A 139,488-nucleotide genomic window follows, 5' to 3' on the forward strand; every position below is an offset into this window, starting at 1 on the left:
TTTTGTAGACATTGATTGGGCTTAGAGAGTGCTTGCTCCAACCAGATCTCTGTATTATGCGATTTCGGAGTGAAATGTACAATCTTGTATCTATTGGAAAATATCTAAATTAATCTACAAAATAAACACCTAAATCTCACCCTTTTGAAGTTCTGTTAACACAACACTCGACAATTCAATCTTTTGAAAATGTTCAAGCTCCAGCTTAATATGCTGTGCTTTGTCACCCATATTCAAACTCTCAAAATATTTACTCAATTGGAAGGATAATCTTATGAATTGAACCTTTACATTTTCGATATCTCTAATATTCAAACATTGTCCTTGTAATACCTTCCACGAATTCAATAAAACTTTACATTGATCGGAAGAAATTTTCTTCGTTTCTAATTCAGTTAAGATCTTCTTATATACTTCCGTTGCTTGTAATTTTGATCTCCAAGTATTCTCAATCAAACTAGAATTGAAAACAGCATTCAATTGTTCAAAAATGAAATTAAACAATTCCGGATTAAATTCCGGATCAGTATAGAATACATCAACAAAGTTTTGAATATAAACTAATCTCTTTTCTTCCAACTCGATGTTTTCCTTTGTATTTATGACTCGGTCTCCATCTTCCATTTCCTCATCACTATCATCATCATCATTATAATCCGACCGCCAATACTTATCACTCAACACTTTAGTCATGATTTCAATATAGACTTCCACAATCTCTTCATTCTCATGGAATTCATGGATATATTTACCCAAAGTAAGAATGGCATGTTTTTGATATTCCTTGTTTCTTCTTTTTGCTTCAACCACGACTGTTTTGTTAATCGCTTGGAGGATATCTTCATGTTTGGAAATATATGATTTGGACATAATTGCGAATGAAACCAATGATTCAAATACCAACTCTTTTCCATCCCATGATTTTCCCTTGTTTGATTCTAAAAGTAGTTCTAAGATCTCATTGATTACTTTATCCGAAAATTGATTCAAATTATCAATCACGGTACATAAATCAGATAATGCCTTAGCTAATGTTTTACGCACAGCAAATTCATTCGATTTTAAATATCGTTGAATAAAATCAAGAATTTCAATAAGATATAACTTAACAGTAGATTTACTACCACTTGTATGTTCGATCCATTCCTTATCGAAATTATTCACCACTTGTTTATTAGAATCAAATTTCCCAATATAAGCTAAAGGTAAAAATGCCGAAGCAACAATATCAAACCGATCACCAGCATATCGTGAAACAGATTCACTTGCAATTGATGCCAAAATTCTCAGTCTATCATCTCCAACTTCGGCAGATTCAAAGTACATCTTGGTGATTTTTTCAGAATATTTAACAATAGTGTCAACTTTAGCAATCCGACATAAATATCCCAGAGCAGCTGCATAACTCAGTGCAACAGTATCATTACGATCTTTCATCTGCGACAGGGAAACTTGAAGTAATTTATCTCCATATGGTTTAATTAACTCATATTGATTTGTGATTAATGAAACAAGCACTCTTGACCCACTGACTTTAGTTGGTAATCCAACACCTTTCTTTATACATGTTTCCAAACGTCTAACTAAATCTGGCAATGTTTCTTCATCCAATTGTCCTAATAAACTCTCAATTGCTTCCATTAATGGTGAATTCCCAACATTTTTCAATCTGGTTGCATCAATAACATTGCTTTCAATATTGTATTTAGATGCATTCAAAACTAAATAATTGACAAATTGCGGTTCTAAACTGGAGAAAAGATTAATGAAGTTTTCAATAAGTTCAGGGACATATACTTTAATTGCCTTATTTCCCGATTTACACAATTTTAAAAGGGTAGCTAATGCAAAGTCTCTGACTTCCTGTGAATCTGATAATAACCCTTTATTACCCAAGAAAAATGGAATCAAAAATTGTAAAATCGAAGAAATCTTTTCTGTTTTATTGGAATAACGATTGGATTCAAACATGGTGGTTAAATTAGTAGCTAAAGATTTAGTTAACTTAATACCTTCTTTACGAACACTCTCTTTAATATCATCCATAGCTCTGAAACTCATAGTCCAAATATCGTCTAATTTAGATTCATATTGATCTAATTCAACCATTTGTAATAAATCGTTCAATGCAGCAGTACTGGCTTGTCTAGTTCTCCACTCTTTCTTACCCATACTACTCAATAATTCTGAAAGTATTGTATTAAAATTGGCGACCACTGCTTTGGAAGTATCCTTCACAAGAGCATTCCAAATATCGTTCATCGATTTGGAAACACCAATATTAGGATCATATCTATATCTAAACAATTTCGGGATTAACCTATCTGCTAAATTCTGGTTATTCGCTAATAATTTATCCAAAGAAGTCTGTGACAAAATTGATTCCAACCCAAAGGCAATTCCTTTTCTCGATGACCACAAAGTAGATGACTTTGCAAGCGACATAAATTTATATACCAAACTTGGATCACCAACATCCTGGGCCAAATTTAAAACATCTTTATACGTCGATACAGATCCCTCATTAGTTCTCAACAAGTCCGGTTCAAATAATTCAGTGTCTTCTTCAACTGTACCAGCTGTGAATTTCGCAGTTGTGCTAGATTGAGTAAATGATTTTAATAACGATTTAACCAAAGTATCTTTCAATTCTACATCTCCCATTTCATAGACTAAACCTAACCCTCTTGATGCCGATTCTTGAATAAGTTCGTCTTTATCAGCCAAAAATCTCATAAATGAAACATGCAACTCCGGTGCCCTAGATCTGACTACCTCAAGGTGTCCACAATATTGAACTAACGATAATAGCCAAATACAACCAGCTTTCCTTAAGGACGGCTTTGTATTTGAACATGCCTTTAAAACGGTCTTCAAAATGATTTCGACACGAGAAGTATCACGACTAATGTACTTGACCGATTCGCCTTGAATATCCAATTGCTTGTCCAATAGTTTTGAATCCCAACCTGCTGATGCCAATAGGAGAGCTTCACTAGAGGTGAAGATATATTCAATTTGTTTGGAAATATGTGTGTCATATATTATTTGTTCGTCTTCTGTCATTTCCTCGGTGATTTGTCTTTCACTCGTCAATGTCAAATAACCAAGTGCTAGGACAGACCTTTCGTCGATTTTCTTGACTTTTGCTCGGATTATCTCTCTAAATTTTTCGATGTAGTTAATTAGATCTTGATTGATAATTGGGCCTAAAGTTCCAAACATACATAATTGCGAAATAGAATCTAATGCAATATAATAAAGACCTGATTCCTTTAACATTTTTTCAAGACACTCCAAAAGTGATTGAAGTATAGAACTAGAAACAACCCCTATTCTATCTCTCAAAATTAATCTGGAAATCAAATAAGATGAACACAATACTCTTCCTTTAATCTTATGAGGAACCATATCTTCGAATGAAATTCTCTTGAAGATACTCTCAATACTTGCATCATCATTTTCAGGATGACTTGCAATTATACCAATTGCCTTACATATTTGTTCAACGGCCAAATCATTGAAAACTTTGGAATCCAACAATTCAAAAAGATCAGGAATTCTCGGGATCATCATTGCAATAGCAGGGGAAGATGCAAACGAAAGTAACCTTGCCAATATAGTTCCATAAGATGTATGACTTACAATTGAAGTTGAATTAATAAATTGTCCAGTGAGGGCATCAATACAAATCGACATTAATTTACAAACTGGAGTTTGAATATCCTCTGCTTTCATTCTTTCCGCTATCAATTTTCTAACCTTTTCATTCATTTCAACCGCTTTCTCTACTCTTATAGCCCAATCCTGATCTGCAATTACAACAGTATCGTTGTCCTTAATAGATCCCATAACCAATATTTGTTCTGAAAATTCAATGGCTTTAGGAAGGGCTTGAAAGATGATACCTTCCCCAGTGCGTTTAGACAGTTCTATTTCATCCACAAGGGTGTTTATAAATGATTCAAACGATGGGAAAGTTACAGTGGTTTCTTGACCTAGTAAATAAGATGTTGATCTAAATTCAAGGGAGTTATTAGCTTGACGAAGGTTAAACCAATGTGGATGCAAACCATTCTGAGATTCTTCAATTGTATCTGGCGAATTCTCTTTTGCAGTTCCAAGAACACAGAAGAATCTAGCAAGAGGGTCTTCGAACGGGAATGCTGCATTAATGTACTTTATTGCCATATAGCGACATGCACTAGTATTCACACTGCTTGATCTAGAGAACGCCAAATATCTTCTTGATAATTCCTTTAAAGATGATTTCTGGCTTTCTGACAAATTAGACAAATGAACACTCAAACCAGACAATGCATCTTGGATTGCGATTCTGAAATCTGCAGAATCTCCTTCAAGAGATTCAAATAAAAATTCAACATATGACCAATCTTCGTAGAATAAATCCGGGCTAGATTTCAATATGTTCCCCAATGCCTCATACTTCGATTGTCTATCTTTGAATCTAATCAGATAATTCACCAGTCCTTGAGTTTCCATACTTGGCCAGCCCTCTGCTAATATACCATCTCTCAACTTGGTTGCAATTTCTTGATTATACTTTTCGATTCCGCTAATCATAGTTTCTGATTTTCCGAGCCACAGAATAAGTTCAATTGCCAATTGTCTGACTCTGGAATTATCCGAATTCAATGCTAAGGTGGTTATTTTTGATATTTGGGAGTGGCAACGCACTTGGTTACTCTTGACCAACACTTGAAGAATCCTATATTGTAAGCTTGAATCTACTGGAGGTGCACTTTCACCCAAATATAACCCCACAATGTGGTCAATAAATGAAATTCCACCAAATACCGAAATGCTATCAAAATCAACATTCAACTTTTTAAAAAGCACTTCTGCTGACTCACCAATGGTCGATAACGGATCTGCTGAAGCTATAAGCAATGGCAATGCCAATTGTTCATTTGAAAAACCAGCTTTCAAAAACTCGAGTATGGAACGTTTTGTCACAACAACTTCTTCTTTCGTCTTATAAGTTACACCAGCCTCAGTAGTAAAAAATGCATTGTCTTCAATACTCAATCCAGGGGTAGCTTTAGATGCAGAATCAGGTAAAAGTAACAAAAATTTACTCATAATAAAAGCCAAGAATCTTTCATCCTCAAGATTTTCATCAAATTGGAGAACTTTTCTCATATTGTCATACTCTTGTGTTCCCTTAAATGGAGTTTTCCAGGACTGTAATAATTTACAGAGAATACTGAACATTCTTGCTCTAATGCCATTAGGGTACAAGTGAATGCCTTGCACCACCTCCGGAACCAATAACGATTTCTCCTCATCAGTTAACCTATCAATTCCACGAATAATAAACAATGTTGAATACAACCGTACAGACGATGTGTCAACACCTTCTTTAACACTAGGAACTTTCACTTGCTTTATGAGTGCATTGACTGGAAGTTTGATATTTCTAGATGCCGTAATTCTTGGGATCAAATGCTGAACAATCTTAAGTACTGTCTTTCTAACTTCGGCATGTGGACTTGCCAATTTAAGTAAAACTGGGGCAAGATATAAACTCAAAGCATGTTCAAACTGTGTATCATCTGATGCTAATGCTATACGCAATTCAACCTTATTGATCAATGACAATTCACTCTCTGCCATTGTAATATTCTTGTGTCTAGTATCTGTGTCTCTATGTCTCTATGAAGAAAGTGGAAAATTTGGTTGTAAAAAAAGCGAGAGAATAAATTGGTGGCAAAAAAAAGAGGGACTTTTTAAAAAAGGTAATAACGGAAGACGGAAGGTTTGTATTAATTAACTTTCTATTTATAGATATTTATATAAAACAAATATTATGTGTTCTTATATTCTCGTAAGATAACTGGAACGGAAGATGGAGGTAATGATCCTAATTCTGTTATAACTTTGTCTATATACTCTGGTGGAGTCAAATCATACATAATATTCAATATATTCAATGCTGGTAAATCCTTCCAATTCTTTAATGGATCCGAATCTTCATCTTCTTGTATCTCTTCATTTGGTTGGTTACCACCTTTTCCTTTTGGTTGCTGCTTTGATTTGTTCTTATCTGCTTCTGCTTCTGCTTGTTTTATAAATTGTTCTAACGCAAATGATTTCTTTTGAGGTGGCTTATTAGAAGCTATATCATTAACCAAATCGTCAGAATCGGCCAACTCATTGGTTGTTACTGAATCTAATTGAACTTTATCCGAGAACTTAATAGATTCACAACAAGTCAAGACAGGTATATTTCTAGTATGAGCCATCATGGCAATTAAAGCTGTACCAACTCTAGAATAAAGACGACCATTAGATAACATCGCATGTGCTCCTAAAAAGACATAATCAACATCATCCAAAAGGGAGGAAGCTAGGGAGTTTAATAAAACATATTGAATGCTTACATGAGTCTTTGTTATTGGAACACGAACTGGGGCTACATTTTTGCTATTCATTGATTCCAAATCATTAATCTCCACATCTTCGTCGAAATAAGTATTGGCTAAATTCTTCACTAATTTCTTACCTTCAAATAATGGTCTTGAATCAACTACAATCAACTTAAATTTTTTACCTTGTTCAGTTACACAATATTGGAATAACTCTTCCAAGACTTGTGAATGTCCATAAGTCAAGACAGTAGATCCATCAGCAATATGCTTCGAGGCGATATCAACAATCAATCGGTCAGAAAATTCAATCTTCTCTTTAATAAAATCATCAATTTTTCCGCATAGTATTTCCTTAGCTTGTTCTTCGGTAGTATCAATTGAAATATGGGAAATCTCTTGCTTCAACCATCTGATGGCATTACCCATGGAAACTGACAATGGACGTCCAGATTTCAAATACTCAATCTGGTGGGATAAGTGTCCAGTTAAGTGTCTGGTTAAAGTAGTATTTTCTGGAGTGACATAATCTTCAATGATCCTCTTAAACACCAACAACATATGTCTTAATCTTGAATTAGAACCCACAATTTTATAATTTGAATATTTTAAAGTCAATGAAAGAATGGCTGGATGAACGATATGACTAATTGTTGGAGATGATGCGTTTCTTTGTTCACGAGTTTCCAAATGTCCAAATAAATGTGGAACCTTTCTTCTTTCAGGCTTGATCAATGTCTGATCCATTTGCTTCTTCAACTTAGTAACAGTGGCAGTTTGCTGTTTCTTCTTTTCAATCTTCTGTTCGGCAATCTTCTTTTGGTCTTCAGGACTGATACCAATTGCCGTCTTTTGGGCTGCTCGTTTGGCAGCCTTTTCTTTCTTCTTCAACTCTTTCAATTCTTTATTGGAAAGCTTCTTTTCATCCACATCAGCCGCAGAAGCAGCAGCTGGAGCAGCAGCTGGAGCAGCACTAGCTGACTCTGCAGCTTTTGCAGCCACGGGCTTTTTATCATTCACTTGTTCTGACATGATTACGGCGATGATGTTAGTCGATGGGATCTACGTACGCCTTCCCATCTCTACTACTTTTCCCAGAAAATTTTTAATAACATCAAAATACGAGTCGTGTGTAGATCAAAAAAGGCACAGCTATTTACATGTACAAATAAATTAAATATTAATCTTTACTATCTATACAAGAATACAGTCTATGTCTTAATTAAAAGCTTCGGAAACTACGTACTTTCCGTCAATTCACCAAAGATACCTCTCTTCTTAGTAGTATCATACAATCTAACAATCTTTTCTTGGTCTTGGCCATCAACTTGAGAAAAGGCAAACCCTCTTTGTTTCTTAATTCTTTGCACTTGTCTAACTTTCCTAATTGCCTTCTGAAACTCTTCCATTCTAGGTCTATAATCTTGAATATTATACTTTTGGATTTCTTGAACATAATGATAACTTTCGGGACTATATGCTCTCTTCAAGAATTTCCATGCAAAATCACGAAGTAAACATAATACTGCTACTCCAAACACCATAGCCCAAAATACAATCGAAGGATATGTAGCTCTAAGTACCCCACGGAATTCCATGGAGACACCAGTCATAGGAGCGATATAAGCATATAATGGGTACCAAGCTAACCAGAAAAGGAATGAACCAGGGATTGCGATTAAAGTAAATTTAGTCCATAAGGTCACGATCAAGGCAGCTTTACCCAATGCCACTAATGTACAGGTAGTATACACCGTAGTACCCCAAGACCAATTATCAGTCAATAATCCACTTGACAAGGTATTTCCGTATCTAAAAATGAAAAACGAGCACAAGAAAACCACAGCTGAATGATAGAAACCATTAGCAATCCATCCCCAGAAGACAGGCACATTGAAAAATTTCCTTTGTTGACCTAATTGATACAATTGAGGATAACGATCTAATAATCTCGCACTGACAAATTGATCAAAAACACCTAAAACAAATGGAGGCAAAGCGGTAAAGAAAACATTATAGAAAGTTAATGTCCATGATTCCATAATGGATTGACCGGAAAATCCATTAGCAAAAACAAACCAAAACTGGGTCATGTATAATGCCATGTTTTTATAAAATGAATAAAGAATAGCATTTGAAATACGTTGATATGACCAAGAACCATGAACCAATAACAATTTCTTTAAATACTTAAATTGACCAATGGATATATCTGCACTTCGTGCTGCTTGCATCCCTTCCATACCACTGATACCGACTCCAACATGGGCAGCCTGAATCATCGAAACGTCATTGGCACCATCACCAATAGCTAAAAGCAATGAATTCTTCTTCTTTCTCTTGACCATTTTGACGACAAGTGCTTTTTGTAATGGAGAAACACGACAACAAATCACTGCTTTACATCGAGACCCTAACTCGATAAATAAATCTTCTAAGTCGGGTTCTAATGCATACGCTAGGGAGTGTCCATCAATAATCAATGCCAATGATGATTCTAATGATCCGTCTTCAATATCGAATTGATGTTCTTGAATTGCAGTTAATTTTTCCATTAAATTCAATCTGGTATTTTGTTTAGTTTCCTCATTAATGATTAATAAATTCATATCTTCACTTAACAATTTACAGGACATACCAATATTAATTGCGGTTTCTTGTCTATCACCAGTCAAAACCCAAATTTTTATACCGGCATTTTGTAAAGTATGAATAGTTTCTGGAACACCATCTTGTAATTTATCTTCAATAGCAGTTGCTCCAAGCAAAAACAAATCAGTTTCAATTAATTCAGCGGCAGCATCTAATTTTTCAGTACGTTCATCCAACGAAGTTGAAGCTTCATAGTAAGTTCCTGACCAAGCTTTGTATTCTTCTTCAGAAACAATACGTGAGGCAATACATAAAGTACGCAACCCTTCAGCAGCAAAATCTTCCAAATGTCTCAATGTGGCATCTACAAATGGTTGGTCTTCAGTTTGAGAAAGTCTTTCCAAAATCACAGTATCAGCACCTTTACAAAACAAACGAATAATTCCATCTGGGCATCTAAAAATGGCAGACATTCTCTTTCTTGTAGAATTAAATTCGCAAATATTCAATAATTCATATTCTGATTCAGTTTGGGTTAAAGTATTGGAAATCGTAACCCCTTTAGGTCTACGGATGGTAAATTTGTAGCCTAACATAGCTGCACCGTCAACAAGGGCCCCTTCATCAGGAGAAGCTGCTTGATATTTGATAGCACCAGTTGTTTCGTTAACTTCTGGAATAACCGTATGACAAGTACTCAAAAGAGTTAAAAATTCATTTATGATTGCTGATTGCTGAGAGCTGGTATTTGCTAAATCACTTCTTAATTCCTCGAAAGTATGGAACCCGATTTCAATTCCATCGATGATTTGTGCTTGACCATCTTCGGGAATTTCTTCAATATAACATCTACCACCAATTGTACAAGATTTGAATTCCATTACATTTCTGGTTAAGGTTCCTGTTTTATCACTGAAAATATAATTAATTTGACCTAATTCTTCCACAAGCGAAGAAGTTCTAACCCCCGTTGGAGTGTCCGATTCTTCATAATACATATCTAAATCACTACCAATCATAAATGCTTGATAATATTTAATTAATTCAACAGTAACGAACAAGGAGATAGGAACTAAATTCGAATACAAGATCCAAAAGGTTAATAAATCCTGGAAGAATAACCTCACCATTGAAGTACCTTGTAAATGTAAATAACTCAAATCATCACGATCGGCAGTAGATTTAATAACATTTCCAATTGAAGAAATCAATGCTAATGTAATTAAGACACAGAAAAGGGCGATAATCTGCAAGTTAATAATTCTTTCCACATCAGTACGCTTAATTGGCGTTGCTGTAGCATTACGCATTAATTTAGTTTCATGACCAGTAAATATAACAACCCCATGAATCCATTGAGTATTTCTTAAGGTGGCTCCTCTTAACAATAATTGATCCGGGTTTAAAGGAATATCACCACCTGATCTAAAATTATGTAAATTTCCTTCATATGTATATAATGAAGAATTCGGTTGTTCAGACATAATTTCAGTTTGCGCCAAATCATGAACCAAATCTCTTGGATTGACTAAATATGCTGTTTCTGTTTTAGCTTGTTTGATTTTTAAATTTGTTTCTCCATCCAAGTTTGCAGTTTCGATATAACATAACCCTTCAGGTTCAGAAGAACTTAACAATACTAAATCTGCTGGGAATGGTTCTTCATTATTGACTCTCACAACATCACCTACTTGTACTTTAATCCATCTTTTCAGTATAAACTCTCCACTCGCTGGGTCTAACACAAGAACTTTGGTATTATTTAATTCTTTATCTGCATTAGATCTTTTAATATCTTCAGTTATTTCTTTGATAGCCGAGACTAACAACACGATTGTTAATGTACCAATCGTAGTAAATCTATTAGTTGGGGACACATGCGGTACTTGTTGAATAATTGAAGTGAATAAAAAGAACAAGTTAGCATATTTACTAAATTGTTCAAATAAGAATTTAGGTATAAAAGTGGCAAAATTATATTTTGTAGTTGAAATGTGATTTCCATAATAACCTTTACCTGAATTATTAACATGATCCATTACATATATTTGCCTTGGTGTGGTAGCAGTTTTTGAATCAATATTTATTGGTTTCCCACTTATTTTTCCTTTTATTTTCTGATATATATGTCTAATATCAAAGTCTCTAGGTTGTTCACGATCAACATTCAATTCATTCATATCAATATAATCTCTATTTCTTTTGAAATAAGCATTCTTAGATGGTTGTGGAGTATTGGACGTATTTAGTAATGGCACTTGTCTATGACCAGAAGAAGTAGATGTGTACGTTGTATCATTGCGGTGATATTGGTTGCCATCATATTGGTCATGTTCATCATTGTCTTCATCATCTGAAATAATGAATTGATCCGCGAATGGGTCATTATTTCGAGAATAATAGTTTGAATGTGGTTGATAGTGACCCAGTGGTTGAGCTTGTGGATATACCTGATTAGGATTAAATTGTCCGTATGGATTGACTCTATCAAAATCCATGTCTATCAAATCATTGTCATTACTGCTGGTATTATTAGCATTATCTGAGAATGGATTCTCATTTGAAGATTGTTTAGTCATGCTATTTGACGGCAGTAGTTCTTATCAACTATGGTTGAGTCCGTTTGTCAGGAAATAAAATATGTACTATGCAGCTACTCTAAGACACTGTATATAAGGGATGACTAAAGCAATGGGATGTATGTGGGGGGTGTTATAATGTATGGGTGTGCTGTACTTAAGTGGATTGTTTCTTGTGTGTTGTTATATTTAGCACTGCCCTTTCCAATTTGGTTGTAAAAAAAAAATTGTGTGGTAAAAATAACGAAACGAACGAGAAATTGGAATGTCGCAAATATTAATTATATGTCGCATAAATTGATGATTGTCGCATTCCTTCTTGATAGCTAAAAAAAAGTGAGTCAATCTAATCATTTTACTCTGCCCAGCGCTCTTTAATATCGACTGAAAAAAAAAAAAGAAATCATTGGTTTACTAATCAGAGTCAAAGTTCCATAAATCCCATTCCATTTAGGTATAAGAAATATCAAAGGATCAAGCTATGTCATCTGAATCCATTGCCAAGGCAGCAAACAGTGCCTTCTCAACATTAAAGACCCTTTCAAATACTCAAAGATCACAAGCATTACAAGCTATTCATGATGGACTTCAAGCTCGTAAAGCAGAAATCCTTAGTGCCAATAAAATAGATATGGAAAATGCAGTTAGACATAATTTGTCTTCTTCACTTATCAAACGTCTTGATCTTTCCAATTCAGGAAAATTTGATGCTATGTTACAAGGTATTCTAGATGTTGCTAATTTAGCTGATCCAATGGGGAAAATTACTTTAGCTAGAAAATTAGATGATGGTTTAAATTTATATAGAGTCACTGCTCCAATTGGTGTTTTATTAATTATTTTTGAATCTCGTCCAGAAGTGATTGCTAATATTACCGCTTTAGCTATTAAATCGGGTAATTCTGCTATTTTGAAAGGTGGTAAAGAGTCTTATTCAACTTTTAAGATTATGAGTGATATTGTTAATGATACTTTACAAAAAGAAACAGATGTTCCAAAAGATGCAATTCAATTAATTCAAAGTAGAGAAGATGTAGCAGATTTATTAAATCAAGATAAATATATTGACTTGGTTATTCCAAGAGGATCCAATGAATTAGTTAGATCCATTAAATCAAATACAAAAATTCCAGTATTGGGCCATGCTGATGGGATTTGTTCAATCTACGTTGATTCCAAATTTGATTTAGAAAAAGCTAAAAAGATTGTAATTGATTCAAAAACAAATTATCCTGCTGGATGTAATGCTGTTGAACAATTGTTACTTAATGCATCAATCCCACATCAACAAATCAATGAACTTTTACAAAGTTTGATTGATGCTAAAGTCACGATTCATGTCACTCCAGAAGTTAAAGCTATCTTATCTACAAGCAATACCGATTTCGTAAAGGACACCGTTGAAGATTCCTTTGATAAAGAATATCTTTCCTTCGATATCTCCGTTAAATTAGTTTCAGATGTCAATGAAGCAATCAAACATATTAATGAACATTCATCCAAACACACTGATTGTATCATTACTGAAGATAAAGCAACAGCTGAAAAATTCTTACAAAGTATTGATTCTTCAGGTATTTATTGGAATGCAAGTACAAGATTTGCAGATGGGTTCAGATATGGGTTTGGAACCGAAGTTGGTATCAGTACAAACAAAATCCACGCCAGAGGTCCTGTTGGATTAGAAGGATTGATGAGTTATCAATATCAATTGAAAGGGGACGGACATGTGGTTGGAGAATACGTTGGTGGTGGAGGTAACAAAATGTTTGTTCATGAAGATATTCTTTAAATCGATTAGTTTGTATATACATAAATGTAATAATAAGGAGATATTCATTAGATACTATATCATAAATGGTTTGTTAAATTCTATATAAGCCGTCATTCTATCTCAAAACCTCTTGCTTGAATTCTTCATAATCTTGAGGTGGATAATCAGGAAAGTACCTTATTATGTTATCAACATATTGAAATCGATTATCATGGGGAGGAGGCGAGGGCGGAGGAATCAAATTCAACTCGCTCCATTCTTTAAGGGTGAAGAAATCGGTCAAAGTCTTGATCCAAGTCATTCTAGTTTCAATACTAATTAAATCTTCACCATCCATAACCAATTCACGTAATCTACTTCTAATCATACCTAAATTCTCAACTGCTCGATTCATATCCACATCTTCGAATTCTTTACTAATATTATCTTTAACTAATCGTGATAATCGAGGAGATTTCCCATTTGTACTAACCATAATTTGTAAATTATCATAATTTAACATTGATCCAAAATAAAAATCACATAGATGTGGCTTATCAGCAATATTAACCGGTAATCTAAGATACTTACATTGATAATAGATCTTGGTGCTCAATTCATAATCATCAATACAACAACATATAATAGCAAATATTTCATTCATAACTTGATCTTGAATAATTCCATATTTTTCAAATGTAATTTCATCAAGATCTCGAATATTAGAATGAATATTTTCATAAGTTGTCAAGTCATTCGATTCATAATCTCTTTTAATCAATTTAAATATTTTGCCTTGTTCATTTAATTCAATAATATCAGGATGGATCTTGGAATCTCCACTAACAACGGTGATCTTAGCCTCAGCATTAAGTAAATGATGGATTCTCGATAAGGCAACATCTCCTCCTCCGATAACCAAACAATGCTTGTTTTTGACTTGCCATGCAAGTAGCAAGGAAGCTTTCTTCTCTGACATCTGTTTCTATATACAGCTGACAATATTGATCAATATAATGAAAGTTGACGACTGTCAAAAGTCAAAATGGTAGTGTGTAGGTTCCAAGAAATTTTATAATAATAGTCATCATTTAGATGGTGCTACCAAACGTACAAGAATTCAATTCTTTGAACTGATATATCGGTGCTACAAGACATCTATTCAGAATGCAAGTTACAGAGTCACACGAATTCTAATCACATACAATATATTATTTTTGTAAATTCTATTTAATTCTAAGGAAACGAACCTCGTTCTACATTGCCTTTGAAGCATTACCACCAAAAGACTCCCCGTAAATATACAGCACACTACCGAACTCCAACCTCTCCAACCCAAAACCATGAACGAAACATAAACTGCAAGAAAGCGAAAGTATCAATCCAGAAACTCGTACTCAGAGTCAGTTTCCATCTCCCACAATGCAGTATTATTTAAGCGAATAAGCAAAGGACAATCTTCTTGCAACTCGGTTAGAATTGTTTCAGGGTCACATCTTGGATTCTTATCCAAAGCTATAAACCTTAACCTTTTGCAGTTGGACAACTTTAAATATCTAAATGAGCCATTGGTAAGATTATTTCCTCGAAGATCCATTTCTACCAAAGAATCTGGAAATTGGATATTGGCCAATTTCGAAAGGTATTTATCGAGTCCCACATAAGCAATGCCTAGTTTCTCTAACTTCTTGAAGCTCTTAAAGAATATCAGATTGGGAATAGTTATCTCATTATTACTTAAATCAAGAATCCTTAACGTGGTTGGAAAAAGGGATTCTAATCTCGTGAGCTTCTGGTCAGATAAAAGCACACTTGTCAAGTATTTGGACCTTTGTAAATTCCAGCTAAGAACTTCTTTCGATGTAAGATAACCAAATCTTCCAGCTAATCTCTTGATGGACCTGGGAAGTCTCAAATTAAGACGGTTATTGTTCACAAGGAAGGGGAAATCACGGGGCTTTGGGTCGGGCTCCGGATAAAACTGGCGGAGAATCTCACCACCGATTTCTAAGCAGATGACCGAATCGGGTATTTCGAAGCTTGTGTGATCAAGACTTTCTATTTTGCATCCTGTCAAGTCAAGCATTTTCAAATTTGGAGCAACAATGCGGAACTTCAAGAGCCCTGAATCTTTCAAGTTTAACAGCTTTAACAGCGCAGTGAATCTCGAATGAAACTCTCCAATATCTGAGCCGGTTATACTTAGACTGACCAAATTAGTCATGCTTGTAAATTTCAGCAATGTCACAGAATCCAACTCACATGCTTCCAAATTTAACGAAGTCAAAGACTGAGGAAATTCTAATCCTATTAGATTCTGTCGCGCAATAGTTAATTCCGTGGTATGAGCAGGCATTTCTAACCGTGACCGATGAGACAATGAATATGGAGATCCCTTTAAGTTCAAAGTATGTAATGAAGGGGGGAATTCGAATTCTGCAAGTTTGAAATCCACGTTCCCATCAATCACTAGATACGTAAGATTGGGTGGAATAAGAAATTCTCTTCCAACTTTAATTGGATTTATAAACTCAAAAAATTTCATAACAATCATATCAATAGATAAAACTTGTAGACTCTGAGGAAACGGGATCCCATTGAATATAGTCCCATCCCTATTTTTAATAAATAATGATTTGAGATTACGATATTTGCTGAAAGTATCCAACGCTGGAAGTTGAGTATATATACTCAAATCGGCAATCAGTTTAGGTATATTGATTATTCCTACAGGGACTTCGTTCATGCACCGTAAAGATTGTAGATTCGTTAAATGGGATAAGTCACATCTTCCCAATGGCAGTTGAAAAATCAATCCTAGCTCCAAAAATTGCAAAGATATAGGCAAATTAAGGATTTCACAACCCTCGGTTTCCAAGACCATAACTATGTGCAATTTTTGTAAATTCGATGGGATGTAAGCTAATTCTGATACTTGCACGTACTCATGTATTGTCAAACTACGAAGATTTGAATAATGCTCAGGTGGTACAACCAGGATTAGATCCATTACTTCTACCTCGGTAACGTTGTACGGAACTTCATAACCACAATCTCCTGCGTACCGTAACTTTTGAAACTTGAAAGGTAAACATAAGATCTCTTCTTCTAACATGGAGCTCGTCAAATTTAAAACCTGAATATCTGCTCCTTTTAATATGTATGGATATGTTTTGAAAGTAGCGTACACATCATTTAGATTGTAAAAACTTATAATCTTTGGGTTTGCACTAGGATACATCTCAATGAAATGGAGGAATTGGTAGATTGATGCAAATTGAAACTCATGTGACACGTAGAGAACTGGTACAAAATGTCTCTTCGGGTAAACTGATTCATTTAATTCAAGCCGTTCCTTCAGTATGACTGAATCATTTCTAACTGGGATATGCATTGTTGATCTGCAAACATTTGTTGTGCCGCTTTCTGGAGAATCAATTGTAACCTTGGCAAATAGTGTATCAAGTGCATAAGTACCAATTAGTGGATTATCAATGTATGTATGAAGATATTCATCGGGGATTTTGGCGAATATCAATTCGATTATATCTTCAGGGAGATCTAAGAGGTTGTCAATGAATGGTTTCTTCATTGCTTCTTTGTTTCAATTGATGGGATTGATAAAATAGATAAGATATTTTATTTGTTTATTTTCTGTAATTAATAGGAGATTGGAAATATTTTTTGTACTGTAAATTGCAAAAAATCATAATTACACAAACCTACATTAGTCTTCCATTATTACTATTAAAAATCATCTTAAAAAATGTAATGCTAGATCTGAAAGAGTTCTCAGAGTTATCTCTGAGGACCATGTAATCCCGGTGGATTTGGCTAGTTCCAGGGCTAGAAAATGACATACTAGATTTATAATACCATTACACCACTTAAAACTAAGATTAAAGTGAATCTCGGCTCTAAGTTAGTCCACATCAAACTTTGCCAGTTTTTCATTAGTAAAGAGCTGGCTCTAGTTGATATTTTTTAGCATTATTTATTTAGTAATCATTTATGTAAGAGTTCTTTTTTTTTTGATAGAACCTTGATGATGTTAACTCCTGTACTTACAATAAGAGAAGTACATCCTCGTCTATGTGCCAGAATAACTCGACTTATTTGTCTCACTATGTAGACAAAGTCTGGTCTGGCCATATACTATACACATGGTGTATAGACTAAAGCGAACATACAAATGAAGTCACGGACTCACCGTGCTACCAAATCTAAAGACCGGAACCAGGCATACAGCGAATGTCATTGTGTTCTATGTGGTGCTATTTAGACGTGAAAGCAAGGGACAATTTTCTTGCAACTCACGAATGATCATTGCAGTGTTGCAACGTGGATTCTGAAACAAGGCGATAAACCTTAAGCGTCTACAGTTGGATAACTTTACATATTTAAACGATTCATTGTCAAGATTATTTCCGCGTAGATCCAACTCAACCATGGAATCAGGGAACTCGAGTTTCTTTCTTTGAGAAAGGTATTTATCGAGACCAACACAAGCAAGACCTAGTTTCTCTAAATTTGAAAAGCACTTAAAAAATGCCAGGTTAGAAATAATTATGGGATTACCACTTAAATCAAGAGTCTTCAATGTATAAGGCAAATGCGATTCTATTTTAGTTAACTTATTCCTGCTCAATGTCATATTTGTTAAAGCTGTGTAGCCACTTTGAAGATTCCAAGTTCGAAGAATTTCGGATGTAACAAAGCCATAGTCTCCATTGAAACTCTTCACAGATTTTGGTAGAGTCATATTCTTTGCATTCATACATGGAAAGTCTCGATCAGAGCAAAACATTGAATCATCCTCTCCAAGCAACAGCGTAAAACTGTTACCGCGCATCTCCAATTGTGTGATGGAATTAGGTACTATGAAGCTTGAGCCATAGTTATCTATCGTACACCTAGATAGAACGAGTATTTTTAATCTCGGAGCAACAATCCTGATTTTCAGAAAATAAGAACCTTCCAAGCTTATATGTCTCAAATGGTCACCAAACAGATGGTCAAGATCTCCAAAAATTGCATGATATATGCTAAAACTCACTAAATTACTCAAATTTTTGAAATCAAACTTTTCTAAATAATTCAAATGACCTCCTTTCAATGTTAAAGTGGTCAAAGACTCTGGAAGGACAGCTCCATGTATGAGGCTCTGCGAGATAGTAAATTTCAAAACATTAGTAGGCAAATTCGATCTTGACCAGATACCCCAAGAATTACTAGATCCCACAAGGTCCACAAAATATAATGAAGGGGGAAATCTAATCTCGTCATGCTCAAATCTCACATATTGGCCATCGATCTTAAGGTAAATGAGACGTGGGGGAACTTTAAAGTTCTTTCCAAGGCTAACTTCTTCTGGGAACATTCGTAGTGCAGATGTCATTATATCAATATGTAATAATCTTAGGCTATTAGGAAATGGAATTCCTTTAAGAATATCTTCATAAAATGTACAAACATATAACGATTTGAGGTTGAAAAATTGACTGAAAGTGTCATTCCGTGAATCATCTGTGCTAATACACAAGTTTATAATCAGCTTAGGCAAATGGAGTTTTGATAAAGGTATTGTCTTTCTCAAAGACGTGAAAGACTTAAGGTTTGTTAAGTACGACAAGTCCCATTCAGTGAAACGGCCCAGAAATTCTAACTCTAACTCCAAAGATTGCAAGGATGTAGGAAACTTATTCTTGCATGGCCCACCAGTCCACACCAAATCCATACTCAAAGATTGCAACTTGGGTGGGATGTAAAGCAACTCTTCTAATTTCAAGGGCTTGCGAATCGTCAAAGTTTGAAGGTCTTCATAATAACCAGGATGTTCAAGTAGCTCCGTGCGAAGTATCTCTATATCTCTAAGAGTGCTCGGAAGTGTATAATCAATTTTTCCCACGTATCCCAATTTGGTGAACTTGTAAGGTAGGTTCAAGATCGCTTTCTCTGCATGACTACCCTTCACATCATCAACATGTATCTCTGCAGATTTCAATATTTCTGGATATGCCACATGAACAGCTAGAACGTCGTTTAAATTGTGAAAGTCTATAATCTTTGGTTTCAGATTCGGATGGTTATCAATAAAACTTAGAAACTGGTAGACGTTTTGAAACTTAATCTCGTGGGGGGCGATGAAAACAGCTTCCGAAAATTCAGTCATCAAAAGTGATTCGTTACCAACTGGGAAATGCATAGCTAGGTCGTTAATATCCAAAGAATCACTAGTACCAATTGTGACCTTGTTAAATAGCATGTCAATGGCATAACTTCCAATCAATGGATTATCAATGTATGTGTGCAAGAATACATCAGGAATGTTTCCGAATATCAATTTGATGATCGACGGATGTAGATCGACTAGATGATCAACGAATGGTTTCTGCATGATGTCTGGGATCATTTGTTGGATTCATACAGCAAGAGGGAAGTCACAGAATAATTTGGGAATTTAAATTCTATAAGGGATGCGATGGAATCGATTCTTGACGTTTATCGTTTCAGAAAGTTTAAGGAGTAAAAGTTTCAAAAAAGGGGGTGGGGGAGGAGCAGTTTAAGCTGAAATTTTTTCTCTTGCAGTCGCAAATTAAATAGTAATTAATTAATAGAATTTACATTCTTGCTACTCTCTGCGACTGAAACAAAAAACTCCAAACTAACTCAGATTGTGAGTTACTCTACTGAGATACAAGTTTATTATATTGGTACAAAGAGCTGGAGTCTTGGTGCTTCTGGCCCAACCCGTTCTTCTGTTAATCTCTAAACTAGTTGGAGAAAAGAGGAATTCTGGAGCCTCGCATAAAATTACAGATCCTTAATTTTGGACTGAATCTGGCAGGAATGAGTCGAAGGGTTTTTCTTCAGAGTCTATCTTTACCATTCACCTATACATGACAACGTCCGCGTATTAGAATATAACTTTGGAAATTGACTTCACCGTACGATTGAACTGTATGGAAGTTATTCTAAAGTCCCAGTCCCCAGTTCGATTCAACTACTTCAGTAGAATCTGTAGTTGTGAGTAAGAGACTTTGTCTGAACTACTATGTGTTTCAAGATTCAATTGATCGCAAGGCGCTGCTGTTTAATTTAAAAAATAGAACAGGTTCCCCCTTTATAAAGTGACGAGAGCTATTCAACAATTTTTTCTAGAACATCTAACAATGAGAATGGTTTTCTTAATGTCCAAGCAAATGTAAAGTCCAATGAAAAGAAAGCATGTTCGCTGTACCATCATTTAATTATGTAAAAAAAAACTGGCAAAATAAGCCTCTTTTTTGTGGCAAGTAATGGATTATTTTTTAGTGATTATTTTTCTGATCGTGCATAAGCGAGAAAATATTTTTTAGAGGGATTGACCCGGGTGGGATTAGGAGAGAATGTCGCTCGGATTCCATTGTCAACTATATATCAAATTACGCACACTATTCAGGGTTTAAATCTACACTACGAATGTCTTCCTCATTCTTCCGGCGTTTGGAAACCAACGTTAGTGGGATGTGCCTGATGCTGATAGATCTCTAATACAACCACTTGTCTCCAACAACAAAACTTGAATCAATGCATCGATATGTCCGTCTATTTCGCATTCTATTCTCTGTAGCTTAAGCGGGAGAGCAAAGGACAAGTTTCTTGTAAGCCAGTAATAATTGTAACAATGTCACAGTTTGGATTCCGGGTTAAATTAATAAACCTTAATCCTTTGCAGTTCGACAACTTCATGTGCTTAAATGACTTATTATCTAGACCATTTCCACGAAGGTCCAACTCAACCAATGAATCGGGAAATTCTAAGCAATATCGTCCAGTAAGGTAATTGTCGAGAGCGACATCCCCAATTCGAAGTACTTCTAATTGTTTGAAGCCTTTAAAGAATCTCAGATTAGGAATAATTATCTTATTAGAACTTAAATCAAGGATCCTAAGACTGGGAGGGAAATGAGAATCTATTTTCGTTATGAGATTCCGACCTAAATTCACAATCTCCAAGTGCTTGCAACGGCTTCGTAAATTCCACTTTTTTAACGTTTCTGACGTAAGATTGGCAGCTTCTGCAGTTAAATTCCTAAGGGACTTGCTAAGAACCATATTACTTCCCTCCACAGTTTGCCTTGGGTCAAACGGTGAACCGCCTTTCATATAGCCATTCATTCTAAAGTAGATGACAGAATCGGGCATCTTGAAGGGATAAGCACTGTCTATGTTATGACAAGACAAATCGAGTATTTTCAAATTTGGAGCCACGATCAGAATTCTCAGAATGTAAGAACCAGCAAAGCTCAAATAATTTAGACTGGGACCAAAACGACAATCAATATATCCAATACGAGTATCTCTTATGCTCACCTTGACTAAGCTAATCAATTTTTCAAAATTAAAATAGTCTAAGGAGTACAAGGTGCATGCAGTTAATTTCAACGTGGTCACCGTTCGAGGAAGATTTAACGACTCTATATCTTGCTGTGAGATACTGACTTTCAGAATATGACTAGGTAGCTTTAAGAACGGCCAATCAAGTTGCTCCCCATATCCTCGAAGTTTCAAATACTCTAGGGAAGGAGGGAGTTCCATATCTTCGGGTGCGAACACAAACTGATCGCCATCAACCTTTAGGAATTTGAGATTGGGTGGAGGAAGGAAGTCTTTTCCAACTTCCACGTCTTGTGGGAGTCGATATTCCAAATACGCCCCCTCGATAAATAACAATAACAAACCTTCGGGAAATGGTATCCCATAAACCATCTCACCATAAACAGTATGAATTTTTAATCTCCTGAGATTAGAAAACTGAGTGAACGTATCAGGTTGTATATCATCAGTATAAATACTCAAGCTGGTAATCAGTTTTGGTAATGAAACCGAACTTAAAGAGATTGAGTTTTGTAAAGAAGTGAATGATTTAAGATTCACCAAATAGGACAAATCAAACGGAAAGAATCGGACATCAATAATAAACTCTAGTTCTAATGATCTTAACGAGATGGGTAATTTAACTTCTCGGGGACTATCTTCCAAAATTAACGTCATGCTTAAAGATTGTAACTTTGGAGGGATGTAGCGCAACTCCTCTGCTTTCAATCCATAGTGTGGTATGCGTAACATTTGAAGATCATCATAGTAACCAGGAAATATAAGAAGTGTTGTATGCAGTAATTCTACATCCCTGACAGTGGTTGGAAATCCGTAATCACGATGTTCTGTGTATCCCAACTTAAGAAACTTATAGGGTAAATTTAATATTCCTTCTTCCGATCGATCACTATACAAATTCCGAACTTGTATATCGGCAACTTTTAATTTGTTTGGATGTGCTTTGTGAGCAGCTAAGACCTCGTTTAGATCGTTGAAGCTTATAATCTTTGGATTTGAATTCGGATACTTGTCAAGAAAATCGAGAAAATGGTAGACGTGTTCAAATCTAATTTCGTGGACCTCTGGCAAACCAGGTGCAAAATAAGCATTCAGTATATCCAATTCATCTCCTATTGGAATATGAATATCTGGGGGACCCCAGTAATGGTCAGTATCGTTAGACTCGATTGTAACTTTTGAAAATAGCGTATCAAGTGCATAAGTTCCAATCAATGGATTATCGATGTATGTATGAAGATACCGATCGGGAATGTTTGAGAATATCGAATGAATAATCTCCAATGGGAGTTCTACTAATTGATCAATAAATGATTTGCTCATTGTTCCTTGTTTCAATTGACGAGTTGATCAAAGCATGGTTCATGATTTTTGTTTTTTCTGTTAAGAAGTTATGATTGGTTGCAAATTTCAAATGATATTTTTTGCAGAAAGTAGTGAAATGCAATAAGCCATATGGTTATGGACACCAGCGGGGAGATATCACCATCTTCTACAGTAAGTGACATTATTCTCAAAGATATAGCTCCAGTTAAACATTTGTGGGGAGGTTAAGCATTGAAGTCATTCAAAAAATGTTTAGCAACAGGGAACAAAGCTTATGATTTGTTACATAACGCGTCTTGGCTATATCCGGTGTTTACCGGCGGGGAGCTAACGGATCACATCTATAACCAAGGAGCTCCTTATGGAGTCCTAAGACTTGATGATCGTTCCTTCTGGCGGGTTTACCTGCAAAATGTGTATCTGTGAAAACAGTAATTATTCCGGTATTCCAATACTCATTTTTCCTCACGCTTTCTAATCTATAACTAGCTTGGCTGTTTGCTCTAATCTAGTTAGACACTGATGTTACTGGAGAGATAAGGTGTTAGTATTTTCTAACTTTGAGACGTGGGGATGTTTACGCATGACAACATATTGTAATCACGTCAAATGGAGTTCGTATATAAGGTGGATCGTTTTATAGTTTGATTTAGATTACAAAGCTATTAGAGTTAGTCTAATCTATATGCGAAATACCATTCAGCTAATTGTTAATGTATACGCCAACCATTCGGTACAACCCCATAGGTTTCCGTGGAAAATAAAGAAGAAAATATAATCGTGTCCCAACCAAATTGCGGAGGGAAAATTTTTTTAATCTAAAGCAACAGTTGGAACCGAAATCTACACGACCCCCCAAAAAAGATTTGCATCCGTTAGTTCCATATTTCACCAACTAGATTCTTATGCTGCGTTTGTTGTTGGAATGTGATTTAGGAAACGTCTAATTAACTAAAAGGACCTCTCTAGTAGTAGTGCTTATCAAAATTGATAGATAGGGCGATATTAGATTAATTTTACATTGTTGTTGTATTTTGTACTGCTGTTGAGGGGTGGCACTAAATCAATTAATTTATCATGTGCCTATGTATGCGCGTTTTTTATTCAAGATTAGTGTGGTGGTGGTTATAATTAATAATAAAATCTAATCTATTCCCCCACCAAGGTTTAATTAGTTTCTGCAACCTTACACAAAAGCTTTGAAAAAGAAGGAAAAATTGGAGAAATTGAAGAAGAATTTTTAAAACTGTGTCACCAATAAAGATCACTAAAACCACGCGGTTAAGAAAAAAACAAAGAGTTGTCTCTCTCTCTCTCGTGGTGTGCTTGTGTCTGTCCGGCTTTCCTGATTGACTGACTCCAGTTTTTCTTAGTCTAGGAAATAATTTAATAGGCCTCTTGTTCCGAGAATTATGTTGCAGAGGTAGTGGTGGTATGACTGGAATTACCAGTAGAACTATTTGCTATCAAAATATTATTTTTATTAATTGCCGTTCTCTCACCGTTGTACACTTTTTTGTCTAAAAAATTTTTTTGTGGGTGTTTAAAAATTAAATCCAATTTTTTTTTTTAATTAAATTTTTGTTCAATAATTTTTAAAATTAACAAGCTAAAGTCAACACACTTCTTCTTCATCTATTACTATAAATTACTGTTATATTCCCGCGCTCCTCCCCTTTACTATTTATCAAAAATTGCTTTCCTTTTCCACATTGACATTCTTTTTATTTCTGTCCATTAAAGAGATTTACTGGTTAAATTTTTCAATATGAGTTATATAAGACAACAGCAAGAAAGACGTAAATCAATGGCAGAAAGAAGACCATCCACAAACTATTCACCTTCTCATATTCCACACTTAGTTGGGTTGGAAACTCCTCAAGAACAACATTCATTGAGTATTAAGGAATGTGATGTTCTTATATTAGGTACTGGTTTGTCTGAAAGTATTTTATCAGCAGCATTATCTTGGCAAGGTACTCAAGTTTTACATATTGATAATAAGAATTATTATGGAGATTCAACATCTACATTAACTATTGATCAATTGAAGAAGTGGTGCATTGATGTTAATCATAATAAGATTCCTCATTTCAAAGATGCTCAAATTTATATTCCTCCTGGTAGATTTAATTCTAAAGATTATGGGATTGATTTAACTCCAAGAATAATGTTTTGTAAACTGGATTTATTATCATTACTTGTTAAATCTCGAGTTTATAGATATTTGGAATTCCAGAGTTTATCTAATTTCCATGTTTTTGAAAATGATGATTTTCAACAAAAAATTACCAATACCACTACTAAAGAAGATATCTTTATGGATAAATCTTTATCATTAATTACAAAACGTAATTTAATGAAATTCTTGAAATTTGTATTATTAGATGAAAATAAAGCTTTAATTAAACAATATGCAACAACTCCAATTGAAACTTTCCTTGCCACAGAGTTTAAATTAGAAGAACCTCAAATGAATGAATTGGTTTATTCAATTGGATTATGCGTTAAAGAAAACACGTCTACAAAAGAAGCTATCATTCGTATTAAACGATTCCTTGGATCATTTGATGTATATGGAAAATTCCCAGTTATGGTTTCAAAATATGGAGGTCCAGGTGAACTTTCTCAAGGTTTCTGTAGAAGTGCTGCAGTGGCAGGTACAACTTATAAATTAAACACAAATCTTACTGATTATGATCCAACTTTAAAAATTGCCCATTTTGATGATGGATCCAAAGTTAAAATTAATGAAAAATTAATCATTTCTCCCACGCAATTATCAAAATTCTTAACTGCTTCATATTCAAAAGTTGTTGAAAACCTTGAAACATATAATATCACCCGATTAATTACAGTTGTGAAAAGAGATTGCAAAGAATGGATGTCTCAACATGAATCTTCAGCTATTGTTGTGTTTCCTCCCCATTCTCTCCCCACCGATAACGACTATGCCGTTCAAGTCATAATTCAAAACGGTGATACCGGAGTCTGTCCACCTGGCCATTCAATTTGGTATACTCATTCAGTTGAACCGGATCTCGCTAGAGCTAAACGTGATTTGGAAACCGCTTATGAAAAGATGGAAAGTGCATTATTAAGAGAGAGTAATCAACATGAAGAAGAAATGATGTTAATGACTGGCGGTAGTACCGGTATAAATTCAACCGCAAGTTCATTCAAATTAGGTACTTCATTAACTAATAATTTCATCCCTCGTGAAAAAGTGGAAATCGTTTGTAAAATGGGTTTTGTTCAACAATCATATATAAGACCAGATTTATCTAATGTATTTAAACCTACTGAAGAAAATAATATTGTTTTGAAACAACTGACTGAATGTGAAGACATTATATTCACTAATATGCCAAGTGGAGAAATTAGTTATGATGGTATTATAACTGATGTCAAGTCCATCTATTCTAGAATTGTGGGAACTGATGAAGATTTCTTTGATGTAGATTTTGAAGATGAAGAAGAAGAGCAAGAATCTTCTGCAGCTTCATCTTCTCAAAGAACAAATGTTTCCGCAGGTGGAGTCCATGGAGGAATTGTTGGAGGTGGCAATGTACGTAATTATGAAGAAGTGATTGAAAGTGATGATGAAGATGATCATGTTGATTCCGATGACCACAAACCATTCGCCGCAGACGAAATGGAATTGTGATTTTTTGCATATGTGTTAATGTTTTTTATCCAAATTATAATCTAATTCTTGTATTTTTTGTATCTGCTTTGGTTTGACTTTTGTTAATGTTGTTGCATATTGTTTTATTATTATCGTCCTTGATTGTTTTTCATTTGTTTTTAGTTCTGTTTGTCTTTTAGGCATTTGATATTTCCCATCTTCCGTTATGCTTTGTTCAAATTGCTGTTCTATTTATCTTGTAACTTTTTAATTTAATATAATTCTTCATATCCATCTTGTATATTGTGTAGTCATGTATTTATTAATATCATAACTCAATATTGCGGTTTCCCTATAACTGCTGGAGAAATGGTTGCAAATAAAAGAGGTCTTGATTTTTCACCTGTTTTCTGGAAGTCTTCAACGCCAGGCTTCCTTAATAAAATATTGTATCGATACTAAACCGTAGCCACCTTATCATTCTCAACCTCTTTTCCAACAAAGAACTCAAACTTGGACCCCAAACTGATAGTCGATTCTAGGGGTAGCTGGCTACCAAAAGTGATTGCGAAAGTTTACAATTTTGTTTTTCTGACAACAATGATCTACACTATTAATGAGATACACTAAAAGTTAATACATAAAAACTTACTTCCCTCATCACACTAGAACATAAAAACAAAATTGTTTAAAACAGAATAGTTTAATAATTTTAGTGTATTGAGTTATAATTCTCTCTTAACTTATGTATAATTTTTTTAGTATATCTTGTTAGTTGTATGGTAAATAGTTTGTACATTATGGTTGCAAAAAAAAAAGATACAAATTGACCGACTGATTTCACATTTTTTGCTTGTGGAGGAAATATTCATACTCTCGGTCATCGTAGCCATTATTCAACCAATGATAACACTTGCCCTTTCTGTGCTAAAGATATTCAATCTATTCGAACATCCAATAGGTGTTAAATTGTGAGATTTATCAGAGTTTGTTAACTGCGTCATTGAACAAAGAGACTTAGAAAGTGATATGCATATGGTCAGTGAAATAAAAGAGCAACTATATCCGAATGGGTCACGTGGCTAGGGCTTCTGCCCTACCACAATATTTTTTTTTCCACTCATCTGAATTTTTTTTTTTTTTGCTCAGCTTCGAGGTCTCTGGTTTCGCACAGACTGAAAAATCAAACTACCCTTATTCATTTTCTATATCATTCTTTTAAAAGAAACCACTGAGCAGTAATCATATTTACCTGTCGAAGAAGTCTACAAATTCAAAAAAATGTCTGACGTTGAACAAGAACAAATTGTCGAAGAAGTTGCCGTTGAACAAGAATCCGGTTCCATCTCTATTGAAGACTGTCTTAAGGTTGTCTTAAGAACCTCTTTAGTCCACGATGGTTTAGCTAGAGGTTTAAGAGAAGCTTCTAAGGCTTTATCCAAGAGAGAAGCTCAATTATGTGTCCTCTGTGACTCTGTTACTGAAGAATCTATCGTTAAGTTGGTTGAAGCTTTATGTAACGAACCAGAAGAAAAGATTCCATTAATCAAGGTCTCCGATGCTAAATTATTAGGTGAATGGGCTGGTTTATGTCAATTAGACAGAGAAGGTAACGCCAGAAAGGTCGTTGGTGCTTCTTGTGTTGTTGTCAAGAACTGGGGTGCTGATTCCGATGAAAGAAACATCTTATTGGAACACTTCTCCCAACAATAAATTATGTAACAAGTTTCCTTTACTTTAACATGATTTATTACTAGTGAATGAATTTGTATTTGTATATTAAGTTTTAATTTATAATATATAAAGTGGTTTACTATTGAAATTATTATGATTGAGCTACCAGTTGTAGAATCTTCATCTCTCTCCTCTCTATTTTATACTGTCTAGGATGTTTAGTATAATAACCTACCTAATGTCCTCTAGCAAGTAACGATTCAGGATACAAGCCGTATTATATTGTTACACGTTTATATTGGCATTTGATAGCTGCTAAGCTAACTCTGCACGTATGTGGGTCTGTAAATACAATGGAAATCTTAAAAACGCGTATTAATTTGAATTGTTAATATTTTTTTTTGGTGAGGCTGGGATTATCAAAACAGAACATTCACATTTCTCTTTCTTGATTTACATCAGACACATATAGATAGACTCAATCATGGCCACTCATGATGATAGAGTGATACGTATGGCCACTCGGATGCGTGGATCAGGGTATGTAATTATTAATAATTTCAAATCTCAACACAGTTCATACATACTAACAACAACAAAATATAGTGCACGGAATCTACGAGCAGCTGAATTAAACTTATCAAGTCCCCGAGGAGTATTACAAATGAAAAAATGGCAGATAAGATTACTTAAAGAAGATCCCTCCGACAAAAATGGAAAGTCCCTGTTAGGATTTGAAATCCAAGTACGAAAAGATGATATATCACTGACTTCTGATGATGACTTTGAATTTGAAAATGATGGAAATGATACCCGAGGATTCAACACTTCAAGAATAAGACAAGTGAAAGTGTCAGATATTCTGATTGATACAGTTACCGAAGCTGAAACTGATATTAATTCCGATTTCCCTGATTTTGAAAAAGCTGACCAATCTAGTAGTCTACAAGTAAGTTCCTCACGAACTCCAGGAATACTTACTGGCAACGATTCGATTATGGGACCACCCAGCAGACCAGCTAGGATACAAATGCTGGACGTCAATTATACGGAGGCGGATCAAGGTTCCAGGACTGGAGATCTGGATTATCATGATTTCCGAGGTGACGAAACATCAGATAATTATTTTACTGAAGTTGATGAGACATATAAAATACGAAGATCTGGTGAAGTTGGGGAGACATATAAATTACAAAGGTCTGCATTAGGAATAATACTGGAAGATGATTCGACTATTCAGTCTGCTGCATGGAGGTATGGTTCTGAATCAGAGAGTATTCCTAGGCTAGCGGATCAGAACAATGACTATCGTGACCTTATGGGAGATGAGACTTCAGATAATTATTTTACTCAAGCTGATGACGAATATAGAAAGCGTGTGGGTAGAAGGAAGGATACTTCTGAAGATGATACATTATTACCACTACGACAGGCAATAAGGGCCGATTATCAAGAGGAGCCCAAACGAGATTTTATTCTTCAGCCGGAGCTAATAAAGGATGCACAAATCTTTGACGAAGCTCCAGAGCAGGATTTTGCCTATAGTGAAGATGAACAGGAAATAAGCGATAAGGAAAACCGAGAGCCGATAGAGGTAGGGGTTGGTCAGAAACGAGGCCTAGATACAATCCTAGAAGATGAACCATTAGCTAAACAGCCACGCATAGAGGAAGCGGAAGAGGCACAGCCTCAACCAATACCATTAAATGAAACTACTATTACTGGACGGTTTCAACCTATGGTGGTTGAATTGGATAGATTAGTGGACCAAGAAAATCCCGACGAAACACCAACTGTGAATTTGTTAGATATTTTAATTCATTTTATCAAATTATATGAACCGACAGAATTCCCCAACACTATTGTGAATCAAGAAGCATTACATGCTCAATTTAAAAAACATGCCTTATTTTTCATTGATAAATTACTTGATTTGCATGCATGCATTAATGATATGTCCCAAGATATTCTCTACATTGAAAGGACCAAACAAAAGTATAGAAATCTAATTTTAAAAATACGGAAAGATCAAGCTAATGTTGATAATCAATTAAACAAACTACGTGCAAATATTCGTGCAAAGAATCAAGAACGAGAAGATATTTGTCTTGTTAAAGATAAACTAGAATTTTTGAAACTTTCGATTCAGAATAGAGACTTGGGTCAAGGTGAAGGAAAAGATGCTTCAGTTAAGTTGCTATTGAATAATATATCAAAGATGGCTAGTCCTCAAGTGGGGTTATTGCCGAAATTGAAGAATATCAATGCAAAATTGGAACGGTTGGAACGGCAAGTATAGAAATACAGTGTGTATATTAAATTAAACTCTGGTATGTAACAATTACAAACTCATAAAAATAAAGATACCTAACGACATAATGGTTGACCACAACTATTTCGAAAAAGCCAACTGGGTTTCTCTCATTTCGAAACAAATGGTTCCTCTTCTATGTCATTCTCTCTCCTGGTGCCTTCTGGTTCTTCTTCTTTCTCTTGATATATCCCCTAACTGTCGTCATTGACAAGAGCCATGATCATTCTGTACAAGTAGAAGAAGAACATCAACAAGTGGAATCCCAATTTCAAGAAAGATTCCTTCTTATGTTTAGATAAAGTTCTAAAGATTTCGGTAGCATCCAATAAATGATTCTTGTTGATGAACTTGTTGATATTATAAGCAAACAATGGTAAGTTCAATAAGAATGGGAACCAATATCCATTGATTAAAAATAAGATAGTAAGGAATGCATGTAAACCAGCTTCTGGAAGGAACCATGGATTTAACTTATTACATAATTCAATTGGATTGATGTAATCACATTCCAAATCGGAATACATGATAGTGAAGAACACTTGTGAGAATAAGTTAACTGCGTTAACGACAACTGCAAGAATGAATATCCTAAATATGATTAATCGTTAGTATTTATTAACAATTGCTATCTGGAGATAACCCGATTTCTCCCTCGCGTGATGATTTGAAAAAAACCAGGCAAGTACCGTTCAGTATAAAAATCATCAACTGAGTCTATCCGTTACCATATGGGGGTGTATACATACCAGCTTTCTCCTGTCATTGTTGCTTTGTATAATTATATATCTATCTATATGATAAGAATAAACTCCTTCTGAGAAATTCTAGAAGGCTTTTCCGTTGAACGATTTTTTTTTTCGTTTGCTTTTGAAATTTTCGTCGACGAATTTTCAATCTCGTCTCAGAAGTAATTACTTGAGAAGGCTAGGGATGGTTTAGTTATGCATGGATTAGTTTGCTGTGATTTCTCATATGGACTGTGTCGGGTTTGATAGAGTAAAGAAGAAGTTGAAATACGAATCATCATGCTATTCTCAGCTTCTGCAGTAGTAAGCATCATCTAATATATCACCAACTCAATCCACTTTAAAAATTGGTTGCAAAAATTGGTTTTTCTATTGTTGCTCAAAATCGCCGACAGTGAACAAAACCTTCGATTACAAGTCTATTTATAACATTCACAAGATACAAAATACAATATACAATAAATAAATAACTACATATTGGTTTCAGCCGAAGATCTCCTTTGTTTGGCAAGCTCCCTTAAATAGGCTCTCTTTTCTTGAGTTATTTCATTCCCATCTAATTTAACCAATCTATAAAAACACAATATCAAGCTCTGTTCATATAACTCTCTTCTTCCAAGTGTATATCCAGAACAAAATTTACGATCTCTTTCATTCCAATCTCCCAGCTTTTTCAATGAATGATAATGGATTGAAAAATTCTCAATATCATCAACTGTTTCCAAATTGATCCCATTAACTTCATCAGGACTGAACATATATGGATAAAATTCCGTATTCATTGTATTCAATCTCACATCTAATGATATAAGTGATCTTCTTGAGGGATAAAGCGAGTCAGTTATATGTTGGAGCCTTTCAATATTATTGGAAACTAAACAGCATTTACGTAATCGTAAGTTTGCTAATCCGGAAATATCATGTAATTTATTAAAATTCAAATTCAAATCTTGAACATTGGGGAATACATGATGGAATTCTTGAGGAATTGATGTTAAATTGATAGCAGAAAGGGTTAATTTAGATACATATCGGAATTTTATTGTGGGTAATGCCTGTGATAATTGGATATTTCCTGATAAATCCAATACCTTGACATCTGGGACTGCTGAAAACAATGAATCAAGAATTTGTGGTGCCATTGCTTTACATGAAACTTCTTCAATTTTCTTTAATTCATTTATCCAATTAAGATTATGAAGATTTCTATTACCATCAATTCTTAAATATCTCAAACAAGGAAAACTTTCCAAATCCAACAGTTGTAAGTTATTAAACTTGACTGATAATTTCTTTAAATTCTTATGATAACCACTAGTTAATTCCGTCAAATTATTTTCTTCAAGATATAACACTCTTAATTCTGGTAAATTTTCAAGCCCACTAACAACTTCTAGTTTATTTTCATCCAAATATAGAGTAGCTAACTTAGGTAAATCAAACATTTGAAAATTCAAATGACCTGATAATCGATTCCCTGAAAGATCCAAATCAATTAAATGGACTAATCCGCCAATCCCATCAAGATTATTAATATTGTTCTGGGAAAGATTCAACGTGGTTAAATGCATACATTCTCTTAAATTACTCACTTGAGTAAACGCATTCCCACTAAGATTCAATCCTTGTAAATCAAATAATCTCCCAAATGAAGTCATATCATCTATTTCATTCTCCAGTAAATCCAATGCGAAGATTCCTGGTGGTATACCTGTCAAATATCTAATTTCATTCCTTGATAAATCAAGTGAACGTAAATTAGGTAATAATTGATCTAAATCTTTAACGTTATTCAAATTACATTGTGCAAGTGATATTTCATTCACATGTTCCCAGGAAATACCACTAGCGTTTGCAGATTCGAATATTTCATTAATGATTGAAATTAATTTCAGATTTGATTGAGAAAATGTGAAATCGGCATCTAATTGAGACATTCTAGTCACATCAATACCAACAGGACTGGTTTTTTCTTCTGATTCTGACGGTAAATGGAATGAAACTTCTAATTTATTATTACTATTTCTTCTTTTCGATGTCCAGGAAGGTCCCTTTTTCAAAATACTTTGATCTGGATGGCCACCATTTGGAGACGCATCATCATCGGTATTTCTGATAAATTTCGAATTTGTTGTTAAATCTTCTATTGATTCAAGAGTATTGAGGGATTTATTTTCATTGTTAGTGATGTTTGATTTAAGTTTCCATTTATGTTCCTTATCATCAAGTATCATATTCCCATATTCTGTAGGTAAATTTTCATCAGGCATGAGTCTTCCTTTAATCACATTCGATTTTTGATTCGGTTGTGAGTTCGATTGGGCCAAACGCAATTGAGAAGCATTTTTCCATCTAATGATTTCTTCATATGTAGCATCTTTATCTTGTAAATCAAAAGCAGTGGAATTCTGTTCCGCCATAGGACTCAAAATATCAGCACGAAGAACCTTGTTCTCTTCCTGAGCATGGGTATTGAAGATACGTACTTTCTCTTGGACTTTGCTATCTATAGGTTTATGTGGACTTTTCAATCTACTCTTTGTGTATCTATAAAAATCTAGCTTGGCACCATTGTGTTCTTTAGCATTTACCAGTTGTTCGTTCTTCTCCAAGCTGTTCTCCTCGTTATTGTCATCTTCTCCGTCAAAAGTATATTCTGAACCACTATGTGAAGATTGATATGGTGATTCCGTGTGATCGATGCTTTCTTTAGTATATGATGTATAATTCTTACTCATATTATCACTATCGTCAATCTTTTTAATATCACCATCATCATTCCCAAGCGATTCAAATCCACTAGTATAAGAAGCATATTCATTTTCACTTCCAACCTCATCCTCAATATGAGAGATTAACTTATTCGTTTTTGGTGTTGAAGTTGCAGTAGTTTGAGATCCTAATTTTGATTCATTGAAATTTGTACTATTTGACAATGTAAACCCTCTTCGTTTTATATTTTTGAATACATTGTCTGCATTCTTTTTATAGAAATCTTCATTATATGCTCCTGATTTTACAAAATTCTTAATACCTAAAGGATGATTCTCTTCATTTTTATTAGTGGATGATGGCCTACTAGGATTATTCTTGACTTCATTGATAGGAGTATTCATGTTTGATTTACCTTGTAGTTGTTCAAGTACTCCATTCAATCTTTCTTTAGTGTAGGTATCATATTGGGCATGATATAATTTCAATGGAGATTCTGGATTATTCAGTCTTGCTGGAGTCCTGCTCTTATCTTGTTCGAGAATATTTTCCAATTGTGTTGAATTCTCTTGGCTCAATTCTTTAGGAATACTCATTTGTTTAGTTATCATTGGTGTGGATATGTTTGTGGTGGTTGAGAGGGACTTGTTATTATGATTGTTATTACTCTCATCGTGAGAATCCATGGTATGAAATATATTTTGCATATTGTTAACGGGTTTACTATTCTGATTGTATTCATTGTTTACTCGTTTCCATGCGGGTGTTTCAGCCGATTGTAATTGTGAATGATGAATGATTGTATTGATACTACCAAGCTCTTTGTCAAAGTTAAATGAACTGAATTGAGGTTGGCTTGATCGTTTTGTTATTCTTACGGAAGAATTAAACTCCGATTCTCCTATTGGTTTTGGAGGACCATCTACGGAATACTTAAACTCGTCAGTATTTTGAGTGGGCCATTTGTCGTGTAATCCGTCAGGCATCCATGGAGGAGTGGCGCCCAGATTTGGTTTTTGTATAGTACTTGTCTTGAATGGTGGAGTATTTTCATTCTCTTCTTGTTGTGAGTTTTGACGTTGTAGCTGTTGTTGTAGAAGCTGGTTCTGTTGCTGTTGGTATTGGGATTGCGAATGCTCGCTTGTTGTCTCATCATCACTGACCATTGCAATTAATGAATTCTTGGTTTTAGCATTTGGATGAGATTTGTATTGGAAAGTATTTGGAACTGAAGGACCAGGTGAATCAAAAGTACGTTCTACAAACATTGAGCTTCTATTTCCAGAAAAATCGTGATTAGGAATATATTTCAAATGGTTTTGATAACCTCCATTGGATGGTTTGATATGTTCTGGTGATGATTGATCCAATATGGAAAGATTTGTTGGTTCTGAATTATTGGTTGGATATTCTGGAATCACTTGAAGTAAATGACCGTTATTGGAAGGGTGTGTGAATTCATTCTGTTTCTCCATAGTTTCAACCCTATCAGTGGCTGATGTAGGTGTATTTTCATCGGTGATATGGTTGACGCTGTGATCACTTTTGTTTGTTTGAGGATAACTGGCTACATCACTAAGTTTAGTTTCTTGAATAAAGGTGTTGATATCCATTCCTCCCATACTAACAACAGATGATGGAGCTTCCAGTACAACTCTAGTTGTCATTTGTAAAGCTTTCTTCTTTCTCTATACGGCCTTTTAAAAGTTCAAAGGTTACTGTTAAGAAAGGGTGTTGTAAAAAAAGGATCTATTGTTTACATTTTTCTGTTTTTGTTTTGTTTGTGGTTTTGAAAAAAACAAACGACATTTTCGGATCAGAGACATTTTTCAACAACGAAAAAGGAGACATTCTTGATCTGGAATAAACTGTCACAAAACCTGGCAGCTAATAACTCCGTGGTGGTCTGTTATGGAAGCTTTCAAGATCAATATCAAGACTTTAAGAAATGGTATTAATCAAGGGAGATATCCAAATGGGAGTGTGTGTAAATGTAAGCTATAAAAGAACTCCAGGTTTATGATACAGCTTACATTGATTGTAATCTCAATTTGACCAACGGAATTCTCGATTTCTCTCCGCCTGTCACAGGTTTGACTACATTCGCGCTATAGTTGTGACACCGCCCACCAATCAAAAAGAACGGTTTTTTGTGTAATGAAAAATATCTTCTACATTCACTAAACTTCACTTGAGTTAGGATAAGTATATATTGTAAGTATCATGAAAGTAAGGTATTTTCTAAAACCATATGGGAATGATCATTTATATAAAAAAAGGTCAAAAAGCCCCGTTAAAACACATAGTTACCCAGTAAAAGCGTTTATTCACGGTTCGTCGTTTTGTTTTGTGTAATATCCATGGTAAAAAAATATTATTTTTTATTTAAAATCCCATTGTTCTTCATGCAAGTTTATGCACAAATCTTTTGTTTTGCGTGTACTGTTCAAATTTTTATTTTTTTTGTGGGTATTTACAGATCGTCGACAAAAAAAGATTTGTTTTGATTTATTCACCACTTTTCTTTCTTCCTTTTCTTAACAAATACCACTTATTTAGAGTCAATTAACATCAATCCATCAAATAATGACATTAATCAATCACTGGGAAGAACGCAGGATGTCTATATGCACTTTTTTTGGTGCAACAGATACGTTTTTCAAAAATTGGAATAGTTAAGTGTATTTTGATAGTTTTTTGATAATTTAGGAGAGATAACTTCACAGAAACTTCCATCTTCCAGAGAACTACATACTACCAGCCCTGTTTAACACTTAATATTGCCGTAACTACTTCTTTAACAAGTTGTTCTTCTAGTTTTAGTTTTAATGGAGCCTTCATCGTCGATTTTTCTATATTTATAGGCTGTTTTCTCTCCATTTATTGAAAATCCCCAATCTCTCATGACAGATTGAAGTAGAAATGACATTTTGTTGTCCAATGAGATGGAAATGCGATTACTGGGACGTATGTTAGCATGTTGTATGTGTATGCTCGCATGTTTGTATGTCTTTGCATGTTTTCTAGCACATTTAAGTATGTTCCGGATGTTTCAGGATGTTTCCTGGCACATTGAGGTATGTTTCCGTATGCTTTGGATGTTTCTACGTATGTTTAGTATGTTTAAAATGGATGTTTCTATATGCTTTTGATTTAACTTCATCACTTTACAGTGTTTGTCTTAGTATTTTACAGATTTTTTTCACACTTAACACTTTTTCTACTAACACTGAACGAGAAGATTATTTTTTGAGCTTTACTATTGCTCGTTGTTCTTTTTCTAAAAAATAATTTTATTTTTTATGCTTTTGTGTAACAAAAATGCGACGAACGGTGAATAAAACATTTTGGGGCATAGTTACCGTATATTGACTGTTATCTATTAAAACGTTAAATAGTGAAAGATTGGATCTTCTTTTTTTCGCAACCACACGACAATTTCGATGCAACGCATTATCAGAGAATACTTATGAAAACACAGCTCAATAAGAGAATTGGTTGGAGGAAAGTATTCATTTCTATTGGATAGTTGTCTTATGATATTTTTAATTTACCATTTGAATAAAATATAAACTTGTAATTGCAATTAATTTGTATGGCTGAGAATTTATTTATTTATTTCTCTGATCATCTTCTTTTTCTTCTTCCCCCATATTTCATTTTATTTAAAACAATCCCCCTTTTAAAAAAAATATTAAGCAGAGAAGAATTCCATCAAGTTAAAAAATTAAAACACAAAAAAAAAAAAAGAGAAAAACCTCAAAATTCTCTTTAATTTAATCATTTTCATTTTCAATCATTTCATTCAACTTCCTTTTGATTATTAATATTTTTCAATTGATTTAGAAATTATCAATTTGGTGATTTTTTGTGTTTTTTAGTTGAAATTAGTTGACTTGATTGGTACAACTATATTTAAAGTCATTTGTTTTAACCCAACCCATATTTTTGGCAGTGCTGCTTTTTTTTTTATTGTGTTTTTGGTTACTTAAACTGATTTTTCATTTTTAATTTTATATTTTAATTTATTTGTATTTCAAGTTAAAGTTGAATTGATTTTATTGATGTGTTTTTAAAAAGGATTGAATTTGAAAGTTTTGTTAACCCTCATTTATTTTAAATATACAATCCCCCCCATATTATTAGTATATTACTGCATTTAAGTATATCCCCTAAAGGCCATTGATAACAGATACATTTCATTTGACAAGGCAGAATGTCATATATATCCAATCAAGATGATTATCATACATCATCAAGTTCAAATACAGCCCAGTCCTTAGCATCAAACTATCAAGGTTCTACTACAACTAGTACAGAACAACCACCACAACTGCTGCCACAACTGCTGCCACAGCAGCAACAACAAGTACAATCTCAATCTCCTATGGTTAATCCTGGATCTGCTCCTAATACCCCTACAAGAACTACTACAGTCCCTAAAGCTACAATTAACCCCAGTGCTACCACATCAAATACTGCAAGTCATCAACATCAACAGGAACAAGAATTATTATCTGGTTATACAGTGCCTAACCCTCCTGTATCAACTCAACAATCAAGTGTTATAGCTGCCGCAGCTGCTGCTGCATCCACATCTGAATTAGATCAATCTCCTACTGGTCCTAACGCTGGTGAAATTGAAAAACCAAGGACGTTATGGATGGGAGATTTAGATCCTTGGTTAGATGAACAAGGAATTGTTGATCTTTGGTGGAATATACTACAAAAGAAAGTTACAGTTAAAATAATAAGACCTAAAATAACTAAACCTGATCCTAATTATCAAGGTTTAACTAATTCAGGATATTGCTTTGTAGAATTTGAATCTTTTGAAGATGCTCAACAAGCCCTTTCATTAAATGGACAATTATTACCTGATGTTGCCATGCCATCACAACAAAATTTCCCAAATAATCCAGATAATCAAAAGAAATATTTCCGATTGAATTGGGCAAGTGGTGCAACATTAACCGCTCCAATTGTTCAATCTCCTGAATATTCATTATTTGTTGGTGATTTATCAGCATCAACTACTGAAGCTCATTTATTAGCATTCTTTCAGAAAAATTTCCCCAATTCAATTAAAACTGTCAGAGTTATGACTGATCCAATATCTGGAAAATCAAGATGTTTTGGATTTGTTAGATTTACTGATGAACTGGAAAGACAAAGAGCATTGGTTGAAATGAATGGGGTTTGGTTTGCAGGTAGACCATTAAGAGTTGCATTAGCAACTCCTAGAACTAATACCAGAAATAAATATTTAAACCCTCAACAGCAACAACAACAAGATTATGGTTTAGGTCTTGGAGGTCCACCTCCTGGATCGGGTGCACCACCACCTTCTCAAGCACCTCCAAATGTTGGACAACAAGAAATGATGTATATGTCACCCGTGCCTCCTCCAATGCCTCCACCAAGTGGATCAGGACAAATGAGAAATGCTCCTTTGTATGGATATTATGGAAATCAACAATCTCTAGATATGTTACAACAACAAGCCGAAATGGAAGCATATGGTGGTGGTGGAGTTGGAGGTGGTGGAGGAATGGGGATGGACTTAATGACAAGTCCTTCACAGCAATTGTCACAACAATTAGGTCCTGGTGGTCAATCAAATGCTCAACAGCCATTTGCTGATCCTAATAACACCACAGTTTTTGTCGGTGGATTATCTTCGGAAGTCACTGAACCTACATTATTCACATTATTTAAACCGTTTGGAATTATTCAACAAGTGAAAATCCCTCCCGGGAAGAATTGTGGATTTGTGAAATATTCAACTCGAGAAGAAGCTGAAGAAGCCATTGCTGCAATGCAAGGATTCATCATCGGTGGGAATAGAGTTAGATTAAGTTGGGGACGAGTTTCAGCCGCTAATAAGAAATTCCAACAACAACAACAGCTGCAACAACAACATCACCATCATCAACAACAACAACAGCAAGTTGCACAAATGCAAGTCGCAGCCGCATTATCAATGGGATTAGATCCAAATATGGCAGCAGCAATGGGTGTTCCATATCCCCCACCACCAATTCCTCCACAGGGAAGTGCTGGCGGTGGACCGCCCCCACCACAAATGGGTTCAATGCCTACTCATCCAATGGGTATGCCCCATCCTCCACCAACATCCATACACCATCCATTCCAAGACATGTCAAAAGATTCCGATTCGTCCTATGATTCAAGAAATACAGCATTGTCTCCACCGTTTTATATCCCTCTACATGGACATCCACCACCACCTCCTCCTCCACATCATAGTGGTCCTCCTCCTCCACATGGAATTCATGCTGGTCCGCCTATGGAGTTTATGTATCCTCCAACTGTCCCCGATGAAGATTTTATCAATGCGATGAGAGGGGTGAATTTGGATGATAGTGAGTATGTTGATGAAAGTGGAAGATATTCGCGGTTTGAAGAGCAGGATGATGGGGGAAGTGGGGGAGAAGATAATGATGGAGGGAATGATGGGTTGGAAACCCAACAAGAGAATGGAAATGATGAGAATAAGGAATAGTGTTGATTATATGGTGGATATTTGATTTTTTTATTCATGTTTGATTTTATGTTTTATAATAATGATAATAATGATGATGAAAATTTTTCTTTTTATTAATTTATTAACTTATTGTGTGTTTTTGGAATGGTGATGATGGTGATTATTTATCTAATGATTTTTAAGGTGATGTTTTATTTGAATTAGTTTTCGCTACATTGATATTTGATTTTTTGATTTTTATAATATTTGTATATTTGTTTTTGGTTACCTACAATTTGTTTCATTTACTTTTTGATTATCTATCTTGTTTGTTTTGTCTTTTATTGTTTTGTTATATATATAGGAAAGAATTTGATTTACTTTTACGACTGTTTCTTAGAGTTGTGGGCGGGATTGGTTGTGTAACCATTGCTTTCAACAGAACGGCGCTTATAGGTGCAATGTTTCAATATCGGTGGCTGTATCGGGATTCTAGGCACAGCTCACAAAGAAACTACACAATAAACTGGAAGAGAATATAGATATTGGCCCATTCGAGATTAATTGGGTTCTGTCACGAGTAGGCTGTTTTTCAAGCGGTTTTCACGATGCTTGCGCTGATCTTCTTTTCTACATTCTCTGTTGCAACTTTCATATTGCCACACGCTGAGATTGAAGGACAGCATTGAATCCGGTTGTTCAGACTCGGTGGCAATTTCTCTAGTTAGCTCTACTTGCTCGTTTAGTTGCCACCCCTTTCCCTTAAACTACAAACGGTACAAATACACGCTTCTACAAACGCCCCCATTATACTCAAGAAACAAAACTTATCATTCAAATAAGACTAAGCAATATAAAGAAATAAAAGGAAACTAACCGTTTGGTAAGATAAAATAACGAGAAATTATACAATAAAATTACTTATAACCAAATAACCAAAAATACAAAAAACACCAGATAAAGGGATAACCAATCTAAAAATCAGGGTAATCAAATTCCCTAAGATCTTTCACCTCTTAATCTTCTTGCTAATTGAATATCTTTCTTTTGAATAGTGACTCTCTTGGCATGAATAGCACACAAGTTTGTATCTTCAAATAAGGAAACTAAATAAGCTTCAACAGCTTCTTGTAAAGCACCAATAGCACTACTTTGGAATCTTAAATCAGATTTGAAATCTTGAGCAATTTCTCTAACTAATCTTTGAAATGGTAATTTTCTAATCAATAATTCAGTAGATTTTTGAAATCTTCTAATTTCTCTTAAAGCAACAGTACCTGGCTTATATCTATGAGGTTTCTTGACACCACCAGAAACTGGAGCTGACTTTCTTGCTGCCTTGGAGGCAAGTTGTTTTCTTGGAGCCTTACCACCAGTAGACTTTCTTGCTGTTTGTTTAGTTCTAGCCATCTTTGTTGTTGTATATTAAATTTGTGTATCAAACTTAAAGAGAAAAGAAAAAGATCTAGAAAAAAAAAGGGGGTGGAAATGGTGATAGTTTTGAAGATTTTTGTATTAAGAAATTGTGTGTGTACTAACCAGAAACTCGTGGTGGTAAGGAAGTGAGAGTAAGTTGAATTGTGTGAGTGAGGCAATTTAGTTTTGGTCACATGATTATAAAATCCTGCCTTATATAAATGTCATGCCAAAAATGATGGTAAGAAAAAATCATTTTTTATTGTTGACTTGAGAATTGCGTAGTTTAATTAGTGTAGGACAGAAAATCAGATTTTTTTTTCTGTTGCTCCATTTTTTATTTAATTTAATTTAACCGAGACAGAAAAAATATTATAAATATGACTTCCTAATCGGGAAAGGTGATTGCAACTTTGACAACCTTGCTAGAATATACCTTCTTGTCTTCTTAAGAGCTTACAAACTATTACTGAGAGTTGCTTTACTAAGCAAATCACCCTGGAGGCTATTGAGTGATGCTTCTACTTATTTCTCTATTGTAGTAACTATTTTCTGACACAAGTAAGCGATTGTGAATTTTTTTGAAGATTTTTGATCAAAAAGTGTGCTTGTTCGAGGTTTGGCCAGTTTAAATCTTCCACATGTAATACAAGTGGATAGAAAGCTGGTTTATAATACCGATAAAGTACTGCTATATTGTAAAATATTTTGAATATTTCTTAAAAAGATACTCGACTTTTCAGGCTGTTTGTCAACAACCTTTCACATGTCACATATTGAGGTCAGGCATATCTCAAAATATAAAGAAAGGAGGAATATTTGTAGCTTTACAAATAGAATTGCGTTTCAGTTTAGTATTCGAAGCTACCATTTTCAAGTAGTTAGTGCCTACTAGGAGTATTTCATTTGATGAGAGAAATATTTACTGGTCAACTCAAGCGCAGTCTGTTAGCAATTTTCGAACTTGATTAAACATTAAAATATGCTGCTACAAATTTAATCCACTTTATCACCGAATGATATCTCATTAAAAGACTAGTTAATAAAAAGACTATACATGACCAACGAGAAAGAACCTATCAAGCGTATTGTACTTCAAATAAGCGAGGGGCCCTTTGAAATCCTTGAACAGTCTCCTCTCCTGTCATCTGTGCAATATAATATACAAAATAAAAAATAACATGCAAGAACAGTTGAAACCTAACTTCTGTACCATAATCTTGTGATTCTTGTACTCATCATCTTCTTTTGTAATTGGAAAACACCATACATCAAAGCTTCAGCAGTTGGAGGACAACCTGGAACATAAATATCAACAGGTACAATTCTATCACATCCTCTAACAACAGAATAAGAATAATGGTAATAACCACCACCATTAGCACAAGAACCCATAGAAATAACCCATCTTGGATCTGGCATTTGATCATAAACTTGTCTCAAAGCTGGAGCCATCTTATTAGTTAAAGTACCTGCAACAATCATAATATCCGATTGACGTGGAGAAGCTCTGAAAATAATACCCAATCTATCTTGATCATATCTTGGAGCAGAGACATGCATCATTTCGACGGCACAACAAGCTAAACCGAAAGTAACTGGCCAAAATGAGGATTTTCTAGCCCAGTTTGCAATCATATCTAATGAAGTTAATGCATAATCAATAGGACTTGAAGCCGTCTTTTCTGACATTAATGGGAAATCAGTAGCTAATGGTTTTGGAGTTAATTCTTTTGTAGAAACATAACGAGTAGCAGTATATGGAATGACTGATAATGGTTTCAAGTGTCCTACTTGATTTAACATGGATTTTCTGACTATTGAGTACATTATGTGTGTGTGTTTATATATGTATATGATGATAAATAAAATGAAGTCTAAATGATACAGACTTTTGATTTTAGAATAAATTAAAGGTGAATTAGAATTACAATTGGGTTCGTGGGGGGATGTATAACTCAACTTCTTCAAAACGTTTGAACCTACTTTTCTTTCTATTGATGGTTACTTTTTTTCACCTCTGTTTTTTTTTTGGTTTAGTGGGAAGAAAAAGTGATCAGCAAAAATTTATTGATGGTGATTGGATACGACATTTTTAACTGGTGGAATATCGCGCGACATTGTCTACTAATTATGGATTTACATATTGAATGGGAGAAATCATTGGGGCTATATATATAACCTTGGCTCTTAAATCTATTCTAACTTATAATACAAAGATTTAACTAAGGAGAGCAGGAAGTATTTTCTTTAAGCATGTTGAACAGTTTAGAGAAACCTTTAAATTTTTCAGTTTCGTTTCGTTTTTAGACCATTCAATAAATATTGATTAACCACTATGCTTAGGAGGGTATCCTCCTCTTCTATCAACGACTGTCAGACGAGCTTTATTGAATTATTCCATCTAAATATTGCTTGATTCTTTCTAATATATCTTGTTTAACATCTTCCGGTACCAATTCTTCTGCTTTTGGTTTTACAAATGAAAACAATTGATCAAAATTTTGTTCATTTTCATTCAATTCTCGATTAGCAATTTGTGATACTTTATCAAACCATCCTGATTCATATAATTGTAATTTTAGTTGTTTATTTATTAAATCATAATTTCCTGATGATATTAAATGTTCTTGAATCTTTGCTTTTATTTGATTTAATTCTTCTTGTTCTTTTGTCATGATCTGATATTAAGTGCTTTCTGGTTGAAGTTATACAGAGTTTGGTGTTGACTGTTTAGTGTACTTGCAATGATATGTTTGTGTACAAGCACTTGTATTGGTGGTCTTTTTGGGGGATGATGCAACAAGATTTTCTTGGTGCTTCGATGTTTGCATTCAAGCGAATTTGCGAATTTGGTGAACAATTTCTTCTTTGCGAATTTGGTGAACAATTTCGAATGCAAAACCTCCTTTCCATTTCCAAATAAATTAAAATATTCCAATTGCTTTATCAAATGATAGAAGTCTATTTAAATGATTGCTCCGAACAAGCTTTGTTAGGGATGTACACGGTCATGTCTAACAAATATTTGTTCTTATTTGACTTGCAATCAATAGCAAGTGTTAACTATTCGGTTGCTGATTTTTTCTTGTGCCCAAGCGACGACCCCCTATCAAATCTACATTCTTCACGCTTTATGTTTAAATTAGTTTCAAAATCATTAAGATTTATCCGTCGTCGTTCAATGGCTTCTTCAATCGTTAAAGCATCTCCATTTAAGGCTAAGATTACTTCAATTGAACCTCTTGAACAAGGAAAATGGATTCAAACAAGAAAAATCAATTATCAAGACCCTGATGGTAAAGATCGGGAATGGGAAATGGCAGTAAGGGTAACTAGAAGTGAAACAACTAATATTGATGCAGTATCTATTGTGTCTGTATTACATAGTGAAACAAAACCAAAACAAATTGTTCTTGTTAAACAATTTCGTCCACCTACTGAAAAGGTTATAATTGAATTACCAGCAGGATTAATTGATCCTCATGAAACAATTGAATCTACTGCTGTTAGAGAATTAATTGAAGAAACTGGATATCATGGTACCTTTAGAAAGAAGTCTAGAGTAATGTTTAGTGATCCAGGATTAACTAATGCCAATATGGTTTTAGCATACGTTGATGTTGATTTAAATGATCCAAAGAATCAAAATCCTCAACCTCAATTAGAACCTGGGGAATATATAATTACATTTACTTTACCTTTAGATAATTTATTAGAAGAATTGGAAACAATAATGAAACAAGAAGATTGTAATGTTGATGCGAGATTGTATCATTTTGCTGTTGGTTTAGAATTAGCAAAACAATATTTGTAAAATCCCCACACCCTACAAATCAACTCAGCCCAACCCAACCTCCAAAACCATATAATCTATTCTATAAATTGATAGTTAAGTAAGTAATTTAGAAGGGTATACAGACACCACCAGAAAAAAGAATTCTTATATAAAGTCAATCCCCAAACTTTTCAATTTTTCTTTCCGAGAGTAATTTAATTTAATTTTTGTTGACTCTTTTTCTTTCTTGATTCAAATATAATTAATTATGACAGATAACAATAACGACAACGAACCCAAAATCTGTTGTTTCTGTTTAGGAACTGAAACTGATATCCCACCCTTTGGTGAATTAAAAGATGGAAAAGATTTCCTTCATCCATGTTCTACTTGTTCATTGATTGCCCATAGAAAATGNGATATCCCACCCTTTGGTGAATTAAAAGATGGAAAAGATTTCCTTCATCCATGTTCTACTTGTTCATTGATTGCCCATAGAAAATGTTTATTAGATTGGTTCAATTCAATCCCGGTAGATAAATTACATATAGTACATACAAGACATGGAGAAATACGTCTGAGACCAAGATCACTGGGTGATGCCCATATGGATGATATTGGTGTGGGGGCACCGGCACCACAGGAAAATCTGAATCATATAAACATAAATATATCTTCACGGGCAATTTCCAATTGGTTACGAAGTATGTCCAGTAATGGAAACAACAATGACACTCATGGTGAAGAAAATACCGACAATGAAAGCGACCACGATTTTAGTAATGAAATAGATAGACTTATTCCAATACCAGGTTCATATCCCGAAAGTGAAGATCACATGTCTCCACCACCTGGCCCCAATTATGAATTACGTAAATATTTACACCTTCGTCCTAAAAGCAAGAAAGATGATTATCTTGCCTATATTGTGGCACCTTGTCCTCAATGTAAACAAGACATTATATTTACAATGTATAAATCCAAATTATTAGCATTCCATACCCGTATTAAATCAATGATAACCACTACTATTGAATCAACAGGGATATTTGTGGTTATTACTTCGGCAATCACGGGTATTCTCTCAATGGGATATATCGGATTAACTTCATGTGGAATGAAAATGATGGATTGTATAGTCCCAGGTCCATTATTAGTACAAACCTTAAGAGTAAATGATCAAAATTCTTATGGTCCATTATCTCGATTATTGTTTGGAAATCCAAGTAGTTATTCAATTGATAATTTGGAACAAGCATTAGCAAAGGGACTTATTGATCCAATTAAGTTTTCTCGTATGCCACTTTTGCCACTTGTGTTATATCGTGCAAGATGTTCTTCGATTTTGGATTGTTTCTTTGGGAAAAATAGAGCAAATTCATGGTATACAGAATTAATGATTGCCGGATATTTTTCATCTTGGGGTAATCATGAATTACTAAAGGGGATATTCCGTAATTTAAAAAATCAATCGATAGACATTTTCAAGAAACCAAGTTTAGCATTAAATGGAATAAATCTATTGAAAGGAATTAATTTATGGAAAACCAACAATATAATCTCGATGTTAGTCCCATTGCGTTGGGTGTACGATATAATCTACAGGTTGACCATAAACCGAGCATACTTCCAAATGACTTTGTCCACCCGTCCTCGAGATATTGCCAATCGATCAACTGCTGAACAATTTGAAAAATTAGAAAAACTTAGAAGTGATACGATAGAATTATCTGTACGTCTCAGCGAGGCCAGCTCATTATGTTCCGAACATGTCAAGATGCAGACAAAGGATTTCTTCATTAACAAAATACCCATTATCTCGTCTGTCTATAAATATATTAAAAGCAAGATTATGTTTTTTAGGCATTTTGGATCTTATTCGTTTTATTATACCAGGATGAGAATGTTTTTGGGGTTACATTATACATTAGCAAGTTTTAGAAATGATTATTCAACAAGTTGGACAGTTCAATCAAGAACAATGTTTGCATTAACCACGATACTATGGCCATATATCTCCTCGAAAGTAGGTAGTATCCTTGCACCCTTAGTTTCAAAATATCTAGTCAACCAAAAACTCATCCCTGAGAAACATATCTTGTTGAGTAATATAGCTGGTCTTGTCACAGTCGCAATCATTAGTGAATTGATAAAATTCTATCTTTCCAGAATAAAAGCAAAACAAATGACACAAATCAATGCCCTAAGTTTCGATAATGTGGAAGATATAAGAGAAATCACCCAGAGGATATATGGTGGTTTGCAAGATGAAACGGATCATTATGAAAGTGAAGAAGAAGACGACGACGAACATTATCGTCATTATGATTACGATAATGATGATTACGACGATGATGATTATCCTCATGACGGGCATCGTCTTAGCTTTATTCTTGAAGATGATGATGGTTCGGACGAGGAAGCGGACATCGAATTGGCGGGATTTAGAGCAGCATTTGCAACAGCATTTTAGTTGGTTTGTTTGTACGAGTTCATGAATATATTTGCGTCGATTGTAGATTTATTTTATTAGCATTTTGTAGTTTGTATCTATGTACCGATTTAGCATTGATCGATACCAATGCACAAACCCTCGCTCGTCAAAATTTAGTTAAATCTATAGTGGAAATACAGAAGTTAATTATAATAAAAATACATACTTAGAATACATACATGTACAAAAAAATGATATAAAGCGTTTCAAACAAAAAAAATATTAAAGTCTCTCATTGCAGTCCTTTTTAAAAAACTTACCATTTACAATCATGAATTTATTCATCATCATAGTTCTCATCCTCTTCTACTTTTCTCATTGGTGGTTCAACACTTTCCTCTCCCTTCTTTTCCTTCTCCTCCTCCTCTTCATCGTCATTTGAAACTGCAGAAACTGGAGCTACTGGAGGGTTAGCTACTACAGCCGCTGGTGCTGGAGCAGGTTGTTCTGGAGAAGCTGTAGCTACTGGTACTGCCACAGGAGTTGCTTCCTTAGGAGTTGCTGATCTCTCTTTCTGTGTTTCATTTTCAACTTTGCCAGTCACATTTGATGAGAATTGAGGAACAGAAGTATTGGCTATTGGCGTTTCTTCCTTTTGCGGTTCACCATTAGAAACTGGTGTTGCTTCTTTAACAACCGCTGGAGAAACGTGTGACGCAACAGGAGAAACTGATTTCTTAGCTGCAGCTGCAGCAGCGGCCGCAGCGTGTTCTTCTTGTTGTTGCTGTTGTTGTTCTGCATCAGCCCTAGCTACCGCATTAGCAGCATTCATTAATGAGCTTAACGAATTTCCATTGTGTGATTCAGTAGCTGGTTTCTTAATCACCTTATCATCAGTCTTATCTTCCAATTCACGCTTAACATTGAGTTCCTGTGTTGGCTGGTGTTGGACAGGTTGTGTAGCTGGTTGCATTTGCACAGTTGGAGAAGATGATTTACTCACCTCTTGACCAGTTGGGGTAGCTTCCACAGTTGAATCACTTGCAGCTGGTGCCGGGCCTGGCGCTGGGGATACCTTCACAACAGGTTGTGATACTGGTTGAAGCTGTGATTGAATGGTGTTAGGCTGTGGATATGAAGCTGGTTGGATAGTTGGTTGAGCTGATGGATCATTTAATTTGGCCGGGTTAGAACTCGGAGTTTCTTGTTGTTGAACCTGTGGGATTGCAACTGGTTGGATTGGTTGTTGTGGTTGTTGTTGAGCAGCTGGGTTGTTTATTTGCAGAAGAGTTGGAGGAACTGATTGATGAGGGGCACTTTGGTGAATGGGCTGTTGTTGTTGTTGTTGTGGCTGTTGTTGTTGCACTTGTTGTTGAGCTGGTGGTTGTAATTGTGGTCCCATTGGTACGGCATTTGCGCTCGGTGGTTGCAATGGATGAGAAAGCATGTGTGCTGGTTGCTGTTGTTGTTGTGGAGGTGGAGGTGGTAACTGTTGAGAAACTTGTCCTGCCATCAATTGCGGTGGAGGTGGGCCTTGTTGATTACCAATTTGTGGTCTTGGTGGCTGTTGTTGAACAAGTTGCTGCTGTTGTTGTTGTTGCTGTTGTTGTTGTTGCGGTTGCTGCTGCTGCTGTTGCTGAGGTTGCTGTTGAGGAGGTTGGTTACTTTCTAATACCATGCTTTGAGGCAACCTTGGCTGTTGAGAAACTGGTGGTGGTTGAGGAGGATGAGTGTTACCTTCTTGTTGATATTTGATCAATTGGTCCAATCTAGCTTTGATGTGAGGATTACCAGGATCTAATCTTTCCGCTTGTCTGTAGGCATCCAAAGCATCACTAATTTGATTATTACAAGTTTCATATAAAGTACCCAAATCATACCAAACTTCACTAATGTAAGGATTTAATCTAATGGCTCTAGTATAAGCATCTAAAGCATCACGATATTGACTGATTTGATAATACAAAACCCCAATTGAACACCAGAAGGTTGGATTTCTTGAATCACGATTCACGGCTTGTTGGAACGCTTCATAGGCAGCATTAAAATCTCCTCTAATCATATGTACTCTACCTAAATAATACCAAGAATGTGCGTCGCTTTGATCAATTTCCAAAGATTGACTTAAATACTTCAAAGCAATGTTTAGATCTTGTTGAAATGGTGGTTGACCATGAGCACCAGATCTTGGAGTTGGTGGGTTCGATTCAGCTTGAGAATAAAGGCAACCTAATTGTTGCAATACTTTAGCATGTTGTGGATTCACTTGTAATACTTTTTCGTATGCTTCTTTCGCACCCATCCAATCTTTCTGTTGTTCTAATACTGACCCAATTTGGAACCAAACATCTGGTTGAGTTAATGGATGAGGTGGATTATTCAAAATATATTGGAAACATTCTAGAGCCAGTTGTAATTTACCTTGATGTTTATAAATAATCCCTAATCTGAAATAAATCTCATTTGCTTTATCGAAATTAGGATCTAATTCTAAAACTCTTACAAACGCTTCTTCTGCATATTCTAATGAACCATATCTATCATATAAGATACCAATACCATGCCATAATTTGGGAACATTTGGATTATCTAAATAGTACAAAGCACGTTGATAAGCAGCATATGCTCTTTGTAAATCATCCAACATTAAATAACAATGACCTAATAGACCCCAAGTTTCACCATTTTCAGGATTGAAATTCAAAGCTTGTTCATACAATTCAGCAGCCTTGAAAAATACATCTTTTGAACGATATATGTTGGCTAATTTGATAAGAGCATCTGGATTATTTGGAGAATGTCTTAAAGCGGAATCATAAGAAGTCAATGCTCTTTCCATATCTCCTAAACTTTCAGCTAAAGAACCAATGGCTAACCAAGTGGCAGCAGTTGTCTCTGCAAGAATATTGGTAGGACCAGCTTGTTGTTGTTGAGCGTCATTGGCCGCAACGACGGCAGCTGCTGCTGTAATTAATCCGGGCACCCCTTGTTGTTGAGCTTGTTGTTGGCTGAGAGCTGCTGCTTGGTGGATTGCTCCATTCAAAGGTTGTTTACCACCCACAGCTGCTAATTGTGCAGGATGTTGCGCGGCGTACATATTTTGTTATTGTCGTTGATATTATTGATAAATAATGTCTGTCTGAAATGTCAATCCACAAGTGATTTGAAACTCTTGTTGTTAATTGCTAATACAAAAAAAAATAAACTAACCAGATTATTATATAACAAACAAAAACAAAAAAACGTTGTTATGTGTGGTTGGTGGTTCTTCTTTGAAAATGTCTGTCAAAATAAAAAATCTCTACTAAACCGATTTGTTTTCAGCTTTTTGTCTGTCTGTCTGTCTGACTTGTTTGACTTTAAGTTGTATCTTTTTTTGATATGTAGATGGATGTGTTTTAAAAGAAAAAGAAAACAAGTTTATGAAAAAAAAAAAAGAAGACTGGAGAGTGACAAGAAAGTAAAAGGATCCCAAAAAAAAAAAACTTGAATTTTGGAACCCACAGGAGGAGCGAAACAAACAACGAAATATCATAATTCAATTTTAAATTAACGTAAATGGAAAAAGACAGACAAAAAAAAAAAAACAGGGAACAAAGTTAAAAAATATTTAAAAAAGAAAAAATAGCGAAAAAAAAATACAAAAAATAAAAATAAAATTGACAACCGACCATGCCAAAAAAAAAAAAATATTATAGGAACCCTCACAAAAAAGGAGAAGGGGGGGTGGACCAAATAACCAAAAATAGAAGGATTTTTCCTTATGATTAGCTGTTCCCAGTTGTCATAGACATGTTGGGTTGATCCTACCAACCTTAGAAATTGTCCTTCTTGCAATATCAAATGAACTCTGACTTTTGTTTTGTTTCACTACTTCGGAATTTTTGTTCGATTGTCGGATTGATCAAATGAAATTTTTTTAACTGGAATAAGAAAAAAAAAATTAAGTCAACAGGGGGTGCAAAAAAATGTTTTAACTTTTTGTTATTCATATCTCCTTCGCCCACCCACCCTCTGTGTCTATTCTTTTTATTGAGGGGATAAGCTTTTACAGCAAAATTTTGCTTAACTGTCTCCAATGCATAATGAAGGTAAGTGGAAGTAAGTTGAACGCGATTTGGAATAGCAAAATAAAATGTGGAATCTTAAGCGACATGGTGCGTACGTCATCACCCCGGATATATAAATACAGGGGGTGAGATTTTATTGGTCGGGGGTGAGATGTGTGGTAAAGTAATGGAAAACGAAAAAGAAAAAATAAATTAGCTTCGCAAATCTCCCGAATGATGAAATCACGAACAGAAAAAAAAGATTTAAACTTTCATTTACATAAGAGGGTGCAAAAAAACAACCACCATTGCCACTACCACCACCACCAAAAAAAAACACTACGCATTTACTAAAATTAAAATTCTTAGTCTTGTAAAATAAAAAAAGAAAGATGCTTTTCAAGCGGAGCAATCTAAAATGTGTCATTCAGTTCTTGAAATATATTGAAGTTATCTTAAATTGATTTAGTTTAGAAATCTTTCTCTTGACCCTTTCGCCCTTGCCACCCGTTAAAAGATAAACATGTAAATCTTGGGATTAGATTATCTATGAAAGAAAATGAACGAGATTAAAAAGATAGGCTAATTAAAATGGTCCACCAATTAAAATCGTTTCAAACTATTTAAATAGTGTTTTTAAAATTAGTTAAAATTAATTAAATGACTTTTTTCTTCTGTGTCTCATGCAAAATATCTAAAAAAAAACAATGATAATGATCTAAAGGGGGTGCAGATGAGCTTTGCACCCCTGGTTTTGATATAGATTATGAAACATGGTTGCGCGGTATCTTTTCTTTCCCCTATCGCACGACGAAACTAATAACACACCATATCTCTAGAGAATGTTCTTTCTTTGGAGGTTCAACTAATCAAATTGTTTAAGATCCATTCTATGCAAGATCTACAATGACCGTTTCAAGTCTAGTAAAGTTGCAGACAATAAAAGTAATCAAAATCCAATTACTAAAAAAAAGCGCGGCGCAAAACTATCCTTCTGTTCCGTGATGACATCTCCACCTTCTCCACTACAATTTACTCTCGGTAAATGGTCATATCCTTCGCTAACTATTTCTAAATATTGCTTGATTCTTATGGTTCTTTAGCTTCTTGCACTTATTCCCTAAAGGCTAATTGTTGCGTACTTCTAAATTCAGGTGTAAGAAAAGCAAAGATCTAGACAATAATATAGATTTCTCTTTGTGTCGTGACGAGTCATATTCTAAAAAAGAAGGTAGAAGGGAAAAAATAATAAATTAATAATTAAAATGGCACCCCCTTGACAATAAGTGGCTTTTATACAATAACAGAGAAATGGTTGCTTTTACGAACAATTAATTGTCGGTCTTAGTATCAAATTGATTTGAAATAGGCTTACTAAACATGTCGCAGTTATGTTGTCGCCGAGCACGACATCTATTGTGAGCTGCACGACATTTTTGGTTGTAAAAAAACGTCAATGTTTTTTGGTTGCTAAAAACACCATGGTCAATAGTTCTACATTGTAGTATCAATCTCACATGTTTACGCACTCACTAAATAAATATATAAATACATAGGTGTCCAACAGCATTGACCTATAAATGTTGTGGTTTATTTTTTTGACCTCTAAACCCACTATTAAATCCTAACAATTCATTAATATCTTTTGTCCAATCATTGGGTCCTTTAGTAATACACCAAATCCCCCATGATTTCTTCTTATCGAGATCAGGAGATGTTGGCACATGTTGATCCAGAACGACATGAATCTCATCACCTACTCGTAAATCATGTTGAGAAATCCCATCTATAGTTAATTCAATAGATGGATTTCTATTGGATTCTGATAATTTAATCATGATATCTGACGTGATTGGTAATATCAATGGTCTGAATGATAATGATCGTGGACAGATTGGTGTTAATAATATGCATGGTACAGCAGGATGGGTAATTGATCCACCGGCAGAAAGTGAATATGCAGTTGATCCAGTTGGTGTTGCAAATACTAATCCATCAGCAACTGTAGTTGTAAAAAATTCATCATCAATAAATATATCTAATGAAGTTAAATTTGGTAAACTACCACGATGCAATGTAATATCATTCATGGCATGAATCATTTCTCCATTTTCTTTCTTAGCTTCTGGATCTTTTCTAATCACATGACATTCCAATCTATTTCTATGTAAAGCTTTACTTCTTGATTCATAAACCATTCTAAATGTATCAAAACAATTCTTAAAATCAAATGGTAATAAAAATCCAAGAGTACCCATTGCAAATGACAATACTGGTGGAACAGAAACATTCAGGAAATAACTTACACCTCGTAAAATAGTCCCATCTCCACCTAATGTAACCATCAAATCAGTTCTTTCTACAATTTCTTTTCTGGTTCCAGTATATATTGTATGCTTGATATTTGGATCAAATATCTTAGATGTACTAATTAATTCATGAGTTAATTCATCAGCAACATCTTCACTTACAATGACATTGACAGATGGATATTCTTTATGCAAATGATTTATAAATTCAATCATTGCTTCTCGTACAGTTGTATCCCAAGGCTTTTTCACCACATATATATTTGTTGGTGGAGCTGATCTCCATATTACATTATATAATTTCCCAGTTGCTTCTTTGATATATTCAGGAAATCTCGCACTTGGTAATTCTCGACATTGTTCTATTGAAAGTAATGGTTTTGACTGCATAGTTAAGAATCGTAGCAATAACGGTGAATTGGAATATGGATTTGCTATTCGAGTAGTATTACTATTCTTAGGAATCAACCGTTTAAACATTTATTACAAGAGGGTAGAAGTTTTTTTTTTTCAAATTGTGTTGACGTGTGGTTTTATTTGAAGACGAATGATTTTTTGAATAAAATTAGGAATCCCTGGTAAGATTTTGGCAATTTTAAACTTTTGGTGCTGGTGAATTTAAATAAACTATTTAATTAGTCAAAAATTTCTTGGGAATGAGAGGAGGAGAAAAGGATCTTTGATGCAGCTGGCTCATTTTATTATTAGTTTTTCCTGAAGCGGCGCGGCATCGGTTCCAAAGAATTGTGTGACTAGGTCTGTTGAAAAAATCCTTCCGTGGTACCGCGGGGCAGATCCTATTTTGCCGCTTAAATAGTCTACGGGGGTTTGCCATTGATCAAAAGAGGTATAGGAATGGTCGGTTTTACTACGAGATATCGAGTTTTAATGATTTTAATTATAATACAAAAGATATATAGAAATAGTTCAACTAAATACTTTCATTCATCTCTCTGATTTCCTTCAATTCTTCATCAGTTAACTTGGTAGTACTAGATTCTTCCTCCTTTGGAGTAGTGGCGGTTGTAGCAGGGGCAGATTTGTGTTCAGTGACATCTTTCAGATCAATAATCATCCTATCTTCTTTATCCTTGAAATCCTCTTCATAAAACTCATTATCTGGTTGTATTGCCAGATCTCTTGCAATTTCAGATCCACCTTTAGTATCCATTGCTTCAGCTGTATCCTCTTCAATATCACCCAAATCTTCAGCATCATTAGGCACAACGTTCATTTGTACTGATGGGGCATGTTTTGTATTTTCTAAATTGGAAATAATATTGGTTAAGATTTTATCTAAGAATTCCGGAGAATTACTATTATACATATTGGATGGTCTGACATCTAATTTATAATCAGGTGCATAATATTCATAATATTCATTATATGGCAATTCAGTAGGTAAAATAACATTGTTTAATAATCCTGATTCAAATGCCCAAGTACGAGCAACATTTCTCATAGTATATCCACCACCACCTACAACCATCAAAGGGATATTAAAAGATTTAACAAAATTAATACAATTAGCATGGCCAGACATAGATAAATTAAAACAACCTAATCTATCTCCCGAAAGTGAATCACCACCACATTGTAATACAATAGCAGATGGTTGGTACCATTCAACAATTTTAGAAATCAAAGGTTCAAAAATCGATTTATAAGTAGCATCATCAATCCCATCTCTCAAGGGAACATTGACACTATGATATTTCCCCTTGCCTACTCCAATATCTCTTAATTCTCCTGTCCCGGGGAAAAATTCCCCATATTTATGAAATGAACAAGTCATAACTCTATCAGTAGTATAAAACGCTTCTTCAACTCCATCACCATGATGAACATCAATATCAATATATAAGACTCTCGGATGATATCTCAATAATTCAATTATACCCAATACAATATCATTCAAATAACAAAACCCACTGGCTTCTGATTTTTTAGCATGATGTAAACCACCAGCATAATTTATGGCAATGTCACATTTCCCTCTATTTAATCTTGCAGCCCCTTCCATAGATCCACCACCACTAATACCACAATATTCAAACAATCCATCAAAAACCGGACAATCATCCCCGACATTGAATTTAATTTGTTCTTTAGCAAATAAATCCAAATTATCAGGAGAAACACGAGATATGAAATCAATATATTCATCAGTATGAAATTGACACATTTCTTGTTTGGTTGCAGGTTTGGCTCGATAGATTTCCATTTTTTTATAAAGTCCATAATTCATGATTAATGAATGAGCCATTCTTATACGATGGGGTTTCATTGGATGACCAGCACCATAGGCATAGTTCCCAATATCGGCATCGTAGAAATAAGCGATCCGTTTCTTTTGGTTGGGGTCGACTTTTAATTCGTCAAATGGTAGTTGAACGTACATTTGGATATGTTTGTGGTTGTTGTTGTTGATTTGAAGAGGTTGGAGTTGGTGAAATTTCTTGTTGATAAAAAACCTTTCGGTCGAGAGATTTTTTTTTTTTCATCAAAACTTTAGGCGGCGGTACTAAATTGGCACTGGGGAGGCTGGAGCGAGCATTTCAAGAGAGATACCCAAGGCAGAGACGGGGGAGAGGTGATTCCCAAAAAGCCATTAATTAATATTTTTATAAATCTACACCACCGGCTATATAATTACTGGGTACGATCTCTTCTTAATCTATTCTTATAATCTCGTAATTGTTGATTTAATTGCTCTTGTAATTCAGCATTTTGACACCATCTAGCATAAGATTCTTCATTAACTCTAAAATTAACTCCATTATTAAACTCTTTACTTAGCAATGATTTATTAGTTACATTTATAGGTAATAACCAAGTTAATAAATTTGGTCCCATTACCAGTTTCCAATTTTCAACTATTCCCAAGTCATAAATATTTGTTACTTTTTTAGTATTACCAGTTTGATCAAATGAATATGTAAAACTATCATTTATACCATGATAATTCCATCTTCTTTCTTGAAATTCAATTGTAGTCAAATTATTCAAAGTTAAATAAATCAGGAATCCCGCGAATACTCCCACGGATAAACCCATTGCAATCCCTAATACACAAAGGATAATCAAATTGATTGAAAGGAATTGTTCTTGATATTTCTCTTCAAATATAAAATTATAAACAATTGCAAAACTAACAGCAAATACAAATCCACAATATATGGCCACATAGACCAAAAATTGAACAAAGAATTTATAATTAAAATATCCAATACAAGTTGAAAACCAAGGGCAATAATGATCCATTTTTAATATACATTTTCCTGAAGATGAACAATGATGACTACGATCAGGTTTCCATACTGAACATTTATTACAATATCTATATCCTTGGCTTCCACTACATTTCAAAGAATGTATAGTCATGTATTGAGTTGGAGGTTCTTCGACATTTGGTTCAACTTGATTATCATCTTGATTATAAAATGGATTATCATTTAATGCTGCAAGATTATTAATTCTTAATTCAGGATAATCTAATGGAGATCCTGGACCCATATGGATAATGCGATAATATGTCACAATACATAATGAATATAGTATAACTCCTATGAAGTTGATAATCAGTTTTGTAGTTGATGATTCTATATAATCATTGGTGGCAATGAATAGCAATACATAAATTGACCAAGTTAAGATTATTGTACAAAATACTTTAGGAAATAATGAAGCAAGAAAACAACAGAAGCTTTCTAGCGATATCATAAATGAACTCTCAGTGAATCTTAACATCGTCATTCGGTCTACCTATACATTTAGATACAACCCTCCCTTGTTGAATCAAGTTGCTGTTGCTAATTTAAATTTAGACTTCTTCGTTACAGAAGAAAATTTAATAACTGTTTTATTTTTCGGCTGGCTAGAGTTTAGACTTCGCCTGAGTTTCTCTCATTAAATTATTTTTAGTTCACTACGGAGAGAGTTACTCCAATGAATTGTAATGGCTTGCACCTTTACAACTGTAAGCATTAATGATTGAGGGATATTGTAACCCATTCGTAAAGAAAGGATGAAGGCATCTAAGGTGCGGGTAACCAATTCAATAAGAAGGGCACATACGCATAATAAACTTACAAAATATAAACTTACAATATTTCTATAAAATGCTCTAAACATCTATTCTATCAATCTAAACTTTTTTCTTCTTCTCTATGGAAGATTGTTCCTTAGGGTCGTGTTGTTGTTGTTGCTTACTCTTTAATTTAATCAAAGCTTCATATCCAATTCCTCCAAATACTAAGACTACACCTAACCATTGAGTTATATTCAATCTATGACCAAATAAAAATACACTTAGGATCATACTTAACATTTTTCTAGTTACTGTAGCTGTAATTAAAATGATTGAATCAAATTTCTCTAATATTATAAATATAAATACTTGACCAATTGCTCCACATAATGAAAAACTGATAATTTCATATACAACTTCATGATGACGATGAATGAAATTAGTAGTATCTTTAATCTCTTGATATTTGAATACCAAAGTATATGATAACGTTAATATAAATACAAATAAATTCAAAATACACATCAATTTTGAACCAGTTAATTTGACTTTATATTTATACTTAAATAATTGATCTTGAGTTGAATTAGTTAACCCATCTAATAACATTGATCCAATTAATAATAACATTCCTAATTCAGAATTACCATCATTAACACTTGTTTTCTTACTTGAATGAGATATGGTGAAAATTGTAACTCCTATAGTAACCAAACTTGCAACAAGATATTTATAAGCTGGAAATTTAGTTCTATAAAATACAAAATGAATAAACATAACTGGAATCAATTTACATGATTTTGCTAATAAATAAGCCAAATAATCTAAATGATTTAATGATTTATATCCTAATGGAGAACTTAAACTTGATGTCATTGCAATTAATACCATAGATTTAAATATTTGAAACCCATTAGCTCCATTATCAGTGAAAACATCAAATGGGGAATTTCCAGAACTTATCAAGGTGTATATTAACCCAACAATAGCAGCAAATAATGCTTGTATGATATTTACAATTAAAGGTGCTTGGAAATATTCATTGTTGTCACCATAAGGTTTTGTATTTATTCGTTCTTGTAAAATAGACCAAGTTAAGAAAGTACCATATAAACCAAGAACACATGTTATTAATGTTATTGCCAGACTATGACGTTTCATTATTGGCTCTGTTTCTGACTTTGTAGTTGCAATAGTTGTTGACATTTCATTAAAGGGTGCGGTGGTTTGTGGTAAAAGAAGGAAAGTAAAAAGAAGAAAAATGCAACCAATGATCTAAAAATGTCCTTTTTTAGTTCCGCAGCCAAATATAAATTTCCTTCCGTACTAAATTTTCTTTTTTTTCTTGCTTTTTTGCTGGAACTGCTGATAATTGCCAGCGCATAGCCTACGAAGAATGACCCCACCAAAAAAAATAACATTGTCAATTCAATTCCAGGGGACGTAATCATTTTTTGTTGTCTCTTTGGGACGCGCGCTGCCATACAAAGGTTTCTTTACTTTTCTTTTTTTGCCTGTCCATCTCGCTTGACAGAAGAAAAAATATTCATCAGATCTCCGTTCTAGAACATTCACTTCGCTACCACGACAGAACCGTTTTCGTTCTGGATCCAAAATACCCTTCGTTTGCAAAGCAATGGACGCAATTGACTAGCATTCAAGCCAATGTTCTGTTAGTACATTAGAAAAGGGAGATGATTTTTACATTCTTGCAGACTAATTAATACTACACAACTACAGAAAGTGTTCTAACTACGTCCAAACATACCAAAAAATCCCCCTCTCTTTTTACCACCTTGTTCTTCTTCAGCCGATTCAGTCACCACTGGAGATTTTGTAGTAGTAGTAGTCTTAGTTCTTCCTAAATCATATGAAATGTAATTGAACGCAACGTCAAACAATACAGGTTTAGGTAAAATTGGTTCAATCTTTGGAGTTTTACTCAAATTAATGATATTTTCAAGGTCTCCATTGGGGAATTTTGTCAAGTTTTCAATCACATATTGTGAAGTTCCCCTTGATGATAATGCAAATTGTGCACTAATATGAGATTGTAATAATCTTGTCTTTAAATCCTGTTTAAATCTATTGATTTCTTGGTTTGTACTTACATCAAATGGGAAATCTGTCTTATAGTATTCTTCATCTATTGATGATAATAATTCTTCTTCAATATAATTGTAGATTTTTAATGATTCACCAAATTGTCCATTATATTGATATGATTCTGCAATGACAATACTTTTTTGAGATTGATAATATTTTTCCAAATTCTCCAAAGACGTATATAAATCATCATCATTATATACCCCAGGAAGATCTTTCAATTCTTGTACAATGATGATTATACCATTGTATAACCTAATTATATCTTTATTATTTTCAATTTCTTTCTTGCTAGCCAATTGATCAATCAATAATAAATCTCTTTTTAATCTTGTGAATAATAAATTATAATTCAAATAAGTTAAAAAGATAGCACGATGTTGAACTTGTTCTAAATCGTCATCATCTTGATTCTTTTCCGTATCTAATTTATGTAATTCCAAAATTTCAGTCCAACTGGTAATAATAGAATCAAATTGATTTGGATCATTAAAACTCGTCCATTCTTGTTTATTATTAGACAATTCCATAATCTTGAATGCAATTTCATCATTGTATAATTGTGCATGGTGATCTCTCCAATCAATTTCTTTAATCAATTCAACTGATTCAGAAATATCAGAAACAAAACTAGGATCTTTCGATTCAATTAATTTGATAACATTCCCTAAAACACCAACTTCATTATCATGACAATGTTTACGTGATATGGATTTTAAATCGGTAGTTGCAAAAGTTGTGTCAGCTTGAGAAATCGCCAAATTTAATGATGGATCAACTAAAGTATCAACCAATTCATTGATCAAAGTTTTATTGAATTGTTGTTGTTCAATATCTTCACCTTCATTACTGATAGATTGTTGGGAATATAAGTAATCTAAAGAACATTTAGCAATTGAGAATGCATTAAGTGCTTTTGACCATTGTTTCTTGGTTACTGACAATTGTCCTTGGATTAATGCTGCATAGACATACAATTCAACTTTTCTCAAATCATCATTATCATTCTGAGTCAACTCCAAAACTTTAACAGCATTGGATAATGCTCTTTTAATTTTACTAATCATTAAAGTCTTATATGAACTTGATTTTTCATTACTAATTTCCAATAAATTCTTAATCTCAAGAGCATACAAAATATCTCTTTCAGCAGTCAACAAATAAACTAATCCATATTTCGAATCACGTTCATAATCTTCACCAGTTATCTTGGAAGTCTTTTCCTTAGTTGAATAATTTTTGGTATCACGAGTAATTAATCCCAATTCATGACGCAATTTATATAATCTTCTATTAATTCTTTTTCTTTGTTTACGGTAATCGTCAGGTGTAACTAAATAAGCACTCATACGAGCACCTAATGTGATGTTCAATGGAGAGTCCATGGTTTTTGGTGGGTTTGTTTGTATTGAACAAATACTAAGGAGGATTTGGGGTTTATTGGTTTTCTACTGGTTGGTGAAAAAAAAAATTTGAAGGAAAAAAAAATCATTTCGTCCAATCCCATTTTTTTGGGCATAGGTACACGTATTTTGAGATTGGTTGCAAAATAACAGTTTGTACAAGTGACATCTCTAAATTGAAAGATAAGAGAAAAATGAATGATTGGCACATGTCTCTTTTATTGAATTTAGGAATAGTATACTTTGCGAATGAAATGTTTTAATTGTTTTATAGGGTTAAAATTGTACCTTTCAGATTTTGTATATGCACTATTGTCACCTTCGTCCAGATGTATCGAAAATGCCCAAGGAACCCACTGTTGGCTTCCTCTACTTTTGAAACTCGCAAATCTTTTACGTAACTCGGAGGTATGTAAAGATGGGGGGATTTTTTAAAAAAACAAATCTAAGATACCGTAATACTAATCTGATGAAAATGGATTGCAGGTGGACTATGGTCTGCCGTTTCTTTTCAGATTATTAAGCTCATTTTTCGAATCTTGAGGATTTTGCATGACACTGGTGTTACCCTTGAAGGCTCGAATAGAAGTAACACTTAGTCCCAACAAGTTTAGATAACAAGCTCTGAATGACTACTCCTATCTTAATGCAACCTGGTAACATGAAAGGCGTAAACTATCTAAAGTATGCATCCATCTCGTAATTGCTTGCATTTTCCCATATTATTATTTTATTAACATTTTGGCATCAGCACATTTTTTTTGGTTGCAGCGAAAAGAGTTTGATCGGTTTGAAAAATATTCGTATATAAACCTTTTTTTATTATAGAATAAATAAAATATTTCAATAATAGAATGTCTAGTTTTTAAAAAAATATAATTATATAAAAAAAATATTCGTTGAATGAATGACTTGGTTTAAAAAATTGTTGAAAGATGGGAATCATATCATCGTCGTGATGCCGCAAACTAAATTATACGCATTTCTTGCCTGCAAAGTTCTTGTTATTCAATACATGCTAGTCGGGCATGGAGTTGGTCGCAAGTGAGATTTAGGGTTCTATGGTACACTCTATGCTGTTGCAATACTTGCAAGTGATTCCAGCTACTCGTTGTTTAATAACATGATCTCAACGGTCATCTTAAAGACTTATATTGATTAATGGTTGTATCAGAAAAAAAAAAATATTGCAAGTAATAAAAAATAAAACGATGACTATTTGCATATATGCCACGGCTTTAGATATATTTTTTAATACTTGATTTAAAAACCAATCTCAAAATGCCTTGAAGACATCCGTTCTTGCCAAAGCTAATATATCAATGGTCATTCATTGGCTGTCTGGCCTGGCCTTGAATACTATAAATATGCCTTTCAGCTTCCTGTTTTCAAAAACGTAGATTATTCTATTCATCACTACAACAACAAAACAAACTTTCCAAATGAACAGAAATATTTATCTCGCATTTTATCTTATCTTTTGCTTGTTTGACTTCCTGGATGCTGCTTGTTTATATAAAAGGGAGCGCAACACTCTCAAAGTGATTGATTCAACTAGCACTGGTAGCACAAGTAGTACTAGTAGCACTAGTTTATATAACAGGGCACGAAACACTGTCAAAGTTGATTCCCCTCGCCCAACCACTTATGTGATTGATGTCCCTGCCAAAAGAGATTATGCCCCTCGCCCAACCACTAGCAAAGTGAATGCGCCTGGCAAAAGAGATATTGATTCCCCTACTATTGATCTCCCCCCAATTGACAACACTGTCAAAGTTGATGTCCCTAGCAAAAGAGATATTGATTCCCCTACTATTGATCTCCCCCCAATTGACAACACTGTCAAAGTTGATGTCCCTAGCAAAAGAGATATTGATGTCCCTTCTATTAATGTCCCCCCAGTCGACAACACTGTCAAAGTTGATGTCCCTAGCAAAAGAGATGTTGATGGCCATCCCATAACCACCATTACTATTGATGTCCCCTCAATCGACTACACTGTCAAAGTGAATGCCCCAGGCAAAAGAGATATTGATGCCCCTTCTATTAATGCCCCCCCAGTCGACAACACTGTCAAAGTTGATGTCCCTAGCAAAAGAGATGTTGATGGCCATCCCATAACCACCATTACTATTGATGTCCCCTCAATCGACTACACTGTCAAAGTGAATGCCCCAGGCAAAAGAGATATTGATGCCCCTTCTATTGATGCCCCCCCAATCGACAACACTGTCAAAGTGAATGCCCCTGGCAAAAGAGATATTGATGCCCCTTCTATTAATGCCCCCCCAGTCGACAACACTGTCAAAGTTGATGTCCCTAGCAAAAGAGATGTTGATGGCCATCCCATAACCACCATTACTATTGATGTCCCCTCAATCGACTACACTGTCAAAGTGAATGCCCCTGGCAAAAGAGATATTGATTCCTCTCCCCCAATCGATGATAGCCCTAGTATGAGATACGTAGACAACACTGTCAAAGTTGTTGATGACGATCCCCCTTGCAAATGAAACCAAGACAACACTGTCTAGAAGACAACACTGTCAAGGTATTTAGTTAAAATTTACCCAAACTTAAAAAAAATATGTATAGCTTTTGTGTCTCTAACGATTATTATGTATGTCAATCCAATAACTTCTATTTATTGTTTATTACAAAAGCGCTTGGATTTCTTTGTTTTTCATTTGTGCAGTTTTCTTGAATTTTCGCAATAAAGCTTGACGTGATATTTTTTTGCAGCAATTGTCACAACTATGAGGAAAAATTCTTAAACCTGTGACAGCAATTCGGGCAATTAATAATCTTTTTTTTCACATGCAATCTGTTTATTTAGGTCATATACATACTAACATACCGAAGTAGAACAAACAGAAAAAATATACTTTACAGGCAAAAAGCACAGCCAAAAACCGTATATCAGCGAATGCAAACCTTAAAGGTCAAGTGCATATTTGTAATTACTTACAAACTTCGACGAATAAGATACCCATTTATGAAAAAAAAATTGACCGTGAGCTCAGTGTCCCTGCCCCCCGCCACGTCGGAACTTTTGAAATTTATAAACGAGTAGCAGGTCTCTATTTAAAACCATCATTGGAGTAGATTCTAGCGAGGTTTTTCAAACGAGTAATCCTAATTTCCTAGATAGACGGTGGGGATGATAAAGTTGCCAAATAACGCGCGTAACCTGACACTTAAAATAAAGATGATGCCTATAATAGTGACCCCAAATATATCTTACACAGAATTTATATTGGCGGTTCGAATGATAAGTGAAATGGCCCAAATTAAGACGGTGAAATGAATCCATACCATCTGGATAACAACTCTTTCCTTTAGCCAATGACTTGAAAAATTGTACCCAACTGGCGGGACCAAATCATGAAGATTCGACCAGCCAGGGATGACACATTGTTTAACCTCAATATTATATTATCCTCAATATTATATTTCTGTGATCTGCTGTTGAAAAAATCTGCCGGCAAATCATCAAATAATGGTGGAAGAATCGTAGATGGGGGGGAACTGGATAAGCCCTTATATTCATTATGAGAAAAATGGTACGGCTAGACCGTATATGCTTTTCGAATGGAACCAACTAAATCAAACCAGGCTGCCAAATATATCTTCTCGCGTAAAAATGTCACTATCAGCAACCATTGTAGAAATATCCTGACCCTGGAAATTAATAGTTAAACCAGCGAGGAACATATACCAAGGTATACCAAGGGGTCTTTACAATAGAGTCAGCAGAAGCGTAATATGAGTAATGAAGTGAAAGGATTACTAATAGTTCAATGCTACGCGGTCGGAAGTATGAATCCGTTTTGTAGTTGCTTTTTCGTTTTTGGCATCAATATTTTTTTTGCAGCAAAAGGAAAGAATTTGATCTGCTTAAAAATATTCAAAAAAAAAATCTTGAAAAGATGGGAATCCTAACATCGCATCGCTTGCTAAATAATATGCCTTTCTTGGCAGCGAAGTTCTTGTTATTCGATACTTGCTGGTAGGGCATGGGGTTGGTCGCAAGTGAGATTTAGGGTTCTTTGATACACTCTATTCTTTTTGCAATCCTTGGAAGTGATTATAACTACTAAGGGTCTGATAAAATGATCTCAACGGAGATATTAAAGGGTTATTTAACGAGTTGTTATAGCCGGCCATGGTGTGATAAAATGATCTCAACGGTCATTTAAAGGCGTATATTGATCAATTATCGTAAACAATAAAAACTAAACGATGACTATTTGCATCGATGACAAGGCTTTAGATATTTATTTTTTAAATACTTGATTTAAAAAATACTCCCAAAATGCCTTTGAAGGATTCTGTTGTTGCCAAAAGCTAATATATCATGAATCATTCAATGTCTGTCTGGCCTGGCCTTGAATAATATAAATATGCTTTCAGTTTCCTGTTTTCAAAAACGTAGATTATTCTATTCATCACAACAATAACAAACAAACTTTTCAAATGAACAGAAATATTTATCTCGAACTTTATCTTATCTTTTGCATCTTTGGCTTCCTGAATGCTGCTTATTTATATAAAAGAGAAGACCACAGTGTCAAAGGAGACCAGGCACTAACCTTTAGAGTTTTTAACAATAATATAAGGTATGCCGCTACGAACTTAGTTCAAGGAGAAAAGCCTTGGACCGAACGTAAAGATACACTCCTTAGGGCCATGCTGAAGAGTAAGTCTGAGATACCAACATTTATTACACTTCAAGAAGTACTTGTTAAACAACTTAACGATATTAAATATGGTCTTAATGGTAATGAAAATTCATATCCTTGGACTCATTTTGGAACTGGTCGAGACGATGGTGCAAATGGTGGTGAGTTCTCACCAATTATTTACAATGCCGAAGATTGGAAGTTGCAAAGCGGAACTCAAAAATGGTTAAGTCTCACTCCAGATATACCCTCCGCCCATCCTACTACAACCTATAAAAGGATTGTCACGATGTGTACATTCACCCACAAACAAACTGGTGCTGGGATTAATGTAGTCAATACACATTACGATCACATATCCAATGAAGCAAGAAATTATGGTTCCGAATTAATTGTCAAGTATGTTAGCGAATTCGTAAATAATTATCCTACAGTTGTTACCGGTGATCTTAATTCTGCTAGGACTGGTTCTTCATATAAGATACTTGCTAATGCATTTGCTGATACCTATAATATTGCAAGCGTGAAGGTCAATGAAAATTTGCCAACATTTTCTGGGTTTTCTGGAAAAGAAGGAGATACCATAGATTTTATCTTTGCAAGTAGAGGTATTATTGGTGCCTCAAAACACGAAGTTGTGGATAATTTGATGGATAATGGCCTTAGATTCAGTGACCATAGACCGGTAGTTGCAGATTTTAGTATTTAAGTAGTGGGCGTAGTTAAAGTTTACCGAAAAAAATATGTATGTCTTTATGTATTTAACGATTATTATGTGTTTATGTCAATTTAATGACTTATTTATTGTTTATTATAAAAGCTCTTGGATTTCTTTGTTTGCATTTGTATAGTTTTCTGAAATTTTGGTAATAAAGTAAGACGTGATATATTTTTTGCAGCAATTCATATTAATAATATACAAGCAACTTCTTTTAAACTTCAAATGTTTTATCAATCAGAAGCAGAGGAATAGCAGTAGAAAGGTGAGACATATACACTGGAATTTGACAGCAGGCTTTAGTTTTAAAAAATGTACAGCAGATTACAATCCAATATAAAGTTGAAAGAAGAAATAGCGACATGTTCTTTATCTTTCTGATCTTTAAATGTAGAGCGGGAAACAATACGGTCGTATTAGTGCGATAAGATTAAAAAGCAGCTAATGACTATTTCCGGATTGCCATTTTCCTTTCATTCCTAATAACTTTTCACCGGAATCAAAATGTGTTGCAAAAAATTTACCAAAAATTTTTCAGAAGTTCAATCCATTAATTCACCAAAACATTGTTAATAAATCTTCAAATAAATTACAGATACAATATGGCAAGCACTCCGAAATCAATATTCATCACTCAGATATTCTGTTGATCCCTTAGATGACGAAATAGGGTTCATGCAATAGCCATTATTTGGAAAAGCTCAAAAATCGAAAACTCAACAAATAACTCCTGGTAGCTTAGTTGGTTTAAAGCGCGAGACTGTAATGAGTACCTCAAAAGTAATCTTGAGATCGGGTGTTCGACTCACCCCCGGGAGATTTATTTTTGCTACTCTGTCATATCAATTAATTTTTATCATAAATTTATAAATAGGATTGATTTTGGGGCAGATTTGTAACAGCTGGAAGGTTGTCATGTGAGTTTAGGATGTTTCGTATTTATTTTAGTTTAAAAAAAAGAAACCTAAAAAAACGTTTAAAATTTAAATTGCGCTTTTCTGCTTTTCTTGTCACACCATTTCTATGCACTACTGACACATAACAAAGACAAGCCATACTATGGAGTTTTTAACCACGATGAAAGTCGGTATAGCCTACAATTTCGGCGAACTAAAGACCTATTGAAAAAGTTAGAAAATGGTGGATGACAATGATGTTGCTCCGCACTGGCCGGGATATCCACATTCAAAAGAAACTATCACTCAGTATTGGCCCATAGCATGCTCTCTCACAATATGCTTAGGCACCTAATCTCTTGTCTTTGTCTATTCAATCACCTGTGCTTAAGCTCTGATTAATGATAACAAAATCTTCCTCTTTTTTGTGAACCAAGCACAGCATAACAGAATTGTGCTTCCTGGATTTTAATACTTGTGATCATCTTCCTAGCATTTAATAATACATCATTTACTTCTCATTTGGGATGGCGGTACTAATTAAGTAACCAAGAAAGAATTGTCAACAATATGATCGAAAAAGACCTTGCTCTTCCAGTGATTTTTTACATTGTCTTATAGTACCATCCGATTGAAACTTAAGACTCTTCTTCGACTAGGAACTACATAAGAAGTGAAGTAGACTCTATTAGAAATACATAAGGAAGTTCCATTATTAACCTGTTAATTAATAAATTTATTTTGTATGCACTTGGTGATATATTCTATTGTTTAATGGCTTGACGTCACATATAGTTGCTTTAACCGACAAACTTAAATTTTTTTTGCAACCGTTTATTTTTCTTAACAAGCCACATAATATTTTAGCAGCCATTTAATCAATCATTACAATGAAAGAAACTTCTATTAAAATAGTAAATTAAATTAAAATAAATAAATATTAATATGTAACTTTATATAAAAACTCTATCTAGAAAAAGCAAAGAAACTAAAAAACTTACCACCATAAACACATGCAATAAATAAACGAAATGCAAAATTATTATTTTGGAGAAATCCACCAAAACATGCAAAACAAAATGTAATTAACAAAGAATTTAACCCAACCAAACCAAATAAACTAAACTAAAACAAAATAAGAACCCCAGACCAAATGCAGCAACAAGCCACCATAACGAATCCACTCCAAACCAACCATGAATGAGCAGAGGGGACGTCAGTATATCTATAATACATCAAATTAATACTAATCATACTGAAAACCAAACTCAAAGCAATTCCCAAGATTAACACAATCATCAATCCAACATTGTTTCCAATCAAGAATTGGGAATCAGTGGAAGATGAGGTAGCAAATATGGAATAAATGATGCCGAATTGGATACCTGAAAGGAATAATGAGATAAGGTCGAGTGAAAAATAAATATATGATAATGTTTGATCATATTGTTGATGATATTTCAAATGATATTGATTTCTTTGTAAGAAAGTTGGTGGTTCTTCATTGATTGAATCATATCCTCCTGGAGTACCAGTACCACTGTTGTTGTTGAAATTACCAGAATGATAACAAGATAAAAGTTTGGTATAAGGATCCAAATATTGTTCTTCATCACTAATAAAAACTGGATTTTCATTGATCTTCTTTTTTCTTGTAGGATTTTGAAGTTTTCTTCTTTTTGGTTTATCAACATGCTTGAATAATCTATTTTTAAAGTTTAACACAGTTAAAATGAAATTATTCAATGATGAATCATGCAGACCATGTTCATCCATCTTTAAATAAATCGCATAATCATCCTCCTCATCATCTTCTTCATTATCACCATCTTCCATAATCGTATCGTCATTATTAAATTGAACCAATTCATCAGGAGAAATACTTCCGCCATCTTCTTCTTCATTCTCATTGGAATTTGCAACTGCTTCAAAAATTGAATTTGTACTTGAACCCAAAGAATTGGTTTTTTGATTATCAAAAGTATTCATTGGAGAATGTAATGATTTCATTGACATCTTATGTTGAATAATCTTATATGATTTCTTAGTAATCAAATCATTCTCTTCATTAATTTGTTGATTAAGACTTTCGATATTTTCGAAATTCTTGAATAAATTAAGATTTAATAAGTTGGTATAATGATTATTGATGAATTCTCCATTGGGAATAATATTATAATAACAAGATAATTGATATTGATAGAAATTCAATCCTTTGAATAATGAAACACAATTATTATTTAGAATGGTTTGGACTTTTTTAGGTAATTTCTTCATGGTACCATATTGGTTTTTCACCAAACCATCCTTGACATCGATTAAGGTTTCCAATGACTTCTCAAAATTGGATAAGGTACTATCATTAGAATAAATAGCAAGATGATTATGAGGGAATAAATCAAATGAATCATAATTTTCTGGGAATTCCACCGTATTGACATAGGATTTCTCATTTGTAGTTGAAATTTCCGAATCTAATGCAATCAAGTATCTATTATCAGTATAACTACTGATGATTGATCTTTGGTCTTCGTCATCTTCATCTTCAACATCGTCATCAATAACACTTTCACATTCTTGATTGTTGTTCTCATTGACTTCATTAACATCATTTGAATCTTCTTCATCAACTATATATCTTAATCTCTTACAAAATAATTTCAAAGTTGGTTTTAAATTATGAGAAACAATATAATCTATTGTCTTTTTAGTTAAATGACTACATTCATTTTGTTGAAAATAATCAATTAATTGTTGTTTAATTTCTTCATTTGATCTATCATTTAAATGACTAATGAATAATTGAACAATATTATTAGGTAAGATACAATAACCATATTTTCTTAAGTCACCAATATGAGCAATTATAATTGAGGAATCACTATTTGAAGTTGAAACAATAGTTGAATGTTCAATACTTAAATTATCATGAGTTAAATAAATATATGAAACATAATCAGTTGAACTAGTTGAAATATTCTTTAAATTTAAATAAATATTAAAATTAAGAATAATTTCATTTAAAGTATTTGAATCTTGAGGTATCAAAGCATGTAATTGGAAATTCTTCTTTAAATAAATAGATAAATCAAAATGTGATTCTAAACTAATTGGATCTTGTTGAATATGAGGTATTGGTCTATTCTGGGATTGTGAACGTTGTGGTTGTTGACGTTGAGATGATATGCTTGCTTGACCAAATGTTGAATTATTTCTCCTATGATTTGGTCTAATGACTGAATTTTGATAATGAGTATCTGATATTAATGTAGATGCTATACTAAATAAAGATAATTTTCTGTCCATTGGCATAGCTGATCTTGAAGTGGTGGTGGTGTTGGTAGTGATTGTAAATAGATTATTAAACCTTCTTCTTTCATATTTAATTAAATTAATGAAATTTGTTAATTTTAAAGTTAATGAAGATAAATCAAAATTAATTAAAGATTTTGGATTTGAAGTTAAATAAGATTTTAATTCAAGGATAAATTTAGTATTATTCTTACTGGTATAATATTTTAAAAATTTCTTAAATATCTTTTTGATGGCAATTTTTTGAATTAATATAAATTTTGATAATTTCTTTAATTCAATTGAAATTTCAATAATTTGATAAAAAATTTCATCTAATTCAATTAATACATGTCGTATAACTTCTTCATTATTAGCTGATGGTGATGATGATATTATCAGGTTGTTTAATAATTGATGGAAATAAACTTCATAATAATTATATTTCCTTAATAATTCTCCATATTTAGTAGCAATAAATAAATTGATATAATCAAAATTATCAATAAATGATTGTTTTAATTTTGGTAATGTTTGAGTATTGTGTGAATGATTTTGAGTAATTGATCTAATTTGATATTTTAATTCATTATAATCTAGATTGTAACATTTCCATTCTGGAATTGATAAATATTGTAAATTATTACCAAATTTCATTTATCAAAAGATACTTGTTATGCTTGCTTTTTTGGTATTATGTCTCTCTTTCTGTCTGTCGGTCTATCTATCTATCTGGGTTAATGTCTGTTTTTGTGTGAGGAATTGTTGCCAAATATTTGTACGATAAAAAATGAAATGATATCGCTGGATAGGTCCCTTAAAAAACTGGCTGAATCCTTTTGTTGGATGAAAGAGTCGAGTGACTGTAGTCAAATGTGTGATATATTACCTGATCCTAATTTAAACTGGGAAATGATTTGTTATATATACAAATTCAAATTCTTGCTAATGCCACACACCTGGAAATGAATTTAAATTTTTAAATTTTAAAAAAAAAAAAATCAAAAGGAAATTTGGCAACAAGGGGAAACTTATAGCGATAGAAAAAAAACACCCAAAAAAATAAAAAATATAATTTTTATTAATCCAAATATAATTATTAGATAACAAAATAATTTATATTTAAATAAATGCTTGTCGTGGTTGAAATGATGTTGACAAGGAAATGAGGGATACAAAAATGATATTGTTTAACCAAAGATTGACCTAGATTCTGTATGGTTATGCAATGCTGGAAATCAACTACCTTAATCTATCACCAAATACGAGTAGTAGATAATATTTTAATATTAAATTTGCTAAAGCCAAAAAAAAAAAAGAATACCAAGAAATTCTTTTCTTACGTATGCTTTAACGAATGAGAGATCTACAAAGGGAACTTGCTCTCTTTATATACCGAATTAGCATTCATAATTTAATGACATAAAATCTTACGCTTTTTTTTTTCTCAAATTTCATACAAGTAATAAAAAAAAAAAAATTATTTGTGTCACAAGCTCTATTCCCCAATTGGGAAGATCATCTTGCTTATGCAAAAATATTTTTTAAATATTTAATTGTTGTATTTTATCAATTTAGAAAAAATATTATGGAACTGATTGTTTTACAATAGAACTTAACAATATTATTTATCTCTACTCTAATAGATGTATCTAAATTCTGACTGAGTTTGCACCCACGTGGTGGTGGTTCCTTACAAAAAAAAGGGGCTTTTTTACGTTTATAATTATTTATATTTTTGATAGATGTCAGAATGTCAGAATATATCCCTTGCATTAATGTTGGTAAAAAAAAGCCGCTATTTACGAAACCTTATATCAGACAAGCAAGAGTATGTACAAGAGAATTATCCCCGCTTGGCACCCACCTTGTGATTACCTATAAGTGGTGTGAGTCGCAGGAAAATACATCATTTTTCCCTTTGTATCAAAAAAAAAATATAGAGATACCCAGCAAAAGCCCCCGCCAATAAGCGAGAAAGAATACTGAATACAGAACTTGTTTCTTTTTTCTTGCAGGAGATCGAGAAAGCAGAGAGTTACACCATTTGAAGAATCAGTAACCCGCTATTGTCCGATCCCCTCTATGAGGGGGGAGGAAACATAAAAGAATAGAATCAGGAGAAGTATTCATAAACTTCTAAACGATAGTAATAATTAAAATTTCCATCAGACAAGAAATAAACTTCAAAGTTAAAGGTTCTAGACTGTGTAAAAAGCTAAACCGTTGTCTGTTCTAGAATTAAAATCTAACTAAATCTCAACCCGAAATCTAAAATTAGCAGAAACGTATGTCGCCTTCTCTTTTTTATGTCTCTCACAAAAAAAAGAGGCGACAGAATCACGTCTTTTTGGGTTTCTTTTTGATAATAAACTTCCCTATTTACATACAGAAATTCTCATTAGAAGATCGTGCCATCCACTAGTCCCCCAAATGACCTGGTTATAAAAGAAACTTTCAAAGTTTGCTAAAACAAGAGACGTTGCAGGTTTCAAAAGGCTTCCATTTTTATAGCCTGAAGTATAAACCGTAAGGCATAAAATAGATATTTTTTTAGGTTTCACATCAAGATTTTAAGACAAGAAAAAACCTAGTTTTGTCGATACGATGAAGTTGCAAATAACCAACAGACGGAAAAACACGATCAATTTGTGTCTACGGTGTTTCTGTTGTTGTATACTTTACGGAGCAAGCTCGGATTAGGACGCGTATGGTTAGCAAAAGAATAGATGGAAGGATTTCCACTTTTGTGAATCTATATGGCTTTGGAGGGCCCTCGTGGGTCCAAAAATTACAGTGATACAATCCCTAACAATATGAAGATTTTTTTTGATTGATTTGATTAGACCTCGTGTGAGCAAAATTCGCAGTTTGATCTCTTATTGTGTATTTATTTTTTCAACCAGAAATATTTTTTTAATTATGAATATTTTTTTGTTAGGCATGTCTACTATTTTTAAAATAATAAAATATTTTGCAATTTTAATTTCAATATTTTTTTAATTCGGCTTTATTTTTATCCTATGTCTTTTACGAAAAATTGTCGTTACAACAATCATCGGGTTCATCAATTCGTTTATATATGAGGAAAGTATATCCCCTGAACTAAAAAACTATTGGGCATCGCTCTTGAATGATCAGAAAATCACCATCTCACCCGATATTGCAAGAGGGAAAAGTGGTGTTGAAACTCGCACCGCACGGCCCTATTAATTATACGTCAAATAATGCCCCCCCACTCACATAAAATATCTAAAACAAAAAATCTAGACATGCATTATTCTTGATACACAAAGGCGATCCGATCTACTCTTCAAACCATCGAATTTTAATCCACTAACTACCAATTGAGAATTTTGAATAGAATGACAAGGGGTTTAAAGAAAAGTTGGAATGATCAAAACTGTTTTACTTCAAAATGATACAGGTCTGACGTTGTCCCGAGAAGAATGACCAAGAAAGAGGAACAATCTACAGGATCTTATTATTAGAAGTATCATTGCCTATTCTCCCCATTGTTTCAAGAATATTGCGCTTTTGTCTAAAGAATCTCGAGAAAATTTTTTATATTTCCATTTCCATAATAATAAAAAAGTACTAAAAAGAACCACACTCGCTCCTTGTTACCAAGTATTTCGCTCCTCGATTCCCTCCAATGGATACCAATCAACATGCAATAAAGGATCCAACGCCAAGGTACAGATTTTTTAGCATCGTAAAACATTCCCTACAAACAGCCAAGTAAAGAAGAACAAGAAGACCCTGACAGAAATCCGAGGTGTATGTAATTCCAGAAAATCTAGAGTTTTTTTAATAATTTCTTGACATTACCACCATGACATCCGCGGAAATTCGGCAGCGTTCGTCACAGCGTTTTCAACCCCCCCTTTCATTTACAAAGCTTACAACTGCTGACGTTGCTGTGGCTTCGAGTCATTGTTTTTTGTGAATTATCGCGTAATTTGGATGGGATCAATGGAGCTTAGATGATATTGTACTTGATGAGTCCCCTTTTGTCCGCCTTGGAAGGGGGCACAATAGGAAGAGTAGTCGTGTGATTTTGAAAATTCTCATTAGGGAAGTCCTACCAATATAATGAGGAAGGGAGTAGAGATGATCTATTTCTACCTCGTGATATTCCACAATTATGTAAGAGTTTGACACGGATTTGCAACCAAATTTTCATCCCACTACTTATTCAAGCAAACGAACAAGACTGCTATGTTCAAAGTTTGGCCCAAAATCATATTTCCTTTCATGCTGATGTCCCTGCTTAGTATTGGTCATTTCGTTGTCTAGTATCAGACGCTGAATAGGCACATTAGACCAGCTTCCAAAGTGATTGAATAGTATGGGAAGCTTCCATCAAATGCCATAGTTTCGAACGTTCCCCCTTCCCAATGCTGACTATCTGGCTGTCAAAATAAACTAGTTTTAGGGCCAAAGAGTAAGATGATTTATTTTGTTTGGATTTGCAACCATGATTATTATCTATTTGTCACATATAAACTACAGCTCATTCATTCAACTTTTTATGACTGTTTGCTTATGACCTTTATTTACTTACAATTATTACATCCAAGAATGATCTGCATTATTGCAATTGAATCCGCAGATTTATGACAAAATTTACACTGTATGATATAGATTGTCTTTGCTGTGAAAGGCTTACTACTTTCCACTAGAAAGGAAAACACAATTCATATCTTGTATTGGAAATATTTTCATAACCCTTTTGATTTATTAGTCCAAAGAGACGATAACAAACGCATCTTTTTATACAACCAGTATTTTAACTTCCATTAATTCTTTCATTGAATTCTTTATTAACTCTGAATGAATGCAATTCCACTTAAGAGGGCCCATACTTGACGATTCAAAATAAGGAACAAAACATCTATTAATACTTCATTTATTTATCTATTAAAATCTAGCTTAACAAACTGTACACCCTTTCAGTTCATCTTTCTTCTTCTTTGAAACTTTAGTAGCTTTAACAAACACAGGGATCATTCCACCAGTACCCACAGCAAAGGAACGATGTCCCACTGCCAATAATTGTGCTCTAATACTTCCACTATGACTAGTAATACTAACAATTTCATCCAGTGGATACTCATTAAACAATTGTTGTAAAGCCTTATTAATTCTCAAAGCTTGTTCACCCACTGATTCACGATAATCATCTTGATAATAAATATCTTCTTCAGCGAACCCTGGTTCGATTATAAATCCCTTGTCTTCATATTTATTGGCAATAATTGTACGAGATGATCTTTTGTCGCAAGTATGTACACCCATTGTTTCTCTCCAATTTTCTTGAATATATGGACCAAGCGATTTTAAATCAACGATATCATTCCAAGTATGGTAAAGGGTATCAATAGATCTACTCAAAGGAGACACGTAGAATCTAGTTGGGATGATTAAATCCTTATTTTTTGATTCATTATTGATTTGTTCCAGTTTCCAAGTTTGATTATTATCTTTTGCTTGCAGAATACCCAAATCGGTTAATAATGCATCTGGACCCCATACTATTTCTCCATCGCCATTTAATTTCGACCAATATTCATTCCATGCATCGTCACCGTATTTAGTATGGGCGAGATTATGATATCCTTGACCATGTCTAGCTAAATATAAGATCTTATATTGTTCTTCATCTTGGTTTGCCTTTTGATTTAATTCATGCAAATTGGTGATTATTTCATCCCATGTTCCCATTATACCGAAATGTTCTTTTAAATAATCAAATTCAGTTTCATCAGTTTCCGATAAGGATTGTTTAAACATATTTGGAACAATTGAAAATTTCCAATATGAATCTAAAGTATATTCATAATTTGAAAGACGGGTATTATAATCCTGGATAAATTCAGTCTTGACTTGAGAATCAAGAACATCAATAGTGTTGGGATTTGACTTTGACATTGGTTGGTGGGTTCGTTGTCCGTGTAGTGGGCGGTAACTGATATATTCTCAATGGGAACTAAACTTAATTTTTTTTAGAGTGGTTCCACATGGGACGGTCGACTGAAAAAAAAAATCTGATGTGTGTGAGTGTGATTTAATTTAGCTGCAAAATAACGGATATCAAATTTAAAGTCAACTTTATGATAACTTTAAAACGTCTCTACTTAAAAATGGGTCCCTTAGTTTCCCAATCATTGTAAATTATTCTCCCCTTCGATTGGTAGTCATACTACTAATAAGAATGTTGTCAATTAGACCAGTTCGTACAAGACACCACAATTTAGTCTTGTGACAATTAGTTACGAGAATGATTTAAATATGCTTCTGAAAACCCCTGTCTAGAAATATTAAAGGGCTTACTCAATTCAAAGGTATATTCATGTCAACTGAAATTGGATTTTGGGAGATTTTCATTTCTCGTTGTATGATTAGCTCGAACTATCAGTTTATCACTTACATCTCTCTCTCCAACAGTTTGACTGAAATACGACATTTGTGTCGTATAAATTAGTCCTTTTCTTACGAAATATAAAATGTCGTTTCTTTTTGCAATTAAGGAGAGAAAGAAACGAAAAAACGCAAAATTTCAAACTTCCAACGAAAAAAAATTATGCAGACAATTCTGTCAGTCAGTCAGTCAGTCAGACAGACAGTCAAGGAAAAAAAAGAACACACAATGAAAAAAAAAAAATGAGCGGACACTACGCTTTTTTACATTTTTACTTTTAATCAACATCAATAATTACAGTTTTTCAAAGAAAACAACCGTCCATCAAATCAAACCAACTAACTACCTAACAACCTGTAACTTATTCACATTACGTAATCTCCTACTACGATCAATTGTTTAATTAAATCATATAATTGTACGGCTCATTCTAATAATTCCAGTCAGACATATTCAAATCCCTCCCTTTTTTTTGACGACATCTACCAACACCCTTTAAAGAACATATACAACATAACATTACACAATGGAAGCTTTCAATGATGATTTATATCCATTGGCATTATTAATGGATGAATTGAAACATGATGATGTATCTAATCGAGTAGAAGCCATGCAAAAATTAGATACAATTGCAATTGCATTAGGACCAGAACGAACAGTAAAAGAATTATTACCATTTCTTCATGATGTAGCTCAAGATGATGAAGAAGAAGTATTTGCTGTGTTGGCAACCAAATTAGGAGATTTTATTCCGTTGATTGGTGGACATGAGAATTGTGAACCATTAATTTCTATTTTGACAATATTAGCATCAATGGAAGAACCTTTGGTTAGAGATAAAGCAATTGATTCATTAAATAAAATTAGTTTAGAATTAACTAATGATGAATTAAATGGCATCTTTTTAAATTTAATTCAAAGTTTAAGTCAAGGTAATTGGTTTCTGAAAAAAGTTGCTCTGTGTGGTTTATATAAATCAGTAATTATAAAAGTTGATGCCAATATAAGAAAAGATTTATTAAAATTATATTTAAAATTGGTGGTTGATGATTATCCAATGGTTAGAAGAAGTGCTGCTACTTATTTACCTGAATTAATTAATTTATTAACTGAATTTACTGAATCATCAACGATTGATCAAGTTAATAAAGTTACTAATGAAGATTGGGAAATCATTTCAAAAATGTTTCAACAATTAATTAATGATGATCAAGATTCAGTTAAATTCTTAAGTATTGATGTTTTAATTGCTATATTAGAATTCTTTCAAAAAATTCATGAATATAGTTTTAATTCTGATTTCTTATCAAGTGCATTAAAATTAATTAAAGATGAAAGTTGGAGAGTTAGATATACTGCTGCTGATAGATTTAGTAAAATTGCTCGTAATTTTGTTCATAATGAATCTGATTTGTATCAATTAATTGATCCATTTATTTCATTAATGAAAGATCATGAAGGTGAAGTTAGAAAAGCAATTGCAAAACAATTACCTGATTTTGCTAAATTATTAATTAATTTCCCAAGTACAAAGATAACAATTTTAAATAAAATTATTCCTGTGGTTAACGAATTAAGTCAAGATCCTCAAGAAAATGTTAGAGCATCATTAGCATCAACTATAACTGAACTTTCACCAATCTTGGAAAAACAATCAACAATTGAAAAATTATTACCAATCTTTTTAGTAATGTTAAAAGATGAATTCCCCGATGTTAGATTAAATATTATATCTAATTTATCAGTTGTAAATGAAACTATTGGTATTAATTTATTATCAACAAATTTGTTACCCGCAATAACTGAATTAGCTCAAGATCATAAATGGAGAGTTAGATTAGCTATAATTGAATATATTCCAAAATTAGCTACTCAATTAGGTCAATCTTTCTTTAATGAAGAATTATTATCATTATGTATGTCATGGTTATGGGATCCTGTATTTGCTATAAGAGATGCTGCTGTTAATAATTTAAAAGAATTAACGGTTATATTTGGATCAGAATGGGCACAAGCACAAATTATTAATCGATTATTAAATCAAGATGATAAAATTGATGAAGATGATAAGATTGATTATTCGAATTTTATTATTAGAATTACCTGTTTATTTGCAATAACTAGATTAATACCAGTGATTGATTATAAATTATTAGTTGAAAAAGTATTACCATTTATTAATAGTTTAATAACTGATAGTGTTCCAAATATTAGATTTAATGTGGCAAAATCTTATTTAACTTTAGTACAATCATTAATTGAAAATAAAGAGAAATTACCAACAAATGATGAAGAATTAAAGAAATTAATAAATTTAGAAATCTTATCAAATTTAGAAAAATTGGAACATGATGATGATGTTGATGTTAGGTTTTATTCAACAAAGAGTATTCAACAAATTAATGAGATTTTAGTTTAGTCATGACACTACCACTACCACCCCGGTGACCATTTCCATACACATACACGCACTACTCCCCCCACCCCCTTTACACTGCAATATACATACTGGTTTTACTTTTGGCGCTGATTCTTTTTTTATTGTATCAAAATCATTTTGATGATTAAATATTTACTTTTGTTTGTGTTTTCTAACTTTTATATATACTTCCCGTTTTGTTTAAATTCTGAGTCTTTTTGAAAGTGATTGTTTTCAATTAAAAAATGTAGGTTTGTTTTAATTTCGTTTATAGTCCCTTTTCCCGTCGTATTACTAATTATATTACATATACACAGTTTATATACAAAACTTACATACAAGCTCTCTATCAAGTGGTTGCCTCTTCTGATTTCTTTTTCGCTAATTTGTCAAAATCAAATTCAAATGAAGAACCACATCCACAAGAACTACTAGTATATGGACTATCCACAATCTTAAATTGACTTCCAATTAATTCCTTAGTATAATCCAATTTTGAATCCTGTAAAATTTCCAAACTAGATTCATCAATCATAATTTTTCCACCACTTTCCCGTTCAAATACTAGTAAATCTTCATTCTCGGCCAATTCTTTGGAAAGCGACGACAAATGTAAATCATATTGAAACCCATGACACCCTCCACTTTGGATACTGACCATCAAAGCACAATCTTGAGGGTTTGGTTCTTCTGCAGCAATGGAGTTGAGCTTGTCACTGGCACGGCTGGTTATAGCGAGATGAAGATCTGTCATTCCTTGGATTAGCTTCGTGGCTCTGAAATCGTCTATATCTTGTTGCGGAACGTTTGGTTCTTGCTTTGGTGGAGGTGGGTCTTTAGGAACGGCAAATGATGCGGATTTTAGGGTTTTACTAGTGGAAGTAGTGGATGAGTTATATCTGAGGGATAATATCTTATGAGATGATACGAGGAATGCTGAGATTTGGTGAGGGCGTTTAGGGAAGATTGTTCTGGGTATTATCCTTGTGTTATATCTGCATACTTTGGATATCATTATGTACTTGTCTATTTTCTATAAGGAAGAAGCTCAACAGAAGAACAGGGTTGCTGATTAATAAATCTTTTTGATTTGTTCGTTCGCAGGTTTTTTTTCCGGCAATTGAAATGAAAATTAATTCCACCAGAAAAGAAGGTTGCAAAAACTTGCACAATATAAACCAAGAACTTTAGTTGAAAACTATTGTTAACTTTATTACAGTCTCTAACTAAGACATATACAGAAAAAATATTATAAACAAATGAAAAATCAAACGACAAGGATAGGATGGTTTTGAATCATCAAAATCTCTCTCCTTCTTTCAAAAAAAAAAAGAACAAACTCTAAGTCCTCTAAGGATGACTCTCTAATGATAATCATCATCTGAAACTCTCCAAGATCTTAAAAGTTGTAAATGTTTCCAATCTTCTTTTGGACCTTCCATTCCCCAAGAGAAATATCTGAAATACCAGAAAGTACCACCAACAAATACATACAATCCAATAAAAATGGCAGCATATGCCAATTTCTTTGCAGTACTTGCATCAGAACTATTTAACTTTCTTGTAAAACTTTCAACTTCATAACAGAAAACAATCATGGCAAAATATAATGCAGGAACATAATGATGAACATATGTAACTCTACCCATAATCAAAAATGGCATAAAATGTAATCCCCAACCAAACATTGGATAAATACCTCCCATAAGGAATACTTTCAATTTATGAGGATCAGAAAAATCAACATATTGTCTTTGCCATCTAATCAAATAATAAAGAACGATAAATGCGAACAAGACAACACCAACTGTTGATGGCCAAGTAGTAGCTGGAGAACCAATCATGAAATATTTAGCTCTTTCTTTACCCCAACCACACATTCTAATACCGACATTTAAAGTCGGCCATTGCCAGGCAGAAGATGCTAAATCATCTTGTTTGTCATAATCTGGAACTAAAGCATTATTAGTTGCCATCATAGCTAAATTCAATTGAATAAAATCACGTAAGAATCTGGTTTTAGGTAATTTGAAATCAGCTGGTGGTGGAGGTAAGATGTCATTACGATTATTTTCAAGATTCCACCAAGTTCTCTTATCTTTTTTGAATGGATTCTTATAACAAACAACTTCACCTTGTCTGAACCCCCATTGTGGTAATGAAGTACCTGTAACACCTAAATAACATCCCATAATTTCATTCTTTAATCTGAAAGATGAAGTTAAAGGATGTAATCTCATTTTATCTTCATCACTTTGTTGTTCCATAATTTCAATAATCCAATTATCTTTCCTATCACCAATAGTCAAATTACCATAACATGAAACTTCAAATTCTGATTTTGTTTCAGGAGCAGGTACATCATGAGAATGTAAGTTTCTACCAGTCATTACATGCATTAATCTAACAGTCATACCATCGAAAACATATTCAATATCAGTATTATTATTAGAAGAATCATAATGTGGTTCTCCTCTAGGTCTTTGGAAAATCCAATTATTATTGGAATCTTTATGTCCATAAGTAGTAATTTGTTGTTGCTTTGAACCAATTGGATAAGTTTGAACATGAGAATGTAATAATCCACCAGTTAAACCTTGATTTTTGATAGTGACTTTAGAATGAACAATTGCAACTTCTCTTGGACCTCCACCTACATCAGATCCAACTAAATTGGCTTGGAAAAGAGAAGACATGTTAGCATCACCTGTACCTGACTTATATAATAAATCAAAATGAATCTTAAATGAGATTAAAAAGATGGAAATTGGAACAATGATTAAACCAATAATTCTAGCCATCCAATGACCAGAATATCTCTTCCATGAGATTGATCTATCACCTAATTTATTCCAAAGATCAACAATTGTATAAATACCAACTAAAGTGGTAACGAATAAACCAACCATTTTAACAGAACAAGTACATCCAATGGAAAATCCAGTTAATAATAACCATTTCCACCATTTTCTTGAAAATTCTTGTTTTTTGTTATTAAAATTATTAAATCTTGCAAAACAAAAGACAGTTGTAACTGTGAAAAATAATAACATTGAATCTAATAAAATAAATTTCCCTAATGTAACATAAGTAGATTCACAACAAACCATTAAAGTAAATAACCAAGTGGTCCAAATGGAAAATCCAATTTCTTTACAAGTAAAATAAGCAAATGGAACACAAAGAGCAGAAAATGTAGCATTAAATAATCTCATTTTAGTATAATCAATATAAGCAGGATATTCTTCACCGGATGGGAAATCCCAAGAACCATTATATCCAGCTAAATAACCAGAAAGACCAACTAACATTTTTCCTAATGGAGGATGAACATCATGATAAAATTCATGTCTTAAATAATAAGAACCAAATTTACCAAAATGAGCTTCATCCCAAACAACATGATTATTGATTGAAATACGATAAAATCTAACAAAAAATGATAATAATGTAAATACAATTGGAGCTAATATGGATTCAAGTGTCTTTAAAGATTCAACAAAATCTTTAGTTTCATCATATTTGGTTCTCTTTGAATCTTCTGGGGTTGTATCATCATCAACATTATACTTTTGGGCAAGTGATAATTTGTCATTTGGACCATTCCTCTGACGAACAGTTCCTGGTTCTTCTTGAGGTTGAATTGAGGTAGATGACATAGCTAATATATTAATAATAACAACAAGAAATACCGAGAATTAATGTGGGGTGGTCAATGGATCGATGGGTGTGATGATATGATTCAATTGAATGTACGTGTTGCAAAAATTGAAATTTGGTGAAATGTGCTATTAAAACCAATTGATTTATTTGTGTTTTCTTGGGACTACCAGATACTAATTGACAAGTTGTATGAAATATATGTCTTTATAGTAGCAGCGGCTGAAAAACAATTAAGGATGAATTGACAATTGGGGGATTATTGTTTTCCTTTTTCTAATAAAACAAGTGTTTTCTTTCTCCCCCCTTGAAAATTCCTTCTCTTGTTGTTTGACACGTAACAACTGGAAAATCTTTTTTTTTTCTTTGTTAAGAGTGTGCTGGTGTTTCTAAATTTGTTTTAAATGGAATGGTAGCGCTGGTGTACATATTTAGTTAGAAGATAATTGGTAGCTCTGTTAATTATTCGTTTTATTGCAACAGCAGTAACAGCCAAGAGAATCTCTAATGATTTTACAAGAAAGAATCGCGTAAAGCCTGAAACCACAGTTCTAAATTGACTTGGCTCTCTCTTTTCAAAAGGTAAAAATCAGATAGTTAGTAAGATATATATTGTAATTATGTATATTCTCTCTATAATTATAAACCTTCGACTTAATCTCTTTACAAATTCTATTTACTCATTATTTTCTTTGGATTGTTTACTGGCTTCAAATAAATACCAAAGAATATCATCTAATTCATCATTAAATTTAATTTTCCCATCATTTGAAAGATTCATTAAACTTGAATTCAATCTTTCAATCACCAATCGATTAAATCGAATCTTGGTATTTGTATACAAGAAATTACAAATATCTTCATATAATTGTTCAGTGTATAATGATTCTAAATCACTCTTTCGTATTTCAACAATCATATTCCTTAATAATTTAGTTTTATCTTCTGTAGTATACACTAATTCCATGGATCCATGTATATCCTCTAATTTTGTCAGTAATTGATTTATTAAATTTGGAATAAAATCATTAGGTAAGTTGAATGGTTTAATGATTAATGGATCATGATTTAAATCTTCCAATAACTCAACTATAAATCGATTAAGCTTCACTTTTGGTGATATTTTATTCAAAACTAATGTAAAATTATCATCAGGGTCAGTTATATCTTTAATAAATACAAACATTTGATTAGGTAACAATCCTGTACAATGAAATTGAATATATTGAATTCGATATTGATCCTTATCTACATTCCCATATGCTATCTTCAATACCCGAAGAATATCTTTATATGATTCATATTCAACTGAATCTTTGTCGTTTACTTTTAATTGACTTCTATATTGTTCATAAAGATGTTTACTCAATGGTATACGAATTTTATATTCTAATTTTTCGGAAGATATGGTTGGAGAAGTTGGTGATAATAAGGAGGTACATCTACCGATTCTAAATGTCTGAGTAAGTAGTAATGTAGTTATATTTCTGTCGTCATCCATACTTGCTTGCTGTGCTTGTCGTTGTTGATGTGGTGTGGAAAATATTTGTTGATGATTTATGGTGTGTGAATCCATTTATGGAAATTTCAATCCAGCCGCGCGTTTTCTGTTACATGCAGGATAAAACCACCAAACCGAAATCCGGTTCTTCCAAGTTATCTTGCATTAGTAAGTGAATGACTAGTTTTATTCCACAGTTTCAATCCAGGTGGCAAAATAACTAAACCAAATTTTGCAGTCAAATACTTCTCTATATAATTTAATTAATTTAAATCTCAAACGTTTGCTTAGTAATATATCTAGTCATTCAGTCCTCACCATGACGTCGATCGTTAGCAAAATCGATCCAATACCCCGGATGGCATTTTTTACAGGTTAGGTTTAAGTACAATAAACCTGACAGTTTCCACAACGACCAGGCGTTGGATTGTTTGTGTACATGTACTTCTCAAAAAAGAATATGGGGTATTAATCCCCGGGACATTGTATGTACAGAGTACTATATCTCTCCGGGGTGAACGGCGCGCTAAAAATGAAAAATGAAAAATGAAAAAAAAAGGTCCGAGTTGTATCCTCGGACTGGTAGATATTTTGATTCTGCAATTGTGATACAAGTGAAGTCCGAAAGAGTATGAGCTTGTGATGTAGACTTTAAAGTACCTCTCGTGATACAATACGTTTAAAAAGAAGAATCAATTGAGTCGGTGCAACATGTATTCGTCATGCCACTCCTGATCAAATTTCTACATTGTACAAAACAAATTCAGTCTAAAATCATTATGTCTTTTTATTTATCTCATTTGTAACTATAAATCATATTTAAAATACTAAAAACTAATATTATTTAAAGATGAGCTAGTTAAGCTTGGTTAGCAACGTGTTGTAATAAGTCAACAACTCTGGTGGAGTAACCGTATTCGTTATCGTACCAAGAGATCAACTTAACAAAGGTTGGGGATAATAAGATACCAGCCTTAGCATCAAAGATGGAAGAGTAAGAAGAACCTAAGAAGTCAGTAGAGACAACGGCATCTTCAGTGTAACCCATAACACCCTTTAATTCACCTTCAGAAGCAGCCTTGACAGCAGCACAAATTTCTTCGTAGGTAGCTGGGGTCTTTAATCTGACAGTTAAATCAACAACGGAAACATCAACAGTTGGAACTCTTAAAGACATACCGGTTAACTTACCGTTTAATTCTGGGATAACCTTACCGACGGCCTTAGCAGCACCAGTGGAAGATGGGATAATGTTACCAGAAGCAGTTCTACCACCTCTCCAGTCCTTGTGGGATGGACCATCAACAGTCTTTTGAGTAGCAGTGATAGAGTGGACAGTGGTCATTAAACCTTCTTCAATACCGAACTTGTCGTTAACAATCTTAGCTAATGGAGCTAAACAGTTAGTGGTACAAGAAGCATTGGAAATGATGTTCAAGTCAGAAGTGTACTTGTCTTCGTTAACACCAACAACAAACATTGGAGCGTCAGCAGATGGAGCGGTAATGATAACCTTCTTGGCACCAGCCTTGATGTGCTTGTCAGCACCGTCAATCTTGGTGAAGACACCGGTGGATTCAATAACGTAATCAACCTTGTTGGCACCCCATGGGATATCTGCTGGGTCTCTTTGTTGGAAAACCTTGATGGTCTTACCGTCAATGATCAAGTTGTCACCTTGAGAAGTAACTTCACCCTTGTATTTACCGTGGGTAGAATCATACTTGAACATATAAGCAGCATAATCTGGAGCAATAAATGGATCGTTGATAGCAACAACGTTAATATCTTCTCTAGATAAAGCGACTCTTAAAACTAAACGACCAATACGACCGAAACCGTTAATACCAATACTGATAGCCATTGTGATTTATTTATTTAATTATTTGTTGATGTAGATTCTCAATTGAATTCTGATGAAACAAGAAGAAGAAAGAGAAAAGAAGAAAAGTAAAAAAGAAAAATTATCAATTCTGAAAAATTAGGGAATTTCACCGTGAATTTATAAAGCTTTCTATTTGCAAGGGAAACAAGGGGAGAGTTGGATTAAATTTGTAATCTGTAAAAATATTGAAAAATTATTTTTTCAATTCAAGCAACGTAATAAAAAAAATTGGGAGAATAGCCACCGGGGCGAAGATACCCATTTTACAGTTTAGATGAAAAATACATACAACTCTATTCTTTTTTCTTCCATATCATTCCATTTTTTAACCACACACCTCAAATTTAAAAACTGTAATGAAACCGTTTCAAAAGCTGTGTGTGTGTAAATGGTACCAGCTGACTTTAAAACATTAGTTGTTTGTGTTTTCTCTGGGAAATGTGTACCATTAGCTGGTGCGCTTGGGATTATTGGTCCCGTGGGCATGGCTAGTAGCAAAAAGGGGGGTTTCGTCAGAGTTTAGCACTTGTCTGGTCAATGCACAAAGAAATTGCAGCCATTGAGTTCTAAGACATTATTTACTTGATTTCTTTGATGGTATAGTTGCTCGAAATATAACCAGTTAATCCGGTGCTAACAAATTGATTGCATAATGACGGATAATACTATTCGTATAATGATATTCCCTATAAGCTAAATCAATAAAAAAGGGGATTTTGTGTCTCTAACCTGTAAAAAAATGATTACCGCAGAACAGAACTCCGAGACCGAAAAAAAATTCTTTACTATCAGAAATCTGTTTAATAAGTAAGAATTATTACTCATCCGATGGCAATTAATTGCAAGAAGTATAAAATGACACGGAACAATAATGTGGTAGTAGTAATGGGTAGGTGCAACATGAATGAAACAAACGTCTCTAAACAGTGTCAAATTTAAATCACACCACGACTCCTCAACTGGTGGAAAAAAAGACTAAAATCCGGTTTTACACACCCGTTACCGTTATTAAATTAGCCATTATGCATTCTGGAACCATCAGGTGTTTCCCGGTGTTTCTATGTAAGGAATTTATTTTTACAGGTTACGTTGGAAATTGTATGAAACAGATTTTTTTCGCTGGTTATGTTCCGCTGTTCCAGCACACAACTCTCGGGGGATTATGTCTGGGTGGTTTTACCTATACAAAGAAAAGACATTCCTGTAACAACCGGGGTTGCAATACAACCTCATATGATATTTTATTTTGATTTCTTTACACCTTCGGAATTGTGTTCTAATTAGTTTTGTGGGGTATTAATTGATTGATTCATCGGACAACCTCCCGTATATACACAAGCCAATTGTCCGGGTGGATCTAAATTATACATTACTTCTATATTTGTTGGCTCTATATTCAATTGATTTGTTGGAAACGTATCAGTTGATGTGCTGGCTAAACTACAAAGATGTGGGATTCTACAGAGCTTTGAAAATTAACAGAAAATTTTCACGGTTGCTAGAGTGGAAAAAAACAAGGGGTTTATAGTCGCAAACAAAATTGCTCCATACGAGCACACGCTCTTTATCTCAACAAACCCTGCTAACATGTCCTATCGATTAATCAAACTCAATTCAGGCAACACTATTCCATCAATTGGTCTTGGATGTTATGATATCCCAAACTCAAGAACAACTGAAATTGTTTATAAAGCATGTCAAGTAGGATATAGACATTTCGATACTGCAGTATTATATGGTAACGAACAAGAAGTTATAAATGGAATTTCCAAATATCTACGTGAAAATCCAACAATTCCAAGAAGTGAGTTCTTCTATACCACTAAATTATGGAATAGTCAATTAGGCAAGACACAAACGAAAAGTGCAATTGAAGTTATGCTTCAACAAGTTGGAGATTTAGAATATATCGATTTATTATTGATTCATTCCCCTCTACCGGGAAAAACTCGGAGATTAGAAAGTTATCAAGTTATGCAAGAATATAAAGATAAAGGATTGATCAAGAATATCGGAGTTTCTAACTATGGTATCCATCATATTGAAGAATTGTTGAATTGGCCAGGATTGAAATGCGTTCCTTGTGTCAATCAGATTGAAGTGAGTCCTTGGTGTATGAGACAAGAATTGGCAAGTTGGTGTTTGGACAAAGGAATTCAAGTTCAAGCATTTGCTCCCTTGACTCATGGATATAAATTAGATCTGAATCAATTCAAAGATATTCAAGAAAAGTATCACAAGTCATTGGCGCAGATATTGATTAAATGGTCATTGACCAAGGGTTATATCCCTTTGCCCAAGACCAAGACTGAGTCAAGATTAAAGGAAAATCTTTCAATTGATGATTTTGAATTAACCAAAGAAGAAATAGCTAGAATTGATCAACCGAATGCGTATGAACCGACAGATTGGGAATGCACAGATGCTCCATGAATTCTTCGCATATGCAGTAGAATAATAATACAGCATGTTCTAGAATATTAATTGTCATCTAAAGTTCTTTCTCGGAGATAGATAAAAGATATTACTGTTTTCTTATTTTTCTGAAACTGAATAAAACGAATGAACTCGAGGCAAATAGAAACATAAAAATAATGACATTCCACGGCTATAGAAGTAGGTTCTTGCCAAGCACCTAGAAAAACACCTCTGTTTTTCAGGATCAGCATCAAAAATTAGAGCAAAAGAAACCCTCGATATGTTTTTTAAAAGCCATGTGAAAAGTTAAAGTCATTCCCTCGAAGATTCGTTATGAAATTGCAGATACGTTTTAGTTTATAGATGACCCTTTTTTCGTAGCCTAATTATTACGTCACGCATAGATCATTTATTTTTTTGCAGGGATGGAATTTTTCCGAGATCCGGCATTCTGAATGACTTTTCCGAGATTATGCTTTTCCATCTTTTAGGTGTACAGCTGTTTTACTTGCTAGAAACCATGAAGATGTCTGGATGTTGTTCAGCATTGTAGATATAGATCTAAGGTATACGTAGAAACCAATATCCGTACTCTTTTGTTCAATGGCTTCATACCTAAAAACGCTAATTCGGGAGCTTAAGTCCTTATTTATAGTTAAGATAACATGCAAGATGCAAATGAATTAGTGAATATTTTGTAAAAAATAACTCTCATAGGGTGATAAGATGATATGTTTATATGGATACGGATGACTCCTCGAACAGCCGTTCCTTTGACGCGACTATTTCTTTTTTTTCTTTGTTAAATCTTCCCCGAAATCTATTAGGTAAGAAAATAAAACCTGATGTTTTATATGTACTTCTCTGGGCTCATCTAATGACTGCATCTGGTCTTTTTGTCTTCAGGTTAGAGGTCTCCGTGGTTACTCAATCAAATTGCAGATGAATTACCGGAAGAGAAAATATCTGATGACTAGGCGAAATACATTTTTATTATTTGTGCAGAATCGAGATCGGCTTTAAAAAATAATATTCGTGCCGATCTCCCATTTCCGCATTGTTTTTGTTTACACGTAGGAACCAAGCTTGATCACGCTTTGTAGTCCGCCGTTATACAAGAGACTAGTTTCAAAGTCGATGCTTCAGATGGGAAGATCAGTGGTCATGAGATAGACATATACAGCTGCGAAATTGTCTTTAAATATTCCTTTAGGATGACTTTTTTCGAAAAAGTCAGCAACATGAACAATTGTCTCTAAGTCGATATTACGGAATCCCTCTTGCATTTATGCCGACATTAGACAATATCCTCTTTAGAGAAACTGTTCTCTAAAAAAGTGTAAATAAACATCGTTTTGTACGTTTAACTTGTTTGGGAAAATTAATTGTTAACGGATTGGCAATAGCCGTGAACAATTGCCATTGTTCTCAGAACCGGTGCATTATATGGGGTAACCAAAACACCGACACCGAAAAGTAATTGGTAAGCATTAGCTTTAGTGGCTATACGTAGAAATGTTCCCTCGATGATGTAAGCAGCTGTTGCCAAGTAGTTTCTCTCAATTATTACCCTGACCATATCTGATGATGGAAATATGCGGGCTGGGTTATTTTTCATGCAAGGCAAATTTATTTTATATGCATGTCAGGAAATATGTTATTTTTTGACAGTAATAAAACCTTAAAAATTATGGAATTAGATACAGAAAGAATGACTTATCACGATCATCAAGAGGAGATATATGTCCCCAACAGCCAATCTTTATCAGTGTCGGCTATTATTCTGTAGCATTGGATTAGAATTACGAATAAAAACGTTACATTGTACATAAACCATGAAAATACTATTAAACTATCTAGATAAAACATTAAAAGAAAAGGCAAGCATAAATATATACACTATATTAATTGAAAAAAATTAGTATTTCCCCATAAATGGATTGTTACCCCCATTCATAAAACTATCCAACCCATCAGTGGCAGTCAACACATCAAGTGATTGAAAGGGTTGCCCAAATGGAAACTCAACAGGACTACCTGCTTGGAGTGGCTGTTGTTGTTGTTGATGTTGCATTAATGGATCAGAAGGGAATATATTAGTCATTATTTTGTTATTATTATTGTTGTGGTTGTCAAAAACGTTATTAAATATTTCTAAATCTGCGCCTCTAATATCTTGATTGAAAAGACTTTGCTGGTTCATTGTCATTGGAGAAGGTATTATTGATCCAGAAGATGATGTTGAGGAATCAGCACTTTCTCTCTTGACCGTATTCATATTACCATGATTGTGATTATGAGAATGTATATGGTTTGGTTTGGAAACATGTCCACTATTCTTCAGTTTTTTGTGTGATAATGAAGATGAAGATCTTCTTATTGTAGACAAAACCTCCCCAGTAGCCAAAGTAGGGGTTGGTGTAGGTGAAGTGGCTGATAATTGGGGTGATAATAGTGTATGATTTTCATATTTGTTAGTCAATGATGTTATTGAAGAAGTTTTGCTTAATATTGGAGCATCGTAGACGAATAATGTAGTTGCTGGTTGACGATTATAATGATCTGGAGGTGATAGTGATTCTCCTAGTTGATTATGTGTAAGAGGATTGTCGAGATCACTGTCAAAATCTGACATTAATAATTCGTTGGTGCTTCTTTTATTAGTAATAGCAGTTGATAAGCCAAGATTTAAGTTTTCAGCAGCAGCAAATATGGGAGACGAGTGTTCTTGTTTTACTTTAATACTAGACTTCTTCGATCTTGAAGAACTGGATGGCTGTGATTGTGGAGATAAAACTGGTGATGCTGGGCTAATTTGTTGTCTATGGTTAGCAAATAAATTTGCAGCTTCATTTAAATTTTTCTTGGGATCAAAATTTGCGGCAATCATTGTTCCTTGTTCCCATTCAACAGGAACATTATTTAATAATCCTTGTTGATTGATCAAATATGAAATGACTCTATTAATAGGAACAACATCCGCGTCATCACCTTCACCTCCTTCATGTTCTTCATCTCCTTCTGAAATGTCGTCTGAAGAATCATCATCGATATCTCGCTGTTGCTGTTGTTTCTTCATCAATTTCAATTGTCTATTTTCTTCAATTATTTCATCAATAAAACTTAAATGAGGTTGTGATAATTCAATTAATTTGTTAAACAGTTTAGTTAAGATATCTAATCTAGTTTCTAATAATTCAATATATCCATTTGGATGATTCTTTTCTCGTTGTTTTTTCTTTTCGGTAAATACGCAAATCTTATTGTCTAGTATACATCTATTACATGGTTTCTTACCATCACATTTTGTCTTTTTGATTCGACATGAATCACAAGCTTTACCAACTCTCTTCTTTTTTATGTGGTTATGAGATGTTGAATTATGATCTTCTGATTGCATTTTTTTAGTATTCTATAGTATTATCTGTGGATTGTCGTTTGGTGGTTATTTATCAAATTTCAATGATAAATTTCTATATTTCTAATCAAAGATGAGTCTTATGGGCTGTATGTGGTAGGTTGGATTCGGACTCGGAGATTAGCTCGGGCCTGACTGAAAAAAAAGCTTTCGGGTCGGTTTAAAACGGTATTAATAAAACCTTAAATTAATGTATAGTTTCCTATTTAAAGCTTGAGGGGGGACCCTGTACACGGTTGAAATGATCTTGAACGAGTGAGTTTTTGACTAGTCGTTCAAATATTGTTAGTTGGGGGGAGTATTGTTGAATCTTAGGTGTCGTGGTTGTATTACTAATCGTAGTAGCAGTAGTACTTGTTGCAGCCTAGTTGTAGTTGTAATAGCTAATTGCGGTTGAAACAAATACAGAGTTAATTAAGGATAATAAGAATAATAAAGAGAGAGGGAAGTTACCAAATCTGAATGGAGGAGGTGGAGGGGGGAATGTTTGATTGTATTTATATTTTTTTTTTTTTGAAGTGAGTGACCGTTCTAGTAAAGGGTATTATTATTAGAAATAGAAATGTCAATATCATAAAAAATAATTAATGTATGTATGTACAATTTAAAAAATATAATCCCAATAAATTCATAGAAACAAAGACAGAACAAAATTGGGTCAGTCATTCCTAATTGTTTTCTATTACCCAAATTCATAAACTTTCTTAAGGGCTTTGATAATCTAGGCACACTTCAATTTCATGTCTGATGATTATTACTCTTTTATTATTAATGTAGGTATACTAAATTATTTTTTATTCAAAAATGTTTAGTAAGATTTATTTTTTAATTTGCAGCATCTGTATAAAAATATAAAAAAAAATATTTGAAATGGAAAAAACAAATTGGTTTTACCCGACTTCCCGAACCCGAATATTTTCTAATTATACACCCTACATATCGGGATTACTGAAACAGATCTTCTTATTTGCGTAAAACATCCGTACTTCAACAAAATCGCTCGGATATAAAGTGTAACCCGTTTTTTAATCTCCCGCGAGAAATGTTAGTACCGGACGTATCACAAAACATGTCCGGAAAAACCCTCAAAAGTAAACAGTCACTTCCACTGGATATATTAATCACATTTGAAATAGCGAGGCTATTTTTTGCTAGTACGGCGACTGCCAATAGCCTGGAAACCTGTCTGGTGGTGATTCTATATTCCTAGTTGATTTTCTACCAGTAGTAGCAAATGTGGCTACATACTTGAGAGATTAATGCTTCAAGCCACAACTGATATTTTAATCTCTACCCCGATCCGAAAAGAAAATTATATTTTTAACGATGAAAGTATAAAGCCGAACAATCTGCTTGCTTATTTTTAATTTGCAATCTTGTTGTGGGGGGCAAACTATTTTATTTTTACATTAGCGATTTCTTAGTAAAACAGGTTACTAAATTTCAAACATCCCATGAATGAGACACTCTGTTGATAGCCCTTTCAACCAAGAATCACGAGCGTTCACGGAAATCACTGGCCACTATCAAATTAATCCGTGAGCTGTAGGGCTTTAAAGTTTAGATTTACGTATAAATCATATCATTTTTTTTAGATGGTTAAAGATGCTTGTGCATTTTGGAGATCTTATGTCTTTTTTTTAAGTAACTTTCCATTTGCGTCATTTGAAATAAACGTTCCTTGTTGTTCAAATAAAATATTTTATTTTTGTTGTATTGTTCTCTTAAAAAAATGACCTCATTTTTTTTTCTAAAACATGTTCAAACGATAAAAAGCAATTGTATAAAAAAAACCTTAAAAAACCTTACTAAGCATACTCAATGGAATTGATAGACGATTGCAAACAGATAAAGTATAAATCTGGTGAATGAATATCGGATTGCACATCCCGATATACTTCCGCCTATTAATTAAAGGGAATCGAAGAGAGATAAGAAAAAGGGTCTGAATTCTGGTAATCAATCAATCTCCTTAACCCAATCCCCATATTTTCAAAGTTATAATTGAATAATTTTTGAAAATATACGTAAATGATTTTAATCTCCGTAGAAAATTGATAAGGCTCTATTGACCTGTCTCACTTACTATGGCACCGCTTATACTTCTTACATCTATTTAGATTCAGTAATATACCATTCTATTTCAGCATAGCCTTTCGGTGATACCCATCGCTGGTAAGTTGAAGTATAATTTCTATCGTAAAAATTGCCAAGTGAAAATTGATTGGAACAACGGTTATTATTTCTTTGTTCAATATTTTTTCTGTTTATGTAGATATAAAATCTTTGCGATTTTTCTTATATGCGGGGGAAAGCCCCATATAGTCAATCTATCTTATCATCGTGGGGGGGGGGGGCTCCCGAATGGCTAGAACAGAACCCCTTTCTTTCTTTTTTAATAATCAACCTTTGATGCCATAGCCCTATCTCTTCAACAGCCTTCCACGCTAACAAAGGAGATATTTTTTAATACGGACTTTGATTTGTCATGAAAGATTTTAGACTAGATCAACATTTTCCATTGTTTAATGGAATTATTCATCCGTCAAAGAACCCAAACTTATAGCCACCCAATTACGGTTTTGAATGTCCGCCACTAGCGCCTCTTAACGCCCTCCTCCTCCTATCGTCAATCAACTTCTCTACGGACGAGTTTCCAAAAGAGGTCTCTTTCCGAAATGAAACGCGTGGTTTTCGCTTTTCGCTAATAACGAGCGTTTTGGATGCAACATCAGGCAGTGTGTCAATTTTTAGAAGGACCCTTCCATGCATGAAAGAAGCTTGATGAGAATTGGAAAGTGATATATTCAAAGATAATTGCGTTCCTTTTTGTTGCCATCAAGTCACTTTGAAATATTTTTGCAGCAATCGCAAGCTAACACGGTAATTCTCAAAATTGTCCTCCAAAAAAATTTTTGGCTAGTAGTGGTTTGTTTTATACCCTGAAGTGGAAGTTCATAGATAAATATCAAATTCATATGTATCTGACATCTTATGTTGTATATGTCGACACCTTGAATTCAATCACAATCTTATATACCAGACAAAAAACCAAATGAATTAATCAAGATTACATTGTAGGGGCTGGTTTAGGCTCTGGTTAAAAAACTTCCTAGCAAAAATCCCAGCTAGAATACAAGCTTTCAAAATAGCTCAGTTCATTGAAGCCGAACAGAAAACAAACTGAGGCTGTCACTGATTTGGCACGCAGGAGTTCCTACCCTTTTTTTGTGTATAAAATCTGACAGGTTAGGAGCATATGAGCTAGGGTAGCTGAAGTGTTATTCCACAAATGTGAAAAATTTCAGAATCCTATTTTGATTTTTGAATGCAAATGAGCATTGGGTCAGGTTTGATTTGATTTCCAACAAAAAACATATACTGCACAGCCGAGTCATTTTTCACATGATGAATATAGGGACTTCTTCGGGTCACCCCCTTCTACTATTCTCCCACCACTATTCGCAGATTTACCGGGGGACTTTTTCAACAGTCGTTCAAAGAAATTTAATATTGAAGCAAAGCAATGTGTTATCCCGGAGGGTTGGTCTAATCTTTATGATTTGGATCCCGCTGATTGGGTAAAATTTTTTAAGATCTTGGCTCATGGCAAACGTTGCTACCCGGATGGTATGGACGCTGTTCACCGACTCAATTTGGGTCATTTTACGCATCATACCGACCGTGAATGTGAATTCTGTGGCCGTTATGTCTGGGGTCGGTACTATACCCATCATGTCTACACAAAGTGTCGGGTAACTATGATTCTTTGGCAACTCTGCCGTCCACGCTCGCTACCAAGGAAGCTCCGCCTCTTTATTTGCAATTCCTCCCTTCAAACTTTTCAATTAATGCAGTTAAATCGATACCTCGCCCTCCTTTATAAGTTTCAAAAATTTCCACGAGCAGGGGGGCGGAACGTTGAGCTCATGGTCCACTTCATTCACAAATGGGTATCATATGCTTCAAAGAGTCTTTACAATTATTCTTATTCACTAAGCCTCTAATATGCCACTGAAATAAGGTTTTAGGCACTGCTGCTTTTTGCCTTTAAAGTATATTGTTTTCTGTTTGTTATATTTCTGTATGTTAGTATGTATAAGAACTCAATAAACAGATTGTATATGTAAAAAAAAGAAAAATTTTGCTTCGATTCCTTACAAACTTGCAAATGACAAAACCGGTAAAAGAAATTCACATGAACAACAGTTAAAAGCCACTGGATGGCATTCCTACGAATATTCAATGTCTTTGGATATTGAATAAAAAACAAAATAAATCTTGTTGAGCCATTTTACAAAGTTTTATCGTTGGCTGCAAAAAAATTACTATATGTCCTGCCAAGTTCTCCTTCTCCCCACCAGCAAAGTAAACACTTAAACCCAGTATGTCCGGACAACAAATGAGACAAATACTATTGATTAATCATGTTTGATTAGAGACAAGCCTAACAAAATCAACAAGAAATTGACAAAAACGAAAATTTTATAGCCATTTAAATATCACTGGAGGTCAAAGCCGGATTTTCCAAAATTCAGAAATTGATGCGGTGGCTCAATTGGTAGAGTTTTGGATTCCAAATCCAACGGTTGCAGGTTCGAGTCCTGTCCGTGTCAATTCTTTTTTATTTCTTCAATGGTTATATTATAAATATCATAAATAACATAAAATCAAATTTGAATTGAATGAAATTGATTCATATTGTTAAGATTTTTTAATGATTAAAAAATTACGAGGATCCAACAAAGCTTATTTTTTTTCTTCTGTTCATTATTTGCGTACTTAATTACCTCAAATAGTAAGAAGCTCTGACGTCATACTGGTTTATGGGGCGTTTACAAATAAGAAACATCATTATCAGATAGTAATCTTAGATCTCTAGCATTAAGATACAGATAATTAGATATTATCCCAGAATATGGTATTAGCTTTTTGTTTAATTTAAAGTAAATCCTTGTTTCAACCCAGAGCGCTACCAATACAGATAACCTGAAAAAATAAAACTTGAAAAATTTCCATCTCTTCAGTATCCATCATCTTGATCTTTCCTCTCTAACACACACAATGGCCAAGAAAGCCAAATCCAAACAAGCTGAGCCAGAAGCTCCTGCCAAAGGGAAGAAAAAAGGAAATGACTCCAAATCATCCTCACCCGCCCCGACTTCGGATGATATCAAAAAACCTCAACGAGGATTAGCCATCGGAGAAAATTTTGGTTGGACCGGGAAATTACCAGTGACATTATTAAATGAACATTGTCAGAAGCAAAAATGGGGGAAATGTCAATATGACATGTCAAAGAAACCAAAAGGATTTGTGGGGATTGTGACTTTGACTTGGGAAAACCCTAAAACCAAAGAATTGATTTCAATTAAATATGTGCCTGATTATGAACCTAAAGCGACTACTAATGAAGCTAGACATATGGCAGCGACTTTTGTATTGCACAGGATTAATTATATTAAAAACATGAAGATGTTGCTTCCGATTATATTTAGAGATTACTGGCTGGAGTTGGAAGAAAAGAGGCTAAAGTTATTGCAGGAGAATAAAGGATTACATGACATCAAGTATAATGTGAATCCATTTACTGTGTATTTGCAACAACAAGAATTAAATGAAAAGAAAAAGAAAGAAGAGATGATTAAACAACAAAACGAACTAAAGGTCAAGAAGCCCACAATAAGTATAGGTACAACAGCGGACCAGAAATCAAATCCAAGAAAGCAGCAATCAACAAAAACAATTGAAGAAATCGCAAAGGTTCCTAGATTTCCAAGAAAAGTATGGGAGAATGCACCATTTATTGATATCCCCTCAGAAATTAGAAACTCAATTGAAGTATCTATCAAGAATCATATTGATTGGGTAAATAATGATCACGATCTACTTATTGACAATCCATCCTTGTCTAAAGTGTATTTGCAACAATTGTTAACTCTTGGTTTCAGACAAAATCATATTGAAGAATCTTTCAAGTACACTTCGAAGTTCATTGATTCTATAGAATGGTTATTGTTTCATATCCCTGAAGATGATTTGCCTCCAACTTTTACCAAATCGGAAAAGGATTCGCAAGTCTCAGTTAAGATTTCTAAAAATATTCAATTGGAATATATGTTGGGCAGACTTAGACAATCGGGATTCGATGATGATCAGATATTGGCAGAATTGAATCAAAATGATAACGATGAATTTAGGACATGTATTCAGTTGACCCATAGTTTGTTGTCATACATTCAAAAACAGGAAATGGTTGAGATGTCGAGCGAAGAAAGTCAAGAACTTTGGGAACAAGAGTTAGAAGCAATTGAAATGTCAGGATCCACGAATATCAAATTGGACGACAGCAAGAAAGTTGTAACTATTAAATTAAGTCNGAAGCAATTGAAATGTCAGGATCCACGAATATCAAATTGGACGACAGCAAGAAAGTTGTAACTATTAAATTAAGTCCGAAAGACATCCCGCAAAGAAATGTGCTTTCACTTAAATTATTCAAAACTGACAAATATCCACAAGAAATTCCAGGCATACATATTGTTGTATTAGATCCAAGTTATAAATTAGCAAATTATGTCAAATTATCTATTCTCAGAAATTTAGTGCAATATCTTCTTGATAATCACATGGTAGGAGAATGTATGATTTTCTCAATTATGGAATGGCTTGAAGAAAACATTGCTAGAATAATTAAAGATCCTGGTCAATTGGTTACTGGATCTATATCAAGGAAACCATTACAATCTAAGAATACAAACACTCTGACAACCATCTCCAAAGCCGGCTCATCCAGAAGAACCAACACACTCTCAAAGCGAGAAATCGACGAAATCAAATCTCTGCACATTAAGAGGGCGTCCAGTTCAGAACTACAAAGCTCAATCAAAAAACGATCCAAGTTACCCGCCTGGGAAAAGCAACAAGAGTTAGTTTCAATTATAAACTCCAATAAAGTCACTCTTATAACTGGTGAAACTGGGTCTGGTAAATCCACTCAATGTGTTCAATTCATACTTGATCATCTTAATTCCCAAGAAGACTTTCAGACCAACATTGTATGTACCCAACCTAGACGTATTTCCACAATTGGATTAGCCGAAAGGGTATCTGAAGAAAGAGTGGATAGATTAGGGAATGAGACAGGATATATTATTCGTGGGGAGAATAAGACGAATTCCAAAACCAGAATTTCATTTGTGACTACTGGGGTTTTGTTGCGTATGTTACAATCATTCTTAGCGTCAGGTGCAGACAACAGTAGTACCAACAAATCAACTGTGTTTGATAACCTTGGGTATATTTTCATTGATGAAGTTCATGAACGTTCCGTAGATGGTGATTTCTTGTTGATTATCTTGAAGAAAATATCGAGCAGTTTTAAGAATTTAAAGATTGTTTTGATGTCGGCTACTATTGATCCAGAAAAGTTTATGAACTTTTTTAATAGTCCTTTGAAACATGTACATATTGAAGGGAGAACCTTTCCAATTAAGGATTATTATTTGGATGATATTTTACAAGAGCTTGATTATTCCTTTGAGACCTACGATGGCGAAATTGTAAAACCTCTGGCGGATTCTCATTTTTTCAAATCAGGAAGTTTAAATTATGATTTAATAGCAAGGTTAGCTTTACATATTGATGAAAAGTTAAACAAAGAAAACAACACTGGATCCATATTGATTTTCTTGCCTGGTATAATGGAAATCAATCAATGTCTAAGAACCATAAACAAACTATTTGACCAAGAAGGCAAGCAAGTCATGTCGTTACCATTACATTCAGCTTTAACATCCAACGAGCAAAGAAGAGTCTTTAAATTCCCACCTAAAAACACAAGAAAGATAGTAATTTCTACCAATGTCGCCGAAACTTCTATTACCATTCCCGATTGTGTTGTGGTTATAGATACAGGAAGATCAAAAACTATGTTCTTTGATACGAAATTAAACACCACTAAATTGATTGAAAATTGGTGTTCTCAGGCTGAAATTGGCCAGAGAAGAGGTAGATCTGGTCGTATTACCAATGGGAATTGTTATCATTTATATACTAAGGAAACAGTGGAATCAATGCTATTGCAACCAATTCCGGAGATTAAGCGTACTCGATTAGAAAACTTATATTTGATCGTTAAAGCCATGGGTATTAATAAAGTTGAAGAATTCTTAAATAGTGGATTAGACGCTCCTGATCAGTCTTCATTGGTGAAATCAAAGAAGTTTTTACATGATTTGGGAGCATTAATTGATGATTCATTATCTAGTTTGGGGAAATATTTGTCATATTTGCCAACTGATCCTCAGAGTGGGAAATTGTTGATTTTGGGATGTATTTTTGGGTGTTTAGATATTTGTTTGACTCTTGCTGCTATAAGTTCTACAGGTAGTCCATTTATTAATAGTTTTGACGAAAGAGATAAGATCAAGCAGGTGCAAAGAACATTTGCTGAATCAAATGGTGATTTTATTGGAATGGCAAATGCATTCACAACATACCAGGAGATGAAAGATAATGGAGCCAATACCAAGAAGTTCTTATCTTCCAATTATTTATCATATACTACCATGAATGAAATTTCGTCCACTAGATCTCAATATGTTTCATTACTTATGGATTTAGGGTTTGTTCCATTGCATTACAAGAGAAGTGGAGAACAATATCAACAATTGAATAGAAATTGCAAAAATTATCCAATGATAAGATCAATTATAACCGGTGCATTCTATCCACAAGTTGCTAGAGTCCAATTCCCTGATCCCAAGTTTTTTAAATCGGCACAAGGTTCAGTCGCGATTGACCCGGATGCCAAAAAGATTAGATTTTGGGTTAGAAATGAACAATATATTGAACAGTTACAATCCGAGAAGATGACAGAAAATGAACAATTGCCGGCATCGAGAGTTTTCATTCATCCATCATCAGTTATTTTTAATGACAGTAACTCTGATTTCACAGTTGATGAAGAATTCTTATCCAAGATATCCAATGAAGATGGAAGTATTGATTATCAACAAGCGAGAGAATTAATGAACTTGAAGCCACAGGCACCAAAATCATCAGCATCGGCCCAAACGCTCAGATCGTCGTTCGTAGTATTCAGATCATCCCACCACACATCGAAATTGTACGTTCGTGATATTACTCCAACTTCAACGTTTGCTACTTTGTTGTTTGGAGGAGATATTAATTACAACTTAACAGTTGATATTATGAGAGGACAGACATCTCCAGGTATTGTATTAGACAGTTGGTTACCAATAAGAACTTGGTGTAAGAATGGGGTGTTAATTAAGAGATTAAGAAAGTTACTAGATGGTTTGATCGAGGATAAATTATCCAATCCTCATTACATCGACACAGAAGATTTGGGTGCAAATATTGATGAAGATATTTTTCAAATTGTAGAGAAAGTCGTGTGCTTGTGATCAAAAGGAAAACAAATCAAGGTGATCACGTGAAATGTTGCAACCAGATCTTTGATTTCGGAGTTTGATCGGCTCTTACCCAATTGGGAAAGATGGCATCAATTTGCTAAGTGATGGCCCCAAATTACTAATCGAGACAATTTATGGCAGATATAAAATCCCCCACAGAACATTCTCTGTTTTTTTAGATAAATAGACGAATTTTATAGAGTTCTTATACAATAAACGACAAATGACTAAACTAATAGAAGATCATATAGAGAGCTCGTCGACCGAAGAGAGCGAAGTACTCATACCGAAACAACAAGATGGAATCTCTCTTAAATCAAAAAGCAACTACGATTCCACAGATGCATCTGAAGAAGATGAATTTGATTCCGATGTTCTTGAATTACCTCAAGTAATTAGAGAAGTAGTTCCCCTCGAAGATGATCCTACCATTCCTGTTTTAACATTCAGATATTTCCTATTATCAATATTATTCATCATACCGGGAGCATTTATAGATACCATGAATTCATACCGAACAACATCCGCAGCATACTCGATATTTTTCGTGCAGATTGTCTCACATTGGATGGGAAAATGGTTAGCCAAAACATTACCGAAGAGACAAATACGAATTTTTGGTTTACCTCCGATCCACCTCAATCCTGGCCCATGGTCAATTAAAGAAACGGCTATGATAACAATCACAGCAAATAGTGGAGCAACAGGAAATATGGCAACCAATGCCATCTCATTAGCTGATTTATATTTTGGAGAGAAAGTCCCTACTTTAATAGCAATAGGGTTCATGTTTGCAATTGTCTTTGTGGGATATTCATACGCGGCAATTGCCAAAAACAGTTTGGTTTATGATTCACAATTAACATGGCCCCAAGCTTTGATGCAGACTACATTATTACAGTCACAAGCTAAAGCCGATAAAGATTCACGACATGCTAGTAAACAGATGAAAGTCTTCTTTGCTGTCTTGATTGGGGTTGCTGTATGGCAATTCTTTCCAGAATTCTTGTTTCCATTCACTACTTCATTAGCCATTTTATGTTGGATTGCTCCTTATAATGAAACGGTAAATTTTATTGGGTCAGGTTTGGGTGGAATGGGAGTATTGAACTTTTCATTAGATTGGGCAAACATTACTTCCTCAATTATGTTATATCCATATTGGGTTCAAGTTATACAATTTGTTGCGTTTGTTATAGGGGCATGGGTGCTTATTCCATTCGTGAAATGGGGTGGAATATTTGATTTCAAGTATGGATTAATGAGCAATAGTTTATTCACCGGGAATGGGACTATATATCCTACCCGAGAATTGTTGACTGCAAATTTAGAATTGAATACCACTGCATATGAAATATATGGTCCTGTTCATCTTGGAGCTCAACGTGCTTGGAATATGTTTTTCGATTATGCAGCATACGTAAGTGGAATCACTTGGGTGGTATTATTTGGATGGGATAAGTTCAAATTAGCATTTCATAAATTTACAAATGGGGGAGAATACTTGAAGCACATGCCTAAAGACAGATTAAATAAATTACAAGCCAAGTACGAGGATGTTCCAATGAAATGGTATTTAATGTTATTTATGATATCCTTTACTATATTAATGTCTATCTTTTGGAACGGACATATGTTTATGCCATGGTGGTGTTTAATAGTTGCATTGATCATGGGTTCAATTATCGTGACGCCTTTAGCTTGGCTTTATGCATTATCCAATTTTCAATTAGCAATTGGTACATTCAATGAATTAGTCTATGGATATATGATTCAAGGAACGAAAAGTAGACATCCAGCGGGTGCATTAGTATTTGGATCCATTGCTGGGAATGCATGGTATCGAGCCCAATTCCACTTAGAATGTATGAGATTAGGATTTTATGTGCATTTACCTCCCAAAGCAGTATTCTTTTCACAATTATTCGGAGAATTTATCGGGATTCCAATAAATTATGTTGCATTACGTTGGGTTTTGAAAACTAAGCGAGAATATCTTAATGGTACCAAAGTTGATTCATTACATCAATGGACGGGACAAACTATTGCCGCAAATCATACAAATGCTATCCAATATGTTGTATTAGGTCCTACAAAACTTTTCCAGAATTATCCATTATTACCATATGGATTCGTATTGGGATTGATGGGTCCTTATTTAATCTATAAGTTACACAAAAGATACCCTATGGATGGATTTAACTTATGGAATACCACCGTATTCTTCTCAAGTATGAGTAAATTCTATGGAAATATTTCTACTGGGTATTTATCAAGATTCATTGGTGGAACTATCACTATGTATTGGGCATTCAATTATAAGCATAGTATCTGGAAGAAATATAATTATTTATTGGCAGCTGCAATGGATACTGGATATAATTTGGCAGTGTTATTAATTTTTTTGATGTTTTCGTTGTTCACTACAGTTGAGATGCCTAACTGGTGGGGAAACAACGCAACGAGTATCGAGCGATGCTTTGCCTTATAGAACAAATACCTTATGTAAATATATATTATAGATCTAGACCTTTCTCTATGGTGTAATTGAATAAACTGTTGATATTGGTACAAAGTACACGACTCTATAATTTTACAGGTTTTTTTGTTTTGTCTGCTGGTTTTAAAAAGTGAAATTGAAAACTAACCAAGTTCAATATTCAATCTAATTAATAATAAAACCAAGGGGGGAAGATTATCAAATACAATGGAAGGAGGAAGTAATTCGCAGAGAAGCACACCAACGTCTTCCACCCCAGAGACAGAAATAAATCAACAGAAGGCAAGACTCTTAGTACAGAAGTTAAAAGAAGAGATTCAACTTGCAAAAGCTTCAACTGATCCTGCAAAAGCAAAAGCCCATTATCAAGTAGCAGAAAAGATTAAACGTGTATTGCTCACATTTCAAGCACAACAGGGTGCCAAACAACAAACCAATGAAGGAACTCCCAGTTCAGGATTAGGTTCTACACCAGTGGTTACACCAGGAGGAAGTATTATTCAACCACCCACTATCAATTCAGGAGTTACTTCTTCGGTTGCTTCTCCTTCTGTATCATCCTCTGGTGCAGTCTCAGCTATACAATCGCCAAGCCCTCAAAGATCAACTCCTGTACCAGCGTCAGACTCTAATACATCAAGCACGGGAGGACAGAAAGTCACTGTTGAGAAATTTAATCAAGTCAAAAATAGATTGAAGGAACTCTATGACAAGGTGAAAGCTTTAGAAAGCAATCGAGCTTTAGAAACTGATGAAAGCAAGAAAGCAGCCATGGAGAAGGAAGCTAAAATATTGACTACACAATTGCAGCAGTTTCAGAAAGTTGCAATCTATATGAAGAATCAACTAGTGCAACAGGGAAGAATTTCGGGAAGTACCACTCCCGTAGGGAACATGAGCTCACGTCTGGCCACGCCACCCATTTCACAAGATACATCGAACAAACCACCCGTTCCAGCAGCTACAGCACAACCAATTCTCCAACCTCAGCCTGTAGCAGCAACTACTAATACAACTACCAGCTCCCCAGCGGTCAAAACAGAAGAATCCAACAAACCAACAAAGACAGAACCTACACCCAAAGCAACACCCGCAGCGACAACCAAAGCCAAATCAGCAACGCCATCTAGCGCGAAGACCACCACAGCTCCTACGCCCACCGCAACAGCTGCCCCACCCGCTCCCCCTGCAGCAGTTCAAAGAGCAATGACTACGAATAGCGACATACCCAAACTCAAACAAGCAATCGCCTCCACCACCGCAGCTACAACTACTCCCGCCAACAATACAAACCGAACTACCACCACTTCAAGCATCACTTCTTCGACCATGCCAACCTTGAACAGATTCGCATCTAGTCTTGATATGAGTTCATCTTCATCAACGGTCACCCCGGCAAATATACCAGATAATGGAGGTCGAGTGTTGACGAAACGAAAGCTCGTCGAGTTGGTGAATTCCATCGCAGTCGACCAATATGGGGATACCAAGACCTCAGTAGATGTGGATGTGGAGGATTTATTCTTGGATTTGGCTGATGACTTTGTGAGATCCGTAGTTGGGTTTTCATGTCGATTGGCCAAACATCGAAAGATTGATGAGAATAAGATTGATATTCGGGATTTGCAATTGAATTTAGAAAGAAATTGGGGGATACGGGTGCCTGGATATGCCATGGATGAGATTAAGGCAGTGAAGAAATGGCAACCAAATCCGGAATATGTAGAGAAGGTGAAACAGATTGAAAAATCGGAAAATAAGGAAAGAAAATAAAGAACTGTTAAAAGTTAAATATGTATTATTATTATTAAGTATTAATAAAAGGTAGCCACCAAACTAATTCTTTTTAAGATTATAATTACCGTTCTTAAGCTCGAGTTTGTTTTCTTCCACGAGATAGTCCAAATATTCTTCTAATGAACTATCAGACACATTATTGATATCGATTTTCTCCTTCGGAACCATTATTTTCAACAATGTTTTGATTCTCTCTCCCGGTAATGACGTTATATTCTGTAGCATTGTTATAATATGTGATTCTAATTGATTTAATTCGCCAAATCTGTTATTACCAATATCTGCGGATTTTTGAGTAGCTGAATTATTACTTGAGGTAGCATTACTGAAAGCCATAATATCACCATTCGCATCATCATCTTCTTCATTTACAATATACAAAGTTTTGGTTAATTCCATTAGAATTCCTTCTTTGACCCAATAACTTAAGCCTTTGGATGCCATGTATTCACTCATATTAAGTGTTTTCGAGATATAGCTCACGGATAATTCACTTTCTTGTTCACTAAATAACGAGATGATTGCTGCCTTATCTGGAGATACTTCATAGGCAATGTTTTGCTTCTTGAATTCAATATTCAATTTAACTAATCCTAAATTAGGAACGAATTTCAAAGTCCGACCCGGTTTAATTTTTGAATAAGTTTGTTTGAAGCTTTCGAATTTTTGTTGAATTATTGTAGGAACATTAAAATTAACATTATTGATTTCTTCCAATACACTAGGCCAATATAAATGAGATAATACCGAACTTGAAAATACAATATTATCTGTGTTATAATTTTGAGCATCTGCTTCCTGTTGTAATAATTGACTTTGTTTAATATCTCGAATCATGATATCTAAAGTTGTAAAATTATTCTTACCAAATCTTAATTTCAATAAATTCAAATTTGATTCAATTTCATTAATATCCTTAAATTTGATCAATTTCTGACCAAACAATTTCGTAAATTCATCTATAAAGATTTCTTTTGAATTAAATATCGAAATTAAGGATTCTATTATGTCTTCCAATTTACCCTTTTTAAAATCTGGCAACGCATCAATTGGATCAGGAACCCAATTCAATGAATTATCTTCTTCATGTTGTTGCTGCAACATTTTGGGACTTCTTGAAGGTCGTCTCAATTCTTGGGCCAATTCATATAATTCATTAGTTTCGTGATTGTCATCTAAGAACCCATAAACAAGTTTTATAATTATATCATCTCTGAATTTAAGATATTTCCTGATTGGTCTAACAACTTTATCTAAAAGTACACCCTTTGGATCAATAATTAGAAACGATTTAATAGTTTTGGTATAAGTAGTTATCACATCTATGGTATTTGCTCCTGAATGCAATAAATTATCTTCACATTTTTTTATAAACATTTCAACTAATTTTGTTCTTTGAAAAGCTTGGGAATTGTAAGAATACGGGATTTTATTGAAATCTCGATGATTAAATTTCTGTGATAAACATTCATGCAAGTCATTTAAAGCGTGATAAGTGTTGGGGAACTTTAGAATTAGGGAGTAAATTTCTTTAATTCGTAATGAAACCAATTCATCGTCAGCAATTCTGATCAAATCGTAAAGTAGAAACAGGTTATCAACTTGATGATTTCCAGGATGTTGTGGGGATGTTGAATAATTAATTACTATTGAAAAACTAGGGAATATCTCTCGTTCAATGAAATTATTTATATCTTGTAATAACGGTTTATCCCAAACACACGTACAATTTTGAACTATATAATGATTAATCCTCTTAATGGATAACTTGATCACAATATCATTCAATTGATTCGTAAAGTCGATTGAAACCAAAGTAGTTATAATATCAATTAGATCTAAAGAATTTGCAGATTCAGGTGATTTAAATAATGTTTCATTAAAGTAAATACCCATTTCATCAATAAAGTTCGTTTTATCAATCAAGAAAGAACTTAATAATAAACTCAATTTCTTAATAAGCACTCGTTTGATCAGTACAGTTAAATTCAAATAATCAGATTGGATCCCAAAATAGTACATAATTGCTTTAATCATATCTATAAATTGTAAGAATGATAACTTATTACCAACCATTATAGGCGACTGAAAGAATTCATTAAATTTTCCATTAATTGAATTCAAATATAATCGAATAAATTCCAATTGGTTATGTTCATCCTTAAGACAACTTCGTATAGCAGCTTTAATTCTTTGAGAAGGTTCTGGAAATTTGTTATAGATTGTTGGGAAACCATCTTTATTGATATTACTTGTGGTTGTTAATAAATTTGGTGGGAAATATGGCGATAACCATTCAAGTAAGATTGTTATGTCATTATCTATTTCTGATTGGTTGTTGGATAAATCATTCAAATTGGGAGATGGAATAATTGACCTTATGATGTCTTTAGTTATAGCTATATCTGACATGATGTCATCTTCACCTGTACTGATATCAACAAACAAAGTTTCTTACAAAGAGAGAAACATAAATAGAGATTTTTTTTGGCAGCACATGTCGTCCTTTTGTATGCGACATAAATTTGATAGAGAAAATGTCGCACAAACTTTCAGTGTTGCAGCCATTCTCTTTGTCTTCACCACAGTTCATTACCTTACCAATATTAATCTAGAGAGCTTGCTTTACCAGTTACCAATTCATTGGGCTATGGAGTAGCAAGTCTAATGAGTTGTTATGCAACTGAAGATTTACTGAGACAGGGATCTGAAAGTCTGTGCAGAGTGGAAAACTAATTGCTAATATTACTGTCCATCGCTTTTGGATGTATTGAACCCGTTAGAATTGCTTACAGCCTCACACAGACTTGTCGGTAACACAGGGGATATATTACTCTCATTAACCAATCACATAATTTAATCGACTTTGCCTACTACCAAATCTCTTCTCTGGTCAAAACTTTCCCCAATGAAAAGTGAAACAAGATGTTCTTTTTTTCTTCTGGTGGTAGCGCGAAAGAAAGTTAAAAAAATAATCGAATGAGATTTATTCAGTCCCTTTTCTTCAAACCCTTTCTTTAGAAACATACACACATAGATACACACTTACACTTACGCACACAATTGATTTGACCCAACATAATCATTTTGTCAATAATATAACAGATGGTAAGTAACTCATACCCTCAGCTTTCTTACCCAGGATAACTTTACTAACAATCACTTACAAGTCCAATAAATCTCAAATTAAGCATCAATTTGCAGAATTAACAAATACATCAATAACAACAGCCGGACGATATTTAGATGCTGCCAACTATGATCTTTCCGTCGCACTCGGTACATACTTTGACAAACATCAAACATCATCCCCATTCTCTTTTTCTGCGTCTTCACCAAAGATTGACAATCGATTACTTGTCCTATTTAAGAAATATCAAGATGGAAAAGATCCAGAGATAATAGATGTAGATGGTACTATGGCATATTTGGAAGATTTGGATATATCCCCAGAAGATGTAAGATCTTTGACTTTAGCATATTTATTAAATTCCCCCAAAATGGGTGTTTTCACTAAAAAGAGTTTTGTTGGTATTTGGCAACAAAATAAAATATTTGATTTAAAGGGAATGAAGAATTTTATAATCAAATTTCATGATGCTTTAATTCATAAAGGTATCAGTTCAGCATCAGGATATGTTGATCTTCAAGGTGATGATTTGTCCCTTCAAGGAATGTATAATTATGCATTTGGATTTTTGATGGAGGTTGAAAATCAACGATTATTGGATATTGAAACTGCAATTGAATATTGGAAATTACTTATACCAATAATTATTACCTCTTATATGGTTGAAATTACACCGATTGATGAAGAAGATTTTATAACTAGTGTGAATGAAAGGATTAATCAATGGTATGAATTCTTAATTGAAGAAAAAAGTAAAAAGGCAATTACATATGATACTTGGTCAATGTTTTATTTATTCTTTAAAGAAGTGATATTGGATGATCCAGTGAATTTTAAGAATTATGATGAAATGGCAGCTTGGCCAAGTTTTATGGATGAATATATTGAATTTCTATATGATAAAGAATTATTAACCCCGTCATCTCATACATAAGATGTAACAAATAATATAAATATATAATAATAACCAAAAAGAATATAAATAACTAATATAAGTAAAAACAAATAAATAACACACCAAAAAGAAGTAACAAAAGAAGAACTGAAATAATAATACTAATATCAAAACCGAAACATGTTAATTCAACAAGCGATCAATACTTGATTTTCTTTTCAAGGACAATAAAGTCTTGGAAGCAGCATCTTGATCAGCTGAAACAGAATCTTCTCTATCAAGTGCAAGTGGACCTACTGGTTTAAATACTTTTTGTTTAGGTACTTCCAATTTAATATTAGGATTTATGGCTGGATCAGGTAAAATGAATTGATTGTTATTAAATGCTGCACCAGTCCCAACCCCACCCATGGCAGTAGAAGCGGCGACAATAGCGCTTAGATTAGCACTACCCAACATTGACGGTGAAAATGATAATGTAGATTTCAAAGGATTCGTGAATGGAGATGGATCAGTTGATCTCATACCCATATGTTGTGGAGAATATGAATTTCTAGATCCATATTGTATATTAGTGTACTTGTTCAACATTGTAAGTATTGGAGTAGTTTCTGGAGTCATGTTTGGAGAACGTTTTGGTAATTCATGAATACTTGAAGAAGTCGAGGTTGGAATACTGGTGGTGAAATTAGTAACATGAGGAGTTGCAGTTCTTGTACTTGAATTGCTACTACTAGTACTTGCATTTTGTTGAATAGGAACGGGTTCTTCTTCAGGTTCTTCAGCAATTGAATTTGTCTTGTAGAAAGGTTGTGAATTAGGAAGCACAGCTTGTTGATAAGGTTGTTGTTGGTATGATTGTTCCTGCATCTGTTGTTGTATTTGTTGTTGCTGCTGTTGTAATGATTGTGGTTGTTGTTGTAAAAGATCATTGAAATTAAAATCCTTATCGATATTTCTATATTGGTTAACATCTAAAGGTATCTTTGCAAAGTCAATACTAAAATCACTATGAGTTGAAGTATATGAAGATAATAATTCATGTTGCTTCCGTATTATATGATGTAAATATAAAATATATTCAACGGAAGATTTCAAAATGGTTAATTTATACATCCCATCAATCTTATTGTTATTATTATTGGCAGCAGCAGCTCCTCCCTTATTATTAGCTTGATTAGTGGAAGCATGAGTACTTCTACAAGCAGGTATCAAATATTTCAAAGCTTCAAATTCTCGATTAATTTTAATTCTTCTTCTCTTTTCAATTATTGAATGTAATTGTTTAGTTTCATGTTTTCTTTTAGCCAATTCTTCTGAATCAACATTAACTGAAGATCTTCTTCTCTTCTTTTTGTTTGGTTGTTGCAGGTTCAATTGTTGTTGATTAGTTACAATATCAAGTGGTCTACCATTAGTAGCAGTAGTAGCACCGTTAGATGAATTGGACTTGTTATATTCATTGGTTAAGATCTCATAGTTGTTGTCATCTGGATCCAATTCTTTGTTAAGTTGAATAATAGTTGTCTTTAATAATGGAGGGTTTGGAAATGATGAAGTCATGGTGATAGGGTTTACAGGTTCTTTAATGCGTAATTATATCGAGTAATATACTCTCAGAATTTATTATTGCAAAATACTTTTTTTTTAAAAAATCAATTGGGAAATATTAAGTTAGTTTTATATAAAAAAACCAAGAAAACTCGTTCCTTCTTCGTTAGTTACTGGTTAATAGGATTAACTGTGTATATGTGATAAGCGTAGATTTTATTTTCGGGGGTGTGCGGTTTAATAGCGAAATTATAAACTCAAAAAAAGAACCCACGTTTTCTGTTTTAAACATTTAAACTTTTTTTTATAAAAATATTTCTTTTATTATTAAAACGTTTTCCAGTCTTATTGCAAAATAATGACTCAAACGACTCGTAACTATTACCCTCTCAAGAGTTAAGAAAAAGGGAGAAGGGACAGGAAACTACATTGGCAAAAAGGGGGAGTAACAGGTCAAATAACCCTCACAAGATCTTAAATATCGATTAATTGAATAGAGAAAAACTTTGTACGATCTTTCAAATCGTTTAAACTTAAAGAAAGACACAATTGAGGAAGGCAAAGCAACGCAGATGAATAAAGAAACAAATGGAAGCACGCACGAGATCCTTGACCCCATGTGTTCATTCCATATGAGTTTGTCACAATAGACACTAAAACCTTCCCTGTCAATTTTCTGGTTTACGGAAACAAGTCACACGATTTCATATTTCTGATTAAAAATTATTTAAGAAGAATAGCCTCGTTTCGTCCTTTGAAACATTTTCTCGTTATTGAAATCTCTTGGCTTTATGATTTAGAGAGATTTTCTTGGTACAAATCATTTTGTCTACCACGTGGGTGCAACATAAAATTTTTAAGAATCTTGTGCAACCAAAAAAAAAAATGAAATAAGAAAAAAATAATGATTACTGTTAAAAAATATTTTTCTCATTGTTTTGTCAGTTTTTATTGAAGTTGCAGCCAAAAAAAAATAGGCCCCACGCAAACTAAATGAATGTACAATTGATAATAGAAGAGGATTATATACAGGAATAACATACATTTTTGACATATTAAGCCCCCCCTTGACCCCCCGAAACCAACAAGGGTGGAGAGGAAAAGTAAGGAGGTATTCCGCGTACACGTTGCTTTTTTTTTACAAGGGACACACGCACACGCTTATTCAGTAGTAAGTTTTAACACTCACGTGGACTCTTAAATCAAATGGGTGTGGCTTTTTTATTTTTCTTGTGAATTCGGAAGATTATCCATACAGAGAAGAGAACGCAATTAAATTGGCTTTTATACCCCATGAACACGCGGGAATTATGATTTCCTTCCATAACCGATATGTTGTCATTTTCTGTAATTTCTTGTATGACTTTCTTATGATCGTGTCCTCTTATGATACTTAAGAAGGATAAAGTTACGATAACAAAAGTTGGAATCATGACATGTGGGGGCCGATAGAACATTCTGTTAGACGGCCTATTTATAGCTAAATAAGCCCATTTTCTTTGCATGACTGTATTTTAACCCTTTATTAAATTAGTCACATAATTAGATAAAACAAATTTTTGGTTTAGTTGAGGAATGAAATGAACACGAGTTCTTTCTTTGTTATAATTCATTTTAGAAATGTAAAGAATATTACCCAAAATGAAGAACGTTTTTCATCAATCATTTCATTGTTGAACTGATTGCTTAATTAATAAAATGTGTAGATAAAAACAATGAGTAATAAGCAATAATAATCAGATTCTACGCCTCATAAAGTTTTCTATGGCATTTTTGTATTAATTTTGATAAATAACTCAAAATCAATTAATTATTACTATGGCTTTTTAACTAATTTATTATATATATAACAAACTAATTTAAAGTCATAAGACATTAATCAACGAAGTTTGGGGTAATAATTAATAAATTAGTCTTATCAACATTGTATCATTTTGCTTCCAAATACCAACCGATCAGTTGTTAGTTTGTTTAAATACACAAAAACACAAAAACAATGATTGCGAAAAAACTGGTTGCAGCCAAAAAAAAAAGCGTGGAACGTCAACTGTCAATCTTTAAGTCTTTTCTCATCAGAAGTCATCATCAATTCATTAACCTTAACATATCGGTTCACTTAAAATAACTTCATGATCGCTATGGATCTGATTACAAGTCATCACTCTTTGGGTTAGTTTTTTAGTTTCTGAAAGGCTTGGTATTTTTTTTATGCTTAAAACTTTTTCTACTAATTTTCACACATATTCTAACTAATAATTTCTATAAATAAATAACTGTAAGGAATTACTTAGCGAGTAGTATTTCTTGGAACAGTCAACTATTGGTCCAGTCCATTAAGCTTAATCAATCCTATTTGTATTCCGAAGAACACACCGTTGATTTTTGGTTGTGTTTATCTTATTGTGTAGTTTTTCCTTGTCTTACAGAGTTTTGCAACACCAATCTTTTTTTTGACAACCAACTTACACTCACTTGCACTACCAGAATATACAAATATCCCAACCCTTGGAAGTAATAAGGATACTCAATCAGCTCTCCTCCCCCTTGTTGCCTGGTCCCCTCATCCATAATTTTGTAAATTTTGCCATTGACGCTCCCATTGATACTTATCTACTTTAATACAAAACTTCCCCTTAGAAAACTCATTTATAGAACAGAAGGTTTAATAATACAAACCATCAATACACAGCAATGGTTAAGCGCTTATTGCCTGCACCTCCACCACGTACAAACGCATGGTGCTTGAATCAATTACTCAACACAGAAGCTCAATTACTCTCAACTTCACCAATTTTACATCCAGCTACAGCATCACGTACAAATAGTTCATTATATTTACAACAATACGAGCAAGATTCAAATTCAAGTATTGGAGCAGAAATCATCTCCAATCAAATCAGTTTGTCATCCCCGCCATATATGAAACCACAAGGGAGATTAAGTAGACTGGCACATCAACAACAACAGGAATTGTTTGTTGATGGCGGTAAACCTTTACTGGCTCCAAATATTCAAACTAAACCCTCACAGAAAAAGAATAAGAATGGTACTATTATGGTTAGTGTCGGTAAGAATACTATTATCAAGAAACCAAAGTTTCCCAAGACTAAGAAGATAAGAGGCGGCAGTGGTGTTTATAAATATAAGATTCGTGATGATCGGGGACCAATAGTCAGTGGCGGTCCTGGTCCTATTGCTATTCAACAACAAGGTTTTATTCCAATTCAGCATAGCCCTGCTGTGCAACATCACCATCCATATGATCAACAACATCAAGGGCCTCTGGAGATGATACAACCATTTATTCAATTAAATCAGAATAATTATCCCAATCAATTGATCCAACCCCAAATAATTACCCACCATCACCATCCACAACTTTCCAATTTCCATCCAACGTTGGATAACGAAGGACAGCAGGAACTTTTCTATTCAACAAATCTCGAACAACAACAATCGCAGCAACATCAGCAGCTTGTATCAGGGCCGGAACCTTGTCATCATAATTATCCAATGGTTATATATCCCCAATTTGGTATTTATACATTACCATTCTCTTATCCTATACTCGAGAAAGAACCGCTCCCTCATCCAGCTTCACAACTGCATTTCATAGTTCCAGAGCCATCCTCGCCATTATATCTACGCACTTACGAAAACATCGACATCAACTCCAACGTCGCCAAACTTTCAAATAGAGAACTAAAGCGCGAAAATATAAAACGACAAATTGAATATTACTTCTCTACTGAAAACTTATGCAAAGATAGATATTTACGATCATTATTTAGTTATGAAGATGGTTCAGTACCAATCACAAAATTATTAGAATTTAATAGAATGAAAACCTTAACTAAGAATGGAAAATATTTATCAATTTTAATTCAAGTTATTCAAGAAATTGAATATTTGGAATTGTTAAATAATAATCAAAATGTTCGAATTAAAAATTGGAATAATTGGATTTTGAAATAATTTCATGGTTTGCTATTGGTACAATATGAATTCTTGGCTAGTTGTTTGCAACATGAATATCCCCATTTCCCATTTTTATAAAAGCTTCCATAAATAGTTGTATGGTCTAGTCCTATTTGGTCTTCCACATATCGAGATTTTCTCAATCCATTCTTATCCAAGGTTGGATCACTGATTGATTCCAGGTTCTGGTCGGACTGGTACTGTTGTGCGTGTATCGGTGGTGTTATGTCAGTGCTGTCTTTGGAAGCAGAACTTGCACTTCCATATTTATTCAATAATTCTTGTCTTTTCAAAGCTGATCTCCTTAATTGTTCCTCTTTTGCTTGTTTAGCTTTCAACATCATCAAAGTCGGACTAGCTTCAAGACTATACTTCAAATCAGTCTCCGGTATATTTTCTGCTTCAATTTCTTGTTCCTTCAAAATAGCTAATGATTTCTTTTTATCTTGTTGATCTAATTCCCAAGCTAATTTTTGTAAATTAGTTAAATCTTTAGCATCTCCTTCACGTCGTTTAATAAATTGATTTTGATCATTTAAAAACCCTTTACTTGGATCCTTAGTGATTCTTGATTTTGGATCATATTCTAATCGGATTTTATTGTTTTCATTACTGGTGATATTATATATATAGGACGGTATATCTTGTCTATCACGTAACATCTTCTCCATAGGGTCTTCTTTGATATTACTAAAGATATCTTTCTTTTCGAGACCCAATTCAATTAATTCTAATTCATAATCAGTATCATCAGAATCTTCATCCCCATTCTTATTTTTATCTACTTTTCGTCGTTTTGTTTTCTGTTGTTGTTGATGTGACTCTTCCCATTTCTTAATCTGATCTAGCCATTCCTCCAGAGAATAGCCATACCATCTATCTCGCTTCATGTCATAATTGTCACCAGTCACATCTTTTCGAATACTTCCTTCGAAATTGTCCTGAATCCCTGAACCAATTTTGGCCTGACTATAATCGACGATTTCTTTGGGTTGTTTTCGATGATGAGATAGGTAGTCATCGGATTGGCCATTATTGTCGCCTTCTTCTTCATGCTTGGTCTTGGTTTGTTGCGCATCTTGATACCATGGTTTTGATGTTATATACTTCGGTATATAGGGGTTTATCTCTTTATTTGGTGCTTTAGACATTATTGTAAGAGAAGAGATGGGGAAAGAGATTGTCTCGATCTAAATCTGTATTTTTTTTCTATGGTTGATCCAGATTTTAGAGAGGTGGAAAATTTCTATATGGATGCAATTTTATTTTAACTATTAATTAATACATAGAGATATGTCTATTCTAGAACCCTTTCCATTCATCTTCACTTTCATCTTCATCTTCACTGGCAGAGTCTGCTTCACCGTCTTCTTCACTATCACTTTCATCGTCTTCGACTACTCCCCAGTCCTTCAATCTTTCATCATTCAAGACTTCGTCAGCACATTTCTCTCTTAATGTCTTTAACAAAGCATCTTTATTCAAATGCTCGAACGGACTGATCAATTGTTTAATTGGAATATCTTCAACGATTTGTAATTTTCGTTTAAACAACGATTCATATAATTCAATATATTCTTTATCATCCTTCTTATAATTCTCCAATACTTCTTGATCACCTTTCAACTCTTCAAATATTATCAACTCTAATTCATCTAAATAAATATCACAAATATGGTAAGGTAAAGCATATGCTATCTTTTTATCACCACTTAAAACGCCACCTTCTTTCTCCAAAACTTCCAACCAATTTTTCACCAATTCTTCATCCCAATTATTCAACTTCAACATTTTGAAATTATGTCTCAATACTCGACGAATTAATAAATAATATTTATCAACCCTCCATTGATCCACATTTGGCCATTCACTAATCATAATCACCCAGAATGAACTCACAAAACTACAAAATTGGTCACGAGAAATACAATCGGAAAATAAACTACCTAATTGTTCAGCCAATCTCTCTTGTGCCCTTGGTCTATCACAAAACCACATAGAATAATATAAACCTTTCCATAATTTACTTAAATCCAATTCTGAAAGTTTCTTTGATGATTTTGAAGAAAGGAATCGCTTGAGGGATTCGAGGGCAGCTTCTCGGGTTGGACGGTCGTTGGATGCAAGCTTTTTCACAAATGCAGATGATGTTGACATGATCTATTCTATATTCTATAAATGTCAGCTAGTTTATTGGAGGTATATGGGTTGCAGAAGGTTGAATAATATTTCAGCGATGAGAAGAGAGAAGAGATGCAAAAAAAAAATTGTACGAGCCGCATGCGAAATATCACGAGACAATATTTCCTAATTGGGATGTTGCTGGTGTCAGTACATTTGACAAGATTGTTCTCATTATACACATTGATTTGCATGAGAGATATTGACAATGTCGTTTGTAAATAGACAAGTATAAGCCTATGTTGACAGTTCCAGTAGTATGTAGTTCCAATTGCGATATTTTTACGTAAGTTGCTGAGATCTAACCGTCACTAACCATATGTGATTCCACTTTAAAATGTTTTTATATTTATAATTATTATACAATTACACAAGATAAACGTAACCCACCATTGCTATCATTACCAACACTCTATGTGGTTATTTGAAGAAACAATTTCATACGTTTCCTGAACAAAAAAATATTATCAACAAAGCTTTCACCATCCTCTCTCCCCCCCTTTATCTAGCTTGGATTACCTTTCTCTCAAATAGGTTTGTCAATTTCTTCTAACCATCCTCTAAACAATCAAGTATCTAATTGGGATGTGTACCAATTTAACAGCATAACCAACAACACCCATCATGATGAATCCAATACCTACAGCTCTAATAATCTTAAAGTATTCCTTTTGGTCTGGCTTTGTACATTTCTTAACGAATGCACTTCCATCTTTAAAGAATTCAACTGGAACTTCAGTAATCTTTTCTAATCCTTCAGCAGCCATTGTATGTATTTAATATTTGATTTGTAAATAATGTATCTCTATAGATTACGTGTGTCTTCATGAAAATTGGTAAATTTCAATTTTTTTTTGCTGTCGACAAACTTGGAGGTTTACGTGGTAAAAATTGGTTTACAACAAATTGGTAAATACACGTACTTTTGGCTGCTAAAAATCTTGTCCATTTGCTTGTAGAGTAGGTCGAAAGCATCTACCAAAGTATCGAAGGTATGTTCTTATAATCCCTTGGCAATACCGTTACAATCTAGATTATAAAATATCGCGAGTCTATCCATTAAATAATATTGTTTATAAATATATATCGTATCTATCTACAGCCACAGAAATCTTACATCAAGTTCAACAATGAATCACTATCTTCTTCTTCTTCAGCCTTCAATCTGTTCATAGCTTCACTTCTCATCATCTCAACATACTCTCTATATTGAGGTAATATATCATCTTGATACCATGTATTCAATCCAGTTTTCATTTCTTCATCAAGGGCCCATTCATCAATTAATGGTTTACATTGTCCAATATATAAGTGTTTCCATTTATGTCCAACTAATTGCTTTAATGTCTGTTCATAAAGAATTAGAATGTTTCTGGATTCTTGAGATGGTGACGTGAAACCTAAATTAGTTCTCGAAGTGAATGAATCTGAAGAAAGGTGATAAAAGTGATATTGCTTGGCTAAGGTGGTTAAAAAAGCATAATATTTGGTTTCGACTTCTTTAAGGTCAGTTAATTCAGTTAGGGTTTTCAAATAAGTTGTATAAATCTTTTTAGAAAATGGGATTCCTGCTTCCTGGCGGTATTTCCATATTTCATCAAATGTTCGTTGTCTTTGAACATGTAAGCTTTGAGTAAATTGTAAATAACCTTCATAATCGAAATTAGCATTCTTTTGTATTTCATCAAGTGATATATTCTCATTTCCACTTGATCCAATGTCAGCTTTGGTTTGTTTTAAATAGAAATGTAATGCACGGTCTGGTTCATATCTTGTGGAAATATCGGCCCATTTAAATAGCATTTGCCAAAATGTCACTTCTGCAGATCTTAAACTGAATTTATTAACATCAGGATAAACCTTTTGAAAGCCATCTACATATTTCAATCCTTCAAAGAATTGTCCATTATATGCAAAACATAAAAATAAGGTTGTAACAAGTTCCATAGTTGGATACATAGGATCATATTTTTCTACTTTTGGTAATCCAGGAATATATTTCCCGTTGGCATCAACTGCCCAAAGTGAAGCAACATATTTCTGAAGTTGATCAAGCTTTCCTGAATGTCCCAAAGAAGAAATCAAACTGGTATAAAAGTCAATTCCAACATCCTTGTCAATTTGGGCTTGATTGAATTCTCTTAATAATTCATTGAAAGATATTGGAGATTCGAAAGGGGATCTTTTTGGATCATGCGATGTATTGGCTAGTTTTGTTTGTTGAGCACCCCATGATCTTGGATTACCATCACAATAAATTGGAAAAACTAATGACCACATTTTAGGAGTCATATATTGAATATAATTGGGTCCATATTGTTTCTTGAACATCATGAACCAGTTGGAACATAAGTCTAATTTAAGATATTTGAATTCGAATTTCATTAAATTTTCATAATCTTGGGGAATCAATCTATATCCTGTAAGTTTTGAACTTTCATAAATATCCGTACTATTATTTTCATCATAAACAGATGCAGACTTATCAGTATATAATAATCGATTATATAAATTGGTAATTGCATCTCTTTCATCACATAACCTTTGAGATGGTTTCATACGACGCTGATTAATGTCCAATAATTTCAAGATTGGATAGATTGCCACATTATCTATGATCGATTTTGCATTATGATTCATAAGTTTTCCCACATATGAAGCGAATTGGTGTCTTCCAAGTAACTTCACCATTCCATGTATATCGTGATTGGCCCAAGTCGAAAGAACACTTAAAAGGGTATCATAATCTCTGTCCCGATCCAACTTCATCAATCTATTCTTGATTTCAACAGTCTTATCCTGTGTAGCGAGGGTTATTTCATTAGCTTTCGCATATGCTTTGGCTATTCTAGTCGAAGGCGCATGCGCTAGTAATGACTTGACAGTGTATTTGTTAGTTTCGGAGGAGGAATTACTGGTTGAAGTGGTGGTAGTAGTATGTTCATATGGGTGGATGAGATCTTCATTTAAAGAAATAGCAGCTGTTGAATATCCTCTGAGAGAGACACCAAGTCTAGCTATCTTATTTTTATTTCTTAATATCACTGTCATGCTTTCCACCCTTCTCTTAGGCTATATATAAGTAAATAATCCTCAACTAGGTACTTTCTTCGTTTATAATTTTAATTCTAAAGATTGAAAAATTTATTGAAAAAATTTTGTTAATTGGTTCAGAAGAAAAAGAAATTTTTAAACGACTGTCATGAATTTTGCGACACTCACACAAAAAAAACTAAGAGAACTAAACTAAGAATCCGAAGTTCGGTGCCTATTTTTAAGGGTTACCCGCACTACAAATGGTAACTACGGACGAATATATTAAGAGATGTAAATACCTTCTCACATCTTACTTTTACCTAAGAAATTAGAACGGGCAATATGATAAGCATTATAATTAGCAATATCCACTAATCCTTGTTCCATAGTATTACCATTTATCATATCCTGAATATGTTGTTTAGTTCCTCTAATTGCCCATCTTGGAACTGAACAAATCTTTTCCCCATACCTCTTAGCCAATGCAATACCATCTTCAATAGTTGGAACAACAGTACTAACAAAGCCCATTTTCAAAGCCTCTTCAGCACCAAATACATCACCCAATAAAGCATGTTGATATAATAACGATTTATTACTGACCAAAGCTGGGATTCTCTGTAATGTTCCAATATCAGCCGCAATCCCAATATTGACTTCAGCAATTGAGAATTTAACATCTTCTACTGCAATTCTAATACTGAAAGCAGTGGATAAATCAAGTGCAAGTCCATAGTTGATACCGTTTAAGATCCCAATAGTAGGAGTAGAAATACGGGCTGGTACACTCACACAATCTTGGAAATCCTTAATATGTTTCTTTAAATATTGCTCAAGTTCTGAAGTAGTTAATCCTTTTGGGAACAGTCCGGCAGCACTCTTAATATTCAATCCACTTGAGAATGATCTAGGGACACCGGAAGTGATTAAGATCAAAATTGTATCTTCATCTTGATCAAGACGGGTTAAGATTTCTCCATAGTCTTTCCAATTTTGTTCACTGAATGCATTTAATGTTTTTGGATTTGTGTATTGGACATGAATGAATCCTTGTTCAATTTCACTGACGGAAAAGAATTCGTAGTTTTGATAATCTTCTAATTTGAATGGCATACTTAGATAGATAGGATAAAGAGTAACTAAATGAAAAATTATACTTAGAGTTCCTTCCTTCCCAATATATTTATACAACTAAAGAAACCGAGGGATTTCATCATTATTGAAAAATATTGTGGGGGACAGAACAATCCCCCACCGAACAAAACAAAATTTTTATTCAAATGCATCTGACAATTTTCCATTTTATTTCCGCAATTTAGTTTTAATCTCCGGTAAGATGACGTTATGCTATAAGCTAACACTGATATATTTGATAAACATACAGGGCATAGAAATTGTAATCAAAAAGATAAACAATCAATACAAGCTTCCTCTTGATCACACAGTTAATGAAAAATTTCCTTCTATTACTGCAGCTAGTATTTCTCTGGCAATATAAAACTATATCTAAATTCTAAACTACACAGTATACTTACCACTAGGAGCAAGGTTTTCTTGTTGACTAGCCATTTCCAAACCTTCAATCATCCGATCTCTAATCAAATTATTAGCTTCCCGTACCGCCAATTCAGACAATCCTTCAACAAGCAAATAAAGCTTAGCATGCGCAATGTTTTCATTGATATCCTGAGGCAATTTCAGACCAGGTGCATAGAATTGTCCCTTTGTCGTGATCGAAGTTCTGGTGGTATCGATTATTTTTGACAAGTTCTCGCGATTAAGAATATTCAACCTTGCCTTTTGCGGAAGGTCATTGATAACAACTCGAGAATAATATTTACATTTATCTGGTCCTGATGTGTCTGGACTATTACCTTCAATAATTTCAAATGCAGGCAATATAGAGGGAACTGAAGACGGAGTTGCACTATTTGACCGTTGCTCTTGACCAGCCAATGGTTCACCAGATTCCTTTTCATGCTCTTCTTGATACATACTCTTCTCCAACCTTATCTTTGACTCCCTCACTTCCTTCATCTTATCCAATCCTTTCCCACCAAACCCAAGATATACTTTCTCCTTCCCCTGTTTAACCTTCCCAAAGAACTTGTCGGCCACTTCCTCCAATCTCGAATCAACACCTTCCTGTTTACTTAACGTCAAAGCCTTCACTAAGTTTGCAATTTCATGTTCTTGATCTTTAGATACAAAAGTAATTGCTCTTCCCATCGACCCAGCCCTCCCGGTCCTACCAACTCGATGAACATAATCTTCCATATGATTAGGTGGATCGAAATTAATTACCAATCCTAAACTTTTTACGTCCAAACCTCTGGCAGCTATAGATGTTGCGATTAGAATATCCATACCGCTCGACGTATCGGAGAATTCTTTTATGGCGAACTTACGATCTATCTGGTCTTTTCCACCATGAATAGCCACACATGGATATTGTGCTCCCAATAAGGTTGAGACTAATTCGTCAGCATCGTTTTGCTTTTGAACGAAAATAAGGATTTTTGAATTTGGATGTGATACCATATATGAATTTAAGATTTCATACAATTTATCCATTCTTTGCGATTTATATTCTTCTTCGGATTCAGGTTCAAACAAGATAATTTCCTGCTTGATCTCAGGTGCAACCACACTTATACCTCCCACAACAATCTCCACCGCATCCTCATGTTTTACTAATTTCCGGGCCAATTGCTCCATCTTACGCGGAAACGTCGCCGAAAACAATACCGTCTGACAATCGGGCCTGATTTGAGTGTATATCTTCGCCACTTGGGGTTCAAACCCCATATCAAACATTCGATCAGCTTCATCTAGCACAACATATGTGGTCCGTTTTAAATTTGTCACACGTCCACCATTGGCAGCTAATAAATCAATAACCCGGCCCGGTGTACCAACCATTATTTCGACTCCTTTTTTCAATTCGCTAATTTGCGTTTCGATAGAAGAACCACCGTAGCAACAACAAACTCGAAATTTGGTGGCACTAGCAAAGTGGTTGATTTCTTTTACGATCTGGAGGGCTAATTCTCTCGTGGGGCAGAGTATTAATGCCAAAGGACCTTCTCCTTCCCGTATTGGTCTCTTATCTTGGATATGACGTAACATGGGTAGGACGTATGCCAAAGTTTTCCCAGACCCAGTTTTGGCAACCCCTATGACGTCCCTTCCTGACATGATCACGGGAAGTGCTTGGGCTTGGATCGCTGATGGATGGGAGAACTGGAGCTTGTCGGTGATGACACTGCTTAGGTTGGCAGGGAGACCTAAATGGGACCATTTAGATATTGGAGTAAATGTGGAATCAGAACCAGGTGATTTGAATTTGAGGATACCGAGTTCTTGTCTCATATTGTCGACTTCTTGAGCTGTGAGAATCAGAAGTTCATAGGGTTCTTGATAGAATTTTTTTCTTACTGGTTCGTATGCTTCTTGGGAATAATCGATCGGCTTCAATTCCTTTCCTTTCTGTTGCTGGAATTTTGACAATTTGGAAGATAACAATTCTTGTTGTTTCTCGTCGTCATCCATCTCTTCTTCATTTCCAATTTCATCTTGCGCATCTTCCATTATGACAGATTGCACAGTTGACGCTTCCAGGTTTGGTCTTGCAGGAAGAGAACTGTCGATAGAAGCCAAATATGCATCCAATTCATCCTCCGACGTTTCGTCTTTCCTATCCACATCTTGAGATCCATGATGGTCAAGAGAAGGTTTCTTGAATAATGGTTTATGAGAATTGTCAACGTCATCCTCGTCTTCATCTAGCAGAATTTTTCGTTTAATACCTTTTGGTTTATTTACAACCAATTTCTTCTTACTGATTAAAATAGTTGTTTTCTTTACATCTGCCTTCAGAGAACCTCCGGACTTTCCCTGAATCTCTTTTGGTATATCATTACTCTTTTGGGCTCTGGTTCTTTTCCATTCTTCAATACGTTGTTGTCGAAGTCTCTTCTTTTCATCAGGTTCCTCCTTAACTACAGTTGGCACTTTTGAAGGGATCTCAGTTACTTCAGCTTTCTCTTCTACTTTCTCTTCCTTGCTCTCCTCCTGCTGTCGCTCTTGTTGTTGTTGCTTCTTCTCTCTCCAGAGAGCCAATTGTTCTCTTCTCTTTCTTAATTTTTCTTCCTTGGAAAGTTGGTCATCATTATCTTTATTCTTCGTTTGGTTAGTATTATTGCCATTCTTGACGCTGTGGTGACTACCACTTATGCTCACATGGGTAGTCATCAAATTTCTTCTTCCTGTCATCTTTGAACTACACACTCTTTGCTTTAGATAGAGATATTTTGTGATAGTGTTGATTGTTGAGAGAGAAAGAGTTATGTATGTGTTTCATTTGTGTTCTTTTTTTTTGGGTTCCTTAGTACGGAATGCGATGAGACTAACAAAAACTGAATAACTTAACAAATGCATAAAACAATCACTAATCACTATGTATATATAAATTTAAATGCATATCACTTCTATAATGCAGTAGTAACAGTTACGGTCTGCGAATTCACCAACAAAACCGGCGGCAAATCATCCAACCAAACTGCCAAACTGTTCGTATAATCAAAACTTTCAGTATCATCAAGGTGTGTACCAATAGGAGGTGCAGGCAAAGTCGAAAAAATCACATCAGTCTCAGTAACGGGAGAATACCGTTTCATCAATTCATTCAAAACTAAATGCTGTCCCTTTGCAGGGATATCGTCAAAACTTAACAGGTTTAATTCCTGTTGAAGTTCTCTTCTCGTTATCATACCCTCGATTTTGGGCGACTTTGGAACAGGAGCAACAGGAGGCGGTTGTTTCATCCGACTTTTATAAAATTGATCTCGAAGATTACTTGGCCCCGCAGGGCCCGGAGAAATATGACTTCGGTCTTTATAAGGCAAGTCTGGAATATCATCATCATCTTCCTCGTCATCAGCCGCTGCCAAAAACTGCGGTGTACGAATCTGCTGAATAATCTCATCATCATTTGCAATAATTGTGTGCGATTTTAGAGTTGAGCCTCGATTTTTTGAAACTTGTCGTTTACCTCTTCTCTCTGGTATTGGTCTCTCTCGGGACCTTCTTGATGGAATATACAATGCGTCTTCGTCAGGATTTTCTTCCTCACGCCCTCGCTCTTCTGCGTCTTCATCTTCGTGCTCATCATCCTCTTCTTCATTCATAAACTGAATAGAATGCTTGACTCTTTCTCCCTCTTCACCGTCACCATCTCCATCACCAGCATCTTCATCGTCATCATCGTCGTCGTTAATCTTAGGTTGGGGAATCTTAACAGACAGGAAATTTGGTCTTAGATTAGTCATAGATGAACGTGAACTCATACCTCCTGGAGTACCTGCCCCTGACCTCATAGGCCTATCCAATAATGTTGGTTTGAAATGCAATGGAGGTAATTGTAGTCCTTGTTGATCGGATACTTTCGGAGGCAATCTATCTCCACTAATCGTATTCAAATTAATAGCACTGCTGTTCATACTATTAGATGCTGTCTCCTCTTCGTCACTGGTCTCTCCACTTAACGGGTCCTCATAATTCAAAAACTGGTTCGCTGCCTGTGATTTCAAATTAAATGAAAGTGACATCCCTTGTTCATGCAAGTTAGATAAAGTCTCTCTTCTATTCTTTTTAAACGAGTCAAATCTTGTTTGGGATGGGGGACTCATTGCTGAGACATTTAGCTTTAACGGAAAGTAAGCTTCAGGTGCTATTGATGATTTTGAACTACTTCGAGATATAAGTTGCAGCTTTTGTTGTTTCTTTTTAAGAAGCTTTTTCTTCTCGATCTCTTTGAGGGTTTCTCTGGCTTTGGATAAATTTCTCCACCATTGATCTTCATGTAAGACATTATCTATCTTGTCATACTGAGCGCGATTCAGTTGGGTTTTGGTATATCCCTTAACCATATAATTATAAGAATCTAGCTGGCCATCTGATAGACACACAATCTTGAGCTCGGCCTCAATTCTAAGACTGGATAACAATTTATTCAATCTTGTACGTTCATCATCTACTTCTTGTTCATTCTCGACAAAAACAATAACTCTCAATTTATGATTCGTAAATTTCCATTCTTGTACAGTGGATAAAATCCAACCTAATTGGAGGATTAACGTATAGGTATCGAAGTTTGTTGAAAGGACAGATTGACCATTATCCAATTGATTTATCGATGACATTTGAATAGGATATAAATCAATATATTTCTTCTTCACCCCTTCTGATACTTCTTGCTTTTTCAAAAAGCTAAATATCGAAGTATTGTCATTCTCTCGTTTTGGTAATTTCAATTTGGAGAAATTTGCCGCCACAGCGACAGTCGCTTGTAAAACCACTAAATCCTCGACAATCTGAACCCATTGATTTATACTCACCTTTCTTTCCTTTCGACAGGTATCCGTTGGTAATTGTCCAAACCCGCCATCATTATCCTTTTGTTGTTGTTGTTGTTGCTGCTGCATGAATGGTGGGATTATTGGCATTTCAATACCATGTTTAATAAAATCATAAAAGCCCAAGACGGTAATATTTGGTTTCATACCTCCAAGTCCCGATCCAAGATAAACATTCCTCACACCCCATGGTAATGTTGGTCCTAAAGCAATTTGCACGAACGCTTTAACTTTCGACATGTCACGTAACTTAACCCACGCTTGCTTTTGTTTCCGGACTTCCTTGTATGTATTTACTGAGAAAACGGTGGCATTCTTTTCGGCATTTGATGGAGTGCTTGTATCATCGTTCATTAACACGACGTGACCTAGGATGTAAAGCCCACCTTTTTTAAGATGATTACAGAACCCGATTAAATTCCACGATGTTCTAGGATTGTCACATAATAACAAGATTTGGGGTCTCCAGTATTTAACACTCATTTCTAATTTTAGACGTAATAGGTATTTTCGAACTTGGTGATAGATTAATAATTGAGAAATATCTCCAAATTTCAGCGGTGGAGTCAGATAATGGATCATGAGAATTAAAAAAGTCAAACAAAAAATCACCAATGTAGCCGAAAGACCATCGACAATAAACATGGCAATGAAACATACTAATGCGCCTGTGAATGCAGTTCTTGTACTGAAGTATCGGAATGAAGGTCGGAAATTTGGGGCTGATCCTACTCGCAATAAGAAACAAGCAATATTTGTCACTATGAAAGTCATTAAGAATGCCATGGTTATGAAAGTTGCGATTTGATTAATGTCTGCAAACAAGAAAAGTTGGGCCATGAACCAAGTAGCGATGATACTATAAATTTTTGCTTTATTCTGTTGTTTGATTGTCTTTTTTGCAGTAGTGAAGATAGATAATCCCGGGATGATTCTGTCGTCGGCAATTGCATTAATCATAGAAGATGCACCTACTATTCCCATAATCACTGAAAATAACGAGGTTGAAAATTCTCCTACTATAATAATTATACTCAGCAAATTAACTGTTTGCATAATCTTGATATCAACATGCAATAAATCACGAGGGACTGCTGAACCCAAAGAGACAATGACTGATGTGTATAGGAAGAATGATACTAATAATCCTTTGAGAGTTCCTTCTGGAATAGATTTGGATGGAGTTTTCAATTCACCCGACATGGAAGCACCAGCAAGGATACCAGCAGTTGCAGGGAAGAAAATTCCAAATAAGTCTCTAAATGTTTCGGGGACACCAGGGGGTAATACCGAACCAGCAGCACCACTGGTGAATTTTGGATAAAGGTTTGCATAAAAAGTTTTCCATGATAATCCAGTATATAATAATGAATCAAAAGGTGGAGGTAATGGATAATAAGGTTTGACAAAAAATGTAGATATTGGGATTGATAATGTACTGATTGTCAATAGAATGAATAACAACAAAGCGGTTTTGGAAACAAGCAGGGATCCAACCATGGCAACACATGTACAAATTGCCAATAAAATTGTTGAATATAATACCAGCCACATATAACTCACTGGAAGTAATTTTATCATATCCCCGTTTTCTTTACCAAAATTGACCAAAAAAGGTTCAATAAACCCTACCACGTTTAAAGATGAATTAAGGATTTGTCCAACAACAAAAATGATTCCAATTGACCCACCAAATTCAGGACCTAAAGATCGTGATATCATATAATAAGCGCCACCGCCTTTGACGGTACCATTAGTTGAAATAGCACTAATAGACATTGTTGTTAATATATCTATGGTATAGGATAACACTAACAAGAACATCGTTCCTAATATACCCATTTGTCCAATAATGAAGCCAAATCTTAAGAACATCAAGATCGATAAGACATTCAATGAGGTTGGAAGGAATACACCTTCAAAGGTACCTAACTTACCTTTGTCATGTTCTTTCTTAATAGATTTTTCATTGGCCAGTTTATTATTGCTTGGGTTGTTGTGGTTAAGTCTAGGGGAAGGAGTGGCTGAAGATGAATAATATGAATTGCGGAGTCTTGGTGAAATATTATGTTGTTGTTTATTCTGTTTCGGTAGTAACTGTGAAGATTCAGTTGGATATCTCAGTGGTACTACCGATGATACACCAATTGAAGCCATTACTATTTCTTCTTTGTTGAATGAGTTTAACTCTTCTAGTGTAAATTGTTTGCTATCTTTGTTGGTTGTAAAAATTAAATCATTAATTAAAATTTCAAAATATTTGAGATCGACAGAAGAAAAATTAAATTTATAAATTCTGCAAAAAGATCATTCCTTTTTTTTTTGCACCATTCTCTTTCTCTCTTTCTTTGTTTCCTTTGATAGAAAGCTTTCAATTGGATCATAAGATAACATGGAATACTAAACAGTAATTGGTATTTGTATTCTTGTATTCTTGTAGACTTAAGCAGTGATCGATTCAATAGTACATCTTACTCTTATAAATCTATAAATCAAGAGATACAGAAATACAGACAGCTAGAGATACTGACACACAAACACCCAGAGATAGACAAAGAGACAGAGAAAGAGAGAGAGAGAGAGAGAAATTTAAGCTACCACTTCTTAGAATTCTCTTGCATACAATCTTGTGTATCTGCTCTTGTCTGAGTCTAAACTGACAAAAGTCTATTGAATTGTCAGTTTCCGAATATCCTCATAATATACTAAGGCACCCAACTTAATTGACTTAAGACAGACTTTTCTAACAATCGATTGAGAAGGCATTTCTGATTGGTTGAAGTAAATTGTCTCCTCACACTTCTCTATCAATTTCCAAGAACAAAAGCCCATGATAAACAGCTAAAAGCAATCAAGCTTCTGGTCCATCATTTTTAATGGCTATTAGGATATCACTAGATAGTATATAATATCGAGTTTGTCTCAGTCAAGCACGTTCAGGGGTTACCCGGCACATAAACTGAAAAATTAACCGAACAGAGCCAAAAAAATTTCACTCTTCTCCCTATAACTTGTTCTTCTAAATTCCAACAAACATCCTTTGGTAATATAATCTTATCAAAATGTTTAGATTAATTTCTACTAATACCCAGAATGGGTTAAAAGGTGCAGTATTATTGAAAGCTAAACACTCGAAGACTATCTTTTCCCAAATCCCCCCTGGAATGTATTTGCAACCATCATTCCAAATACCATGCTCATTGGTATCTTACCCGATATCACTTCCAACTATCCAATTCTTAAGATTCAATTCAATGTATTCATCTTCTCAAGAAAGATCAAATAGAGCACCACGTAACCGTGACAGAGACTATCATCATGAGACCGATCGCCAGTTTAATGATAATAGTAGACCTAATAGACGCCCTAGACACGACACCAGATCAGGCTATCAAGGGAATCGACAGAAACCACGTCGTTATCCATGGCTTGAGCCAGAGGACTTCGCAGATAAAATGTCATACATTAAGAAGATAAGGGCCCTTCGTGCAACAAAAGATCGAAGTGCCGATCAGATAACTGAACTACAAACACATATAGAAAGGCTTCCCAAGTGGGCTATAGCATCTGATTATGAAGAGTATCTTAGCTTTTTAATACATATGTCATACGATGTTGTAACAAAATTCGCTACAATACCAAATCCAAGTTCCGAAGATAGAAATCGAAGAATGCAAATTGAATTGGCAACTAAAGAGGCGATTTTAAGCTTTTCTGAGATAATTAAGCAGGGGAAGATAGACCACCTACTTTCTGAGAAGCTTGTTACTTATGCCTTGAAGGGATTCCATAGATATAGATTACATCGAGAAATAGTCGACATGTGGGAAAGAGGAATAGCCGATGAACTATTGCAACATCTATACATGAGTCCATGGAATTTCGCCAGGGTTATACCTGCTGCTAGCATCATGAAAAGATTCACTTATGAAGAGATAGTCCAGATTTATGAAAAGTTAACCGATGATACCCCGTTGATACCAGTGTTAGCTGGACCCATGGGAGCACTTGCCGTACAAAATGGTGATTATACCAGAGCGATGGATATTTTGGAAAAATTGTTGGATTACGAAGGCAGATCTGACCAGGATAACAAAGTTGCCTTTCGTGCCCTGGCAGAAATTCATAATGCACTTGTTGGTGAATGCACCGATCTCGCAACCGCGACTAGCTTCTTTGAAAAGGCGGTCTATGAAAGCAAATCATTACCTTATGATGTTCAGTTAAGGACCCTTAATATTAATCAGTTTTTTAGCCGCTGTCTTGAAGAAGGGGTTCCGTTTGATGATATAATTACCTATTATAATGATACCTATAGGTCAGTAGTATCCAAATCATTGGCTCCTTCTTCGTACGAGGGCTTAAATTGGCATTTCTTCAGCTTGTTTTTTAAGAATTTTCCCGAGCCTACGGAGCAAGCTAGGGATAAATTATGGGGAATTTTGAAGAATCATCCTGAAATATCACCTAAGATTTTACATATTGTTATTTCAAAATGTGCCTGGGAAAATTCCAAATTCTTGCAAGAGTTATTTGATTCCCTCGAATATTTCGGTTTCAAAAAAGATCTTTTTCTTTGCAAATCTATCCTTCGTGGCCATAGCAAGATCCAGTGCTCAAATGAACAGATTTTAAAACTATGGAATGAATTGTTATGTAAATTGGATGAAAACAAGGAGATATGCATTCCAAATACATATTGGTTCCTGTTCCGTGATGCTGCTTTAGCCTCAGAGTACCTGGCAGAAAGATATAAGTTATTTCTTGAAGTTACGAAAACATATAAAGATTATATGCTTGACAATGAATCGTGCAGAAAGTTTATGGAAGATATGTCTAAAGGGTATCCTTCGGTATATGACGAACTCTGTAGAATTGCTACTGAAGAAGATGCGGATTTTGGTTATGATAATGGAAAGATCGAGGTCCCTGAATTCAAAAATTTGAAGCCCAATGTTAATTTCAAGGAAGAAATTTTAGATACTTTAGAAGAATGTCCACCTGGTTCGATAGTGGATGAAAACCCAATCATTCCTGGTTATGTGGCCCCTCCAGGAGCTATTACATGGTTCGAAGGTAGTGTACAGAAAATTGCTAAAGAACTAGATTTCATCTCGGAAGAACTCGAAGGTCTTTCTATTACCATACTCGGCAATGGAACCCAAAAATCGTTAGACAAGATTGCTCAGGAAGTTGAAGCAGTTGTGACTGAAGTAGAGACAATCTCAAAAGAAATACGAGCTGCTCTTGGACGCGAAAACACCGGAAGTAATAATAGAGACGTAAATGATATCGCACGCGATGTTGAAAGCATATGCGAAGAAGTTGAAGCGATTTCTTTGGAAATTGGAGAGATTATGAAGAAGTAAGCCACGAGAACACAGACGTGCGTTGGCGAATCTTGTATATAGAAATAATAGAAGCAAATAGTATGAATCAAAAACCTCTAGAAAATTATCACAAATAGTATTCACTTGAAATTGTACTTTTGCATATTGTCAACTTGATCTTTAAGTTATCCCATTTTTCTTTAACAATGTATTTCTATATAATGATTGCGTCACAAAGCTGCAAATTCCATTGAACCCTTCGCATATAACCCACACTGGTGGTATGGATTATCAGATAATTTAATTGAATTCCAAGAATATCGTGTCAATGCCATAAATAAACGACATTTTGAGCTTCAAGGCATAATGTCGTATAACGTCTACTTTGATGGATATTGAAATCTATCTCTAGGATAGTCATGTTTTGTTTCCTAATAATTACAACAAAAGGAGTCGTGCAATAACCTATACTCGTAACTCCTACTGTACTATGAATTCCATTTGGTGTTCATTTTGTAATTCTACTAGGGGGCGTGCGTGTGTGTTAGTTGATGGCAAATTTCCGTTGTGCGTTTCCTCACCTGTTTTTTGATCGATGGGATGGAATCTAAAATTTCAAAAAAGAAACTTGAATTTTTTATACCGGCTTTTCCCACCATCTTTACCAAATCAAAGAATACAAATACTTCTGGGTTAGATGTTTAGATTCGTGTCATCAAACACCCAGAATGGGTTAAAAACAGCAGTATTGCTGAAAGCTAAACTCACCAAAACTACGTTAGCTCAACTCCCACCTGGACTTTGTTTACAACCGGCTTCTCAAACCACATCATTATCAGCTTCAAATTCCGTCCAAAATCTTCAGTTTATTAGAAATAAGAATTTCAGTAGACATAACGATGGACCGCGTTATGAAGATAATAGAGGTACACCTACTCGTGTATGGCTCGAGGATAAAGACTTCCAAGAAAAAAGTCGCTATATTGATTTGAAAATGGCCATTCGTAAGGCAGATGATTTGAGAATGGATGAATTGGCAGAATTAAAAGCAATAATGGGTAAGCTTCCCAAATGGGCTGCAGCCCTCGATTATATCGATTATCTCAGGACGTTACAAAATATGTCCATTAAATGTAGGAAAATAAGATTAAATGGGAAAGATCGAGTGGAAGGTAAGACGGCCCAATTTGAAAACGAGGTTACTATTCAGAATCTAATTCTAGATGTTAATGAGATGATTTTGGAAGGAAAGTTAGATCACATCCTTTCTGATCAATTGATCTACAATACAATGACCGCATTAATGCATTATGAATTAAATCAGGAAGTACTTGCCATGTGGGAAAAGGGAATAAATCATTCAACTTTAGGAGAACTATATATGTCTCCGATAGTTTTGGCGGCAGTTATTCCGCACGCTTTTGCCTTCAAAAGATTTACCTATGAAGAAATAGCAGAAATTTATGACTTGGTTACCAAAGATGTTCCGACTGTACCTGCTCTTTGCAGTTCTATGGGATTTCTTGCCCTCCAAAACGGGGATTACGGAAGAGCTATGGATATTTTCGAACTATTAGTTGACGATCTTAGCAAAGCAGGCAAGTCTAGCGGGCAGCACAGAGCCGCCATCTCCAGAATTCATTGTGGGTTTATAGGCGAATGTACTGATATCGCGATTTCTAGAAGTTTCTTTGAAAAATTGGTCTATGACTCGGAGAGTTTACCTTATGTTGTCCAGTTGAAAGTTCCTCAAGTTAATAGTTTCCTTAAGAATTGTGCTGAACAAGGACTTCCATTCGAAGAAATCACAAGCTATTATAACGATGCCTATAAATATATATTAAGCGGGTGGGGAGATCTTGGTGTTGGTTTCTTTAATAATTTGCATGTCCATTTTTTTGGCTCATTTTTTAAGCAATATCCTGAAGCAACAGAACAGGCCAGGGATAAGCTATGGGAAATCTTAGCCAATCATGCTTCAATGTCAAATATTATTTTAAATATTGTAATTTCACAATGTCCTTGGAATGACCCGAAATATGTTCGAGAATTGCTCGATTCATTTGAATATCTCAATATTAAAAAGAATCTTGCCAGCTATCGAACTATCTTCAAAAAGCTTGGTGATATACCATGTTCAAACCAAGAAATTATAGAAAAATGGAATGAATTGTTAAAACAATTGGATGACAGCAAATTCAAGTCCATTCCCGGACAGGACTGGTCTCTTCTCAGACAACCTACTGTACTCTCCAATTTCCAGGCAGAAAGATGCAATTTATATTTAGAAATTGTAAAAACTTACAAAGATTACATGGGAAACGAAGAAGCATGCACGAAGTTTCTCAAAACATGGCGTGCTACACAACCTTCAGTCTATGACTTAGTTAGCAGAATCACTACGGAAAAAGATCCTTATTTTGGATTTGGGAAAATCGAAATCCCTCAATTTAGAAATTTGAAACCAAGTGTTAATTATAGAAAGGCAACTTTATCTTATGTTACGCAACATCCCGCTGGCTCAAAAGTGGACGACCTTCCAATTGTTCCTGTTTCTTTTCCATCCGCTTTTGCACTGACTGTTGGTACTGTTGCTAAAGAACTTGATAATATATCAAAAGAGATCGAGTCTCTTTCTGGAATTATCCTCGGTAATGGTTCTATGAATGCTATTTCTAAAGAGGTTGAAAGGGTTGAGAACGAAGTTGAATCTATTTCAAAAGAAATCAAAGCCTTGCAAGCAAATTCAGTTACTAAACGAGGCATTAACTTGATTGCTCAAGAAGTTGAAGCCGTCGTAAATGAAGTTGAAGCAATTTCCAAAGAAATTAAAGCTTCCCATGGTAAGAGGAACGTAAATGATATTTCTCAGGATATCGAAGGTGTAACTAAAGCACTTGGAGCAATTTCTTTGGAAATTGCGCAAATTATGAACAAATAGTTTGTGAGAGTGTGTGGCATGAATGTATATAGAAAGCACTTGTAGATAACGTTATTTAGATAATATCAATAGATAAAATTTAATTAGTCAAAGTTTTAACATAAAGATATCTAAGAATTGTAGACCGAAGGGGCTATGATAATAAAAGTCCAGGGGCAGGGGCAGTGATAACTCAAAAAGCCAACAGATCGATACAGCCAAGAAGAAGCAAAAAATATAAATTACGATCTGATTTGAAGCCACTACTTGATTCACAAAAAAGACCCCATACTTGAATCCATCCAATTATCCTTTTGCTATCTAATTTACTATAAATATTTGCTTATATCCATCCAACAATGGGAAACAGTTCATCCAAGCATAAACATCAAGGTCATTCACTCAAGAGCACTCCTGCTGACAATATTCCCAAATCCCCAAAGAAATCGCGTCTTGTTGCGTCATCACCATTAAGTAAGAGACAAACACCCAGCCGACCAACACCGGTAACAAATACAAAGCCTAAATCCGCAACAACTTCAGAATCAAGACCATTAGGCAGTAGTGATAGTAGTAATAATGGTATCGGTCAAAATTCCGGGGGCGTTTCGCAGAGCGCAAAAGAAGCCCTGGCTCGTGCTGCTGAAGAAAGATTCAAGAAATTACAAGAACAGAAAATGGGACAGAAAGAGAGATTGAGAAGTAAAGCGAAGACTAGTAGAGTTGAGAAGGGCTTATAACGAAGTAATTAATCAAATTTCCTCAGATTTAGTTTTTGTAGATTTTTCTTAAATGATTGATTTTTCCATACGAGTGAGTAAATTAATTTGTGTATGGTGAGCATCAAATGAAATTTATAAATTAGTTGTTTGCCTTCTTTTTATGATAAATAGAACACTAAGAATTAGATTAGATAGTAAATTATATAAACAATCAATGGGTAGGTCATTCTATGAAAAAGAGCAAGAAAAGATTCGTAACTTAATCAAACTTCCATTATTAGAGTTAGTATTAAAATTCTTACCCCATCTTCAATTAACCCAAAAAGAAACCGATGATACTTGGGAAATCGTGGCAATTCAACTCTCACAAATACAATTCTCCGAGGCCATAAATGATAAAAAGACGACCGAAGAAATCGATGCCATCCCTGAATTAAATGGGATATATGTTAGACAATACTTCGAATCAATGTATGAAGAATTTACAAAGAATATTCAGAGGGGAATTATGGAATGGAACCAGGTTGAAGCATTAACTGGAAATAGGGGGGTTCCATTTTGGTATAACCCGAGTAGCAGGGCTGATGCTATTCTTTATCAGTTATATCAATTGCGGGGACGAGACATTGAGATTATGGGGATTATCAGTCTGGAAAATCTTGAAAATAAGATACGTAGACAATTGAAAAAGGAATTGAAAGTGGGACCGTATGGACTAAATGGACAAGGAGAGGAAGTACAAAACGAGAAGGAAAATGCAGATGATATCGAGGAAGATGATAAATTATTAGAATCAACAGATCTTTTACAAGAGTATAAGCGAAGTCTGGAGAAGCAAAGAAATGAGATTCTTCGTCAGGAGCTTATAAGAAAGGATAAAAGAATAGAACAATTGACTCAAGAGAATAAAAGACTTTTAGAATTGAATCATGATCTTTTGCGATTACAATGATTAATATGACACAAATAGATAACTTTGTGTAGTAGAAGCCCATGCCCGCCACCCGCACGGGCACTACACCCTAAAAATAGGTACAATAATAAACTGCCACGATTTAAAAATACAAAGTTTGAATATTTTTTGATATTTAATTAAATGTGTATATTTTATGTATTTAATTTAATAACAGAAGTTAAACCATTTGTATTCACAGTTAGATACATACAATAGGAATTCCACTACTGCTGCTACTACCCACCATTGATCCCTACTTTCACTTTAGCTCCAACTGACAAACGTTTTTTTTAGCGTAATTTATTTGCCCCGCATATTTTTCCCGAGATTCGACAATTGAGACCCAAGCTATACTTTATAAGGAATGGAATCAATACAACCAAAATACCAAGTTAAATTCTTCAATGTCAACTTCTTAGAATTCGACAATTTAGTTAAGAAAGCATTACACCAAAAAGCCACAAAAGAACAAGAACAACAAGTTATCAACTATTTACATACATGTTTTAAGGTGTATGTAATCGTCAATCAACAACTGTGGAGAGTAATTGGAAAGAGAAAAGACACTCGTGTTCCATATTATTCGAAGAGAATACACAATTTTAGGCTTCCATTATTCTTCAAAGATGCCATTAGGGAAATGGCCAGACCAATGATTGCTCCCAAATCACAACTCTATCTCCCAGATGTCATTGTTGTCAACGATGAAAATAAATCAGCACATTGCATTCCCCAATCATTGGATATAATCCAACTCTTCCCTGGACTCAAATTATCCCAATTGGAAATCGAAGAAGTAAATCCGACAATGTTGGGAATGTACCACGAAGAAGCAAATATAATCTCAACCACAGCTAAAGAACTCCCTAGTTATAGAATTAAAGCAACCAGTATCTTGAAGCATATCAGATTCCAACAGTTTAGACTCATTACCAGTCAGGAGAATTGGGTATTGTTAGATCGTGGAAATGGAAAACAGCCAGAAAGAGTCGAAAATATGAATGATATTTTTCAGAATACTGGGTTGTTAAGTGGATTTTCGGTCTATTCCAATAATCGAAAGGTTCGGATTAATTCCCAATCCTTGACTTGTTTGGCAATTGATAGACTGGGTGTGGATGTATTTGCAAGATTTCCTACTGAAGACATGTTTTTGCGTATCGAATCACCAGAGCCTCATTATCTCCTTTCCAGGAGCAACATGGACCGAAAGTATAA

The 139,488-nt window shown here is 34.3% G+C and overlaps 55 protein-coding genes across 55 annotated transcripts in view; 22 read left to right on the forward strand and 33 right to left on the reverse strand. All coding sequences in view use genetic code 12, as the record gives it.

Moving 5' to 3' along the window:
* Positions 1 to 129: 129 nt before the first annotated feature.
* Positions 130 to 5,637, reverse strand: ECM29 (Ecm29p; the record flags this gene model as incomplete). The annotated part of the gene is made up of 1 exon (XM_049410402.1): positions 130 to 5,637. The coding sequence occupies one exon, from the start codon at positions 5,635 to 5,637 to the stop codon at positions 130 to 132; it is 5,508 nt and encodes a 1,835-aa protein (XP_049265911.1).
* Positions 5,638 to 5,828: 191 nt separating this feature from the next.
* Positions 5,829 to 7,421, reverse strand: GCD2 (translation initiation factor eIF2B subunit delta; the record flags this gene model as incomplete). Its single annotated transcript, XM_049410403.1, has 1 exon — positions 5,829 to 7,421. One exon carries the CDS (start codon positions 7,419 to 7,421, stop codon positions 5,829 to 5,831), a length of 1,593 nt encoding a protein of 530 aa, XP_049265912.1.
* A 206-nt stretch (positions 7,422 to 7,627) lies between these two features.
* Positions 7,628 to 11,560, reverse strand: J8A68_000701 (aminophospholipid-translocating P4-type ATPase; the record flags this gene model as incomplete). Its single annotated transcript, XM_049410404.1, has 1 exon — positions 7,628 to 11,560. One exon carries the CDS (start codon positions 11,558 to 11,560, stop codon positions 7,628 to 7,630), a length of 3,933 nt encoding a protein of 1,310 aa, XP_049265913.1.
* A 481-nt stretch (positions 11,561 to 12,041) lies between these two features.
* On the forward strand, positions 12,042 to 13,352 carry PRO2 (glutamate-5-semialdehyde dehydrogenase; the record flags this gene model as incomplete). Its single annotated transcript, XM_049410405.1, has 1 exon — positions 12,042 to 13,352. One exon carries the CDS (start codon positions 12,042 to 12,044, stop codon positions 13,350 to 13,352), a length of 1,311 nt encoding a protein of 436 aa, XP_049265914.1.
* A 97-nt stretch (positions 13,353 to 13,449) lies between these two features.
* Positions 13,450 to 14,292, reverse strand: MET8 (bifunctional precorrin-2 dehydrogenase/sirohydrochlorin ferrochelatase; the record flags this gene model as incomplete). The annotated part of the gene is made up of 1 exon (XM_049410406.1): positions 13,450 to 14,292. One exon carries the CDS (start codon positions 14,290 to 14,292, stop codon positions 13,450 to 13,452), a length of 843 nt encoding a protein of 280 aa, XP_049265915.1.
* Positions 14,293 to 14,691: 399 nt separating this feature from the next.
* J8A68_000704 (uncharacterized protein) lies at positions 14,692 to 16,905 on the reverse strand (the record flags this gene model as incomplete). The annotated part of the gene is made up of 1 exon (XM_049410407.1): positions 14,692 to 16,905. One exon carries the CDS (start codon positions 16,903 to 16,905, stop codon positions 14,692 to 14,694), a length of 2,214 nt encoding a protein of 737 aa, XP_049265916.1.
* A 672-nt stretch (positions 16,906 to 17,577) lies between these two features.
* On the reverse strand, positions 17,578 to 19,710 carry J8A68_000705 (uncharacterized protein; the record flags this gene model as incomplete). The annotated part of the gene is made up of 1 exon (XM_049410408.1): positions 17,578 to 19,710. The coding sequence occupies one exon, from the start codon at positions 19,708 to 19,710 to the stop codon at positions 17,578 to 17,580; it is 2,133 nt and encodes a 710-aa protein (XP_049265917.1).
* A 1,202-nt stretch (positions 19,711 to 20,912) lies between these two features.
* J8A68_000706 (uncharacterized protein) lies at positions 20,913 to 23,015 on the reverse strand (the record flags this gene model as incomplete). The annotated part of the gene is made up of 1 exon (XM_049410409.1): positions 20,913 to 23,015. The coding sequence occupies one exon, from the start codon at positions 23,013 to 23,015 to the stop codon at positions 20,913 to 20,915; it is 2,103 nt and encodes a 700-aa protein (XP_049265918.1).
* Positions 23,016 to 24,786: 1,771 nt separating this feature from the next.
* J8A68_000707 (GTPase-activating protein) lies at positions 24,787 to 26,685 on the forward strand (the record flags this gene model as incomplete). The annotated part of the gene is made up of 1 exon (XM_049410411.1): positions 24,787 to 26,685. One exon carries the CDS (start codon positions 24,787 to 24,789, stop codon positions 26,683 to 26,685), a length of 1,899 nt encoding a protein of 632 aa, XP_049265919.1.
* Positions 26,686 to 27,927: 1,242 nt separating this feature from the next.
* On the forward strand, positions 27,928 to 28,359 carry RPS12 (40S ribosomal protein eS12; the record flags this gene model as incomplete). Its single annotated transcript, XM_049410412.1, has 1 exon — positions 27,928 to 28,359. One exon carries the CDS (start codon positions 27,928 to 27,930, stop codon positions 28,357 to 28,359), a length of 432 nt encoding a protein of 143 aa, XP_049265920.1.
* Positions 28,360 to 28,804: 445 nt separating this feature from the next.
* On the forward strand, positions 28,805 to 30,619 carry J8A68_000709 (uncharacterized protein; the record flags this gene model as incomplete). Its single annotated transcript, XM_049410413.1, has 2 exons — positions 28,805 to 28,860; positions 28,927 to 30,619. The coding sequence occupies 2 exons, from the start codon at positions 28,805 to 28,807 to the stop codon at positions 30,617 to 30,619; spliced, it is 1,749 nt and encodes a 582-aa protein (XP_049265921.1).
* Positions 30,620 to 30,825: 206 nt separating this feature from the next.
* Positions 30,826 to 31,397, reverse strand: J8A68_000710 (cornichon family protein; the record flags this gene model as incomplete). The annotated part of the gene is made up of 2 exons (XM_049410414.1): positions 30,826 to 31,222; positions 31,381 to 31,397. 2 exons carry the CDS (start codon positions 31,395 to 31,397, stop codon positions 30,826 to 30,828), a joined length of 414 nt encoding a protein of 137 aa, XP_049265922.1.
* Positions 31,398 to 31,850: 453 nt separating this feature from the next.
* On the reverse strand, positions 31,851 to 35,759 carry J8A68_000711 (uncharacterized protein; the record flags this gene model as incomplete). The annotated part of the gene is made up of 1 exon (XM_049410415.1): positions 31,851 to 35,759. The coding sequence occupies one exon, from the start codon at positions 35,757 to 35,759 to the stop codon at positions 31,851 to 31,853; it is 3,909 nt and encodes a 1,302-aa protein (XP_049265923.1).
* A 2,549-nt stretch (positions 35,760 to 38,308) lies between these two features.
* Positions 38,309 to 40,618, forward strand: J8A68_000712 (uncharacterized protein; the record flags this gene model as incomplete). The annotated part of the gene is made up of 1 exon (XM_049410416.1): positions 38,309 to 40,618. The coding sequence occupies one exon, from the start codon at positions 38,309 to 38,311 to the stop codon at positions 40,616 to 40,618; it is 2,310 nt and encodes a 769-aa protein (XP_049265924.1).
* A 960-nt stretch (positions 40,619 to 41,578) lies between these two features.
* HHT1 (Hht1p) lies at positions 41,579 to 41,989 on the reverse strand (the record flags this gene model as incomplete). The annotated part of the gene is made up of 1 exon (XM_049410417.1): positions 41,579 to 41,989. The coding sequence occupies one exon, from the start codon at positions 41,987 to 41,989 to the stop codon at positions 41,579 to 41,581; it is 411 nt and encodes a 136-aa protein (XP_049265925.1).
* Positions 41,990 to 43,195: 1,206 nt separating this feature from the next.
* FESUR1 (Fesur1p) lies at positions 43,196 to 43,825 on the reverse strand (the record flags this gene model as incomplete). The annotated part of the gene is made up of 1 exon (XM_049410418.1): positions 43,196 to 43,825. The coding sequence occupies one exon, from the start codon at positions 43,823 to 43,825 to the stop codon at positions 43,196 to 43,198; it is 630 nt and encodes a 209-aa protein (XP_049265926.1).
* A 557-nt stretch (positions 43,826 to 44,382) lies between these two features.
* On the reverse strand, positions 44,383 to 44,673 carry J8A68_000715 (uncharacterized protein; the record flags this gene model as incomplete). Its single annotated transcript, XM_049410419.1, has 1 exon — positions 44,383 to 44,673. The coding sequence occupies one exon, from the start codon at positions 44,671 to 44,673 to the stop codon at positions 44,383 to 44,385; it is 291 nt and encodes a 96-aa protein (XP_049265927.1).
* A 458-nt stretch (positions 44,674 to 45,131) lies between these two features.
* YSA1 (ADP-ribose diphosphatase) lies at positions 45,132 to 45,812 on the forward strand (the record flags this gene model as incomplete). Its single annotated transcript, XM_049410420.1, has 1 exon — positions 45,132 to 45,812. One exon carries the CDS (start codon positions 45,132 to 45,134, stop codon positions 45,810 to 45,812), a length of 681 nt encoding a protein of 226 aa, XP_049265928.1.
* Positions 45,813 to 46,041: 229 nt separating this feature from the next.
* J8A68_000717 (uncharacterized protein) lies at positions 46,042 to 48,246 on the forward strand (the record flags this gene model as incomplete). Its single annotated transcript, XM_049410422.1, has 1 exon — positions 46,042 to 48,246. One exon carries the CDS (start codon positions 46,042 to 46,044, stop codon positions 48,244 to 48,246), a length of 2,205 nt encoding a protein of 734 aa, XP_049265929.1.
* A 298-nt stretch (positions 48,247 to 48,544) lies between these two features.
* On the reverse strand, positions 48,545 to 51,304 carry SSN6 (transcription regulator; the record flags this gene model as incomplete). Its single annotated transcript, XM_049410423.1, has 1 exon — positions 48,545 to 51,304. The coding sequence occupies one exon, from the start codon at positions 51,302 to 51,304 to the stop codon at positions 48,545 to 48,547; it is 2,760 nt and encodes a 919-aa protein (XP_049265930.1).
* A 2,526-nt stretch (positions 51,305 to 53,830) lies between these two features.
* Positions 53,831 to 55,045, reverse strand: POS5 (NADH kinase; the record flags this gene model as incomplete). The annotated part of the gene is made up of 1 exon (XM_049410424.1): positions 53,831 to 55,045. One exon carries the CDS (start codon positions 55,043 to 55,045, stop codon positions 53,831 to 53,833), a length of 1,215 nt encoding a protein of 404 aa, XP_049265931.1.
* Positions 55,046 to 55,496: 451 nt separating this feature from the next.
* RPD31 (histone deacetylase) lies at positions 55,497 to 56,966 on the reverse strand (the record flags this gene model as incomplete). The annotated part of the gene is made up of 1 exon (XM_049410425.1): positions 55,497 to 56,966. One exon carries the CDS (start codon positions 56,964 to 56,966, stop codon positions 55,497 to 55,499), a length of 1,470 nt encoding a protein of 489 aa, XP_049265932.1.
* Positions 56,967 to 57,217: 251 nt separating this feature from the next.
* On the reverse strand, positions 57,218 to 58,081 carry J8A68_000721 (palmitoyltransferase; the record flags this gene model as incomplete). The annotated part of the gene is made up of 1 exon (XM_049410426.1): positions 57,218 to 58,081. The coding sequence occupies one exon, from the start codon at positions 58,079 to 58,081 to the stop codon at positions 57,218 to 57,220; it is 864 nt and encodes a 287-aa protein (XP_049265933.1).
* A 631-nt stretch (positions 58,082 to 58,712) lies between these two features.
* On the reverse strand, positions 58,713 to 59,801 carry HUT1 (Hut1p; the record flags this gene model as incomplete). The annotated part of the gene is made up of 1 exon (XM_049410427.1): positions 58,713 to 59,801. One exon carries the CDS (start codon positions 59,799 to 59,801, stop codon positions 58,713 to 58,715), a length of 1,089 nt encoding a protein of 362 aa, XP_049265934.1.
* A 542-nt stretch (positions 59,802 to 60,343) lies between these two features.
* Positions 60,344 to 62,086, reverse strand: J8A68_000723 (signal recognition particle subunit; the record flags this gene model as incomplete). Its single annotated transcript, XM_049410428.1, has 1 exon — positions 60,344 to 62,086. The coding sequence occupies one exon, from the start codon at positions 62,084 to 62,086 to the stop codon at positions 60,344 to 60,346; it is 1,743 nt and encodes a 580-aa protein (XP_049265935.1).
* Positions 62,087 to 63,546: 1,460 nt separating this feature from the next.
* On the forward strand, positions 63,547 to 64,617 carry J8A68_000724 (uncharacterized protein; the record flags this gene model as incomplete). The annotated part of the gene is made up of 1 exon (XM_049410429.1): positions 63,547 to 64,617. The coding sequence occupies one exon, from the start codon at positions 63,547 to 63,549 to the stop codon at positions 64,615 to 64,617; it is 1,071 nt and encodes a 356-aa protein (XP_049265936.1).
* Positions 64,618 to 65,869: 1,252 nt separating this feature from the next.
* On the forward strand, positions 65,870 to 67,495 carry J8A68_000725 (endonuclease/exonuclease/phosphatase family protein; the record flags this gene model as incomplete). The annotated part of the gene is made up of 2 exons (XM_049410430.1): positions 65,870 to 65,921; positions 66,744 to 67,495. The coding sequence occupies 2 exons, from the start codon at positions 65,870 to 65,872 to the stop codon at positions 67,493 to 67,495; spliced, it is 804 nt and encodes a 267-aa protein (XP_049265937.1).
* Positions 67,496 to 69,525: 2,030 nt separating this feature from the next.
* J8A68_000726 (uncharacterized protein) lies at positions 69,526 to 72,348 on the reverse strand (the record flags this gene model as incomplete). Its single annotated transcript, XM_049410431.1, has 1 exon — positions 69,526 to 72,348. One exon carries the CDS (start codon positions 72,346 to 72,348, stop codon positions 69,526 to 69,528), a length of 2,823 nt encoding a protein of 940 aa, XP_049265938.1.
* Positions 72,349 to 76,626: 4,278 nt separating this feature from the next.
* Positions 76,627 to 77,625, reverse strand: J8A68_000727 (putative phosphomutase; the record flags this gene model as incomplete). Its single annotated transcript, XM_049410433.1, has 1 exon — positions 76,627 to 77,625. One exon carries the CDS (start codon positions 77,623 to 77,625, stop codon positions 76,627 to 76,629), a length of 999 nt encoding a protein of 332 aa, XP_049265939.1.
* A 1,016-nt stretch (positions 77,626 to 78,641) lies between these two features.
* Positions 78,642 to 80,537, forward strand: TPD3 (protein phosphatase 2A structural subunit; the record flags this gene model as incomplete). The annotated part of the gene is made up of 1 exon (XM_049410434.1): positions 78,642 to 80,537. One exon carries the CDS (start codon positions 78,642 to 78,644, stop codon positions 80,535 to 80,537), a length of 1,896 nt encoding a protein of 631 aa, XP_049265940.1.
* A 349-nt stretch (positions 80,538 to 80,886) lies between these two features.
* Positions 80,887 to 81,552, reverse strand: ISA2 (Isa2p; the record flags this gene model as incomplete). Its single annotated transcript, XM_049410435.1, has 1 exon — positions 80,887 to 81,552. The coding sequence occupies one exon, from the start codon at positions 81,550 to 81,552 to the stop codon at positions 80,887 to 80,889; it is 666 nt and encodes a 221-aa protein (XP_049265941.1).
* Positions 81,553 to 81,901: 349 nt separating this feature from the next.
* On the reverse strand, positions 81,902 to 84,196 carry PMT2 (dolichyl-phosphate-mannose-protein mannosyltransferase; the record flags this gene model as incomplete). The annotated part of the gene is made up of 1 exon (XM_049410436.1): positions 81,902 to 84,196. The coding sequence occupies one exon, from the start codon at positions 84,194 to 84,196 to the stop codon at positions 81,902 to 81,904; it is 2,295 nt and encodes a 764-aa protein (XP_049265942.1).
* A 677-nt stretch (positions 84,197 to 84,873) lies between these two features.
* Positions 84,874 to 85,773, reverse strand: J8A68_000731 (uncharacterized protein; the record flags this gene model as incomplete). Its single annotated transcript, XM_049410437.1, has 1 exon — positions 84,874 to 85,773. The coding sequence occupies one exon, from the start codon at positions 85,771 to 85,773 to the stop codon at positions 84,874 to 84,876; it is 900 nt and encodes a 299-aa protein (XP_049265943.1).
* A 784-nt stretch (positions 85,774 to 86,557) lies between these two features.
* On the reverse strand, positions 86,558 to 87,562 carry TDH3 (glyceraldehyde-3-phosphate dehydrogenase (phosphorylating); the record flags this gene model as incomplete). The annotated part of the gene is made up of 1 exon (XM_049410438.1): positions 86,558 to 87,562. The coding sequence occupies one exon, from the start codon at positions 87,560 to 87,562 to the stop codon at positions 86,558 to 86,560; it is 1,005 nt and encodes a 334-aa protein (XP_049265944.1).
* A 1,608-nt stretch (positions 87,563 to 89,170) lies between these two features.
* On the forward strand, positions 89,171 to 90,016 carry J8A68_000733 (aldo-keto reductase superfamily protein; the record flags this gene model as incomplete). The annotated part of the gene is made up of 1 exon (XM_049410439.1): positions 89,171 to 90,016. The coding sequence occupies one exon, from the start codon at positions 89,171 to 89,173 to the stop codon at positions 90,014 to 90,016; it is 846 nt and encodes a 281-aa protein (XP_049265945.1).
* A 1,903-nt stretch (positions 90,017 to 91,919) lies between these two features.
* FCR1 (Fcr1p) lies at positions 91,920 to 93,401 on the reverse strand (the record flags this gene model as incomplete). The annotated part of the gene is made up of 1 exon (XM_049410440.1): positions 91,920 to 93,401. The coding sequence occupies one exon, from the start codon at positions 93,399 to 93,401 to the stop codon at positions 91,920 to 91,922; it is 1,482 nt and encodes a 493-aa protein (XP_049265946.1).
* A 5,082-nt stretch (positions 93,402 to 98,483) lies between these two features.
* Positions 98,484 to 99,860, forward strand: J8A68_000735 (ucp12; the record flags this gene model as incomplete). Its single annotated transcript, XM_049410441.1, has 1 exon — positions 98,484 to 99,860. The coding sequence occupies one exon, from the start codon at positions 98,484 to 98,486 to the stop codon at positions 99,858 to 99,860; it is 1,377 nt and encodes a 458-aa protein (XP_049265947.1).
* Positions 99,861 to 100,048: 188 nt separating this feature from the next.
* Positions 100,049 to 102,850, forward strand: J8A68_000736 (uncharacterized protein; the record flags this gene model as incomplete). Its single annotated transcript, XM_049410442.1, has 1 exon — positions 100,049 to 102,850. One exon carries the CDS (start codon positions 100,049 to 100,051, stop codon positions 102,848 to 102,850), a length of 2,802 nt encoding a protein of 933 aa, XP_049265948.1.
* A 232-nt stretch (positions 102,851 to 103,082) lies between these two features.
* OPT7 (Opt7p) lies at positions 103,083 to 105,350 on the forward strand (the record flags this gene model as incomplete). The annotated part of the gene is made up of 1 exon (XM_049410444.1): positions 103,083 to 105,350. The coding sequence occupies one exon, from the start codon at positions 103,083 to 103,085 to the stop codon at positions 105,348 to 105,350; it is 2,268 nt and encodes a 755-aa protein (XP_049265949.1).
* Positions 105,351 to 105,566: 216 nt separating this feature from the next.
* Positions 105,567 to 107,132, forward strand: J8A68_000738 (uncharacterized protein; the record flags this gene model as incomplete). The annotated part of the gene is made up of 1 exon (XM_049410445.1): positions 105,567 to 107,132. One exon carries the CDS (start codon positions 105,567 to 105,569, stop codon positions 107,130 to 107,132), a length of 1,566 nt encoding a protein of 521 aa, XP_049265950.1.
* Positions 107,133 to 107,195: 63 nt separating this feature from the next.
* On the reverse strand, positions 107,196 to 109,568 carry J8A68_000739 (anaphase promoting complex subunit 2; the record flags this gene model as incomplete). Its single annotated transcript, XM_049410446.1, has 1 exon — positions 107,196 to 109,568. The coding sequence occupies one exon, from the start codon at positions 109,566 to 109,568 to the stop codon at positions 107,196 to 107,198; it is 2,373 nt and encodes a 790-aa protein (XP_049265951.1).
* A 693-nt stretch (positions 109,569 to 110,261) lies between these two features.
* On the forward strand, positions 110,262 to 111,220 carry J8A68_000740 (NEDD8 ligase; the record flags this gene model as incomplete). The annotated part of the gene is made up of 2 exons (XM_049410447.1): positions 110,262 to 110,264; positions 110,327 to 111,220. The coding sequence occupies 2 exons, from the start codon at positions 110,262 to 110,264 to the stop codon at positions 111,218 to 111,220; spliced, it is 897 nt and encodes a 298-aa protein (XP_049265952.1).
* A 144-nt stretch (positions 111,221 to 111,364) lies between these two features.
* TRY6 (Try6p) lies at positions 111,365 to 112,744 on the reverse strand (the record flags this gene model as incomplete). Its single annotated transcript, XM_049410448.1, has 1 exon — positions 111,365 to 112,744. One exon carries the CDS (start codon positions 112,742 to 112,744, stop codon positions 111,365 to 111,367), a length of 1,380 nt encoding a protein of 459 aa, XP_049265953.1.
* Positions 112,745 to 115,423: 2,679 nt separating this feature from the next.
* On the forward strand, positions 115,424 to 116,707 carry SLF1 (Slf1p; the record flags this gene model as incomplete). Its single annotated transcript, XM_049410449.1, has 1 exon — positions 115,424 to 116,707. The coding sequence occupies one exon, from the start codon at positions 115,424 to 115,426 to the stop codon at positions 116,705 to 116,707; it is 1,284 nt and encodes a 427-aa protein (XP_049265954.1).
* Positions 116,708 to 116,709: 2 nt separating this feature from the next.
* On the reverse strand, positions 116,710 to 117,861 carry SLU7 (mRNA splicing protein; the record flags this gene model as incomplete). Its single annotated transcript, XM_049410450.1, has 1 exon — positions 116,710 to 117,861. The coding sequence occupies one exon, from the start codon at positions 117,859 to 117,861 to the stop codon at positions 116,710 to 116,712; it is 1,152 nt and encodes a 383-aa protein (XP_049265955.1).
* A 151-nt stretch (positions 117,862 to 118,012) lies between these two features.
* On the reverse strand, positions 118,013 to 118,867 carry J8A68_000744 (uncharacterized protein; the record flags this gene model as incomplete). Its single annotated transcript, XM_049410451.1, has 1 exon — positions 118,013 to 118,867. The coding sequence occupies one exon, from the start codon at positions 118,865 to 118,867 to the stop codon at positions 118,013 to 118,015; it is 855 nt and encodes a 284-aa protein (XP_049265956.1).
* A 584-nt stretch (positions 118,868 to 119,451) lies between these two features.
* Positions 119,452 to 119,658, reverse strand: J8A68_000745 (translocon subunit; the record flags this gene model as incomplete). The annotated part of the gene is made up of 1 exon (XM_049410452.1): positions 119,452 to 119,658. One exon carries the CDS (start codon positions 119,656 to 119,658, stop codon positions 119,452 to 119,454), a length of 207 nt encoding a protein of 68 aa, XP_049265957.1.
* A 346-nt stretch (positions 119,659 to 120,004) lies between these two features.
* J8A68_000746 (uncharacterized protein) lies at positions 120,005 to 123,040 on the reverse strand (the record flags this gene model as incomplete). Its single annotated transcript, XM_049410453.1, has 2 exons — positions 120,005 to 121,758; positions 122,242 to 123,040. The coding sequence occupies 2 exons, from the start codon at positions 123,038 to 123,040 to the stop codon at positions 120,005 to 120,007; spliced, it is 2,553 nt and encodes an 850-aa protein (XP_049265958.1).
* Positions 123,041 to 123,445: 405 nt separating this feature from the next.
* PRP5 (DEAD-box RNA helicase) lies at positions 123,446 to 126,202 on the reverse strand (the record flags this gene model as incomplete). Its single annotated transcript, XM_049410455.1, has 1 exon — positions 123,446 to 126,202. One exon carries the CDS (start codon positions 126,200 to 126,202, stop codon positions 123,446 to 123,448), a length of 2,757 nt encoding a protein of 918 aa, XP_049265959.1.
* A 215-nt stretch (positions 126,203 to 126,417) lies between these two features.
* J8A68_000748 (uncharacterized protein) lies at positions 126,418 to 130,500 on the reverse strand (the record flags this gene model as incomplete). The annotated part of the gene is made up of 1 exon (XM_049410456.1): positions 126,418 to 130,500. The coding sequence occupies one exon, from the start codon at positions 130,498 to 130,500 to the stop codon at positions 126,418 to 126,420; it is 4,083 nt and encodes a 1,360-aa protein (XP_049265960.1).
* A 905-nt stretch (positions 130,501 to 131,405) lies between these two features.
* On the forward strand, positions 131,406 to 133,712 carry J8A68_000749 (RMD9; the record flags this gene model as incomplete). The annotated part of the gene is made up of 1 exon (XM_049410457.1): positions 131,406 to 133,712. One exon carries the CDS (start codon positions 131,406 to 131,408, stop codon positions 133,710 to 133,712), a length of 2,307 nt encoding a protein of 768 aa, XP_049265961.1.
* Positions 133,713 to 134,370: 658 nt separating this feature from the next.
* On the forward strand, positions 134,371 to 136,614 carry J8A68_000750 (uncharacterized protein; the record flags this gene model as incomplete). Its single annotated transcript, XM_049410458.1, has 1 exon — positions 134,371 to 136,614. The coding sequence occupies one exon, from the start codon at positions 134,371 to 134,373 to the stop codon at positions 136,612 to 136,614; it is 2,244 nt and encodes a 747-aa protein (XP_049265962.1).
* Positions 136,615 to 136,952: 338 nt separating this feature from the next.
* Positions 136,953 to 137,333, forward strand: J8A68_000751 (uncharacterized protein; the record flags this gene model as incomplete). The annotated part of the gene is made up of 1 exon (XM_049410459.1): positions 136,953 to 137,333. The coding sequence occupies one exon, from the start codon at positions 136,953 to 136,955 to the stop codon at positions 137,331 to 137,333; it is 381 nt and encodes a 126-aa protein (XP_049265963.1).
* A 196-nt stretch (positions 137,334 to 137,529) lies between these two features.
* J8A68_000752 (uncharacterized protein) lies at positions 137,530 to 138,267 on the forward strand (the record flags this gene model as incomplete). The annotated part of the gene is made up of 1 exon (XM_049410460.1): positions 137,530 to 138,267. The coding sequence occupies one exon, from the start codon at positions 137,530 to 137,532 to the stop codon at positions 138,265 to 138,267; it is 738 nt and encodes a 245-aa protein (XP_049265964.1).
* Positions 138,268 to 138,634: 367 nt separating this feature from the next.
* Positions 138,635 to 139,488, forward strand: part of J8A68_000753 (uncharacterized protein) — a gene marked incomplete at both ends in the record, with an annotated part of 945 nt that continues 91 nt past the window's right edge. The window contains one exon of the mRNA XM_049410461.1: positions 138,635 to 139,488. This exon is cut by the window's right edge and continues 91 nt beyond it. Within this exon, the coding sequence (XP_049265965.1) occupies positions 138,635 to 139,488 (854 nt within the window).

This window comes from Hemisphaericaspora subhashii (genome assembly GCF_019202705.1).
Source record: "Hemisphaericaspora subhashii strain CBS 10753 chromosome Unknown scaffold5, whole genome shotgun sequence".
In the NCBI taxonomy this organism is placed as follows: domain Eukaryota; kingdom Fungi; phylum Ascomycota; class Pichiomycetes; order Serinales; family Debaryomycetaceae; genus Hemisphaericaspora; species Hemisphaericaspora subhashii.